The 144,179-nt window shown below is 41.1% G+C and overlaps 2 protein-coding genes and 1 pseudogene across 4 annotated transcripts in view; all 3 read right to left on the bottom strand.

The window, feature by feature from the left end:
• LOC113893403 overlaps positions 1 to 41,908 on the bottom strand; it is a 65,721-nt pseudogene extending 23,813 nt beyond the window's left edge.
• A 13,141-nt stretch (positions 41,909 to 55,049) lies between these two features.
• LOC113892396 (antigen WC1.1-like) lies at positions 55,050 to 116,413 on the bottom strand. Of its 3 annotated transcripts, XM_027541215.1 has the most exons (20): positions 116,313 to 116,413; positions 112,210 to 112,530; positions 102,844 to 103,152; positions 102,433 to 102,750; positions 96,936 to 97,028; positions 96,546 to 96,860; positions 95,123 to 95,437; positions 87,701 to 88,015; positions 75,304 to 75,612; positions 74,902 to 75,210; positions 67,926 to 68,018; positions 67,535 to 67,849; positions 66,099 to 66,413; positions 59,104 to 59,145; positions 58,702 to 59,016; positions 58,419 to 58,451; positions 57,734 to 57,871; positions 57,258 to 57,347; positions 56,247 to 56,384; positions 55,050 to 55,341 (listed from the first exon to the last, which is right to left on the bottom strand). In XM_027541215.1, the coding sequence occupies exons 1-20, from the start codon at positions 116,383 to 116,385 to the stop codon at positions 55,196 to 55,198; spliced, it is 4,302 nt and encodes a 1,433-aa protein (XP_027397016.1). In that variant the 5' UTR covers positions 116,386 to 116,413; the 3' UTR covers positions 55,050 to 55,195. The 3 variants fall into 3 exon arrangements, with proteins under 3 accessions (XP_027397016.1, XP_027397017.1, XP_027397018.1); XM_027541216.1 differs by lacking the exon at positions 57,734 to 57,871; XM_027541217.1 differs by lacking the exons at positions 57,734 to 57,871; positions 67,535 to 67,849.
• A 22,829-nt stretch (positions 116,414 to 139,242) lies between these two features.
• The window catches only part of LOC113892398 (antigen WC1.1-like), a 34,880-nt gene continuing 29,943 nt past the window's right edge, over positions 139,243 to 144,179 (bottom strand). The window contains 4 exon segments of the mRNA XM_027541219.1: positions 139,243 to 139,534; positions 142,502 to 142,639; positions 143,514 to 143,603; positions 143,986 to 144,123. Coding sequence (XP_027397020.1) covers positions 139,389 to 139,534; positions 142,502 to 142,639; positions 143,514 to 143,603; positions 143,986 to 144,123 — 512 coding nt within the window. The 3' untranslated portion in view covers positions 139,243 to 139,388.

Here is a 144,179-nt window from a genome sequence, read left to right as displayed (position 1 = left end):
ACTATACCAATAACTGCACTTACAGTAAATTGATTAGATACTTCAAATTAATGCCCATCTTGATAAAACCACAAAATCCATGTAAATGCTACCATGAAGATATTCAGCTTATATATGAGGGTAAAGAAAGGTTGAAAGTAAAATGATGGGGAAAATGTACATACTGTGTGAATCCTAACTGTAAGAAAACTGGAATAGCTATATAAATGTCACAGAAAGTAGACTTCAAAGCAAGATGTGCTAGTTGAGTTAAAGAGGGTATTTTCATTATTATAACAGGATACACCCTTAATGAAGATATTATAGATATTAAAATCCAAGAAAAAGTCAAAACATTGCTTTGAAATATAGAATAATACTTGACAGAACGAAGAACAGAAATAGACAAAATCATAATCAAAATGTGGGGACTTTAACATGCATTTTGCAATAGCATGCAGACCAAGTGTACAAAAAAGAATGAAGAATATAGCAGATGTAAACAACAGTTAGCTAAATAACATATATAGAGCAATACACCCAACAATGAAAGAACTTGTTATTTACATTATTGTAAATTCACTGGAAATTTTCATTTTTAAATGATCATCAGTTCAGCTCAGTTCAGTTGCTCAGTTGTGTCTGACTGCAACTCCATGGACTGTAGCATGCCAGGCCTCCCTGTCCATCACCAACTCCCAGAGTTTACTCAAACTCATGTCCATCGAGTCAGTGATGCCATTCAACCATTTCATCCTCCGTTGTCTGCTTCTTCCACCTTCAACCTTTCCCAGCATCAGAGTCTTTTCCAATGAGTAACTTCTTCCCATCAGGTGGCCAAAGTATTGGAATTTCAGCTTTAGCATCAGTCCTTCCAATGAATATTCAGGACTGATTTCCTTCAGAATGGACTGGTTGGATCTCTTTGCAGTCTAAGGGACTCTCAAGTGTCTTCTCCAACACCACAGTTCAAAAGCATCAACTCTTCGGTGCTCAGCCTTCCTCACAGTCCAACTCTCACATCCATACATGACTACTGGCAAAACCATAGCCTTGACTAGATGGACCTTTGTTCACAAAGTAATGTCTCTGCTTTTTAATATGCTGTCTAGGTTGTTCATAGCTTTTCTTCCAAGGAGTAAGCATCTTTTAATTTTATGGCTACAGTCACCATCTGCAGTGATTTTGGAGTCCCCCAAAATTAAGTCTGTCACTGTTTCCACTGTTTCCCCATCTATTTGCCATGAAGTGATGGGACCGGATGTCATGATCTTAGGTTTCTGAATGTTGAGCTTTTTCACTCTCCTCCTTCACTTTCATCAAAAGGCTCTTTAGTTCTTTACTTTCTGCCATAAGGGTGGTGTCATCTGCATATCTGAGGTTATTGATATTTCTCCCAGCAATCTTGATTCCAGCTTGCGCTTCATCCAGCCCAGAATTTCTCATGATGTACTCTGCATATTAGTTAAATAAGTAGGGTGACGATATACAGCCTTGACTTACTCCTTTCCCTATTTGGAACTAGTCTGTTGTTCCACGTCCAGTTCTAACTACTGCTTCCTGACCTGCATACAGATTTCTCAAGAAGGAGGTCAGGTGGTCTGGTATTCCCATCTCTTGAAGAATTTTCCACAGTTTGTTGTGATCCACAGAGTCAAAGACTTTGGCATGGTCAACAAAGCAGAAATAGATGTTTTGATGATCATGTGATAGAACAAAAACCTTCAGAGAATTGAATTTATACAGAATATTTACTTTGACCAGAGTGAAATTAACTATTAATAAGAAAATATAGTTAGCCATCCCTACTGAGAAAATTAAGAAATATTCTTCCAAAGAATTCCTGGGTCTGGAAATAACTTTCAAACTTGAAAATATTGTAAAATAATGGTAACAAAGATATGCTGTAACTAAAATTCTTCCAATGCCACTACAGTAGTGTCTAAGGGAAATTTATACCCTAGATTTAGAAAAGAGGAAAGACATAAAATGAAAAAATTTAAGCTTTCATTTAAGAAGCTAGGATATGAAAAATAAAGCCTAAAGGATGTACAAGATTGGAATTAATAAAGAAAAAAATAAAGTTAATCTAAAAAAGAAAGTAAGCATAAGACAAAGACAATAGAGGAAAGCCGTTCAAACATGGCTCACTGAAAATTGATCAACACTGAGCAATACTAATCAAGAGCAGAGAGAAAAAATACCAGAATGAAAAGACAAATCACTATAAATTATACAGATTTTTTGGTCATAGTTTTGAGATGCAATATACACATTTAATGTGGATAAATATCCAGAAGAGTTCCAGTTTCTCCACAACCTTGTCAACATTTGTCTTTTTTTAAATTATAGCCATTTTGACAGGTGTAAGATGACATCTCATTGTGGTTTTCATTTACATTTCTCTGATGATTAGAGATGTCAGTATATTTTCATATACCTGTTAGCTATCCACATGTCTTCTTTGGAGAAATGGCTAGTTCCTGACTAATTTTTTAAATCAGTTTATTAAAGGTTTTGTTGTTGTTGTTTTTGTTTTGCTCTTGAGCTGTGGGGTTCTTATATATTTTGCAAATTAATCCCTTATATGATTCGCTGTAAGGTGCCTTTTCACTCTACTGTTGTTTCTTTTACTGTCATGCTGGTGTTCAGTCATTCAGTCGTGTCCAACTCATTGCGACCTCACAGAGTATAGCCTGCCAGGCTCCTCTGTCCATGAGATTTCCCAGGCAAGAATACTGGAGTGAGTTGCCATTTCCTTCTCCAGGGGATCTTCCTGACCCAGGGGTTGAATCCATGTCTTGTGTGTCTCCTCCACTGGCAGGTGAACTCTTTACCACTGAGCCATCTGGGATAATCTCACTTGTCTATTTTTACCTATTCTTTTGGTGTCATACCCGTGAGATCATGAAATAATATATTTTTATTTTGAAATTATAAGTAAAAATATCACATATCTAAGATATAATTCCTAACTGGTGACAATATTATAACATCATACACAGTAAAATAAATTTATATGCAGTAAGGTTTTAAATATTACTTAGTGGAATTATAAAATCATTTGTAGAAAATAAACTTGATTAAAAGTTATTTTGAGATGAAGAATGGCATTTGAAACATTGCATTAAAGGCATAGTCAAAAAACTAAAACGTATAAATTTGATCACATAACCTCCCATACACATATACAAACCTAAAATCATACACAAAAGATGGGGAAATATTTCCATATGATGTTAGAAAAATGGTAAATGATGTTAGTTTATAGAGTTCCTAAAAATAAATAAGAAAATTTGTAAAATATTCTAGAGAAAAAATTAAAGATAGAGAAAGATATCTGAAACACCTATAAATATTTACTTATTAATCACTCTCCACATTCAATAACAAATATAAACACAGGCGTCTATAAAGGCACTTACACACACTAACACATCCCTGAATGAAGGAAAGACCTTGCATACTTTAATTACCCTGTGTTTCTTCTATTAGGACAGTGCTTCACATTGTATGCACTCATTCAACAAGTATGGATGGAGAACATTTTCTAAATACCATGATAAATGCTTGTTAAATATTTATTAAATAAATGAGCAGATGAATAAAATTCAGTGAAATATATTTTCTTTAAATCAATGCTAATCAACAAAATAGTGAAGCAAATATAAATTAATGATAATGGTTTATGAAAATAAAGTGTATTAAAGAAAATTAGTCCATAAACACAGAATAAATTTATATTTAAATTTTCCCCTACATACTTTTTAATATAAATGTATTTATTTTAATTGGAGGCTAATTACTTTACAATATTGTTTTGGTTTTGCCATACATCAACATGAATCTGCCATGGGTTTCAGTGGAAAATTGTTGAATAGATTCTAAACTACTCTCATCTATTATTCAATATGACATATGCACAAGAGAATATTTCTGTAGTAAGAAGAAACTCTTTAAGGGAATATACAGATTTACCAAGTAGACGTCAGAAAAAGATAGACAAATGGCTACTGAGTAAAGCAAAACCCTCCTTGCTATTCTTTGGAACTCTGCATTCAAATGGGTATACCTTTCCTTTTCTCCTTTGTTTTTTGCTTCTTTTCTTTTCACAACTACTTGTAGGGCCTCCTTGACAGTCATTTTGTTTTTTTGCATTTGTTTTTCTTGGGGATGGTCTTGCTCCCTGTCTCCTGTACAATGTCATGAACCTCCATCCATAGTTCATCAGGCACTCTGTCTATCAGATCTAGTGCCTTAAATCGATTTGTCACTTCCACTGTATAATCGTAAGAGATTTTATTTAGGTCATATTTGAATGGTCTAGTGGTTTTTCTTACTTTCTTCAATTTAAGTCTGAATTTGGCAATAAAGAGTTCATGATCTGAGCCACAGTCAGCTCCTGGTCTTGTTTTTGCTGACCGTATAGAGCTTCTCCATCTTTGGCTGCAAAGAATATATAATCAATCTGATTTTGGTGTTGACTATCTGGTGATGTCCATGTGTAGAGTCCTCTCTTGTGTTGCTGGAAGAGGGTGTTTGCTATGACCAGTGCATTCTCTTGGCAAAACTCTGTTAGCCTTTGCCCTGCCTTCATTCCTTACTCCAAGGCCAAATTTGCCTGTTACTCCAGGTGTTTCTTGACTTCCTACTTTTGCACTCCAGTCCCATATAATGAAAGGGACTTCTTTTGGTGGTGTTAGTTCTAGAAGGTCTTGTAGGTCTTCCAAGAAGCTTTCATAGAAGCTTCATAGCTTCAGCTTCAACTTCTTCAGCATTACTGGTTCGGGCATGCTGCTACTTCTGCTAAGTTGCTTCAGTCGTGTCCGACTCTGTGTGACCCCATAGATGGCAGCCCACCAGGCTCCCCTGTCCCTGGGATTCTCTAGGCAAGAATACTGGAGTGGGTTGCCATTTCCTTCTCCAATGCATGAAAGTGAAAACTGAAAGTGAAGTCACTCAGTCATCTCCAACTCCCACAAACCCCATGGACTGCAGCCTACCAGGCTTCTCCGTCCATGGGATTTTCCAGACAAGTGTACTGAAGTGGGTTGCCATTGCACAGACTTGGAATACTGTGATACTGAATGGTTTGCCTTGGAAATGAACAGAGATCATTCTGTCATTTTTGAGATTGCATTCAAGTACTGCATTTTGGACTCATTTGTTTGCTTTGATGGCTACTTCATTTTTTCTTTTTTTTTTAATTTAATTTTATTTTTAAACTTTACATAATTGTATTAGTTTTGCCAAATATCAAAATGAATCCGCCACAGGTATACATGTGTTACTTCATTTTTTCTAAGGGATTCTTGCCCACAGTAGTAGATATAATGGTCATTTGAGTTAAATTCACCAATTCCAGTCCATTTTAGTTCGCTGATCCCTAAAATGTCTACTTTCACTTTTGTCATCTCCTGTTTGACCACTTGCAATTTGCCTTGCTTCATGGACCTAACATTCAAGATTCCTATGTAATATTGTTCTTCACAGCGTTGGACTTTGCTTCTATCCCCAGTCACATCCACAGCTGAGTGTTGTCTTTGCTTTGACTCCATCTCTTCATTCTTTCTGGAGTTATTGCTCCACTGATCTCTGGTAGCAATTTGGGCACCTACCAAATTGGGGAGTTCATCTTTCAGTGTCCTATCTTTTTGCCTTTTCATACTGTTCATGGGGTTCTCAAGGCAGGAATACTGAAGTGGTTTGCCATTCCCTTCTCCAGTGGACCACATTTTGTCAGCACTCTCCACCATGACCCGTCCATCTTGGGTGGCCATATTGGCATGGCTCATAGTTTCACTGTTAGGCAAGGCGTGATCCATATGATCAGATTGGTCAGTTTTCTGTAATTTTGGTTTTCAGTTTGTCTGCCCTCTGATGGAGGAGGATAAGAGGCTTATGGAAGTTCCCTGAAGGGAGAGAAAAACAAGGAAAGATAAGAAGCCTTCCTCAGTGACCAGTGCAAAGAAATAGAGGAAACCAATAGAATGCAAAAGACTATAGATCTCTTCAAGAAAATTAGAGATACCAAGGGAATATTTAATGCAAAGATGGGCTCAATAAAGGACAGAAATGGTATGGACCTAACATAAGCAGAAGATATTAAGAAGAGGTGGCAAGAATACACAGAAGAACCATACAAAAAAGATCTTCATGACCCAGATAATCATGATAGTATGATCACTCACCTAGAGTGAGGCATCCTGCCTGGAATGCAAAGTCAAGTGGGCCTTAGGAAGCATCACTACGAACAAAGCTAGTGGAGGTGATGGAATTCCAGTTGAGCTATTTCAAATCCTAAAAGATGATGCTGTGAAAGTGCTACACTCAATATGCCAGCAAATTTGAAAACTCAGCAGTGGCCACAAGACTGGAAAGGGTCAGTTTTCATTCCAATCCTAAAGAAAGGCAATGTCTACAAATGTTTAAACTACCACACAATTGCACTCATCTCACACACTAGCAAAGTAATGCTGAAAATTCTTCAAGCTAAGCTTCGACAGTACGTAAACCATGAACTTCCAGATGTTCAAGCCGGTTTTAAAAAAGGCAGAGGAACCAGAGATCAAATTGCTAACATCTGTTGGATCATTGAAAAAGCAAGAGAGTTCCAGAAAAACATCTGTCTCTGTTTTATTGACTATGCCAAAGCCTTTGACTGCGTGGATCACAACAAACTGTGGAAAATTCTTCAAGAGATGGGAATACAAGCCACCTGACCTGCCTCTTGAGAAACCTATATGCAGGTCAGGAAGCAACAGTTAGAACTGGACATGGAACAACAGACTGGTTCCTAATAGGGAAAGAAATACATCAAGGCTGTATATTGTCACCCTGCTTATTTAACTTATATGCAGAGTACATCATGAGAAATGCTGGGCTGGATGAAACACAAGCTGGAATCAAGATTGCCAGGAGAAATATCAATAACCTCAGATATGCAGATGACACCACCCTTATGGCAGAAAGTGAAGAGGAACTAAAAAGCCTCTTGATGAAAGTGAAAGAGGAGAGTGAAAAAGTTGGCTTAAAGCTCAACATTCAGAAAACTAAGATCAGGGCATCTGATCCCATTACTTCATGGCAAATAAATGAGGAAACAGTGGAAACAGTGTCAGACTTTATTTTGGGGGGCTCCAAAATCACTGCAGATGGTGACTGCAGCCATGAAATTATAAGATGCTTACTCCTTGGAAGAAAAGTTATGACCAACCTAGACAGCATATTACAAAGCAGAGACATTACTTTGCCAACAAAGGTCTGTCTAATCAAGGGTATAGTTTTTCCAGTAGTCATGTATGGATGTGAGAGTTGGAGTATAAAGAAAGCTGAGCACCAAAGAACTGATGCTTTTGAACTGTAGTGTTGGAGAAGGCTCTTGAGAGTCCCTTGGACTTCAAGGAGTTCAAACCAGTCCATCCTAAAGGAAATCAGTCCTGAATATTCATTGGAAGGACTGATGCTGAAACTCCAATACTTTGGTCACCTGATGCGAAGAACTGACTCATTGGTAAAGACCCTGATGTTGGGAAAGATTGAAAGGGGGAGGATAAGGGGACAACAGAGGATGAGATGATTGAATGGCATCACTGACTCAATGGACATGAGTTTGAGCAAACCCCAGGAGCTGGTGACGGACAGGGAGGCCTGGTGTGCTGCAGTCCATGGGGTTACAAGGAGTTGGACATGACTGAGTGACTAAACTGAAATGAAAGTAAAACTGTCTGCAATAGACTCAAATAGATATACTGAGAAAGCTAAGTAATCAGAGGAAACAGAAATTACAAACAAAACACCAAGAAAAAGGCACAAAGCCTGAAACTGAAAGAAATATACAAAAGTGTAAAATGTACCTGTTTAAAAAATGTCAGAATTAATGTATTCTTTCCACATAATCCTATGAAACCTCCTACCCAATCTATACAGAGATCCTGTGCGAAAGTGATGGCAGGATCTCTGCGAGGTGGTTACTCACTTTCAGGGTCAGAGACTTAACCACCTCCCACTTTCTGGTGTTTTACTGTAGGAAAAATATCATCAATAAAAGATTTAATAGTTTAATGCTTCTTTAGCCTTCAAGTGGAAAAGACAAAGAGATGAGGCAAGAGAGGCAAGGAGTGGCAAATATATGTTTTTGAAATATCTATCACCACATTCTCTCAGGCAACACCCAGCATATCATTCAAGATATATCTGAATGGAGTGTGTGTGTTTGTGTATGTAGGAAAGAGAGAGAGAAATGTTGCAGGGAATAATCACTTTGGTTTGAATATCTGTCACTTCGTTCAGCACTTGCTGTTGAAATCCCAACTCCCAGTGTAATGGTATTAAGTGGTAGAACCTTCTCAGACTCTTCCAAAAGCAGAAGAAAAGAACACTGCCAAACTCATTTTATGAGGCCAACAAGGTTCTGATATCAAAACCAGACAAGAAATATCTCTGATAAACAGAGGGACAAAAATCCTCAACAAAGTATTAAAAAACATAATTCAATCATGCATCCAAAGGATCATGCATGATGATCAAGTGAGATTTGTTCCAAAGGATGCAAGGATGGTTCAATATTCACAGATCAATCAATGTGATACACCAAGTAAACAAAATGAAAATGAAAATCATATCCTCTCAGTAGATGTAGAAAAAACATTTGAAAACATTAACATCCATTTCTGATTTAAAAAACCTCTATAAAGTAGATATAGAGGGATTATACCTCAATATAATAAAGACCATATGACAAACTCACAGCTAACCTCCTACTCAACAGTAAAAAGCTGAATATTTTTTCTCTGAGATCAGATGCAAGACAAAGATGCCTAATCACCACTTTTATTCAACATAGTTTTGGTATTCCTAGCCAAAACAATCTGGCAAGGAAAAAAAAATAAGGACACACAAATCTGAAAGGAAAAGGCAAAACTGATGCTATTTGGAGATTTCATAATATTATATACAGAAAACCCTAAAGTCCCCACCAAAATCTGTTAGAACTAATACACTCAGTGAAGTCGCAAAATACAAACTTCATATACAAAAATCAGTTGCATTTCTATACGCTAATAACAAATTACCATAAGGAAAAATTAAGAAAATGATTCTATTTACAGTTGAACAAAAAACTGATAAATTATTAGGAACAAATTTAACCAAAGAGGTGATAGTCCTGTACACTGAAACTCTAAGACACTGATGAAAAATAGTGGATTTTGTTATCAAAATTCCAAAGGAAATTTGCACAGACATGGAACAAACAATCCTAAAATTTGTATGGAACCACAAAGGACCCTGAATAGCCAAAGCAATCTTGAGAAAGAAGAACAATATTGGAGGTGCCATGTTTCCTGATTTAAAACTATATTTCAAAGCTGTATTAAGCAAAACAGTATAGTGTTGGTATAAAAATGGGTGCAGAGATCAACAGAATAGAATAGAGAGCCGAGAAATAAACCCAAATACATACAGTTAATTAATTTTTGACAGAGGAACTAGGAATATGCAATGCCAAAAGGACATTCTCTTCAATAAATGGTGTTGGGAAAGCTGGACAGCTACATGCAAAAAATAAAACTGGACCACTCTCTCATAGCATTCACAGAAATTAATTCAAAATGGATCAAAGACTTAATCATAAGTCCTGCAGTCATAAAAATCCTGGAAGAAAAAGTCATAGACATCAGTTTTGGTGGTGGCTTTTTGGATTAGGCAACAAGAGCAAAACTAAGTGGGACGACATAAAACTAAAAACTTCTGCACAACAAAAGACACCATCAGCAAAATGAGGAACTTAGCGGGCAGTCCAGTGGTCAGGACTCAGTGCTTTCACTGCCACGGCCCAGATGAAATCTCTGTTTGGGGAACTAAGATCCAGTAGGGCATGCAGGTTGGTAAATATATGAATAAAGGGCAAAGATATTGTGATGAAAAATATTTTTTTAATGGAAAGACAATCTATAGTATTGGAGAAAATATTTGAAAAATATATTTCTGATATGGGTTAATATGTGGAATACATAAAGGACTCATTCAACTCTTGAGCAAAAGAATACAGTCTCATTTAAAAATGGGCAGAGGACCTGAATAGACATTTTTTCAAAGAAAACATACAGTTGTTCATGAAAAGGTACATGAAAAGACATACAACATTACTAATCATCAGGAAAATGCAAATCAAAACCATAATGAGATATCACCTCATAGAGTTGTTTTTATCAAAAAAAAAAAAAAACAAGAAATAATGAGAATTTTTGAGAATGTGGTGAGAAGAAAAAGCTTGTGCACAGTTGGGGGAAAGATAAGTTGGTGCAGCCACCATGGAAAACAGTATTAAGGTTCCTCAATAGAAACTCAAACCTAAAAATAAAACTGCCATGTGAGTTAGTAATTTCACTTTGGGGTATTTACCAGAAGAAAATAAAAATACTACTTAAAAAGATATGTGCAACCCAATGTTCATTGCAGAATTATTTAAAATAGCCAAACAACATTAAGCCTTTTTTGATGGATGAATGGATAAATAAAATTTGCTATGTACATATATCCAGCCATAAAAAAGAAGAAAATCTTGCCATTTGCAACATGGATGGAACTTGAGGGCCTTATGCTAAATGAACTACATCATATAAAGAAAAGTACCATTTAATCTTATTTACATGTGCATTTTTAAAACACACACACACACACACACACACACACACAGAAGAATGAGTTCAGAGATGCAAAGAACAGTTTGGTGGTTTCCAGAGGGTCAATGTGGTCAAAATGGAATGGGTGAAGGTAGCCAAAAGATACAAACTTCCAGGTCTAAAATTAATGTCATGAGGATGTAATGTACAGCATGGTGGCTACAGTTAACCCTGTATTTTATACTTGAGAGTAGGTAAGAAAATACATGTTAAAGTTCTCATCATAAGAAAAAAAAATTGTAACTACATGTTGTGATGGATATTACTATAAATGTGGTGATTATTTACCAATATGTACAAATACATAAATGCTATGTTGTACACTTAGGACTCGTACAATGTTACAAGAATTACATCTCAAAAATTTTAACAATCAAGGTTGGAATATGTGAATTAAATTAGTTCCATCCTTACCTCATTTAGGTTTCTCTGGTGGCTCAAACGGTAAAGAATCTGACTGCAATGTGGAAAACCGATTTTGATACCTGGGGTCAGGATGATCCCCTGGAGAAGGGAATGGCAACCCATTCCAGTATTCTTGCCTGGAGAATTCCATGGACAGAGGAACTTGGCCGGCTATACAGTCCACGGAGTCGCAAAGGGTCAGACATGACTGAGTGACTAACATTTTTACTTAATGTCATTTTTGTGGACCCAAATTAAACTTAGATTACTAAAATATCACTTAGATTTTAAAATATCAAATCTCACTGCATCCTACAGGGATTAGGACAGACACACAGAAACATATAGTGAGTCACCTGCACACGAAATATAGGCTTCCTCCTTTGGAGAGCATGAAGTGTAATTCCAAGGGCCAGAAGGACACTGCCAGAGAGAGGTGTCAGTTTTCTGACAGCGGATTCCATCCAACCACCGGGGTCTAGAACCTTCTCTGAGACCAACAGAAGAGTTGAGGGTTCCACTGTCCCCACAGCCAAGCTGTCTGCAGATCATGGACACAGTGATGTCTTCCATGGGGCTGCGGCAGACACTGCCCCAGATCCATTGTAGAAAACTTCCAGCCACCCAGCACACAGCTGGTCCTCGCTTACCATCCTGAGGGCCAGGAACTCTAAGGTTGAAAGGGGAGGAGACAGGACACAGTAAAATCTTTCCTGGATGTTCTAGGTTTTCCTTTCTTCTAGAAATAGTGAACATTCATCTCTGACCTTGTTCAAGAGATACCCACTAGATGACAAGACTGACATCGCCTCCCTTTTAACTGACTTTGTCCATTTGTGTCTGTCTTTCTATTTCTACCACAACGGTGTAGTGGAAATGAACCTAGAGGAAGACCAAACTTCGCAGGTGCTAGTGAGGGAGGGAAGCTGAATCCTGCTTCCTGACAAAATCTTTAGAGTATGTCAAAGGGATGTGATGTGGATACTGGGAAGATAGGCAGAATAATTAACCCCAGAATGCCCACACCCCAATCTCTGCAACTTGTGAATCTGTTACCATATCTGACAAGAAGGATTTACAAGCTAAGGTCCTTAAGCTAAGGACCGTGGGATGATGAGTTTAAGCTAGAATATTGTATTAACAATGTGAGCCGAGTCTAACCACATCCTTAGACCCACTGTCTTTAAAACTAGAATACTTTTCTTTGCTCTGGTTAGAGAGAGAGATGTGACTCTGGATAATGGTTGAAGACAGGCAGCACTGCTGATCTGAAAATGGATGAAGGGGGCTATGAACCACAGAATGTAGGCAGTTTCTAGAAGCTTGAAAAGACAAGAAACAGATTCACCCCTAAAGCCACAAGTGATGCAGCACTGCTAAAGCCTTGATCCCAGCCTGTGAGATCCCTGCTGGACATCTAAGCTACAGAAGTAAGGTAATAAACACATATTGTTTTAAACTACTAGTTGGTATGTTGTTACCTAAGCAAATGAAAACTAGTATTGTGGGTTTAAATTTTTTGTATGTAACTGGAGAGAGAGCCCTGCTTTTAAGAAAGCCTGTGAGAAAAGGCTTTGCCAGGAAACACTGCTGAGAAGAAAGGACCAGAACCTCAGCTGCTGCAGGAGGAAGTGAAAGCACCTCATCTTCATATCTTCTGGAAAGACAGGCTCCATGGAAGGAAGCCTCCTTCTCTGGTCCTTTCAGCATCTCTCCCTCAGGGCTCAGACCCCCGTCCTCCAGGGCCCCACCCCTCTCCCAGCCTGTGGACAGTGTGCAGCGCGGACCTGAGCAGATGACCGCCGCATCCTGCTTGTGTCTGCAGTCATGCTGCCCCCAGCCCCGGGAAGGGCACCTCCATACATGGGACTCATTTCCAGCGCAGTTCAAGTCGTCCAGCCAGATGGGCCCTGATCCTGCCCCAAAGTGAGCAGACCCCGTGGCATTGAGGGCTTCTCCACAGCCCAGTTGCCTGCACACCACGCGGGCATCGTCCAGGTTCCAGCCGTCATCACGGACAGTGCCCCAGGAGCCCTGGTCAAGGATCTCCACTCTCCCGGCGCAGAGACCTCCTCCGTCCACCAGGCGGAGCTGTCTGCTGTCTGAGGAAAGAGAAATGGGACAAGGGGGCAGTGACCCCAGGGGTTGAGAAGCGTCTTCTCTCCTGTGGGACCCTTACCTGAGCAGTAGGAGACGCTCTCCTCTGAGGCCGTAGAACCTGCTGGTTCAGATACGGAGTCGTTGCACTGCGGCAGCACCTGGGTGTGATTTCCTGCAGAAACAGCAATGATCAGAAGTCTGGAAGGGTTGAATAATAAGAAACTGTTAAAGGAAATGACCTAGTGATGGAGCCTAAGATGAAAGTTGTGACCCAGTAGTAAAGTTATCATAATCTTAGTGTTCACCTTCTCCAAGGAGAGTTCTGCTTCTGACAGTACCACAATTTCTGTTTTAACCCAAGTGTTGCTGTAAGAATGAGTTAAGTAAGATGTTTTATCGCTAAATCTATCCCTGAGCTGTGCTTAGTCACTCAGTCTTGTCTGACTCTTTGCAATCCTATGGACTGTAGCCCTCCAGGCCCCTCTGTCCATGCTGATTCTCCAGGCAAGAATACTGGAGTGGGTTGCCACACCCTCCTCTACGGGATCTTCCCAACCCAGGGATGTAACCCACATCTCCAGCTCTGATGCTTTACCATCTAATCCACCAGGAAGCCCAAATCTACACCTAAGTAGAAGCAAAACAAAATCCTTTCTGAAGAAGTTCTACAATTTCTTCAATATCTATCTTTAAAACAAACACATAAAATAGATCTCAGGAAAACAGAAAGGAAAAAGGAGATACTAGAAAGAATTTCCCAGGGTTTTCAGCTGCTAGTGTTATCTGACAGAGAATTTAAATAGCCGTAATTAAAGTGCTTGTGGAATTAAGCACTGACAAAATGTGTATCTTTGTAGACAAATGATAACAAAAACCGAATACTTCTAGAGCACAAAAACTTGTTACCAGAAACTAAAAACTAAAGAATAAGTGTAGCCACACATTAGCTCAGCATAAGGCACAAACATCAAAATGCAAGATCAGAGGATATTCTTCAGATTAGAAATTCAGGTTCTGGTTATATTGTTGTATAGCAGATTTTTCTGCAAAACTTAGTCCAGTCACTCAGTCATGTCCGACTCTTTGTGACCCCATGGACTGCAGCATACCAGGCTTCTCTGTCCATCACCAACTCCCGGAGCTTGCTCAAACTCATATTCATCGAGTCACTGATGCCATCCAACCATCTCTTCCTCTGTTGTCCCCTTCTCCTCCTGCCTTCAATCATTCCCAGCATTAGAGTCTTTTCCAATGAGTCAACTCTTCGTGTGAGGTAAGTATTGGAACTTCAGCTTCAGCAACAGTCCTTCCAGTGAATATTCAGGACTGATTTCCTTTAGGGCTGACTGGTTTGATTTCCTTGCAGTCCAAGGGACTCTCAAGAGTCTTCTTCAACACCACAGTTCAAACGCATCAGTTCTTCAGCACTAAGCCTTCTTTATGGTCCACCTCTCACATTCATACATGACTACTGGAAAAACTATAGCTTTGACTAGACGGGTCTTTGTTGGCAAACCAATGTCTCTGCTTTTTAATATACTGTCTAGGTTGGTCATAGCTTTTCTTCCAAGGAGTAAAGCATCTTTTAATTTCATGGCTACAATCACCATCTGCGGTAATTTTGGAGCCCCCTAAAATAAAGTCTGTCACTGTTTCCACTGTTTCCCCATCTATTTGCCATGACGTGATGGGACCAGATGTCATGATCTTTGTTTTCTGAATGTTGAGTTTTAAGCCAACTATTTCACTCTCCTCTTTCACTTTCATCAAGAGGCTCTTCAGTTCCTGTTCACTTTCTGCCTTAAGGGTAGTGTCATTAGCATATCTGAGGTTTGTGATATTTCTCTTTGCAATCTTGATTCCAACTTGTGATCCATCCAGCCCATCATTTCGTATGATGTACTCTGCATATAAGTTAAATAAGCAGGGTGACAATATACAGCCTTGACATTCACCTTTCCCAATTTGGAAACAGTCTGTTGTTCCATGTCCAGTTCTAACTGTAGCTTCTTGACCTGCATACAGATTTCCCAGAAGGTAGGTAAGATGGTCTGGTATTCCCATCTCTTGAAGAATTTTCCACAGTTTGTTGTGATCCACATAGTCAAAGGTTTGGTGTAGTTAATAATGCAGAAGTAGATGTTTTTCTGGAACTCTCTTGCTTTTTCTGTGATCCAACAGATGTTAGCAATTTGATCATTATGAAAAGGCAAAATTTAGTAGCTGAAGGAAAATATATATATACTTCATTTTGCTTATGACTTTGGGTCATTAATCAGAAAAAGACTCAGTTTGGCAGTCTTTCAGTTGGGCCTTTCAGTGCTGCAATTAGATGTTACCTGGAGCTGCAGTCATTTAAAGATTTGACTGAACCCTGGTTCTGTAAGGAAATTCCCAGAAGTGTCCTAAAGGTAAAGGAACATCATGTCTTCAACTTAATTCAGAAAGATTTTGCATACTCAGGAAAAAACGGGGCAGAAGGGGAACAGAGAAAGAAGGACAGAGAGAGAGATTAAAGAAAATGTTTATACTAACATTGAGAAATCCAGGTAAAGGTCATCAGGGAATTTTTATATTATTTTCCCAATACTTTTATAAGTCTCAATTACATCAAAATTTTAAAAATTAAAAGATGAAAACAAGTCAAAGATAATTCATTGCCAGGACACTTGCACAAAAATACTCGTAACATTAAAAATAAAATACCTAGGGAAAACGCAGTAGAAGATGGGCAAAATCTCTGAGAGAAATTCAAGATCTAACTGAATGGAGGGATGTATTATGTCAATGATTTGGGGAGCTCAAAAAGATATAAGCATCTGAATGCAGAGTTCCAAAGAATAGCAAGAAGAGATAAGAAAGCCTTCCTCAGTGATCAATGCAAAGAAATAGAGGAAAATAACAGAATGGGAAAGACTAGAGATCTCTTCAAGAAACCTAGAGATACCAAGGGAATGTTTCATGCAAAGATGGGCTCGAAAAAGGACAGAAATGGTATAGACCTAACAGAAGCAGAAGATATTAAGAAGAGGTGGCAGGAATACACAGAAAAACTGTACAAAAAAGAACTTCACGACCAAGATAATCAAATGGTGTGATCACTAACCTAGAGCCAGACATCCTGGAATGTGAAGTCAAGTGGGCCTTAGAAAGCATTACTATGAAGCTAGTGAAGGTGATGGAATTCCAGTTGAGCTATTTCAAATCCTGAAAGATGATGCAGTGAAAGTGCTGCACTCAATATGCCAGCGAATTTGGAAAACGCAGCAGTGGCCACAGGACTGAAAAGGTCAGTTTTCATTCCAATCCCAAAGAAGGGCAATGCCAAAGAATGCTCAAACTACCGCACAATTACACTCATCTCACACGCTAGTAAGGTAATGCTCAAAATTCTCCAAGCCAGTCTTCAGCAATACGTGAACTGTGAACTTCCAGATGTTCAAGCTGGTTTTAGAAAAGGCAGAGGAACCAGAGATCAAATTGCCAACATCTGTTGGATCATGGAAAAAGCAAGAGAGTTCCAGAAAAACATCTATTTCTGCTTTATTGACTATGCCAAAGCCTTTGACTATGTGGATCACAATAAACTGTGGAAAATTATTCAAGAGATGGGAATACCAGAGCACCTGACCTGCCTCTTGAGAAACCTATATGCAGGTCAGGAAGCAACAGTTAAAACTGGACATGGAACAACACACTGGTTCCAAATAGGAAAAGGAGTATGTCAAGGCTGTATATTATCACCCTGCTTATTTAACTTCTATGCAGAGTACATCATGAGAAACACTGGGCTGGAAGAAGCACAAGCTGGAATTAAGATTGCCGGGAGAAATATCAATAGCCTCAGATATGCAGATGACACCACCCTTATGGCAGAAAGTGAAGAGGAACTCAAAAGCCTCTTGATGAAAGTGAAAGTGGAGAGTGAAAAAGTTGGCTTAAAGCTCAACATTCAGAAGACAAAGATCATGGCATCTGGTCCCATCACTTCATGGGAAATAGATGGGGAAACAGTGGAAACAGTGTCAGACTTTATTTTGGGGGGCTCCAAAATCACTGCAGATGGTGATTGCAGCCATGAAATTAAAAGATGCTTACTCCTTGGAAGAAAAGTTATGACCAATCTAGATAACATATTGAAAAGCAGAAACATTACTTTGCCAACAAAGGTCCATCTAGTCAAAGCTATGGTTTTCTAGTGGTCATAGTATGGATGTGAGAGTGGACTGTGAAGAAAGCTGAGCACCAAAGAATTCATGCTTTTGAACTGTGGTGTTGAAGAAGACTCTTGAGAGTCCCTTGGACTGCAAAGAGATCCAACCAGTCCATTCTGAAGGAGATCAGCCCTGGGATTTCTTGGGAAGGAATGATGCTAAAGCTGAAACTCCAGTACTTTGGCCACCTCATGTGAAGAGCTGACTCATTGGAAAAGTCTTTGATGCTGGGAGGGATTGGGGGCAGGAGGAGAAGGGGACGACAGAGGATCAGATGGCTGGATGGCATCACTGACTCGATGGACGTGAGTCTGAGTGAACTCTGGGAGTTGGTGATGGACAGGGAGGCCTGGCATGCTGCGATTCATGGAGTCACAAATAGTCGGATATGACTGAGCAACTGAATTGACTGACTGACTGAGGGAAAACCTAGTAGAAGACGGGCAAGATCTTTAAGAGAAATTCAAGATCTAACTGAATGGAGGGATGTATTATGTCAATGATTTGGTGAGCTCAACATTGTCAGTGTCAATCATCCTCAAATTTCTATGTCTCCACTCCAACTTCTAAGCCTATTCTCAATGTAAATACCCTTAAGCTTTTCTTTTGGTGAAAAATGACAAACTGATTTCTAAATTCATACAAAATACAAGCAACCAAGAGCGACCAGCACAGTTGGTAAGAAAAGCAATGATGTTAGAGGAATTAATATAAAGTAACTCTTATAAATTAAAATTATTCAGACTTACTACAAAGTCTGAAACTCGGGGAGATAGTAAAGGACATGGAAGCCTGGTGTGCTGTAGTCACATGGGGTCACAAAGAGTCAGACAGACTTAGCAATTGAACAACAACTGTGACGTTATCATAATTAAGAAAATACAGTATTAGAGCAAGGATAGGCAAATGATAACATGGAACAGAATAAAGAGTCTTAAATAAGACAGACATACTTGCCCTTCTGCTTATGACAAAGGCAGCACTGCAGTGGGGAAGAGTCTTTTCAGAAAAAGATTCTGAGTCAGTTGGATGTCCATATGAAACCTGACCCTTATCTTACACAGATATCAATCCCAGAAGGAAAGCACAATAATATGCAAGAGAAAAATGATAAAATTTCCATAAGATACTCTTAGAGAATGATTTTAAGATCTTCGAGTAGGCAAAATTCTTTTTTAAAGTATATAAGAAGCATTAAATGTACAGAAAATAGTTGGTAAGTTATGTTTACATAAGATTAAGAAATAAGTTCATCAAAGGACACCATCTGATTAAGAATATGAAGATAAAAGACCAAGGGTTAAACATGGAAAATAAGTAACACATATTTGCGTCCAAAGACAGTGTCATGGTAAGTCGTCACATCATATTTGCAACAGTCAAGAACTGGAAACAGCTCAGATATCTACTGTCAGTCTAATGGATCAGTACATGGTCCTGTACTGATACGCTAAAGTAATAAAAAATAGGTGCTACAATAAACAACATCATGTGTGAATCCCAAACATAATGTTGAGGCTTAGAAATTAGATACAAAAGATGCCACATACAGCATCCTTTTATAGAAAGTTCAAACACTGATAAAACACTATGTTAGCAGAAGTTAGCTAAGTGATTTTCCCTTTAGAGGAGGGAGGACACAGTTACTGGGGACGACAGTGACTGTGGTGCTGGGGACATTCTCTTTGTTGCTCTGGGTTGGGGTTCATACTGAGGTCTATACTTTCTGCCCCCACATTGTTTTCTATGATTATATGTAAGCAACAACATTGCTTAAAAATATATTATTCCCCTTCACATTTCTTGCCCTAATCTGAAAAATGAATGAACAATGAGAAGATCGACATTTCACCACGAAATATCTAACTTTCAAAGTCCATTTTCCCTCCCTCTCTGCTACTGGGGACATTTCACTCCAGGAACATCCTGAGTACCAGTAGCCCTTTCCTCTCTCTTACCTGAGCAGATCACAGAGGCCATGTTGCCATGGGAACAGTCAGGACCACCCAGCGCAGTCACAGGACAACTGCACAGGAAGGATTCATCCCCTGAGCAGTGAAATTGGGCTGTTAGGATCTGATCACCTCCTTCCACTAAGTGTGGTCCTCTGGGGGTGGACATGGTGACTCCACAGCCAAGCTGACGACAGACAACATTGGCATTGGCCAGACTCCAGTGGGAGGCACAGAGCACTCTCCATCGTCCAGAAATCTTCATCTCCACCTGCCCCTCACACTGAGAGGAGCCGTTTGTCATGAGCCGGACTTCTGAGTATGCTGGTGGAAGAAGACAGAGTTTCAGCAAATCACATGACTTTCTCACCTGAGCAGGGTGTTCACAGAGGTGAAAGGCCTGACCTGCATCTCACCTGAACAGACAACCTGAGCAGCTCCACTGTGGTGACAAGTGCTCCCTGGACAGGGCACTCTAGGGCAGACCGAGAGCTCAGGCTTCTCCCCCTCACACCTGAACTCTTCAGCCCAGACCCGGGCACTGGACTCTCTGAAGAGCTCATGCCCCAGGACAGACACAGCCTTGCCACAACCCAGCTCTGCACAGATGACCTGGGCAGTGGGAAGTGTGAAGTTCCCATCAGACACGGGTCCAGGCTTCTCCTAGAATACACTTCTACTCGCCCTGAGCAGGGTCCATCCCCTCCAGCCAGATGCACAAATCCTAAGAGGAAACAACAAAATCAGTGAGTGTTCATGGTACTGACTTGAAACCGCACATTACAGGCCGTGGTGTGAAAGTTTTTCTTTTTAGCAGTGGAGCATGTAGAGAGTCTTTGACAGTTAGTGTCCTAATTGAATTTTCATCAGCAGGTTTCTGAAGAGAAATCCGGAAGGATTACAAGGTCAGTTTGCAATGGCTGAATCCTAAGAACAGACACTTTGAGACTGGTTAGAAATATGAATTCCTAGGTCTAGGAGCCTAGAAACTACAGAGCCCAATTCAGATCATTGGAATGGCTGAATACTGGAAACACATCTTTTAGCATTGGTTGGAGAAGTGAATTTCTCATTTAGCAGCCTAGGACCTACAGATCCAAGGATAATATATAATATGAAGGCATTGAACATAGAGATACGTAGAACAGAAGCCACCCAGAGGGATGTGGGCTATGAGATGAGAGACCTAGCACCCAGACAAGTTTAGAAAGCTTTCATGGGACTTGTGGGGCTAATATTCTGACCAGTTTTATCTCTCAGGAGCTAGTCCTCAAGTGACTTAAGTTAGGGAAAGTCCTGAGGCTGGACCCATGAGGGCATGCCAACCTGTAGGCGAGTGACGGTTCCAGAGAAGAAATATGGACATTATCACTAATTCACATTTATGTCATCACATCTTGTCTTTCTGATACTTTTTGATGCCAAAATATTCCATGAATTTCTTCAGTGACCTCAGTGGGAAAGAAAATGAATTAAGAAAACTCAGAGAGTCATGGAGAGTCCCAGCCATCTCTCTTGAAATCCTAGAATTTGTCAAAGAACCTGGGAGAGAGTGTGTTCTCAGTTGGAGTTTACAAGACAGCTAAGTTTCCAGATCATCTCCTATTAAAGGTTTTTCTTCTCAAACAGGACTCATAGAAAATGCTAAGGGCTGATAATAATTGATTTTAATGCTATCATTGTACTAATTCTAACCACAGAAAAATATGCATTCTTCTCAAGCGCACATGGAATAATCTCCAAGCTAGGTTACAAATAAGTCTTAACAAACTCAAAAATATTAAAATAATTCCAAGTATCTTACATGAACATAATGGAATGGAACTAAAATTCAATAATGATAAGAAAATAGGAAATTCATGAATATATAAAAATTCAACCACATGCTCATATTTTAAGATTGTTTTCTCTATTTTTATAAAGAATGTCTTTAGGATTTAGATAGGGCTTGCATTAAATCTGTAGATCACTTTACAAGTATAAGCATATTAACAATATTAATTCTTCCAGGCCAGAAGCACAGAATGACTTTCTATTGATCATATTGTCTTTAATTTATTTCATGAATGTTTTATAATTCTAAAAGAAGATGGGATGTTGAATGTTTTACAATTCTAGAAGAAGGAGGAAGAAGAAGGAGGAGGAAGAGGAAGTGAGCAAACAAGCCATAATTTGGAGAGTTTCAAGTTGAAAAAGCCTCAATATGGATACAATATGCAAATATTTGTAGGAAAGACTCGTTGAATAGGTTGTTAGCATACTACATCACCCTCTGCTCCCATCTACTACCTAAGCTGCTATTCTTTCTCATTTCTCCCACTTCAGACAAGCAAACACCATTTTAAAAGACACAGATGGATGGAAAAGAAGATCAGAAAGGGTAGCTACTGCTGAAGAAGTAGGATGTAGCTGGGACATATGGCAGGCAAGGTGAGATCAAGGAAGTTTTGAAACTAAAGGAGGAAAACCAAAATAAAAGTTCATCATTTGGTCATCAACGGAACACATTTTGAACTGAATGAAGATAATCCAATGAAAAAAAACTTTATTTAATTCACCAAGTACAATTCCCTGATTTCTGGGTGTGTTTTGATTATTTACTTCTGAAGTTCTTCCTGGGAAAGGACTGCTTAGTTATGCCCAACATCCAACCAAAATATTATTCGAATTTCCAAAAGAGAGAAATGTAACACATAACATATTTTTTTAAAACAATCATTTAAAGCAGCTTCAGAAGTTACAGAAATGATTGAATTGACTGAAGAGGTCCTTAAACCCCTAATATCAATATGCTTAATGAAGCATAAAAATAAACAGGGAGAAAAACTAGGAAAAATAAACAAATGAGACTTCTGAAACTGAAAAATATAGTATTGGAATGAACATTTGGATTAATTACACAAGAGACTAGACATTGCAGAATAAAGGAATTGGGAAGTAAAACACAGCAGTAGAGACTATCTAAACTGAACCAAAGAGAATAAAAAGGCAGAAAAATATGAATGGAAACTCAATGGCATGTGGGATAATATAAAAATATATAAAATATGTGTATTTAGAGATTCAGAATAAGAGATGTGTGGAAAAATATTAAGAAAAGATAAATGAAATTTTCCCAAATTTACTGAAAACTGTAAACCCACTGATCCAAAAAGCTAAACAAACTCCAGACAAGATAGTGAAACCATTCTCAGAAAACTTGACAATGTAATTACTTAAATTCAATAAACAAAACAAAAATATGTTAAGAGCAGCCAGGGAAGTTTGACACATTATATACAGGGAACAAAAGGATACATATTACTTGCTGACTTTTTGTTGGAGGCAATGAAAGTCAGATGACAATGTAAAAACCTATGTCAAGTATTGGGGTTGGGCATTTGTTAACCTAGAATTGAATCACCCAAGAAAATACTTTTCAAAACTGAATGAAAATTAAAATGATTTCAGGTAAATGAGAGATGATAGAATTGGAGGCCACCAGACACACACTACACAAAACTGCCTCAGAAAGTTCTTCAAGCTAAAGGGAGATGACAGCAGATGAAAACATGGATCCTCTCAAAGCTATAGAGAGTGTGCTAAACATTGATTCTCTATTAGAAAAGTTAAGGCAAAAATATGAGCAGCAAACTATAAGATTCATAATAAATTTATGAGGAGAATGTATAACAATGATAGCACCAAACACAAGAACAGGGAAGTGGAAGAAAACTATAGTGACTGACATTGCATGTTGTGACATTATATCATCTCAAAGTAACATGTAATTAAAGATTAATAATTCAACATTGGGCTTCCCAGGTGGTTCAGTGCTGAAGACCCCACCTGACAATGCAGAAGACACATTGGTCTAGGAAAATCGACCCCTGGTCTAGGAAAATCCCACATACCATGGAGCAACTAAGCCCGTGTGCACCACAACTAGTGAGCCTGTACTCTAGAGCCCAGGGATCATGACTACTGAAGCTTGTGCACCATAGAGCCTGTGCACCACAGCAAGAGGCCACTGCAATGAGAACCTCATGCACTGCAACAGAGAGTAGCCTCTGATCTCCACAACTAGAGAAAAGCCCATGCAGCAGTGAAGACCCAGCACAGCCAAAAATAAATAAAAATTATTTTAAAAATGAAAAAAAAATTCAGCATTATAATCTCCTAAAAATCTGATATGATTAATAAACCAATAGTGTATTTAAAATAAAATAATAAAATAAACTCAAAGATTAAAATAGGAACAAAAAAAAAAAGGTATAACAAATAGCTGGCAAGTACACTTAATTTCAACTATATGAACAACTACATTAAATGTAAATAAGTACTCCAAATAAAAAACAAGATGATCAGACCAGATAAAATAAGACAAAACAATATACTGTCTATAAATATATATATGCATAAATATAAACACAGAAACATATTAAAGAGGTAAAAAATTATATACCATGCAAACACAAATCAGAGTAGGCTGTATATAGTATCTATATTAATATCATACATAATCAGAGTGTAAGACAAAGAATACATGCAGAGAAATAGAAATGTTTTATGGTAATAAAATACAAAAGAAATTATATACTATCAAAACTGGTGGGTTAAGAAGAAAGTTGCTTAGAAGAAAATTTAGAACCTTGAGGTTTCCATGATGCCTACATTAGAATAAAAATAGAAACAGAAGGAAATGATCCAAGCCTCAAGAATCTACAAAAGCAACAACAATCATAACTGAAAAGTGAAAGTGAAAGTCACTCAGTCACGTCTGACTCTTTGTGACCCCATGGTCTATACAGTCCTTGGATTCTCCAGGCAAGAATACTGTAGTGGGTAGCTTTTCCCTTCTCCAGGAGATCTTACCAACCCAGGGATCGAACACAGGTCTCCCGCATTGCAGGTGGATTCTTTACCAGCTGAACCCCAAAGGAAGCCAAATAATACTGGAGTGGGTAAACTATCCCTTCTTCCCACCCAGGGGATCTTCCCAACCCAGGAATCAAACCAGGGTCTCCTGAATTGCAGGCAGACTCTTTACCAACTGAGGTATCAGGGAAAACCATAACTGAAAAAGAGGAATGAAAACTGAGTATAGAAATCAATTAAGTAGAAAGCAAATACACGATCAAGAAAATCAACAGAGTCCATTAGTGATTCTCTTAAAAAGAACATTAACACTGATAATCTTTTAGCAAAACCAATTAAGAAAAAGAGGGAACACATATTAACAAAACCAGAAACAAAAGGAGGAATATCATTATGGATCTTCTCAACATCTAAAGATATGAGATATGAACCAGTGCTACTTAGATCTTGCCAACATCTAAAGATATAAGATATGAAACAGTGTTATTCTAATTTGAAAAACTTTTTGTAAAATGGACCAAGTCCTTGAAGACAAATTACTTGTGAAATACAACTCACCAAAATCTGATTAAAAAAAAGAGAGAAATATGAGTAATCTTATATTTGTTAAATAAACAGAATCCACTAAGAAAACGTCAACCTCCAAATGCTAGCACTACTACAGAGCTCAGAAATGACTCCCACAAGATAAAGGAAGAGAGGGAGGGAAGGAAGGAGGGTAGGAAGGAAGGGTAACACAGAGGCTATACTGTGAATGTGTGAGTTGACCTGGATCTTGATCTCCTTGAACTCCCCTCCTGCAATCCTTGTATTTTCATCCCCTCACCATTTTGCACTTCAGTACTGTAGTCCCTGGTGGTTAGGACAATAATCAAGACTCTGTCTGCAATGTATGGGTCCCAGGTTTGATCCCTGGGTGAGGAAGATCCCTGCAGAAAGAAATGGCAACCCACTCCACTATTCTTGCCTGGAAAATTCAATGGACAGAGGACCCTGGTGGGTTACAGTCCATGGGGTTGCAAAAAGTAGGACAGGACTGAAGCAGCTTAGCACACTTGCACCACAGTCCTTCTCAATTTGTATAGCCCCCCCCAAATCCTTTTCCTGAACCCCATGAAATCTCCTCCTTATTTCAAACAAGCTTCTCTAGATTCTTCTTGGGTCATTATTTCTACTCTAGATTTCTCCTAAACATGGTACTTCACTTCCAACAATCCACTACTGAGGCTGAAATTTCTTTTCCATACCTGACTCCTAAGTGTTCAATTTTGATTAAGATAATGAAAAGACATTCTATTCTAATATTATCTTGCTACATCACCACCACTTTGACTTATCTTCACATCATTAAAACATGTCTGAAAATACAGAAAAGACAGAACAGGGGGAGGAAACTAGTAACAGAAAGAGAAATAAAAGAAACTTGGAGCCATTCATAAAAATGTGAGAGCCTAAGTTAGAGCAATGGTAGTCAGGGAATGCAAACCACAATTAGTGCTTAAATATCAGAGCACTCTCCAATTCTCTACTCTGAAGTGTATCTTAACTTAAATTAATATCAAGTTATCAGTACTCTTAGGATGGTAACATTGGGACTTCTAATTTCACACAAAGTTCCAACATCACACACTCCATTTTCATTCAGATGCTGATTTATCAAAATATGGTAGAGACACCTGTAGTGTTTCCACAAATTTATCTGCAGTTGGAACCATCATTAGGACTTTGTGACAATGAGGAAGTTTACTTGAGATGCCAGAAAACAGGTTTGTTTAAAACAAAAGCTTCTAACTAAAATTCAAATGCACCTTGAAAATAATTATTTTTAATAAGAATGATAAAGAGAATGGAAGGAAATGTTTTGAAGAGATGAATAGATTTATGACATAAGTGTTGTAAGAGTTTCACAAATATATACTTATCAAGCAGTCTTGTATGTCAGTCATACCTCAATAAAGTACTTTTTAAAAAGGAAAAGAATTGTTTCCTTAAGGGCCTCAACTAGAATCATCAAATATGCTGAAGGTGAGATTAGAAAGATCACTTTTCCAAAGATCTTCCTGGACATAACACCCAATAGCTGATTGGCTGTGGTGTTAAGGGCCTACTGTGGATGACCTCAGGGCTCCCCTGTCTCATCAGATGGGATGATACTCCCCTAAGCCCAGCCTCTTACCTTAGGCAATTCACTGTGATAACTGACAATATCTTCCTCCAGCCCAGCTGCTCTGATGGGATTAATGTCTTGGACATCCAATCTGCAATTGGGATAACAACTTGAAGCCCCTGCCAAATACTGTGCTTACCCACTCACACCATAGTTTCACTGCTGTCTTTATTGCATCCACCTTTGCACATGTCAAATACTCTTCAGTTCAGTTCAGTCGCTCAGTCGTGTCTGACTCTTTGTGACCCCATGAATTGCAGCACGCCAGGCCTCCCTGTCCATCACCATCTCCCGGGGTTCACACAAACTCACGTCCATCGAGTCGGTGATGCCATCCAGCCATCTGATCCTCTGTCATCCCCTTTTCCTCCTGCCCCCAATCCCTCCCAGCATCAGAGTCTTTTCCAATGAGTCAACTCTTCTCATGAGGTGGCCAAAGTACTGGAGTTTCAGCTTTAGCATCATTCCTTCCAAAGAAATCCCAGGGCTGATCTCCTTTAGAATGGACTGGTTAGATCTCCTTGCAGTCCAAGGGACTCTCAAGAGTCTTCTCCAACACCACAGTTCAAAAGCATCAATTTTTCGGCACTCAGCTTCCTTCACGGGCCAAATCTCACATCCATACATGACCACTGGAAAAACCATAGCCTTGACTAGACAGACCTTTGTTGGCAAAGTAATGTCTCTGCTTTTCAATATGCTTTCTAGGTTGGTCATAACTTGTAATTTCATGGCTGCAGTCACCATCTGCAGTGATTTTGGAGCCCCAAAAAATAAAGTCTGACATTGTTTCCACTGTTTCCCTATCTATTTCCCATGAAGTGATGGGACCAGGTGCCATGATCTTTGTCTTCTGAATGTTGATCTTTAAGCCAACTTTTTCATTCTCCTCTTTCACTTTCATCAAGAGGCTTTTGAGTTCCTCTTCACTTTCTGCCATAAGGGTGGTGTCATCTGCATATCTGAGGCTATTGATATTTCTCCCAGCAATCTTGATTCCAGCATGTGCTTCTTCCAGCCCAGCGTTTCTCATGATGTACTCTGCATAGAAGTTAAATAAGCAAGGTGACAATATACAGCCTTGACATACCCCTTTTCCTATTTGGAACCAGTCTGTTGTTCCATGTCCAGCTCTAACTATTGCTTCCTGACCTGCATATAGGTTTCTCAAGAGGCAGGTCAGGTGGTCTGGTATTCCCATCTCCTTCAGAATTTTCCACAGTTTATTGTGATCCACACAGTCAAAGGCTTTGGCGTAGTCAATAAAGCAGAAATAGATGTTTTTCTGGAACTCTCTTGCTTTTTCCATGATCCAACAGATGTTGGCAATTTGATCTCTGGTTCCTCTGCCTTTTCTAAAACCAGCTTGAACATCTGGAATTTCATGGTTCACATACTGCTGAAGCCTGGCTTGGAGAATTTTGAGCATTACTTTACTAGCATGTGAGATGAGTGTAATTGTGTAGTAGTTTGAGAATTCTTTGGCATTGCCTTTCTTTGGAACTGGAAAGAAAACTGACCATTTTCAGTCCTGTGGCCACTGCTGAGTTTTCCAAATTTGCTGGTATATTGAGTGCAGCACTTTCACAGCATCATCTTTCAGGATTTGAAATAGCTCAACTGGAATTCCATCACCTCCACTAGCTTTGTTCATAGTAATGCTTTCTAAAGCCCACTTGACTTCACATTCCAGGATGTCTGGCTCTAGGGGAGTGATCACACCATCGTGATTATCTTGGTCATGAAGATCTTTTTTGTACAGTTCTTCTCTGTATTCTTGCCACCTCTTCTTAATATCTTCTGCTTCTGTTAGGTCCATACCATTTCTGTCCTTTATCAAGCCCATCTTGAATGAAACATTCCCTTGGTATCTCAATTTTCTTGAAGAGATCTCTAGTCTTTCCCATTCTGTTGTTTTCCTCTATTTCTTTGCATCGACTGCTGAGGAGGCTTTCTTATCTCTTCTTGCTATTCTTTGGAACTCTACATTCAGATGCTTATATCTCTCCTTTTCTTCTTTGCTTTTCACTTCTCTTCTTTTCACAGCTATTTGTAAGGCCTCTCAAGACAGCCATTTTGCTTTTTTGCATTTCTTTTCCATGGGAATGGTCTTGATCCCTGTCTCCTGTACAATGTCATGAACCTCCATCCATAATTCATCAGGCACTCTATCTATCATATCTAGTCCCTTAAATCTATTTCTCATTTCCACTGTATAATCATAAGGGGTTTGATTTAGGTCATACCTGACACACTTAGACAGCACTGAATACTTCTTAGGAGTCACTTCAGGTCCTCTTAGTTTCACTACCTCATATACATTATGTGCTTCAGCTACTGTGTTGTAAATGTCAAGACTTCATTTTCCTGCTCCCTCAATATCCCTACAAATGTGATGTGAGCTCCCCACTCAGTTGATCAGGTGCACCAGTGTGATGAGACTGTTTCCCTGCCACGAGTCCCACTTCTGGCTTCCTCTGACTGTGACTAGGGACATTTAAATGCACCAGTGAAATCCCTTCACACCTTTTCCTTGTGTAACTGCATCTTGACCCCCTGTATGGTCATTTGTCCATGGGTCTTCACATGCCATTTGGGGTCACCATTGCTTGGTTGAGCCTTTTCTATTGTCACATCCTCCACATACCAACATGATGGAGTGTGTGACTCTTTTAGACCCTATGAGTATGATAAACCTTGTTGCCCACAACTCATCTATGACCCTTCCCCCGGCCATGTAGCCACACCCTAGTGACCACTACATCAAAGAAAACAGAACAATTACCATGATGAGACTATGTCACAGAAGTTGAACCCAGAAGCTGGGTCTGTATTAAACTTTTGACCTCACCTCTCTGCCTCCTGTGATACATCACAAAGATCCTTCACCCAAGTATGCTCTAAAGGCTGTATCCATAATCTTGAGTCATTCTGGTAATAAGACAGAGGCTTTTCCTGCTAGAGATCCCCACACAGACCAGACAGGACTTACCTGAGCAGACTACTCCAGCATCCCAATCATGGGTGTAGCTATCATTACGATGATCTTTAATATTAGAATGCCTACAGTCACTGAGAGTTGACTCCACCCCTTCACACGAAGTATACGAAAGCCAAATGGGGCCAAGTCCTGGTCCAAAATAAGCCCCTCCAGGAAAACCAATGGCAGCTCCACACCCAGCTGTCTGCACACTACAGATGCATCCTTCAAGCTCCAGTTGTGATCATCCACTGTGCCCCATTCTCCTTGGTGCTTCACTTCCACTCTCCCCTCACAGCGGTGGGCTCCATCCTTCAACCTCAGCTCCAGAGCTGCAAAAGAGACACAGACACAGGACACGGGAAAGATTTTAGGAGATTTGCAGTGATATAACTATTTAAAATATTAGTTCTCTGAGGAGCAAAAAAGTGCATGGTATATAGTATTTGTTGACTTCTGTGGTATAAATATTCCCACTGTGGCACAACTCCCACTGTGCCATCACTGAACGTGGAGCAGGAAGGGAGGCACCAGATGTTTCTCATGAGCCTGTAGAATCAGCTCTACAGACACCACCAAGGACAGGCCTTCAGAGACTCTGGGTGCTGCCCTCCCTGTAGATGTGCCCAAGGCTACTAGGGCCAAGCTTCTCTATCTCAGTTACAGCTCATGGCCTGGGACCCAGGGAGGAATCCTCCCTCTACTTCCCTGTCCATAGGGAGCATCTCATCCAGATTAGAAACAGAGGGCTGTGGAAACAGGCTCTAAAATGTCCTGGCTATTCCTGCCATCTGGTATTCATGTCCTTGTGTAATCCACACTCAAATGTACCTAGTAACATGCATCTAACAAATGGAATTTGACAAAAGTGATCAGATGTCACTTTAGCAATTAAGTTAGACAACTCTGGTTTCTGCATATAAAAAGGAGTTCATTTGTAAGGACATCATAGATGGAGACATTACTAGTGTTCAACAACACTTTATGAACATATGGAAACAGTAATACTTCCTTCCACTGTTTGAAGTTAAGCATAACCCTGTGATCTGGATCATTCAATGAAGTCAAGAACAAATGACGTCAGTTCCACACAGAAATAGCCAGTATATTTTTCTACCACAGCAAATACTGAAGCCTTGTGCTGCCGTGGTAGCATAATGAAATTGTGGAGCATTCAACAGCCTAAGTGCTTGAAGAATTATGATAGCAGAAGTCCTGCCAAAGTGAACAGAACTTGTCATACAAGGATAAATTTGGTTTTTTTTTTTTTTTTTTTTTTTACTACAACATACCTAGCTTAACTTATATGCAGAGTACATCATGAGAAATGATGGGCTGGAAAACGCACAAGCTGGAATCAAGATTGCTGGGAGAAATATCAATCACTTCAGATATGCAGATGATGCCACCCTTATGGCAGAAAGTGAAGAGGAGCTAAAAAGCCTCTTGATGAAAGTGAAAGAGGAGAGTGAAAAAGTTGGCTTAAAGATCAACTTTCAGAAACTAAGATCATGGCATCTGGTCCCATCACTTCATGGGAAATAGATAGGGAAACAGTGGAAACAATGTCAGACTTTATTTTTTTGGGCTCCAAAATCACTGCAGATGGTGACTGCAGCCATGAAATTACAAGTTATGACCAACCTAGATAGCATATTGAAAAGCAGAGACATTACTTTGCCAACAAAGGTCTGTCTAGTCAAGGCTATAGTTTTTCCAGTGGTCATGTATGGATGCGAGAGTTGGCCCGTGAAGGAAGCTGAGTGCCGAAAAATTGATGCTTTTGAACTGTGGTGTTGGAGAAGACTCTTGAGAGTCCCTTGGACTGCAAGGAGATCTAACCAGTCCATTCTAAAGAAGATGAGCCCTGGGATTTGTTTGGAAGGAATGATGCTAAAGCTGAAACTCCAGTACTTTGGCCACCTCATGAGAAGAGTTGACTCATTGGAAAAGACTCTGATCCTGGGAGGGATTGGGGGCATGAAGAAAAGAGGATGAGAGAGGATGAGATGGCTGGATGGCATCAGCCACTCGATGGACGTGAGTTTGAGTGAACTCCGGGAGATGGTGATGGACAGGGAGGCCTAGCATACTGTGATTCATGGGGTCACAAAGAGTCAGACACGATGAGCGACTGAACTGAACTGACCTTAACCTAACTTACTTTTACTAAAATGGACAATAACAACAGAACACTGACAAAAAGAAAAACACTGAGATAAAGATTAGGTATATAAAATTGAGAAACACCTATACTAACATCTAAATCCCCAAGAACAAAAAGAGATGCCAGGGTAGAGTAGATTGAAACTTTTAATTTATTGAAAGGAAAATAAAAATGCCAACCTAAAATTCTACACTCAAAACCAGTCTCTCAAGGAATAAAGACCTCAAACGCACCATTACCAAAATGCTGATGCTAGGAGACAGCAGCCTCCATCCTCTTAAAAAAAAAGACCAAAAGGTAGACAGTGATCAGTAATAAAAACAGCTCCAGAAAGATCTGGAGTACTCTAAGAAGCTTGACCATGCCAAGACACTCTCATTTTGGTGGCATCATTCCATCCTTCAAACCAGCATCACTCAGAGTTTCTCTCACCAAGAGAGTAAGAGCAGGCTGAGTAACCAGTGTCCCTAGCCTTTGGGGGCACCATATGAAAGTCCTGCTTCAGGTTCGCTTCACGCAGACCTGCAAAGCTGAGCCAGTCTTATAGAGATGGCTAGGCATAAGAAAGAAGATCAAAGGACCAATAGCAACCGCATGACAGGAGAAATCACAGTTCACAGTGACCTTCTCTGCAGACAGATGCAGCAGATTTTACCCCTGAAGGAATTAATAACAGCACAGATGATTGTTTCCAGTAGTCAGTCATGTATGGATGTGTGAGTTGGACCATAAATAAAGCTGAATGCCAAAGAATGGATGCTTTCAAACTGTGGTGCTAGAGAAGACTCTTGAGAGTTCTTTGGACAGCAAGGAGATCAACCCAGTCAATCATAAAGGGAATCAACCCTGAATATTGATTGAAAGGATGGATGCTGAGGCTGAAGGTCCAATACTTTGGCCACCTGGTGCAAAGAGCTGACTCGTTGGAAAAGACCCTGATGTTGGGAAAGACTGAAGGACAAGGAGAAGAGCAGCACAGGATCAGATGGTCATATAGAATCACCAACTCAATGGACATGAGTTTGAGCAATGAACCATTGTTGGTCTCAGTCTTTGCTGCCTTCCTAGGCCTTCCCACAACCTGAGCACCTGCAACCATCATCTCCCCCCACAGAGGCACCTGCAACAGGGCCCTAAAGCCTAATGTGTGCACACCATTGCCTCTGGCCAAGACCACTGCTGGTCATGATTTCTAGGCTTTGGAGCCAGAGGAACTGTTGAGGATACCAACAACCATTCTAGTGACGGCAAGCCCCCTGCAACACTTGCAAGACACCACACAGTTGTCAATGCTGTGGACATCACCAGCCTGAGCCAAACAGATCTCATGTCCTCCCAGACCCAATGCCACCTTATGCCTCTGCTTTTGGCACCCTGCTGAACATTCCAGTGTTCCCCTACCCAGAGGTGAAAGGCTTTCCCTACTGAAATCATAATATAGATTCTGGTACAGATGACTGTTTTTATTAAATGTGCAGACATCTACAAGAGCATAAGACATCAAGAAGAATCGGAGAAGCAAAATCCCACCAAAGGAATACAGTAAACTTCCTGGGAAACTTGTTCTGGGATGGCGGAGGAATAGGATGGGGAGACCACTTTCTCCCCCACAAATTCATCAAAAGAACATTTAAACACTGTGTAAATTCCACAAAACAACTTCTGAATGCCGGCAGAGGACATCAGGCATCCAGAAAAGCAGCCCATTGTCTTCAAAAGGAGATTTTTAATTTTTGCTTTCTGGTATTTGTTATCAATTTTGTACCTTTAAGAACCCAATCTTCAGTACCCATTTTTACTTGGGAGCGAGATCACTGGCTTGACTGCTCTCTCCCCCTTTGGACTCTCCTTTTTCTCCACCAGGTCGCCTGTGTCTCTTTCTTAACCCCTCTCTGCTCTACCCAACTCTGTGAATTTCTGTGTGTTCCAGACGGTGGAGAACACTTAGGGAACTGATTACTGGCTGGATCTGTCTCTCTCCTTTTCATTCCCCCCCTTTATCCTCCTGGACACCTCTGTCTTCTTCCTCCCTCTTCTCTTCTCTGTATAATTCTGTGAACATCTCTGAGCGGTCCAATTGTGGAGTGCACATAAGGAAGTGATTACTGGCTAGCCTGCTCTCTCCTCTATTGATTCCACCTCATCTCATTTGGGTCACCTCTAACTTCCTCCTCCCTCTTCTCTTCTCCATGTGACTCTGTGAACCTCTCTGGGTGTCCCTCACTGTGGAGAAACTTTTTATTTTTAACCTAGATGTTTTATCAATGGTGTTGTATAGAAGGAGAAGTTTTGAGACTAACTGGAAAAAAAGACTGAAAACCAGAAGCAGGAGGCTTAAGTCCAAACCCTGACTCCAGGGAACTCCTGACTCCAGGGAACATTAATTGACGGGAGCTCATCAAATGCCTCCATACCTACACTGAAACCAAGCACCACACAAGGGCCAACAAGTTCCAGAGCAAGACATACCACACAAATTCTCCAGCAACACAGGAACACAGCCCTGAGCTCCAATATACAGGCTGCCCAAAGTTACTACAAAACAATAGATATCTCATAACTCATTACTGGACACTTCATTGCACTCCAGAGAGAAGAAATCCAGCTCCACCCACCAGAACACTGACACAAGCTTCCCTAACCAAGAAACCTTGACAAGCCACCTGTACAAACCCACACACAGTGAGAAAATGTCACAATAAAGAGAACTCCACAAACTGCCAGAATACAGAAAGGACACCCCAAACTCAGCAATACAAACAAGATGAAGAGACAGAGGAATACCCAGCAGGTAAAGGAACAGGATAAATGCCCACCAAACCAAACAAAAGAGGAAGAGATAGGGAATCTACCTGACAAAGAATTCCAAATAATGATAGTGAAAGTGATCCAAAATGTTGAAAGCAAAATGGAATCACAGATAAATAGCCTGGAGACAAGGACTGAGAAGATGCAAGAAAGGTTTAACAAGGACCTAGAAGAAATAAAAAAGAGTCAACATATAATGAATAATGCAATAAATGAGATTGAAAACACTCTGGAGGCAACAAATAGTAGAATAACAGAGGCAGAAGATAGGATTAGTGAATTAGAAGATAGAATGGTAGAAATAAATGAATCAGAGAGGAAAAAAGAAAAACGAATTAAAAGAAATGAGGACAATCTCAGAGACCTCCAGGACAATATTAAACACTACAATGTTCGAATCATAGGAGTCCCAGAAGAAGAAGACAAAAAGAAAGACCATAAGAAAATACTTGAGGAGATAATAGCTGAAAATTTCCCTAAAGTGGGGAAGGAAATAATCACCCAAGCCCAAGAAACCCAGAGAGTCCCAAACAGGATAAACCCAAGGCCAAACAGCCCAAGACACATATTAATCAAATTAACAAAGATCAAACACAAAAACAAATATTAAAAGCAGCAAGGAAAAAACAACTAATAACACACAAGGGAATTCCCATAAGGAGAACAGCTGATCTTTCAATAGAAACTCTTCAAGCCAGGAGGGAATGGCAAGACATACTTAAAGTGATGAAAGAAAATAACCTACAGCCCAGATTACTGTACCCAGCAAAGATCTCATTCAAATATGAAGGAGAAATCAAAAGCTTTACAGACAAGGAAAAGCTGAGAGAATTCAGCACCACCAAACCAGCTCTACAACAAATACTAAAGGATATTCTCTAGACAGGAAACACAAAAGGGTGGATAAACTCGAACCCAAAACAATAAAGTAAATGGCAACGGGATCATACTTATCAATAATTACCTTAAACATAAATGGGTTGAATGCCCCAACCAAAAGACAAAGACTGGCTGAATGGATACAAAAACAAGACCCCTATATTTGTTGTCTACAAGAGACCCATCCCAAAACAGGGGACACATACAGACTGAATGAAGGGCTGGAAAAAGATTTTCCATGCAAATAGAGACCAAAAGAAATCAGAAGTAGCAATACTCATATCAGATAAAATAGACTTTAAAACAAAGGCTGTGAAAAGAGACAAAGAAGGTCACTACATAATGATCAAAGGATCAATCCAAGAAGAAGATATAGCAATTATAAATATATATGCACCCAACACGGGAGCACCACAGTATGTAAGACAAATGCTAACAAGTATGAAAGGGGAAATTAACAATAACACAATCATAGTGGGAGACTTTAATACCCCACTCACACCTATGGATAGATCAACTAAACAGAAAATAAACAAGGAAACACAAACTTTAAATGATACAATAGACCAGTTAGACCTAATTGATATCTATAGGACATTTCACTACAAAACAATGAATTTCTCTTTTTTCTCAAGCGCACATGGACCTTCTCCAGGATAGATCACATCCTGGGCCATAAATCTAGCCTTGGTAAATTCACAAAACTTGAAAGCATTCCAAGCATCTTTTCTGACCACAATGCAGTAAGATTAGATCTCAGTCACAGGAGAAAAACTATTAAAAATTCCAACATATGGAGGCTGAACAACATGCTGCTGAATAACCAACAAATCATAGAAGAAATAAAAAAAGAAATCAAAATTTGCATATAAACAAATGAAAATGAAAACACAACAACCCAAAACCTGTGGGACACTGTAAAAGCAGTGCTAAGGGGAAAGATCATAGCAATACAGGCATACCTCAAGAAACAAGAAAAAACTCAAATAAATAACCTAACTCTACACCTAAAGCAACTAGAAAAGGAAGAAATTAAGGACCCCAGGGTTGGTAGAAGGAAACAAATCTTAAAAATTAGGGCAGAAATAAATGCAAAAGAAACCATAGCAAAAATCAACAAAGCCAAAAGCTGGTTCTTTGAAAGGATAAATAAAATTGAAAAACCATTAGCCAGACTCATCAAGAAACAAAGGGAGAAAAATCAAATCAATAAAATTAGAAATGAAAATGGAGAGATCACAACAGACAACACAGAAATACAAAGGATCATAAGAGACTACTATCAGCAATTGTATGCCAATAAAATGGACAACGTGGAATAAATGGACAAATTCTTAGAAAAGTTCAACTTTCCAAAACTGAACCAGGAAGAAATAGAAAATCTTAACAGACCCATCACAAGCACAGAAATTGAAACTGTAATCAGAAATCTTCCAGCAAACAAAAGCCCAGGTCCAGATGGCTTCACAGCTGAATTCTACCAAAAATTTAGAGAAGAGCTAACACCTATCCTACTCAAACTCTTCCAGAAAATTGCAGAGGAAGGTAAACTTCCAAACTCATTCCATGAGGCCACCATCACCCTAATCCCAAAACCTGACAAAGATCCCACAAAAAAAGAAAACTACAGGCCAATATCACTGATGAACATAGATGCAAAAATCCTTAACAAAATTCTAGGAATCTGAATCCAACAACACATTAAAAAGATCATACACCATGACCATGGTAAAGTGGGCTTTATCCCAGGGATGCAAGGATTCTTAAATATCTGCAAATCAAACAATATAATACACCACAGTAACAAATTGAAAAATAAAAACCATATGATTATCTCAATAGATGCAGAGAAAGCCTTTGACAATATTCAACATTCATTTATGATACAAATTCTCCAGAAAGCAGGAATAGAAGGAACATACCTCAACATAATAAAAGCTATATATGACAAACCCACAGCAAACATTATTCTAAATGGTAAAAAATTGAAAGCATTTCCCCTAAAGTCAGGAACAAGACAAGGGTGTCCACTCTCACCACTACTATTCAACATAGTTTTGGAAGTTTTGGCCACAGCAATCAGAGCAGAAAAAGAAATAAAAGGATTCCAAATTGGAAAAGAAGAAGTAAAACTCTCACTGTTTGCATATGACATGATCCTCTACATAGAAAATCCTAAAGACTCCATCAGAAAATTACTAGAACTAATCAATGAGTATAGTAAAGCTGCAGAATATAAAATCAACACACAGAAATCCCTTGCATTCCTATACACTAATAATGAGAAAATAGAGAAATTAAGGAAACGATTCCATTCACCATTGCAATGAAAATAATAAAATACTTAGGAATATATCTACCTAAAGAAACTAAAGACCTATATATAGAAAACTATAAAACACTGGTGAAAGAAATCAAAGAGGACACTAATAGATGGAGAAATATACCATGTTCATGGATTGGAAGAATCAATATAGTGAAAATGAGTATACTACCAAAAGCAATTTATAGATTCAATGCAATCCCTATCAAGCTACCAATGGTATTCTTCACAGAATTAGAACAAATAATTTCACAATTTGTATGGAAATACAAAAAACCTCGAATAGCCAAAGCAATCTTGAGAAAGAAGAATGGAACTGGAGAAGTCAACCTGCCTGACTTCAGGCTCTAGTACAAAGCCACAGTCATCAAGACAGTACAGTACTGGCACAAAGACAGAAATATAGATCCATGGAACAAAATAGAAAGCCCAGAGATAAATCTATGCACCTATGGACACCTTATCTTTGACAAAGGAGGCAAGAATATACAATGGATTAAAGACAATCTTTTTAACAAGTGGTGCTGGGAAAACTGGTCAACCACTTGTAAAAGAATGAAACTAGAACACTTTCTAACACCATACACAAAAATAAACTCCAAATGGATTAAAGATCTAAACGTCAGACCAGAAACTATAAAACTCCTAGAGAAGAATATAGGCAAAACACTCTCTGACATACATCACAGCAGGATCCTCTATGACCCATCTCCCAGAATATTGGAAATAAAAGCAAAAATAAACAAATGGGACCTAATTAAACTTAAAATCTTCTGCACAACAAAGGAAACTATAAGTAAGGTGAAAAGACAGCCTTCAGAATGGGAGAAAATAATAGCAAATGAAGCAACTGACAAACAACTAATCTCAAAAATGTACAAGCAACTCCTACAGCTCAATTCCAAAAAAATAAATGACCCAATCAAAAAATGGGCCAAAGAACTAAATAGACATTTCTCCAAAGAAGACATACTGATGGCTAAGAAACACATGAAAAGATGCTCAACATCACTCATTATCAGAGAAATGCAAATCAAAACCACTATGAGGTACCATTTCACGCCAGTCAGAATGGCTGCAATCCAAAAGACTACAAGCAATAAATGCTGGAGAGGGTGTGGAGAAAAGGGAACTCTCTTACACTGTTGGTGGGAATGCAAACTAGTACAGCCACTATGGAGAACAGTGTGGAGATTCCTTAAAAAAACTGGAAATAGAACTTCCTTATGACCCAGGAATACCACTGCTGGGCATACACACTGAGGAAACCAGAAGGGAAAGAGACACATGTATCCCAATGTTCATTGCAGCACTGTTTATAATAGCCAGGACATGGAAGCAACCTAGATGTCCATCAGCAGATGAATGGATAAGAAAGCTGTGGTACATATACACAATGGAGTATTACTCAGCCATTAAAAAGAATACATTTGAATCAGTTCTAATGAGGTGGATGAAACTGGAGCCTATTTTACAGAGTGAAGTAAGCCAGAAAGAAAAACACCAATACAGTATACTAACACATATATATGGAATTTAGAAAGATGGTAGCAATAACCCTGTATACGAGACAGCAAAAGAGACACTGATATATAGAATAGTCTTGTGGACTCTGTGGGAGATGGACAGGGAGAGGGTGGGATGATTTGGGAGAATGGCATTGAAACATGAATAATATCCTATATGAAACAAGTTGCCAGTCCAGGTTCGATGAACGATACTGGATGCTTGAGGCTGGTGCACTGGGACAACTCAGAGGGATGATACGGGGAGGGAGGAGGGTTCAGGATGGGGAACACGTGTATACCTGTGGCGGATTCATGTTGATATATGGCAAAACCAATACAATATTGTAAAGTTAAAAAATAAAAAGAAAAAAATAACAGAACTATAAAAAAAAAAAAGAAGAACCTCCTGTAACCAGCTCAAAGTAATGGAAATCCAGGAATTGCCCAATGAAGAATTCAAAATAATAGTTCAAAAGATGATCAGAGTGTTTCAAGATAACTCAAATACTTAATGATACCAATAAAACAATGCAAATAAAATAAGAAGAACAATAAAGATATATAAAATATTTTTTAAAAAAGAACTAACCAGATATTTTGAAACTGAATAATAAATGAATGGGCTTCCCAGTTGGCACTAGTGGTAAAGAAGCCACCTGCAAATGCAGGAGATGTAAGAGACTCGGGTTCAATCCCTGGGTCCAGAAGATCCCCTGGAGAAGGGCATGGCAACCCACTTCAGTATTCTTGCCTGAAGAATCCCATGGACAGAAGAGTTTACAGTCTATAGGGTCACAAAGATTCAGACATGACTGAGGCGACTTAGCATCCACACAATATAATGAGTAATCTTAAAAGTTCAATACAGAGATTCAACAACAGACTTGACCGAGGGAAAGAAAAAGAAAAAAGAATCAATGAGTTAGAAGAAAGATCAGTTGAAAGTATCCACGCAGAGAAGCAAAAAGAGAAAGAAAGGAATATAGAAAGCCAGTGGGAACTATGGACACCATAAAGAGGAACAATGTATGCAATGGAGTCAGGGCAGGAGAAGTGAGGGAGAAAAGAATTAAGGGCTGAGGACCTCCTGGTGGTGCAGTGGATAAGAGTCCACCTGCCAGTGCAGGGGACATCAGTTCAATCCCTGGTACAGGAAGATTCCACATGCCGCAGGGCAACTAAGCCAGTGTGCCACAACTACTGAAACCTGTGCACCTAGAGCCTGTGGTCTACAGCAAGAGAAGCCACTGCAGTGAGAAGTCTGTGCACTGCAGCGAAGAGTAGCCCCTGCTTACCACAACTAGAGAAATCCTGTATGCAAGGAAGGAGACCTAGCACAGCCAAAAATAAATAATTAAAACAGAAAGGAGAAAACACAGGCTGAGAATTTCCCAAACCTAGGGAAAGATCTGGACATCTAAGTTCAAGAAGCTAATAAGTCACCCCAAAATTTCAATCCAAAGTAACCTTTTCTAAGACTCACAGAGTTAACTGTCCAAATGCAAAGACAAAGAATTCTAAAGGTCTAAAGAGAAGAAAAAATTCTGTCACCCAAGAGGACTCCCATAAGGAGATCAGTGGATTTGTCCAAGGAAACCTTGCAGACCATGAAGAAAGATTAACACACTCCACCCTCACTCAGTGGAAAGCAGTTCCAGGGAGGGACAGGAGACGGCATGAGAGAAAGTGCTCCCTACAGAGTCACAGCAGATCCTGGGAGGGGAAAGGACCGTCCCAGGCCCCCAGCACATCAGGAAACATCCTAGGGACCAGGGCAGGGACTTGGGAACTTATACACCTGAGGCTGTGCTTCAACTGATCTCTACAGACAAAAGGTCCCCTCTCCTGGCTGCAGGCTCCTCTGCTCCACAATGAACACCTGGTGGGAGCAGGTGAGGCCAGCAAGCAGAGCCTCTCATAGAGCCTAGTGCTGGGCAGACAGGGCAACAAGCAGAGGGGAGCCCGGGGGATGGGGGAGAGGAGCCAGAGAGAGTCAGGCAGGTGCGCCATTATCTCTGATCTGGTCACATGCAGCAGCATGACACCCAGCCCTGTGGACACCCTGTGTGCTTCACAGACCAACGGACTCAGTCCTTGCTCAGCAGCCCTGTTCCTGTCACACAGACAGACTATACCACCCCTTACACACACATGCACACACACACTCACACACACACACACCCTCACACACACACACAACATCACATACCCTCAAACACTCCTCACACAGTCCACAAACACACACATTCTTCACACCCTCACTCGCACATTCTATTCACACATACACACACCTTCACATACACACACCCTCACACATTCCTCACATACTCACAGACATACTACTCATACCCTTACAAACACACACCCTCACATACTCCTTACCTTCACACACACACACACATACAGAGCCTACAGGAGCACAGACACAGGAAACACGGGGAACCCAGCAGGAGTGCTCACACACCAGGCACATGGAGTATGTGGTAACAGCCCAGAGTCCCAGCTGAGGTCAGTTGCTGGACCTTCCACACACTGGGAGCCACTGGGACTCCTAGAAGCTCCCTGAGAACAAGGGAGACAGTGGAGGGACTCAGGCTGACCCAGCTCAGTCTAGACCAAACCTCACAGCTCTGTAAAATCTGCCACTATGACCAGTGGAGCCCCCACAGGAGACGGACCAGTGTTCACAGTCATCGTGGCTCCTTTTTGGTCAAAAATACTGAGACCGTGGCTCCACAGATCCAGACACCTTTCCTTTCACCACAATGTCCACTCTCTGCTGTGGACCCAGGACAAAGGGGCATTGCTTACCTTGATCACCCACCACGGTGCCGAGGAGGAGGACACAGAGTCCCCGCAGGGAGAGATGTGTGCCCAGAGCCATCCTGACCCCACGTCCTCAAGGTCACAGTCCCAGCTGCAGGATCAGCCTGTGAGGAGCGTCAGGGTGCCGACTGGGTCTATATAGACCACCCCTTACACCCTCCCTCCTCAGAGCCAATAGCAACACCTTTCACCATTTCAGGTACTATCGGAGGCTGCATCTGCCCCTTTCTGGACACCAATGAGCTTCTGAATCTTCCACATCTCCTTATATGAACAACACAGTCCTTTGACCTCCTGCTTCCGTGGTCCTGAGAGCCGGGTCCCCTGACCAGGACTGGGATAGAAAAGGTGCATCAAAAACCATGAGTGCCTTTCTCTCTCCTAATCACCCTGGTCAACATCTGCAGACTGTGAGATCTCACAGGGTCTGGGTGTGGGATCTGTTGACCCATGGAGAATATCTTTTGTACAATCATGTAATGATTTTCCCCAGCACTGAGCTCAGGGTGGAAGCAGAGACCTACAAGAAGTCTTGAAATACAATCATATTTATCAGGTCAGCAGAAAATGAGGGCCAGGAGTACATGAATTCACAGGTGACTGTGGAGGCATGAAGTGAGACCCATCAAGTTGGGCGGATAAGATTGCAGGTCTTTTCCCCCTTCTCAGAATGATCTGGAGATTGGGTCCTGGAGCACAGGCCTGCATGCTCAGTCGTGTCTGACTCTTTGCAACCCCTGCACTGTAGCTCGGCAGCCTCCTCTGTCCAGTGGATTTCCCAGGCAAGAGTACTGGAGTCAGTGACTATTTCCTTCTAAAGGGATCTTTCTGACTCAAGGATCAAAACCATGTCACCTGTGTCTCCTGCACTGGCAGGCGGGTTCCCTATAGGGACGTTCAGACATGTTACATCTCTGTCCCTTTATTGCATTTCATTTTATGTGAAGTATCTCTTTCAGCTAGTCACCAAAAAATGTTTATGGAGAGAAAGAGATTGCTATTAAAGGAAACAAACAGAGGAGGAATCATCATTCAACTCTAGTCTTCCAAAATTGTAGCAGGGATCTCTAGAAGAAAGCGCGGAGCTTCCCTGATGGCTCAGCAGTAAAGAATCTGCCCGCAAAGCAGGAGATGTAGGTTTGATCCCTGGATCAGGAAGATCCCCTGGATAAGGAAATGGCAACCCACTCCAGTGTTCTTGCCTGGAGAATTCTGTGGACAGAAGGACCTGGTGGTCCTTTCATGTCCAATGCAGTCCATCGCTTTGAAGAAAGTCAGACACAACAAAGGAACTAAACAACAACAAGAAAATTATAGTTTAGAAAGACTAAAGTTTTCTAAACTTCACATTTATCCCGCTTGTAAGCTGAGAGTATAGTTTGATAAGATTCAGAATACATTTGTATTATAAACCATAACTAAAGAATATGCAAAATGTAATTTAAGGCAACAGCTCCAGACAGAAGGGGAAATAGAAAGTCTTCTTCTACATGATAGCTGCATGTGATGGGGAAAGAAGGGGTGAGTGAAGCAGAAAACAGAAGGGGTTCATGCTTCCTGGAACCATCAGTTGACCCCACCTCCTCAGTTTTGCATTTAAGAAGAAAGGTGGCAGCAAGAGTGGAATCCCAGGTGGGTTGATGGGACAGATACAAGCAGAAGGGACTGATGTCCAGTATAGCCACTGATGCCTTGTTTTGTTTCCACTGATCAGAGAAGCTCTCAGATGCTTCCCAGAAAGTAATCCTGGGATGAGTATAGAACTGAGAAGGACCATAAGGGATGCAAGAGAGAGCTCCCCCATCAAAATTCAAGGTCACTAATGTGCTGCCCCCTTTCCTCATGCCCCCTCAGGCTCAAGATTCCCATGATGCAGCCCTGTGGTCCAAACAACCCCAGACTGAGGCCCCCTCATCCTGACTCTTTCTTTTCAGCACAGACATGGAAGGAAGCATCTGTGACACACAGGCCCCAGGGTCCCCACCAGAGCTCAGAGACAGCTTCATGAGCCACACACACATGCCCACCTTAATGTCTCAGCCTGGCCAACACCCAGGGCAGCTGCTGGCCATTTAACAGCCCTGCCACATCCCACACCAGAAGGACCCTCATCCTGGTCCGCAGGCACAGCTTCTCTGTCCTGTAATACCCATCCTTTCTTCTTGAGACTCAGGAGAAAAGACAATTAAACACAAGCTTTCCTCCCTCTAAATATGCTAATATTTACCCATTATTTATACAAGATTCACTTCCTTGTCATCTGGTCCTCTCACTCTCAAGCCCAGTGACTGTACCTGAGCCCCATCTCCTATATCTGGACCTTTAACACATTAATGATAAAAACTGATTATAAATATCAAAACCAAAATTTAAAGTCAGGGGCTGGAGAAGGACCAAGATCTGCTCAGTTACTTAGAATTGATGCTCTACTCCCTCTGGGCCCAAAGTCATCATTCCTTACCCAGTTATGGACTCCACAGCATCACCAGAAACCATGGGACAGACACCTAGAACACAGGACGTGCTTTCTGGGGTTGAGTATCCCTCCCACAAAATGACACACAGATGCATTTAGTGAACCAGGTACACACGGTCTCACTCACCTTGGGGACTGAGATCTCACAGGTAAGACACTGTTGAGGGTTCCAGACTCTCTTGTAGGGAAGGAGGGGCTGGAAAGGAGATGCTTACTCAGGGCTTGCAGGCTGTCCCCAGGCAGCACCCTCTAACCCAGAGCTGGGGGTGCAGGGTCAACATGGACCAACTCACCCTCGGAAGAAGTTACTTCTTCTCTGACACATAAGAAAATCTCAGTGTCCAATCTCATTCAAGATTTGAGAAGGAAAGTTTTAGAGAGGACACTAACCCAGCTGTGTCCACAGTGAACTTGAGAGAGTGGAAGGCAGGGGTCAGGAGAACAGACTGGGGAGCCAGACTGCCTGGTCTTGACTCACAGTTTAGCTGCATGCCATGTGTGGGCCTTGAACAGGGTTCTTACACTCTCTGATTAGTAAAAGGAGGGTTGTGATCGTGCCTAGATTACTGAGTTTTGGTGAGGATTAAGTAAGTTGGCATTAGCATGTGATATTACAACACTAGTTTACAGTAGTACATGCGCTGATGCTGATGTGCTCAGTCATGGCCGACTCTGCGACCCCATGGACTGTAGCCCACCAGCTTCCTCTGTCCATGGAATTTTCCAGACAATAGCAGTAGTACATAGTAGCAGTATTATGTACTACTGTTATCTTGCCTTCCTGATGACTCAGATGGTAAAGAATCTGCCTGCAATGCAGATCTTAGTTCAATCCCTGGGTCAGGAAGATCCTCTAGAGAAGGAAATGGCAACCCACTTCAATATTCTTGCCTGGGAAATCCCATGGGCAGAGGAGCCTGGAAGGGCTACCATCCATGGAGTCGCAAAGAGTTAGTCATTACTGAGTGACTAACACACACACACACACACACACACAGTAGTCGTAAAGAAGCAGAGTTAGGGCATCTCCCCCCATCTCGTCACAGGAATCCCAGGACTCTAGAACAGGAATTCAATTCTGTTACCTGGAGCCTTGGCTGTGGCTCTTGGAATTCTCTTAGGAACTATAGGCTGTGATGGTGATTGGTGACAATCAGAGTTGTGAGTCTTCTACACATCACCCCTTCTCTCTGTGCCCCATGCAACTGGTCAAGAACCTCAATATTACCATCGGAGAGCTTTTGTGAATTAAGTTGTTTACTTAATCATTTTACTTTATGTAAATGTAAACTCGAATGTACTTGGCAAAACATTTTGCATCTAATTCCCCTTCATATCCCCAATGCCTGGCTAATTAAAAATCCTAAATGATGTCTTTTGTGTGCCTGAATGAATGATGTCAGCCTGATATTTTACACAAATCATTTCAATCAAAAAGAAATCTTTTGAGAAATAATTTAACTTGTGAGGATGTAACAGCACAATGCAAGCTGCATCATTTGTTTTAATGATATTTCAATACTGTTAAATGGTATGAGCTATATATGGTTCACTTCAACACCTTTCTGCAATGAATGCAGTAAATTACAATAACTAGAAACAACCTCGGAGAAGGCAATGGCACCCCACTCCAGTACTCTTGCCTGGAAAATTTCATGGACGCAGGAGCCTGGTAAGCTGCAGTCCATGGGGATGCAAAGAGTCAGACACGACTGAGCGACTTCCCTTTCACTTTTTTTTTTTTGACTGAACTGATACTGCTTTTTAATTGAAGTATAGTTGATTTACAGTGTTAGTTTCTAGTATAGAGCAAAGTGATTCAGTTATACATATATATACATATATCCTTTTTAATATTATTTTTCATTATAATTTACTATAAGATTGAATATAGTTCCATGTGTTGTACAGTAGGACTTTGTTGTATAGATGTTAGTGTGTATCTGCTAATTCCCAACTCCTAATTTATCCCTCCCTGCTCCCCTTTCCCCCATTGGTAACCGTAAGAGTGTTTTCTATGTCTGTGAGTCTGCATCTGTTTTGTTTTGTTTTGTTTTGTTTTTAACTTTACAATATTGTATTGGTTTTGCCATATATCAAAATGAATCTGCCACAGGTATACATGTGTTCCCCATCCTGAACACTCCTTCCTCCTCCCTCCCCACACCATCCCTCTGGGTTGTCCTTTTCACTTTCATGCATTGGAGAAGGAAATGGCAACCCAGTCCAGTGTTCTTGCCTGGAGAATCCCAGGGACGGGGGAATCTGGTGGGCTTCCATCTATGGGGTCGCACAGAGTCAGATACAACTGAAGCGACTTAGCAGCAGCAGCAACAGCAGAAACAGCCTAGCCCCAGTACAAGAGCAGTGCTGAGACAGCCAGTTCTAAACACATATAAATGCTGCAAATCTCTTTGCATATCTGAAGATTAAAGAAGACAAACCACACTGCACTGACAGGTGAAGACCATGAAGCCTCCTGTTCTGGTCTTAATCAGATATGGCCAAGTGGTCAGGATGTTTACGTATTTATCATTTGGCACTTTTTCAATTCAAACCACACACAACTGTAACAGGAAGCAATTTTGTTATAAAAAAATGTGAACAGCTTCTGTGTTGAATTAGAAGTGCAGAAGCAAAGAGCAGAAAAAATCTTGTTCTTTTACTTAGGCTAACTATTTGTCCTTATGGATTGTAAAGAAATACAATGTGTAGCATTATTATTTCCAAATCACCATGAGAATATGGTGGTTTCAGAGGTTCAATAATCTCTTTGCTAGGAAAGTTAATAATTAAACCTTCTTGCTTGAGGAAAATTTCCTCAGGACCAATCAGAGTGACTAAAATACAAACTATAAAGAGGCATACAACTCTAAGGGAAAATTATTAACTGAGTTGTTATACCAAAGCGTTGGAGACCTGCCTCACCATCTGTGTTCTTTGCATGGATGGGACCAAGGTTCGTAAAGACTTATTTACCAAAGACCACTTCATCACCAGGTCATGAAGGAAAGCGAGGTTATGAGCTGGTGATGTCCAGCCCATTACCTCTGTTCAGCCCTTTACAGTCTGTACCCATCAAACAAAGAGTGTGGCACTGAATTGGCCTCATTCACTCCTCCATAGTGCAACACCAGATACCCAGAGACAACAGCAGATCAAAGCTAAGAAATCAAAGACAAGCAGATTCTAAGTGGAGAGCATGCAGACCAAGGACCTTCCCCACTGCTGTTGGAAACAAAGAAGCTCTCCCACCCTAGACACCACCTGTGGGAGGAGCGACAAGAAGGTGCCTCCTTAAACAGAGAAAAATCAGTCTGAGCAGGGAGCTTGAACTAGAAATGACAAAACAATTATACAATGAACCCGAGCTACGTTGAGGGACAAATTTTAAATAGGAGAGTCTGTGTTAATGTTATGGAACTCTCAATCCACACAAACATCCCTTGCTAGTGCACAAGATGAAATCAGTGATAAAAATAGAGTATATTACATTTATGTATATTTGAATTCTAGGGGACACATTTTTAAGCCCACTACAGAAAGAAAACTCATAAATCTTCTCATTTTTAAATGTGCAGAGTTGTCACCTCTGTGAACTCTTTCTAATTTCTCCAGCTCAAAATTACCACTGTGTCTATTTAATCTGTAAAATCTTGCCCACTGTCTTTAAAGTGGGGGCTTCTTGAGAGCCAGTATTGTGTCTTACTCTTCAATATCTCTTTAAAGTCAAGTAAAGACACATAGAAAAAGCTTAACAAATAGTGGATAAAGAAATGAATGCATGAACAAATGCTGAAAATCACCCTGAGTTAATGATACTGAGCGGGAAAGGGATAGGGGAGACACAAATCTGACTAATCCCACTCGGCACACAGTGAAGTGGAGTAAGGAGTCAGAGACACACCAGACAAAGGAACCAGACAGAAAATGCCTTCTTCAAATCTCACTCTGGGGAGGGTCCAATCACATTTAATTTCTGCACAAAGTTGTAGCTCAGAAACTTTACCAAGGGAAGAAAAAAACTGACAGCGTTGCTATCAAGGATGTGGAATCGACAATAATACTCATCAAATAGCTGTTTTTCTAGCTCCCAGTGACTCATTCTGGCCACTGAAGCCTGGGTGGTGTCACATGTGTCTCTTCCAAGTGGAGACATGAAAACCCCATATGACTCTCTAGTTTCTCTCTTTTCTGCCCCAGAAGTTGTGTGTTCCAAATGGTGCACATGCGAGCTGATGGTGCCTCACTGACCACGGTACCTGTGTAGGCTGGTAATGAATGTGTGTATGCATGTATGTGTTGCCTCTGAGATTTGGGGGTCAGTTGTTCCAGTAGCAGAACAGAGTCTATTCTGACAGATCCAAAGGGGAAGGAAGACTTGAAAAAAAAGAATCTGTCACATGAATCAGGTACTTTCCTGGATCTCCTCTTCCTTCTGTGTCTTCATCCCAAGCTACTCCCTCAGGTGGTCAGCTTGCATCCTCTGTTGGGCCTGGTTGGTTCTCAGTCACCATTTCTGATTGACCAACAACTAGATCTAAGTCCTGTTTAAGAGTACCCACCCCTGGTGCATCTCCTGTTCCCTTTACATCACTCTGTGCTGACAGTCAGACTCAGTTTCCCAAATTTGTCTCTTAGCATCTTGACCTTCATCCTTAAACAGCTCTCCTTTGCTCTGAGTTAGTCAGTTCATCATATTTTTACTTTCCACCAATCCTGTACTAATGAAAAGGCAGCATGTACTTTCTAAACCTCTTCAGTTTCGTCTTGATTTCCCGAACAAATCTGATTCCTAGATGTAGTGCTCTATGTAGTTAATTAATTTCTTCACTTTTGGGTAAGAAATAATTTTGCTGAATTTTTTCCCCCTCAACTGAAGAAAATGGCACATTCAAAGCCTATCTCCTTGTGACCATGTTACAGAAAGGTATGTGTGTGAGGTCTGGCTGCTCACTGCTTAAAAGCCAGTATACAGGGCAGGTTGGTGGAAAAGAAAGTTTGCTTTATTTCATATGCCAGCAACTGGCAGGAGCAGTGGCAGACATCTGTACAAAGGCCAATGTTCACCCCCATGACAAGCAGGCAGTGAGAGTTTTATAGACAAAGTGGGAGGGGGGTTACATGCAGAAATAGTACAGTCATCTTGAAATTGGTCATGAGTGCTCTGACTAGTGTCATCTTGGTTACTTTCAATTCAGTTCAGTCACTCAGTCATGTCCAACTCTTTGTACCCAGTGGACTACAGGACACCAGGCTTCCCTGTCCATCACCAACTCCTGGAACTTGCTCAAACTCATGTCCGTTGAGTCAGTGATGCCATCCAAAACATCCATTGGTTGTTTTAGGTACAGTTGATCTTTAGTGCCTGGGTGTACTTGTTCCCATGTCTTTGTGGTCAGTTCTCAGAATTGTGGATGCTCAAGTCCTGGGTACAGTGTGGTCATCATGTAGTTCACTGCTCCACCTGGTGTTTTGTATCTATAAGACAGCTCACAGGACATGGCTCAGAATATCATCTATAACCCTTAAGAAAGAACTAAAGGTCCCTGACTGTGCTTAATGACTGCATTATTATTATTTAGTCTCCTCAGACTGTTTTCCTTTGTTTCCACGTTTCTCACTTCTCCAATTAAACATATTCTTTGACTAAAGTTTTCCACAGGCAAAAGGCAGGCAGAAGACACAGTGAGTGGGCAAGGATCATAGTCCTCTCTGCTTCAACTGCAGCCCTAGGGCCTCCCTCAGGACTTGGAAGGGGCTGGTGCAAGGAGAAGCTCTGAAGAACAGGCTTCATTAACTTCATGATTAACCCACCTCTGCTCAGAGCTGATGTAATTACCAACTGCAGAGCTATTGAGTTCTTGTGGGTGGTGATTCTTAAACCACTGCAACCTAAGGTTAGTGCCTCTGGGGTGGCACTCAGAGTTCAAAGCCTGAGTGATTGCTCAGACTCAAAGTCTATGAACTGAGGCTCTATTGCACATGGAGCTTTGGTGCAGCTGCGTCCTGCCCGCAGACCAGCCTCAGAACACTGGAAAATACAGCAATGTGTTCCTCCTTTAACATCAAAGACTCTGTGAACAGACCTCTTTTCCTTGTCATCGAATGCTTCCCAACCTGGGCATGCTAACCAAGGCTCCTGCAGTCTGCAGGCATTATCTGAGGCCTTACCAGGGCCCAGGATTGGAGTAAGGCCTGTGCCTGTGTATAAGCTCTATATTTCCCCTCTCTATAACTTCACAGATGCTCAGCTAATATTTATTGAATGGCTGAATGGCACTGTACTAATTATTGAAGATAAATTGTCTTAAATATAAAGAAATGTTTCTGAGAACATCATTTAGCTAATATTTTTGTTTTAAAGGCAAATGTTTCTAGCAATTAGCAAGGCAAAATTTCATTTTCAAAAACAAGCAGCTATCACCAACAAATATGTCACAACGAACACTCTCTCTCTAAGGATACACAAGACAAACCACAAAGTACCTACATGTGGCTTCTTAATAAGTCTTAATCAAACCCAACTGAGGAGACAGGATATTCATATGATTTATCATTGGCAGTTATTTCATTAAAACCACACAGCAATATCACAGGAAGAAAATTTGCGATTAAAAAAGTGCAGCTGCACCATCGAAATGACATAAGGAAGCAGATGAGGTGCCCAAAGACTTCTTTGGCTTAAAATAACAGACAGCTTAATTAGTCTTTCACTTTTCAAAGGACAGTCCTCTTCGGCTGATCTTGAAAGATGATGTGGAGACCAGGACAACTCAACTGTTGTGCACAACAGTTAGAACTGTGATCTGATACTTTTGGATAATGTTGCTCTTTGAGTCCCTTCTTGTTACTTTTTGTGAATCTACTGTAGGTTTTTACATTTTTGTTGCCACATGGCTCACATAAAGCCTCTTAGAGGGACAACAGTAAATACTACACTGATAACAAATTAATTCCAATAACATGCAAAAGCTCTACCTTTTTATCCCCTTCTACGCATTTTGTTTTGGATGTCACAATTTACCTCTCTCTGTATTGTATATCCACTAACAAAATATTTTTCTCCATAGCTATTTTAATACTTTCTTTAGACTAAAGCTAACTGATTAGCACACTACCATATTACAGTGTCAGAGGATGCTGAATTGGATTCAGTATTTACATTTACAAGTCTGTTGCATATTTTCACTTCTTTCATATAACAATTAGCATCCTTCATTTAGTTTGAGGAACTCCCCTCAGCAATCTTGTAAGACAAGCCTAATGTTGGTGAATCCCCTCAACTGTTGTTCATTTGGGAAAGTCTTTATATCGTCTTCATTTATGAAAAACAACCTTCCTAAGAAAAGTATTCTTGGGTGGTAGGCTTTTTTTTTTTCCCATAAGTTAGAATATATTATCTTCTCTCTCCTGGACAGTCAGGATTCTACTAAAAAAGTCCACTGATATTTTTAAGGGAATTTCTTTTTTGTGAGCATTTACTTTTCTCTTGCTGCCTATAAAATTCTCTCTTCTTGATTACAAGCAATGTGTCTTGGGGATGATCATTTTGAATGAACTCTGAGGAGTGACCTATTAGCTACATGAACTTGGATATCTAAATCTCATCAGATTTGGGACTTAGCTGGTATTATTTCTTTAAGTACAATCTGTGTCCCTCTCTCCCTCTCTTCTCCTTCTGGGACTCCAATAATGTGCAGGTTGTTTCTATGAATGTTACCCTATAGTTCACACAGGTTCTTTCACACTTTTTCATTGCTCTTTTTCTTTGTTCCCTGGCTGGGTAATCTCAATGGTCCTTCCTTCTAAGTTACAGAGTCTTTTGCTGTTGTTGATGCTCTAGGTAGCATTTTTCATTTTGTTGCATTCCATTCATTGTAGTCTTAAGCAACTGATCCAACCAGTCCATCCTAAAGGAAATCAGTCCTGAATATTCATTGGAAGGACTGATGCTGAAGCTGAAACTCCAATATTTTGACAACCTGATGCAAAGAACTGACTCATTAGGGAAGACCCTAATGCTGGGAAAGATTGAGGGCAGGAGGAGAAGGGAACGACAGGGGATGAAACAATTGGATGATGGCATCACCGACTCAATGGACATGAGTTTGGGCAAGCTCTAGGAGTTGGTGATGGACAGGGAAGCCTGGCGTGCTGCGGTCCATGGGGTCACAAAGAGTCGGACACGACTGAACCACTGAACTGAACTGAAACTTAAGCAACTGAATCTCTGTTTGGTTCATTTTTCTGTTTTGTTCCTTCTGTTATTCTCTTTGCCTCACTGCAAAGCTTGAGGGATCTCAGTTCCCCTACTGGGACTGAATCCAAACAACAGCAGTGAATGCATCGAATCCTAACCACTAAATCATCAGCAAACTCCCTGTTTACTTCCTTTTTTATGATTTCTATCTCTGTTAAAAAAAAAAATCTGAATTTATTCTGTGAAGTAACACCCTAGCTCAACAATTACTGAGCCCTAGCTCAATAATTACTGAGCCTGAGCTCTAGGACCCACAAATCACAAAAGGAGGCGATGCTGCAACCCCTGTAGCCTGGGTGCCTAGAACCTGTTCACAATAAGAGAAGCCCGCACATAGAGAACCTGCTGCCCACAAAGAAGAGTAGTGCCTGCTTGCTGCATTTGGAGAAAGCCCATGTGCAGCAACAAAGACTCATGCAACCGAAAATTGAAAACAGTAATAATGATGATGAGAAATTTTTTTTAATCTTATTTTCTTCATATATAGTCTTTCTGAATTTCATTGTTTATCTGTGTTTTCTTGGAGTTCACTGAGCTTATTCGTGTGTGTGCCTTATTTCATCATATGTCATCTATTTCATCACTTCCCAAGTGAATAGCCATGTGAGCTGCCCTGGAAGAAGCCCTGGGCTTCTTCCCATCCCCAAGCACAGCCTAGAACTATGAAGACTGCAAGCGTGAGTGTAGGTTGGAGCCCTAGAAACCATCCAGAGTCATCAGCCAAGTAACTGGGTGGATCCAGCTCACAACCAGGGCAGCACTCTCAGGTTTTATATTAGTTCAGCAGCTTCTCCACATGTCCACAATGAAATTGGCCGGGGGTGTGGGTGGGGAGGAGGGGGTGTTGCGGGAGTAGTGTTGTGTAAACATAATCTTTACTTTGTCACTTCTTCATGCCAGCTCTCTCTACACTGAGGAGTCACAGCAGGATCACAATTACATTTTCAGTTCAGTTCAGTTCAGTCACTCAGTCGTGTCCCACTCTTTGTGACCCCATGAATCACAGCATGCCAGGCCTCCCTGTCCATCACCAACTCCCAGTGTTCACCCAAACTCATGTCCATTGAGTCGGTGATGTCATCAAGCCATCTCAACCTCTTTTGTCCCCTTCTCCTCCTGCCCCCAATCATTCCCAGCATCAGGGACTTTTCCAATGAGTCAACTCTTCACATCAAGTGGCCAAAATATTGGAGTTTCAGCTTCAGCATCAGTCCCTCCAATGAACACCCAGGACTGATCTCCTTTAGGATGGACTAGTTGAATCTCCTTGCAGCCCAAGGGACTCTCAAGAGTCTTCTCCAACACCATAGTTCAAAAGCATCAATTCTTCACCACTCAGCTTTCTTCACAGTCCAACTCTCACATCCATACATGAACACTGGAAAAACCATAGCCTTGACTAGACGGACCTTTGCTGGCAAAGTAATATCTCTGCTTTTGAATATGCTATCTAGGTTGGTCATAACCTTCCTTCCAAGGAGTAAGCGTCTTTTAATTTCATGGCTGCAATCACCATCTGCAGTGATTTTGGAGCCCAAAAAAATAAAGTCTGACACTGTTTAGGCAATCTTGAAACATCTGAAAAACAGATGTTTTCAAAGAATCCCCTTGGTCTGAAATTCTTCCTCTAAGAGATCAGTCATGTCAGATGCCTCCATCCATATCTCTGAAATATAAATAGCCAAATGTTCCTGATCTTTCTATATACATCCATTCTTCTGGATCCCCTCTGCCTAGGTCTCCACTTTCTTGCCCTCTTGTCCCATCTGAATATAGGGTGTGGGTGAGCACCAATTTGCCTTCCATCAACTTGAAGATATATATGAAGATATATATATATATATATATATCTTCATATATATATATATGAAGATATATAATTCACTTAGAAGGAGAGATCCTTGAAGAGAGAAGAAATAGCAACATCCTAAACAAATAGTAAGAAGAGATGGAGAAGAAAGAATGGATTTATAAGGATTGGATAATCAAACAGACATGGGATACGAGCAAAGAGGTGTCTGTATATACTAAAGGAATAAATGAGAGATGGAAAAGGAAGAGGTAGTTATGTTCAGTTAGATTTTTAATTGGCCTGTGAATATTGAGGCAGGATAAGGAAAGCTGTATCCATTCTCTTCCACCAGCCAACCTTCCACTTTGAAACTCACACCCAGTCTGGTGTCCCAGAACAAGTTACAAACTGGTGATGTGACATCTCAGAGGTGTTTAGAACTGTTTTGTTTTGTTTTTCCATGAGTTCATCTTGTTAGGAAGGAGTGTGAGAATGTAGACCAAGTTTACATCCTTTTCTAAATAAGAGTGACCTGGAGCACTTGTGAGCATGCCCTCATTAGCCTCTAAGACAGGTGAGAAAGCAGGTCAGCTCACTCACTTGCATTTCCTTTGAGAAAGATGGCATTTGAGGACCAATCTTCTAAAAGTATTTGACATGGAGCTTGCTAAGTTAACAGCACAGCAAAAAGTTAATTTATTCAGAATATTTCATTTTGAGCAATTTTCATATGGCACTATTACAGGTCAGCACTACTCTACTGAAATACAGGCAATTAGAATATCTGAGGCTTCATCTCCTAGTTAATACAGCATCACGAGAAAGTCACTGGGGATGTTCCCAGGGCACTGAGTTCAACATCATCGTACCCAGCATCCTCTTTCTTCCCCTGGAGCAGCCAGAAGCTCTCTTCTCCTTCCCCAGGATCAGCTGCCTCTCTGGAGAAGTTCAGACAAGAGCCTGAAATAGAAAAGAGAAGTTTGATTAGAACTGAGACAGGAGGATGGGACAGAACCCTCTGGTGGAAGGGAGTCAAGCAAGTGCTTGTGACAAAGCATCCCTGGGACCCAGGTATGGGGAGGGAGGCTCAGGCTATTTCACATGAGTTCCAGTGAGGATGGATCCCAGCTGTCCTCTCAGATCCAGTGCATGTGGTCTCCTGGGCCTCAGTGTTGGGGAAATCCTGCATCACAGGAGATCTGTGCTCAGGAGCTCTGGGAGACCTGCTTCCAGGCAACACAATACCAAGGAGATGCCCCATTGACGACAGCCCACCAGGCTCCCCAGTCCCTGGGATTCTCCAGGCAAGAACACTGGAGTGGGTTGCCATTTCCTTCTCCAATGCATCAAAGTGAAAAGTGAAAGTAAAGTCGCTAAGTCATGTCTGACTCTTAGCGATCCCATGGACTGCAGCCTACCAGTCTCCTACATCCATGGGATTTTCCAGGCAAGAGTACTGGAGTGGGGTATGCTCAATTAATCGATAAGTTTCTCTTTCGGCCATGACACATGCTTGTGGGATCTTAGTTCCTTGACCACGGTTGAACCTAGGCCCTAGCAGTGAAAGTGCAGAATCCTAACCTCTGGACCACCAGGAGATTCCGTAATCTATAAATCTTCATGCAAGTATATCACAAAGTGATAAGTTTATGTCACATTATGGAGACATAAATCCCAAAAGCAGAGTGATTCCTCACTCCTTGCAAGGAGTCTGACAGCATTAAATATGGCACATGGTCAAGATGATGCTACCAAATATATGAGATTACTTATATTTTGGATCTCTAGGGAGGCTGAGCATTGAGGAGCACAAATTCACTCTTTTCAGATAGAAAGATTGCAGGAGATCAACTGACCCCACTCACCTGTCTGAGAGGACCTCACCCTATTCTCCTTCTCTGGGGATACTTCCTCCTCGTTCCCCTGAGAGGCAGAAGGAGTTCCAGGCACTGGTACTTCTTCAGCATCATCGTAATTTTCATCAGGGACATCAGCCCTCTGATCTGGGGGTTCCAAGAGCAGACAAGGGAGTGGATGAAACCACAGTAAGTGGGTTGGTCTGGGGAATACCTAAGATACCTTCTGACCCAGAGTTTCTGAGTTTCTGAATAGAGGCACCAGTCACTCCTTGTTTCAAAAGACTTTTTTCTCTAAGACCATGTTTCATTTTGATGTGTCCATAAGCCAAAACATGATTTTACATATCTTAATATTTTCTGGTGGAAACTACATATCTCAAAGCAACTCTTCCACCACTGAGCATTGCTAAAGTACTTTGAAAAATTGTGTTTTACAGATGTTATTTTTTTAAAACATTGTATGCCTGTGGTGATTCTGGACACAGAGAGACCAGTCCCAATGTGACACATCACAGAACAGCCAGAGAAGGAGAAGGACGAACCCCATCTGGACACAAGGGATGCCTCTGGTCCATCAAAGGAAAACCATTCCCCTTAAATCTCCTCTCTATGAGGGAAACTCTCCTCCCCAGACCCAGCCGAGTCAGGTCCACCTCTATTTCCTGAGGCGGATCTGTAGTCACTGTTGTCCTCACCATCCCTGGTGTAATATGGCAGTTTACTCAGTGAGAAATCTGACAGGAAGCCTCATGTGGAGACAAACATCACACAACACACAGCATGACCCTCCCCACACCCACGGGACCTGTGTTAAGGCTGAGAATGGACAAGCCTGGCTTCTGCAGTGTAGACAGAGGCTGGGAGGTCACGGGGCTCTGAGAGGCCATCCTGCCTCTTTGGAGGAGCCGTCTTCTGTGAGCCTGGGGCACACATGGGGTCTGCAGATGCTGAGAAGATGTGCACAGCCAGTGGGTGGTGACAACCAGAGATCCCAGGAGGACAGACAGAGACACTCACCTGGGCTGCCCAGACCTTCCTTCTGGGTCAGAAGGTAATCGAGCTCCTCATACACAGCTTCAGCAAGAGCATCTTCATAGCTGGATAAGGCTGAGAGATCCCCCAGCAGGTCAGAGAAGCTTCCCCAGATACCCCGATCCAGCCAGCCCACCTTCATCTCCCTGGTGCTCACATGGGGGCTGCCAGGACCTCAGCATCATCTCCTACCCCATGCATCATGTCAGCACCTCTCCCCTCGTCTGACCCTGATTACAGCTCAGGGCCAACTCTGTCTGGTCTCACAGGAGAGGCCATGACTTATGAGAGTTCACACCCCAGTCCTAAGAACCTCTGTCTACTCAGCCCTTAGAGCTCAGCACGAAGCACATGGAGTCTGCAACTCAGAACAGTACCTGGCCCAGGTTCCCCTCTTCATACCTGCCCCATCTCCTGCCTCCACACACTCTCCCTGATCCCCAGTTCCCCCTGCAGCCCACCTCTGCGCTCTGCTCTCCATCTGAGCAGCTGAGTCATCAGGATGACGAGGACCAGGAAGAGAAGGGCCCCCAGGATAAGGCAGAGGATCCCAGGCAGGGAGAAGATGCCAGGGAGAGAATTTGAGGTTGTTCTGGTCCCTAAGGAGAACAGGAAAAAGGGCTGGAGATAGTCTTGGACACAGAGAAATCTCTGTGTCAGCATGTTCAGGAGCTCCGGACAATGGCGTCTCAGCCTCAGACAGTGTCAGGGTTCCCTTGAGTCTCGTCCTGAGACAAGTCAACTCCACCCTGGCCAGTGTGGCCCCGAGGCAGACATGGGTATTGCCAGGGAGCTGCCCTGCCGAGACAGCCTCTGAGGATGCAGCTCATCCCCTCTCCTTGTGCTTCAGGAGACAGAGCATCAAACAGTCCAGGGACCTGCACCTCTCTGATGAGGAGCAACACTCAAGGCCAGGTGGGAGATCCTTAGATTCTACAACATGGAAACCAGACTTTCATCTACCCCGGGCATGAGAACATTTGACCCTGGACATCAAGGCAGGGGATTTCCCCAGTGTAATGCCCTGGCTCCTCCCCAACAGCCACAGCTTCTCAGACTCTTTCCTCTTCTGAGTTGTCAGAGAGCCCACAGAACAGGTCCCCAGTATCTGAGTATTCTCTCCTGCCTGTGGATGGATCACAGTACCTGCTGTAGTCGTGGGCAATGTTGTCCTTACACCTAAAGAGAAAAACAGTAGTGTGGGGAAGAAAAATTGACCAGAATGCAGGGCAAACCTTTTCCATCCTGAGCCTGAAATCACCCCTCAGTCTGCACAACATCAGTGTCCAGTCCTCCCAGCTCCCTCATCCTAGATCAGAGCCCCAGCACCCGGGATGTCTGAACAAAAAATCCCCACCACGCCCGACCCAGCCCAGTGCCCCTGCGCTGCCCCAGCTCACCCAGGCCAGACCCCGAGCCCCTCACTCACCAGAGCACCTCACACCAGCATCCTCCTCGTGCTTGCAGTCGCTCTGCCCCCAGGGTTCTGCAGCACAGTCCCACAGGGAAGACTCCCGGCCCCCACACCGCACCTCATCCAGCCAGATGCTCCCATTTCCAGGGCCAAATGCTGCAGATCTCAGGGCTTCCAGGGCCTGGCCACAGCCCAGCTGCTGACACACCACCTCGGCCTCTGCCAGGCTCCAGGAGTCATCGCACACGGTGCCCCAGGTTCCGCTGTGCCAGACCTCCACCCGCCCTGAGCACTTGCTGTCTCCTCCCCTGAGCCGGAGCTTCTCTCTGTCTGAAAAGGCAGCAGCCCCTCCTGTGACTCCTCTGGTGGGAGGAAGGAGCCCTTGGGAGCCACAGGGGAGGGGGTAGGATGACGTACCTGTGCAAGGGGCAGCAGTTGGACAGCTCTTGGGTCTTCTTCCTGCACACAACAGGGAAACAGTGGATCAGGAATAGCTGAGGGTGTTCCTGTGCCCACATAAGATTATCTAAGATCCATGGCTCAGTGCAAATGACATGTGAAAACACAGGCTCATTATCTCCTGGGCTGAAACATTCACTGCATCTGATCACCAGCTGAAATTACTTTAAATATTTACTTGTTTATCAGTCTTCACACCCCACAGCAAATATAAACACAGACATCTACGAATGTACACACTCCCCTCTGAATGAAAGTTCCATTAGAAGAAGGACCTTGTATATCTTATATGTGCCATGTTTCTTCTATTAGGAGAGTGCCTGCACATTGTATGCACTCATTCAACAAATATCTATGGAAAACCATTTCAAAATACCTAGATAGGGGCTTGATAAATATTTATGAAATGAATGAATAGACAAATAAAATTTAGTGAAATAAAATTTCTTTGTTTAAATTCATACTAATCAGTGAAATAGTAAACCAAATATAAATTAATGGTAACAGTCTATGATAATAGTTCATATTAAAAATAATCAGTCCAGAAGCACAGAGTCAATTTATATTCAAAATCTCATGTACACAATTTTAATGGAAAATTATTAGATAGATTATAAACTACTCTTACCTATTATTCAGTGTGACAAGTGTGCAAGTGAAGACTACTGTTGTAAAAGGAAACTCTCTTTTCTAAATTTATTTTTAATTGGAAGAAATTGCTCCACAATGTAGTGTTGGTTATGTGTGTGTGTGTGTGTTAGTCACTCAGTCTTATCCAACTCTTTGCGACCCTATGGAATGCAGCCCACCAGGCTCCTCTGTCCATAGGATTTTCCAAACAAACATGCTGGAGTGGATTGCTATTCACTTCTCCACTGGATCCTCCCTACCCAGGGATCAAACCCAGGTCTCCCACACTGCAGGCAGTTTCTTTGCTGTCTGAGCCACCAGAAAAGCCCATAGTGTTGGTTAGGGATCACTTAAAAAGAAAGTATACAGGAAAGACTTAGTAGAATTCTGAGAAGACATATGGACACATAAATGTACACACTGAGTAAGCCAGAAATTTTTGCAATAGTTAAAAAAAGCCTACTGAGAACAATTTGTATTGAGAAGATGCAGAAATAATAAACAAAAGACTGAAAATATATATAAAAGAATTGAAGCTGAGAGAAGTAGAAATTCAAAAAAACAGAAGGGTAAATAGTACCTGTCATAAAGTATCAATGTTTATATATTCTTTCCAGATCATCCTATCAAAACTCCTACCCATTCTATGCAGAGAACCTCTGAGAAAACGATGGCAGGACCTCTGTGAGCGGCTTGCTCATTTTCATGGTCAAAGATTTTACCACCTCTCAATTCACAGGGTTTAATTGTAGGAAAAATGTCATCAATAAAAGGTCTCACAGTTTAATGCCTCTTTGGCCTTCAAATGAAAAAGACAAAGAGATGAGCAAAAAGAGGCAAGGAAGGGAGTGAGCCTTTGCTTTTGAAGTATCTGATTCCACATTCTCTTAGCTATGGGTTTCTGGCAACATCCAGCATACCATTCAAGGTGTACCTGAATGGGGTATGTGTGTTTGTGGAGGGGGAGGGGGAGGGAAGGAGAAAGAGAAACAGAGAGACAAATGTTGAAAGAATAAGGTGCTATGGTTTAACTATTTGTCGCCTTCTCCAACATTTATTTATTTCATTCAAAATTTACTGCTGAAATCTCAGTTCCCAATGTAACAGTATTTAGTGGTGGAGCCTTCTCAAACTCTTTCAAAAACAGAAGAAAAGATCACTTCCAAATTCATTTTATGAAGTTAACATCAGTCTGATACCAAAGCCAGATAAGGACACCATGAGAAAAGAAAATTACGGGCTAATACTCTGATAAGTACAGGTACAAAAATCATCAACAAAATATTAGAAAACTGAATTTGACAATACACTACAAGAATCATATACCATGATCAAGTGATATTTGTTCCAAGGATACAAGGATAGTTCAACATTCACAAATTAATCAATGTGATACACCAAATAAACAAAATGAAGGTAAAAATCATATCCTCAAAGGATACAGAAAAAGTGTTTGACAAATTCAACATCCACTTACAGTAAAAACTCTTTTACAAAGTAGGTATAGAAGGATTGCATCTCAACATAATTAAGGCCATATGAAAAGTACACAGCTAACATCATACTTGACTGTAAAAAACTAAAAGCTTTTCCTCTGAAATTAGACACAAGACAAAAATATCTAGTCTCACCACTTTTATTCAACTTAGTTTTGGTAGTCCTATACAGATCCATCAGGCAATATAAAGAAACTCAAGATATCCAAATCTGAAAGGAAGAGGCAAAACTGACACTATTTGCAGATTGAAAAGTGAAAGTGTTAGTCGCTCAGTCGTGTCTGACTCTTTACAGCCCCAAGGACTGCAGCCTGCCAGGCTCCTCTGTCCACTGGGATTCTCCAGGCAAGAATACTGGAGTGAGTTGCCATTCCCTCCTCCAGGGGATCTTCCTGACCCAGGGACTGAACCCGGGTCTCTTGCATTGTAGACAGATTCTTTACCATCAGAGTCATGAGGAAAGAAACCCCCTTACATGATATTATATGTAGAAAACACTAAAGACTTCAGCAAAAATATGAGAACTAATACACTCAGTAAAGTTGTAGAAGAAAAATCTGTATACAAAAATCATATGCATTTCTCTTTTTTTCCATTTATCTTTTTTTTTAATTTTATTTTATTTAACTTTACAATATTGTATTGGTTTTGCCATATATCAAAATGAATCATATGCATTTCTTTACACTAACAACAAACTGCTATAAAAGAATCTGAGAAAACAATTCTACTTACATTTGAATTAAAATGAATAAAATATCTAGGAATAAACTTAACCAAGGAGGTGAAAGACCTGTACACTGAAAAATATAAACACACTGATGAAAGATACTGAAGATGACTCAAATAAAGAGAAAGATATTCTGTGCTCATGGACTGGAAGATCTAATATTATTAATATGCCCATACTACCCAAAGCATCTACAGATTCACTGCAGTCCTTATCAAAATTCCAATGAAAATTTTCACAGATACTGAAGAAACAATCCTAAAATTTGCATGGAACCACAAGACACTCAATACCAAAGCAATCTTGACAAAGAATAACAAAGCTAGAGGTGTCGTGCTTCCTGATTTCAAACTATATTACAAAGCTATATTAATCAAAACAGTATGTCATTGGTATAAAAATGTGCACAGAGATCAATGGAACAAAATAGAGAGTCCATAAATAAACCCTCATTTCTATGGTCAATTAATTTTTGACAAAGAAGCCAAGAATATACAGTGGGAAAAGGAGAGTTTTTTCAGTAAATGATATTGGGAAAACTGGACAGCCACACACAAAAAATGAAACTGGACCACTATCTTACACCATTCACAAAATTTAACTCAAAATAGATTAAAGACTTGATCACAAGTCCTGAAGCCATAAAATTTCTACAGGAAAAAAATAGAAAATAAAATCCTTAACACCAGTCTTTGTGATGATTTTTGGATTTGACACCAAAAGCAAAGGGAACAAGAGTAAAAGCAAGCAGTTGTGACGGCATAAGGCTAAAAAGCTTCTGTCCAATTAAGGAAACCATCAACAAAGTGAAAAAGCAACGAATGGAATTGGAGAAAATATTTGCATATTATATCTCCGGTAAGGATTATTATCCAAAATACACAAGGAACTCATACAACTCAGTAGCAAAAAACAAACAGTCTGATTTTTTTTAAATGGGCAGAGAACCTGAATAGACATTTTTTTGAACTATACATACAACTTGCCAATAGGTACATGAAAACATGCTCAACACTATTAATCATCAGAAAATACAAATCAAAACCACAATGAGAAGACCTCATATCCTCTAGAAAGGCTTTTATCAAAAAGAAGAAATAACAGGAGTTGAGGAGAATGTGAAGAGACAGGAAAGCTTTTGCACAGTTAGAGGGAATGTAAGTTGATGCAGCCCCTATGGAAATAGTATTGAGGTGCATCAAAAATTAAAAATAGAACTGCCATATGATTTAGGAATTTCACTTTGGGGTATTTATCTGAAGGAAACAAAAACACTAACTTGAAAACCCAATGTTCACTGCAGCAACATATGTTCAGTTGCTAGGTTGTGTCTGACTCTTTGCAACCCCATGGACTGCAGCGTGCCAGGCTCCTCTGTCCTTCACTAACTCCCAAAGTTTGCTCAAATTCATGTCCACTGAACTGGTGATGCTATCTAACTATCTCATCCTCTGTGGCCCCCTTCTTCTTTTGCCTTCAATCTTTCCCAGCATCAGGGTCTTTTCCAATGAGTCAGCTCTTCTCATCATGTGGCCAAAGTATTGGAGCTTCAGCTTCAGCATCAGTCCTTCCAATGACTATTCAGGGTTGATTTCCTTTAGGATTGATTGGTTTGATCTCCTTGCTGCCCAAAGGACTCTCAATTCAATTGCAGCATTGAAGCACCACAATTCAAAAGAATCAACTCTTTTTAGCTTCTTCTATAGCCCGGTTCTCATGTCCAGACTTGACTACTGGAAAAAATATAGCTTTGACCATATGGACCTTTGTCAGCAAAGCGATGTCTCTGCTTTTTAATACTCTGTCTAGGTTTGTCACAGAGGAACAAGCCTCTTTTAATCTCATGGCTGCAGTCACCATCAGCAGTGATTTGGGAGTCCAGGAAAAGAAAATCTGTCACTGTTTACACTTTTTCCCCTTTTATTTGCCATGAAGTGCTAATGATCTTAGGTTTTAGAATGTTGAGCTGTAAGCCAGCTTTTTCACTCTCCTCTTTCACACTCAATGAGAGGCTCTTTAGTTCCTCTTCGCTTTCTGCCATTAGAGTGGTATCATCTGTGTATCTGAGGTTGCTGATATTTCTCACAGCAATCTTGATTCCAGCTTGTGATTCATCCAGCCTGGCATTTCCTATGATGTTCTCTGCATACAAGTTAAATAAACAGGCTGACAATATACAGCCTTGATGAACTCTTTTCTCAATTTGGAACCAGTCGGTTGTTTCATGTCCAGTTCCAACTGCTGCTTTTTGATCTGCATACAGGTTTCTCAGGAGGCAGGTAAGGTGCCCTGGTATTCTCATCTCTTTAAGAATTTCCCACAGTTCATTGTGATCCACATGGTCAAAGGCTTTATGTAGCCAATGAAGCAGATGTTTTTCTGGAATTCTCTGGCTTACTCTATGATCCAACAAATGTTGGCAGTTTGATCTCTGGTTTCTCTGCCTTTTCTAAATCCAGCTTGTACATCTCGGAAGTTCTCAGTTCACTTACTGCTGAAGCCTAGCTTGAAAGACTTTGAGCATAACCTTGCTAGCATGTGAAATGAGCACAATTGTGAGGTAGTTTGACCATTCATTGACATTGCCCTTCTTTGAGATTGAAACGAAAACTGACCTTCTCCAGTCCTGTGGCCACTGATGAATCTTCCAAATTTGCTGATGTATTGACTGCAGCACTTTAACAGTATTACCTTTTAGTATTTTATAGCAATATCTGTGAGTCAAACAATGTAAGTTTTCACTGATGAATGGATAAATAAAATGTAGTATAGACTTATATCCACCCATAAAAAAAGAAGAAAATCTTGCCAGTTTCAACAACATGGATGGATCTCAAGGGCATTATGCTAAGTGAAACAAATCAGACAGAGAAAGAAAAATACCATATAATCTCATTTATATGTGTCATATTAAAACAAAAAGCAAGTTCAGAGATGCTGAGTAGTTGGTGGCTGCCAGAGGTGGGGGATTTGGTGTGGGCAAAGGTAATCAAAAGGTATAAATTTGAATTATAAAATTAATGGGTGAAGAGATATAACATACAGCATGGTGAATACTGTATTGTTTATTTGAAGGAGGGCAAGAAAATACATCTTAAACATTCTCATCATGTAAGAAAAATTTTTAACTATATATATGGATCTATATATATGGATCCATATATAGAGATATAACTAGACTTACTGTAGTGATCATTTATCAATACACACAAATATATAAGCATTATGTTGTACACAGCAAAAAATATAATGTTGTATCAATTATATCAGTTAAAAATTTTTTTTAACTTTTATTTTATTTTTAAACTTTACAATTTTGTATTAGTTTTGCCAAATATCGAAATGAATCTGCCACAGGTATACCCGTGTTCCTGTGTTCCCCATCCTGAACCCTCCTCCCTCCTCCCTCCCCTGCCCTCCCTCTGGGTCTTCCCAGTGCACCAGCCCCAAGCATCCAGTACCGTGCATCGAACCTGGACTGGCGACTCGTTTCACGCATGATATTATACATGTTTCAATGCTATTCTCCCAAATCTCCCCACCCTCTCCCTCTCCCACAGAGTCCATAAGACTGATCTATACATTGGTGTCTCTTTTGCTGTCTCGTACACAGGGTTATTGTTACCATCTTTCTAAATTCCATATATATGTGTTAGTATACTGTATTGGTGTTTTTCTTTCTGGCTTACTTCACTCTGTATAATAGGTTCCAGTTTTATCCATCTCATTAGAACTGATTCAAATGTATTCTTTTTAATGGCTGAGTAATACTCCATTGTGTATATGTACCACAGCTTTCTTATCCATTCATCTGCTGATGGGCATCTAGGTTGCTTCCATGTCCTGGCTATTATAAACAGTGCTGCGATGAACATTGGGGTACACGTGTCTCTTTCCCTTCTGGTTTCCTCAGTATGTATGCCCAGCAGTGGGATTGCTGGATCATAAGGCAGTTTGGAACATGTAGATTAAATAAGCTCCATCCAAACTTCATTTTATAAACTCAACTTAAACCCATCACTTAGATTTTAAAATATCAAATCTCACTAACAACATCCTACAGGGTTGGGACAGACACAGAAACAGACATAAGTCACCTGCACATGAGATGTAGGCTTCCTCCTTTGGAGAGCAGGAACTGTATTTCCATGGGCCAGAAGGACACTGCCAGAGAGAGGTATCCGTTTTCCGACACTGAATTAAATCTACCCAACGTGGTCTAGAACCTTCCCTGAGACCAACAGAGGAGTTGAGACTTCCACTGTCCCCACAGCCAAGCTGTCTGCAGATGATGGACACGGTGACATCATCCATGGGGCTGCGGCAGACACTGCCCCAGGTCCCGTTGTAGAAAACTTCCAGCCACCCAGCACACTGCTGGTCCTCGCTCACCATCCTGAGGGCCAGGAACTCTAAGATCGAAAGAGAGGAGACAGGACACAGTGAGCACCGCACTCAGTGCTCTGGGTTTTCCTCTCTCCCCAAAATTGTGAACATTCATCTGTGACCCAGCTGAGGAAGCAAATCCATTAGATGACCAGAGTGAAACTTGTCTCCTTTTCACCTGACTTTGTCCATTTGTGTCTGTCTTTCTAAATATTTCTACCACCATGATGTAGTGGATATGAACTGAGAGGAAGACCAACCTGGACACCTGCAGGGAGAGGGAGCTGACTCCTGCTTCCTGACAAAACATCTAAAAGAGTGTATGAAAGGGATGTGATGTGGACAGTGTGGAGGCAGATAGAGTAATGGACCCACAGATGTCTACATGGAACCCGTATCTATGTTTCCTTATCTGGCAAAAGGGACTTTACATATGTGATTACGGTATGGTCCTTTGGATGCTAAGAGTAACCTGAAATACGGCAGATTAACCACCTGAGCACGGTCTAATCACATTCTTAGACTCACTGTCCTTTAAAGTGGAATCCTTTTCCTCGTTCTGGTTAGAGGGAGATGTGAATATGGATAATGGTTAGAGAGGTGGAGCATTGCTGGTCTGATGATGAACAGAATGGGGTTATGAGTGAAGGAAGGCAGGTGGTTTCTAGAAGCTTGAAAAGACAGGAAACAGATTCTTTCCCAGAGGCTCAGAAGTGATGTGGCCCTGCTGAAACTTTTATCACATTCCAGTGAGATCCCTGCTGGACATCTATGCTACAGAAGTGTAAGGAAATAAATATGTTGTTTTAAACCATTAACAATGTAGCAATTTGTTATAGAACAAGCAAAAACTAGCACAGTGGCTTTAAGACGTCTCTACTATATGTACCAGAAGGGTGAGCCCTGATTTCAAGAAAAATTGTGACAAAAGACTCTGCCAGGAAACACTACTGAGAAGAAAGGACCAGAATCTCAGCTGCTGCAGGAGGCAGTGAAAGCACCTCGTCTTCACCTCTGTTGGAAACACAGGCTTCATGGGAGGAAGCCTCCTTCTCTGGTCCTTTCAGCATCTCTCCCTCAAGGCTCAGACCCCCGTCCTCCTGGGCCCCACCTCTCCCCCAAACTGTGGACAGTGTGCAGCACAGACCTGAGCAGATGACCCCAGCATCCTCCTTGTGTCTGCAGTCGTGCCGCCCCCAGCCCTGGGAAGGGCACGTCCACACCTGGGACTCATTTCCAGCACAGTTCAGGTCATCCAGCCAGATGGGCCCTGATCCTGCCCCAAAGTGAGCAGACCCCGTGGCATTGAGGGCTTCTCCACAGCCCAGCTGCCTGCACACCACGTGGGCATCGTCCAGGTCCCAGCCGTCATCACAGATGGTGCCCCAGGAGCCCTGGTCAAGGATCTCCACTCTCCCGGCGCAGTGACCGCCCCCGTCCACCAAGCGGAGCTGCCTGCTGTCTGAGGAGACAGAAATGGGACAATGGGGCATTGACCTAGGGAATGAGAAGGGTCTTCTGTCCTGTGCGACACTCACCTGAGCAGTAGGGGGCGCTCTCCTCTGAGGCCGCAAATCCTGCTGGTTCAGACACAAAGTCATCGCACTGGGGCAGCACCAGGGTCTGGTTTCCTGAAGAAACAGCCATGATTAGAGGGTTGAGAGGGTTAAAGAACAGGAAAGTCAGTTAAACTAAATAATTTTTAGGAGGGGAGGGAAGTTTGGGGGAAAATGGATACATGTATGTGTGTGGCCGAGTCCCTGGCTGTTCACCTGAAACCATAACAACGTTGTTAATCGGCTATACCCCAAGACAAAGTAAAAAGTTCAAAAGAAAAAAAAATAAATAATGACCTAGTGATGGAGCTGAGATGAAAGCTGGAACATACTGGTAAAGTTACCATAATCTTCGTGTTCCCTTTCTCCATGAAGAGCCCTGGTCCTGACAATGGCACGATTCCTGTTTTAAGCCAAGCTTTGCCCTAAGAATGAGTTAAACAAGTTGTTCTATCCTTCAATTCAGTTCAGTTCAGTCGCTCAGTCATGTCCAACTCTTTGCGACCCCATGAATTGCAGCACGCCAGGCCTCCCTGTCCTCACCAACTCCCAGAGTTCACTCAAACTCACATCCATCGAGTCTGTGATGCCATCCAGCCATCTAATCCTCTGTCATCCCCTTCTCCTCTTGCCCCCAATCCCTCCCAGCATCAGAGTCTTCTCCAATAAGTCAACTCTTCGCAAGAGGTGGCCAAAGTACTGGAGTTTCAGCTTTAGCATCATTCCTTCCAAAGAACACCCAGGACTGATCTCCTTTAGAATGGACTTGTTGGATCTCCTTGCAGTCCAAGGGACTCTCAAGAGTCTTCTCCAACACCACAGTTCAAAAGCATCAATTCTTTAGCGCTCAGCTTTCTTCACACCGATACATGACTACTGGAAAAACCATAGCCTTGACTAGATGAACCTTTGTTGGCAAAGTAATGTCTCTGCTTTTGAATATGCTATCTAGGTTGGTCATAACCCTCTTTCCAAGGAGTAAGCATCTTTTAATTTCATGGCTGCAATCACCATCTGCCGTGTTTTGGAGCCCCCCAAACTAAAGTCTGACACTGTTTCCCCTGTTTCCCCATCTATTTCCCATGAAGTGATGGGACCAGATGCCATGATCTTAGTTTTCTGAATGTTGAGCTTAATCTACCCCTAAATAGAAGCAAAACAAAAGCCTTTCTGAAGAAGTTGTACAATTATTTATCTACAATGTTTGTGATTTAAAAAATACTTATATAAAAGACATCTCATGGAAAACCAGAGCAAAAAGAAACATTAAAAAATTTCCCAGGGTATTTGGCTCTTAAAGTTACCTGACAAAGAATTTATTTTATTTCATTTATTAATTTTTGAGTATAATTGCTTTACAATGCTATGGTAGCTTCTGCTGTACAGCAAATTTAGTAAGTTATACATATACATATGGGCTTCCCAGGTGACTCAGTGGTGAAGAACCTGCCTGTCAAAAAGGAGACTGGAGTTCCATCCCCGGGTTGGGAAGAGCCTTTGGAGAAAAAAATGGCAATCCACTCCAGTATTCTTGCCTGAGAAATCCTATGGACAAAGGAGCATGGCAGTCCATGAGGTCACAGAAGAGTCAGACACAACGCAGTGACTAAACAACAACAACTCTATCTATCTATCTATTTATATATTTAAAGACATATCCCCTCTTTCTTGGATTTACTTCCTATTTAGGTCACCACAGAACACTGAGTAGAGTTCCCTGTGCTATAAAAAAAGTTATTATATATCTATTTATGTGTGCATGCATGCTAAGACACTTCAGTAGTGTCTGACTCTGGATTGTAGCCCATCGGGCTCCATGTCTATGGGATTCTCCAAGCAATATCTATTTTGTACTTAGTATCAATAGTGTAGGGCTTCTGAGTCTGGTGGCTCAGACAGTAAAGAATCCGCCTGCAATGCGGGAGACCTGGCTTTGATCCTTGGGTTGGAATGTCCCCTGCAGGAGGGCATGGCAACCCACAGTAGTTCTACCAATTTACATATTCATATGTAGGAGGATTCCCTTTTCTGCACATCCTCTCCAGCATTTATTTGTGGATTTTTTTTAATGATAGACATTCTAACTGGTGTGAAGTATTACCTGCCTGTAGTTTTGACTTGCATCTCTCTAATAGTTAGTAATGTTGTATTTGTTAGCCATCTGTATGTCTGGAAAAAATGTCTATTTAGGCCTTTTTCCCATCTTTTCATTGGATTGTTTGGTTTGTTGATATTGAGTTGTTTGTGTATTTTGAAGATTAATCCCTTGTTAATTACTTCATTTGCAAATATTTTCTCCCATTCTGAGAGTTGTCTTTTTGTTCTGTTTATGGTTTCCTTTGATATGTAAAAGCTTTTAAGTTTAATTAGGTCCTATTTTTTTGTTGTTGTTTTTATTTTCTTTAGGAGGTTGATCAAAAAAGATCTTGTTGCAACTTATGTCAAAGAATGTTCTGCCTATGTTTTCCTCTAAGAGTTCTTTACTCTGACAGAAAATTTAAATAGCCATGATTAAAGTGCACAAAGAATTAATTAACACAATATGTATCTTGGCAGAGAAATGATAACAAAAACAAATGAAAATTCTACAGCTGAAAAAGTTAACAGCTGAAATTAAGAACTAGAGAATGAGTGTATCAGCACATTAGATCAACATAAAGTAGAAATAGTAAAATAGAAAATCAGAGGATAAATATTCCTCTATTCAGAAATGCTGGTCCTATGGTAAGTGCCTGGTTAATAATGCTATATAACAAAATTTCCCCCCAAACTTAGTAGTTGAAGGAATTTGTTTTTTTAATTTTGCTCATAATTTCCCGGGTCAGTAATTTGGGAAAGACTCAACTTGGCAGTTTCATCTTTGGGGTTTCTCATGTGGTTGCATTTAGATGTCATCTGGGACTGACATCTCTAAAGGTCTGACTGAACTGTGGTTATGTAAGGAAATTCCCAGACGTATTTTTGTTGTTGTTAGGAGGGAGGGATAAAGGAGCATCATGTCTGAACCTAATCCAGAAAAATTTTACATACTCAGGGAAAAACAGGGCAGGAGGGGAACAAATAAGGAGAGAAAGGTAAAGCTAGAGCAAGAGAGAGAAAAGAAAGAAAGAAGGATTAAAACAAAATACTAATCTAACATTTGGGGAATCCAGGTAAAGTTCAGAGAGAATTCATTCCTAGAAAACCTTCACTAAAAGAAATACTAATAACATCAAACCCATAAAATGCCTAGGAGAAAACCTAGTTAAAGATGTGCAAAACATTGGAGAGAAATTCAAGACCTAACTGAATGAAGGGATATATTTTGTCAGTGAATTGGGAAACTCAATGTTGTCAAAGTCAGTCATCCTCAAATTTATATACAGATTAAATCTGACCTCAATCAAATTCTCTTGTGCTTTTGTTTGTTTGAAACATGACAAGCTGATTCAAAATGTATGTTGCTGTTGTTCAGTCACTTAGTCGTGTCTGACTCTTTGTGACCCCAAGGACTGCAGCACACCAGGCTTCCCTGTCCATCACCAACTCCTGGAGCTTGCTCAAACTAATGTCCTCTGAGTCAGTGATGCCATCCAACCATCTCATCCTCTGTCATCCCCTTTTCCTTCTGCCTTCAGTCTTTCCTAGCATCAGGGTCTTTTCTAGTGAGTCAGCTCTTCGCATCAGGTGGCCAAAGTATTGGAGCTTCAGCTCAAAAATGTATACAAAATACAAAAACCAAGACTGACCAAAGCAGTTGGCAAGAAAAGCAACAACATAACTTCTTTAAATTTAAGTTACCCAGACTTACTTTGTGTGCTTAGTCAATCAGTCATGTCCAACTATTTGTGACCCAATAGACTATAGCCCACCAGGCTCCTCTGTCCATGGGGATTCTCCAGGCAAGAATACTGGAGTGGATTCTCATGCCCTTCTCCAGGAGATCTTCCCAACCCAGGGATCAAACCCAGGTCTCCTGCCTTGCAGGCAGATTCTTTACTCTGAGACACCAGGGAAGGTTCAAGACTTACTATAAAATTACAATAATTAAGAAAATGTGGTACAGGTACAAGGAGAGACAAAGGATACAGTGGAACAGAATAGAGAGTATAAACAATGTATTCAGACATATGTGCCCTTTCGCTTATCACAAAGGTGGCACTGCAGTGGGGAATAGTCTTTTCAGAAAAAGATTTTGAGTCAAATAGATACCCATATGAAAACAGGATACTTGACCCTTATCCAACACAGATGTCAATCCTAGAAGCAATGTACAATTATATGCAAAAAAAAAAAAGTAATTACACTTCTGTGAGATACTCTCAGAGAACATTTTTGTAATTTTGGAGTAGACAAAGTTCATTTAAGAAGAATATAAGGAGTTCTAGGGACTGGATCAATGGACTAGCTCAAAACTGAGACAGAAGTACGTCAAGGCTGTATATTGTCACTCTGCTTGTTTAATTTATATGCAGAGTACATCATGCAAAATGCTGGGCTGGATGAAGCACAAACTGGAGTCAAGATTTCTGGGAGAAATATCAATAATCTCAGATATGCAGATGACACCACCTTTATGGCAGAAACTGAGGAGAAATTAAAGAGCCTCTTTTTTAAATTTATTTTTAAATTTTTTTATTTTTTTCTTTACTTTACAATATTGTATTGGTTTTGCCATACATCATGAAACTGAAAGAGGAGAGTGAAAATGTTGGCTTAAAACTCAACATTCAAAAAACTAATATCATGCCATCTGGTCCCATCATTTTAGGGCAAAAAGATGGGGAAACAGGGACAGACTTTATTTTCTTGGGCTCCAAAATCACTGCAGATTATGTCTACAGCCATGAAATTAAAAGATGCTTGCTGCTTGGAAGAAAAGCTATGACCAACCTAGTCAACATATTAAAAAGCAGAGACATTACTGACAAAGGCCCATCCAGTCAAAGCTATGATTTTTCCAGTTATCATGTATGGCTGTGAGAGTTGGACCATAAAGAAAGCTGAATACTGAATAATTGATGCTTTTGAACTGTGGTGTTGCAGAAGACTCTTGACAGCCCCTTGCATGGCAAGGAGGTCCAATCAGTCAATCCTAAAGGAAATCAGTCCTGAATATTCATTGGAAAAACTGATGCTGAAGCTGAAGCTCCAATGCTTTGGCCACATGATGGGAAGAACTGACTCATTGGAAAAGACCCTGAAGCTGAGAAAGATTGAAGGCAGGAGGAGAAGGGGACAACAGAGAATCAGATGACTGGATGGTTTCACCGACTCAATGGATATGAGCTTGAGCAAGCTCCAGGAGATGGTGAAGGACAGGAAAGCTTGGCATGCTGCAGTCCATGGGGTTGCAGAGAGTCAGACATGACTGAGCGATTGAACTGAACTGACTGACTGAAAGAGCACTACATGTATAGAAAAAAAGTTGATAAGTCAAACATAAGATGAGTAACTTGGTTCACTGAAGTACAGCATACTGTTAAGAAAATAAAAATATAAGACCAAGAATTAAACACACAAAAATCATAAATACTTTTGCCAAAAGTCATCATCATGGTAATTTGCACCATTGTATTTGTAATAGTCAAGATCTGGAAATAAACTCAAACCTCTGCCATTAGTTGAATGGTTCAATGCATGGTCATGTGATCTTTCAAAGGAATACTCTATAATAATAAAAATGAATGAAATGCTGCCATAAACAACATCATGAGTGAATCTCAAACACAGTTTGGAGTCAAAGAAATTAGACACAAAAGAAAACATATTGTATGAATTTACATAAAGTTCAAAAACTGAGAAAATATTCTATGGCAGTACAAGTCTTAGGTAAGCAGTCTTCCCTGGAGAGGAGGAGGACACAGCTATTGGGAGGCAATAGTGATTCTGTGGTGCTGTGAATGTTCTCTTTGTGGATCTGTGTTGGAGAACATGATCTAGGTATACACTTACTGTTTGTACTTTGTTCTCTATTATTATCCTTAAATAATAAGGTTTCATAAAAAATATTATTCATCGAGGTGTTTCTTTCCCTGACATAGCACTTATTAGCATTTCTTAGCACTTCTTTCCCCTGAAAAAATGAGTGAACAATGCGAATGCTATGGAGCAGGACCTTAAAGAGCCTTCTCAGGGCAGACCACCCTCATGTCCTCCACCTGCCTCTGTTTGTAGAAAAACCTAGCCAAAGAATAAATTTAATCACAGAAATGAAAAAAAATCAGAAACAAAGGAAAACAGTCAAATAGGACAAAATAATAATAGTTTAGCCCTAAACAAAGTCAAGGACCTTTAGTTTACTTCTTATGGGCTATAGATAACATTCTAAGCCATATCTTTTGAGCTATTTTGCAGATACTGAAATCCCAAACAGGTGGTAGAAATAAATTACATGATGACCAGACTAGTGGGGAGCCAGTTCCTTCTCCAGGGGATCTTCCCAACCCAGGGATCAAACCCGAGACTCTTGCATTGCAGGCAGGTTCTTTACCATCTGAGCCAACAGGGAAGTTCATAATCTTCATCTTACACAATTCCAAGATTGGCCTCAAGGAAATGGGAACAAACCAACACTAGAACTGATGATTAACTGTAATTCAAACAATAAAGGTGACACTGACCAGACCTATTTCAAGATGATTGTCAGAGCTAGCTGTGCTACTCTGCAGGTAACCTGTCCCCTACTTCCACCTGTGCACTCCTGATTAGCAAGGAGGAGCTGGTTCTTTGGTACACTAGTCCTCTGTCTCCCCAGAACAGCTGGTTTCCTCAATAAAGCTGTCTTTAATTTTGCCCCACACTTGTCTCTCACTGTTGGATTCTTGAGTAATGAGCAGCTGAAACTCGAGTTCAGTAACAAGATTAAACATTTCACTACAGAATATCTTTCTTTTTAAGCCTGTTTTCCCTTACTCTCTGCTCTGGGGAAATTTCACTCCAGGAGCATCCTAAGTATAGTAGACCTTCCCTCTCTTACCTGAGCACATCACAGAGGCCGTGTTGCCATGGGAACAGTCAGGAACACCCAGGGTAGTCACAGGGCATTTCCACAGGAAGGACTCAGTCCCTGAGCAATGAAATCGGGCTTTCCAGAGTTGATCACTTCCTTCTGCTCTGTTTGGGGTGGAGATGGCGACTCCACAGCCGAGCTGACGACAGACAACATTGGCATTGGCCAGACTCCAGTGGGAGGTACAGAGCGCTCTCCATTGTCCAAAAATATTCATCTCCACCTGCCCCTCACACTGAGAGGAGCCGTTTGTCACGAGCCGGACATCTGCATACACTGATAGAAACAGACAGGATTTCAGAAAAATCATATTTCTTTTTTAGCTTGAAGTGAATGTACACAGAGGCTAAATACTGATGTGCATCTCACCTGAACACACAACCTGAACAGCTCCACTGTGGTAGCAAGTGCCCCCTGGACAGGGCACTCTGGGGCAGACCCGGAGCTCAGGCTCCTCCCCCTCACACCTGAACTCTTCAGCCCAGACCCGGGCATTGGACTCTCTGAAGGGCACATGTCCCAGGACAGACACAGCCTTGCCACACCCCAGCTCTGCACAGATGACCTGGGCAGTGGGGAGTGTGAAGTTCCCATCAGACACTGGGATCCAGGCTTCTCCAGAATACACTTCTACTCGCCCTGAGCAGGGTCCATCCCCTCCAGCCAGACGCAAAAATCCTAAGAGAAACAAAGAACAAACCCAGTGACTGTTCATGAAACTGGCTTGACAATTGGAAACAACACCTCACAGGCAATGGTGGGAAAAGCTTTTTCCAGCAGTGGTATAAAAGGGGATAAGAAGAGAGAATTTGACTGTCATTGTCAAATTGCATTTCCATGAGCAAGTTTCTGAAGAGATATCCAGAAGGATTGCAGGGTCAGTTTGGAATGGCTGAATCCTGAGAATATATATTGGTTAGGAATGTTAATTCTTATCTGGGGGCCTAGAAACTACAAAGGCCCAAAGAAACTGCACAGTGGTAGACATTCAAACTTGAGTGCATAGCTGAACTAACTGAGAGTGAAAGAAGATCATGGGATTCGAGAGGTCAGAGGCCTAAGAGCCAGAGAAGTTTAGAAAGTCATCCTGAAATTTCTGGGGCTAGAATTTTGGGCAGTTTTCTCTGAGCCAGTATTCAAGTCACTGGGGATGGGAACATCATGCAGGCTGGATCTGAGTGCAGGCATTAGGTCACAATTAGGTAACTTAATTGTGAAAGAAGTTGTTCACAGTGGGGAGGAGCCAAGATGGCGGAGGAGTAGGATGGAGAGAACACTTTCTCCCCCACAAATTCATCAAAAGAGCATTTAAACGTCGAGTAAATTCCACAAAACAACTTCTGAATGCCGGCAGAGGACATCAGGCACCCAGAAAAGCAACCCAACTCTTCGAAAGGAGGTAGGAAAAAATATAAAAGACAAAAAAAAAGAGACAAAAGAGGGAGGGACGGAGTTCCGTCCCGGGAAGGGAGTCTTAAAAAGAGAGAAGTTTCCAAACACCAGGAAACCTTCTCACTGCCAAATATGTGCCGAGCTTTGGAAGCACAGAGGGCAACATAACAGGGAGAAAAAATAAACAATTAAAACTCGCAGATTGCGAGCCCTACGGTAACTCCCACAGCAAGAAGCAGCGCAGACGCCTGCACACGCCATTAGCAAGCAGGGGCTGGGCAGGGAGGCGCGGCACGGGCTGCATCGCTCAGAGAAAGAATCTGGCCTGAATACCCTGAGCACTATCTGAGCGAAATAACTTGGGCTAGCAAACCAGACTGTGGGATATCTACCACGCGAAAAACCAGCCCCAACCTAAGACACCGCCAGGCCCCCGCACGGAACAAAGGACTGAACAGAGATAGCCGGCTGCAGACCTTCCCCCTCCTGTAACAGGCAGCCAGAGCTGGAAGGGGACAATCGCAACCCCAGAGAGACATTATCTATAAAACTGTAAGCAGGCTTCTTTGCTAACTAAAACTTCTTGGGGGTCTGGACGGTCAACATCTGCCTGAGAAGGTGCGCCGGTTTTACACACAGATAACTGAGTGGCGGGGAGGCAATAAGTCACAGCATTGGCGTTCGCCAAACACCTCATCACCTGAGCTGCTCGGACCTGGGAAGAGCACAAAATGCAGGCCCAACAGAGTCTGCGCCTCTGAGGACTACCCGAGTGCCTGAACCTGAGCGGCTTGGACCTGGGAGGTGCATGCAGCCCAGGGCCGGCCTCAGATTGTTCTCGGCGGAACAACCTAGAGCCCGAGCAGTGTGGGCAGGGAGGCTACATGCGCCGTGAGTGGGGGCAGACCCAGTGTGGCTGAGGCACTGCGAGCGCACGCCAGTGTTATTTGTTTGCAGCATCCCTCCCTCCCTCCCCACAGCGCGACTGAACAAGTGAGCCTAAAAAAAAAAAAAAAAGAGTTTCCCCCACCGTCCCCTTTGTGTCAGGGCGGAAGCCAGACACTGAACAGACCAGCAAACAGAAGTTATAACAGAGGGAAACGCCTTGGAAGCTACAGGCAATAGATTAAAACCCCGTGGTTACTACGGACTACATAGGAAGGGGCCTATAGATCTTGAGAAATAGAAGTCGGACCAAGGAACTAGCCAAAAATGAACTGAACCCACCATACAACAAAACCAGAGAAAGTCCTAGATATATTTTTACTATTTTTACGATCATTCTTTCTTTCTTTCTTTTTTTTTAATTAAAAAAAATTTTTTTAAGTCCTCTATTGTTCCTTTAATTTTCACTTTTATAACCTATTACTTTGCAAAAAAAAAAAAAAAAGACCTTATTTTTTTCTTCTTCAGCAAACTTCATATATATATATTTTATAATTTTTTGACCTTGTTTTTTTTTTTTTTTTTACTTCTTCTTTTCTTTAACATTGTATTTTTGAAATTCCAAACTCTACTCTAGTTTTTTAATTTTAGCTTTTTGGTATACTTTTATCAATTTTGTACCTACAGTTTTTTTTTTTTTATAATTTCTGTGACTTTTTTTTTTTCTGTTTCATTCTCTTCTTCTTTTATATAACATTGTATATATGAAATTCCAAACTCTACTCTAGATTTTTAATTTATGCTTTTTGGTATTTGATATCAAATTTGTACCTGTATTTTCTTTATAATTTTTGCGACATTGTTTTTGTTTGTTTGTTTTCTCTCTTTATGTTTCTTCTTCCTTTTTTTTAACATTGTATTTTTGAAATTCCAAACTCTACTCTAGATTTTTAATTTTTGCTTTTTGGTATTAGTTATCAATTTTGTACCTGTATTTTCTTTATAATTTTCGCGACCTTGTTTGTTTTTCTTTGTTCGATTTTTCTCTCTTTCTTTTCCTTCTTCTTTTCTTTAACATCGTATTTTTGAAATTCCAAACTCTACTCTAGATTTTTAATTTTTGCTTTTATGTATTTGTTACCAATTTTGTACCTTTAAGAACCCAATGTTCAGGACCCATTTTTCACTATGGAGCGAGATTACTGGCTTGACTGCTCTCTCTCCCTTTGGACTCTCCTTTTTCTCCACCAGGTCGCCTGTGTCTCCTCCCTAACCCCTCTCTACTCTACCCAACTCTGTGAGTTTATGTGTGTTCCAGATGGTGGAGAACACTTAGGGAACTGATTACTGGCTGGATCTGTCTCCCTCCTTTTCATTCCCCGCTTTTATCCCTCTGGCCACCTCTGTCTCCTTCCTCCTTCTTCTCTTCTCTGTATAACTCCGTGAACATCTCTGAATGGTCCAGTTGTGGAGTGCACATAAGGAAGTGACTACTGGCTACCCCACTCTCTCCACTATTGATTCCACCTCACCTCAACTGGGTCACCTCTAACTCCCTCCTCCCTCTTCTCTTCTCCATGTAACGCTGTGAACCTCTCTGAGTGACCCTCACAGTAGAGAAACTTTTTAACGTAGATGTTTTATCAATGGTGCTGTATAGAAGGAGAAGTTTTGAAACTACTGTAAAAATAAGACCGATAACTGGAAGCAGGAGGCTTAAGTCCAAACCCTGACTCCAGGGAACTTCTGACTCCAAGGAACATTAATTGACAGGAGCTCATCAAATGCCTCCAAACCAACACTGAAACCAAGCACCACACAAGGGCTAACAAGTTCCAGGGCAAGGCATGCCAAGCAAATTCTCCAGCAACAAAGGAGCACAGCCCTGAGCTTCAAGATACAAGCTGCCCAAAGTCACCCCAAAACCATACACATCTCATAACTCATTACTGGACACCCACCAGAACACCGACACAAGCTTCCCTAACCAGGAAACCTTGACAAGCCACCTATACAAACCCACACACAGCGAGGAAAAGCCACAATACAGAGAACTCCACAAACTGCCAGAATATAGAAAGGACACCCCAAACTCAGCAATTTAAACAAGATGAAGAGACAGAGGAATACCCAGCAGATAAATGAACAGGATAAAAGCCCACCAAACCAAACAAAAGAGGAAGAGATAGGGAATCTACCTGATAAAGAATTCCAAATAATGATAGTGAAATTGATCCAAAATCTTGAAATCAAAATGGAATCACAGATAAATAGCTTGGAGACTAAGATTGAGAAGATGAAAGAAAGGTTTAACAAGGACTTAGAAGAAATAAAAGATAGTCAATATAAAATGAATAATGCAATAAATGAAATTAAAAACACTCTGGAGGCAACAAATAGTAGAATAACAGAGGCAGAAGATAGGATTAGTGAATTAGAAGATAGAATGGTAGAAATAAATGAATCAGAGAGGATAAAAGAAAAACGAATTAAAAGAAATGAGGACAATCTCAGAGACCTCCAGGACAATATTAAACGCTACAACATTCGAATCATAGGGGTCCCAGAAGAAGAAGACAAAAAGAAAGACCATGAGAAAATACTTGAGGAGATAATAGTTGAAAACTTCCCCAAAATGGGGAAGGAAATAATCACCCAAGTCCAAGAAACCCAGAGAGTCCCGAACAGGATAAACCCAAGGCGAAACACCCCAAGACACATATTAATCAAATTAACAAAGATCAAACACAAAGAACAAATATTAAAAGCAGCAAGGGAAAAACAACAAATAACACACAAGGGAATTCCCATAAGGATAACAGCTGATCTTTCAATAGAAACTCTTCAAGCCAGGAGGGAATGGCAAGACATACTTAAAATGATGAAAGAAAATAACCTACAGCCCAGATTATTGTACCCAGCAAGGATTTCATTCAAGTATGAAGGAGAAATCAAAAGCTTTTCAGACAAGCAAAAGCTGAGAGAATTCTGCACCACCAAACCAGCTCTCCAAAAAATACTAAAGGATATTCTCTAGACAGGAAACACAAAAACAGTGTATAAGTTCGAACCCAAAACAATAAAATAAATGGCAACGGGATCATACTTATCAGTAATTACCTTAAACATAAATGGGTTGAATGCCCCAACCAAAAGACAAAGACTGGCTGAATGGATACAAAAACAAGACCCCTATATATGTTGTCTACAAGAGACCCACCTCAAAACAGGGGACACATACAGACTGAAAGTGAAGGGCTGGAAAAAGATTTTCCATGCACATAGGGACCAAAAGAAAGCAGGAGTAGCAATACTCATATCAGATAAAATAGACTTTAAAACAAAGGCTGTGAAGAGAGACAAAGAAGGGCACTACATAATGATCAAAGGATCAATCCAAGAAGAAGATATAACAATTATAAATATATATGCACCCAACACGGGAGCACCACAGTACATAAGACAAATGCTAACAAGTATGAAAGGAGAAATTAACAATAACACAATAATAGTGGGAGACTTTAATACCCGACTCACACCTATGGATAGATCAACTAAACAGAAAATTAACAAGGAAACACAAACTTTAAATGATACAATAGACCAGTTAGACCTAATTGATATATATAGGACATTTCATCCCAAAACAATGAATTTCACCTTTTTCTCAAACGCACATGGAACCTTCTCCAGGATAGATCACATCCTGGGCCATAAAGCTAGCCTTGGTAAATTCAAAAAAATTGAAATCATTCCAAGCATCTTTTCTGACCACAATGCAGTAAGATTAGATCTCAATTACAGGAGAAAAACTATTAAAAATTCCAACATATGGAGGCTGAATAACACGCTGCTGAATAACCAACAAATCACAGAAGAAATCAAAAAAGAAATCAAAATTTGCATAGAAACGAATGAAAATGAAAACACGACAACCCAAAACCTGTGGGACACGGTAAAAGCAGTCCTAAGGGGAAAGTTCATAGCAATACAGGCACACCTCAAGAAACAAGAAAAAAGTCAAATAAATAACCTAACTCTACACCTAAAGCAACTAGAAAAGGAAGAAATGGAGAACCACAGGGTTAGTAGAAGGAAAGAAATCTTAAAAATTAGAGCAGAAATAAATGCAAAAGAAACAAAAGAGACCATAGCAAAAATCAACAAAACCAAAAGCTGGTTCTTTGAAAGGATAAATGAAATTGACAAACCATTAGCCAGACTCATCAAGAAACAAAGGGAGAAAAGTCAAATCAATAAAATTAGAAATGAAAATGGAGAGATCACAACAGACAACACAGAAATACAAAGGATCATAAGAGACTACTATCAACAATTATATGCCAATAAAATGGACAACGTGGAAGAAATGGACAAATTCTTAGAAAAGTACAACTTTCCAAAACTCGACCAGGAAGAAATAGAAAATCTTAACAGACCCATCACAAGCACGGAAATTGAAACTGTAATCAAAAATCTTCCAGCAAACAAAAGCCCAGGTCCAGATGGCTTCACAGCTGAATTCTACCAAAAATTTAGAGAAGAGCTAACACCTATCCTGCTCAAACTCTTCCAGAAAATTGCAGAGGAAGGTAAACTTCCAAACTCATTCCATGAGGCCACCATCACCCTAATACCAAAACCTGACGAAGATCCCACAAAAAAAGAAAACTACAGACCAATATCACTGATGAACATAGATGCAAAAATCCTTAACAAAATTCTAGCAACCAGAATCCAACAACACATTAAAAAGATCATACACCATGACCAAGTGGGCTTTATCCCAGGGATGCAAGGATTCTTCAATATCCACAAATCAATCAATGTAATACACCACATTAACAAATTGACAAATAAAAACCATATGATTATCTCAATAGATGCAGAGAAAGCCTTTGACAAAATTCAACACCCATTTATGATAAAAACTCTCCAGAAAGCAGGAAGAGAAGGAACATACCTCAACATAGTAAAAGCTATATATGAGAAACCCACAGCAAACATTATCCTCAATGGTGAAAAATTGAAAACATTTCCTCTAAAGTCAGGAACAAGACAAGGGTGCCCACTTTCACCATTACTATTCAACATAGTTTTGGAAGTTTTGGCCACAGCAATCAGAGCAGAAAAAAAAAATAAAAGGAATCCAAATTGGAAAAGAAGAAGTAAAACTCTCACTATTTGCAGATGACATGATCCTCTACATAGAAAATCCTAAAGACTCCACCAGAAAATTACTAGAACTAATCAATGACTATAGAAAAGTTGCAGGATATAAAATCAACACACAGAAATCCCTTGCATTCCTATACACTAATAATGAGAAAACAGAAAGACAAATTAAGGAAACAATTCCATTCACCATTGCAACAGAAAGAATAAAATACTTAGGAATATATCTACCTAAAGAAACTAAAGACCTATATATAGAAAACTATAAAACAGGTGAAAGAAATCAAAGAGGACACTAATAGATGGAGAAATATACCATGTTCATGGATTGGAAGAATCAATATAGTGAAAATGAGTATACTACCCAAAGCAATCTATAGATTCAATGCAATCCCTATCAAGCTACCAATGGTATTCTTCACAGAGCTAGAAGAAATAATTTCACAATTTGTATGGAAATACAAAAAACCTCGAATAGCCAAAGCGATCTTGAGAAAGAAGAATGGAACTGGAGGAATCAACCTACCTGACTTCAGGCTCTGCTACAAAGCCACAGTTATCGAGACAGTATGGTACTGGCACAAAGACAGAAATATAGATCCATGGAACAAAATAGAAAGCCCAGAGATAAGTCCACGCACATATGGACACCTTATCTTTGACAAAGGAGGCAAGAATGTACAATGGATTAAAGACAATCTCTTTAACAAGTGGTGCTGGGAAAACTGGTCAACCACTTGTAAAAGAATGAAACTAGAACACTTTCTAACACCATACACAAAAATAAACTCAAAATGGATTAAAGATCTAAACATAAGACCAGAAACTATAAAACTCATAGAGGAGAACATAGGCAAAACACTCTCTGACATACATCACAGCAGGATCCTCTATGACCCACCTCCCAGAATATTGGAAATAAAAGCAAAAATAAACAAATGGGACCTAATTAACCTTAAAAGCTTCTGCACATCAAAGGAAACTATGAGCAAGGTGAAAAGACAGGCTTCAGAATGGGAGAAAATAATAGCAAATGAAGCAACTGACAAACAACTAATCTCAAAAACATACAAGCAACTCCTACAGCTCAATTCCAGAAAAATAAATGACCCAATCAAAAAATGGGCCAAAGAACTAAATAGACATTTCTCCAAAGAAGACATACAGATGGCTAAGAAACACATGAAAAGATGCTCAACATCACTCATTATCAGAGAAATGCAAATCAAGACCACTATGAGGTACCATTTCACACCAGTCAGAATGGCTGCAATCCAAAAGTCTACAAATAATAAATGGAGAGGGTGTGGAGGAAAGGGAACCCTCTTACACTGTTGGTGGGAATGCAAACTAGTACAGCCACTATGGAGAACAGTGTGGAGATTCCTTAAAAAACTGGAACTAGAACTGCCTTATGATCCAGCAATCCCACTGCTGGGCATACACACTGAGGAAACCAGAAGGGAAAGAGACACGTGTACCCCAATGTTCATTGCAGCACTGTTTATAATAGCCAGGACATGGAAGCAACCTAGATGTCCATCAGCAGATGAATCGATAAGAAAGCAGTGGTACATATACACAATGGAGTATTACTCAGCCATTAAAAAGAATACATTTGAATCAGTTCTAATGAGGTGGATGAAACTGGAGCCTATTATACAGAGTGATGTAAGCCAGAAGGAAAAACGCCAATACAGTATACTAACGCATATATATGGAATTTAGAAAGATGATAACAATAACCCTGTGTACGAGACAGCAAAAGTGATGCTGATGTATGGAACAGTCTTATGGAATCTGTGGGAGAGGGAGAGGGTGGGAAGATTTGGGAGAATGGCATTGAAACATGTAAAATATCATGTATGAAACGAGATGCCAGTCCAGGTTCAATGCATGATACTGGATGCTTGGGGCTAGTGCACTGGGACGACCCAGAGGGATGGTATGGGGAGGGAGGAGGGTTCAGGATGGGGAGCACATGTATACCTGTGATGGATTCATTTTGATATTTGGCAAAACTAATACAATTATGTAAAGTTTAAAAATAAAATAAAATTAAAAAAAAGAAGTTGTTCACAGATAAGTTTGGAAGTGATGAAAGCTCAGAGATCATAGGAGAGGGAGGGAATGATCCTAGCCATCTTTCTTAAAAATCTAGGATGTATGAACACACCTGAGAGAAAGTGAAGTCTCAGTGGGATTATGCAAGACAACTGAGTTAGTTGATTACTTCATCCTAGACATGAGATTCTTAGCAAATGTGAAGGAGTGATGACAATTTAATGTATTCTAACCCTATCTATATGCCTACTGCATATTCCTTTCCTATTTGGATTTCTGAGATAAGAAGCCAGCAAGCTACAAAAAAGGAGAGTGAGAGGAAGATAGCAGAGAGCAAGCAAGCCATATATATTTTAGAGATTTCTAAATTGCAAAAGCCTCAACAGTGATGAAACATAGATTTGGAAACGAAATACTTGTTCAACAAGATTTTAACACCTTTTATCCCCTGGGCTGCTCCCATTTGCCACCTAACACTGCTACCCTTTCCCAATTCCCCCAGTGCAGAAAAGAAGAAATGAACTTAAGAGCTACAAATAGATGCAAAGGACACTCCAAAAGGGAAGAACTTCTGTAGAGAGTGAGGTGGGGTGAGTGGTAGGTTAAATGGGGAGTCGATGGAGTATGAGAAAGAGACCAAAGAAAAGACTCATGATCATGATTTCATTCTTCAGGGACCATATTTGGACAGAGAAAAGGTAATCCAATGGGGAAAAAAACCCTGCAAATCATAAAGAACAAGTTTTAAAATAATTTGCCTGGTTTCTGAGTGTGCTCATGGTTATGTACGTAATGGTGGAATTTGTCCTGGTAAAGGACTCTGATTGCATAAGTATGTGAACTTTGAAGTCTCAAAAACAATGATGTAACAGAATAAAAATCTACTATAGAGAGCAGGAGAGAACAGAAAAGACACCACAGAAATTAAAGTATTGAAGGATTAGCTTGACCACTGATATAAGAATGAATGATGAGGGAGAAAATGATCTGCTTGCCTTTTATTATTTATCCACTTCCATCTCTCCAGAGAGGCCCAGGTTAGGACCCCTAGCCTCCTCTGGCTGGGAGTTTGGTCACAGGCTACACATTCTAATTAAAGCATTTTTATTTAACTGGTTGTTTTTGTTGCTCAGTCACTCAGTCATGTCCGACGCTTTGTGACTCCATGGACTGCAGCACTCCAGGCTTCCCTGTCTTCACTATCTCCCTGAGTTTACTCAAACTCATGTCCATTGAGTCAGTGATGTCATCCAACCTTCTCATCCTCTGTCGTCCCCTTCTTCTCTGGTCTTCAATCTTTCCCAGCCTCAGGGTCTTTTCCAATGAGTCATTTCTTCTTATCATGTGGCCAAAGTATTGGAGCTTCAGCTTCAGCATACATCCTTCCAATGAGTTATTCAGGGTTGATTTCCTTTAGGATTGATTGATTTGATCTCCTTGTCCAAGGGACTCTCCAGAGTCTTCTCCAGCACCACAGTTCAAAAGCATCAATTCTTCAGTGCTCAGCCTTCTTTATGATCCAACTCTCACGTCCATACATAACTACCAGAAAGAAAAAAAAATAGCTTTGACTATATGGACATTTGTCACAAAGTAATGTCTCTGCTTTTTAATATGCTCTCCAGGTTTGTCATAGCTTTTCTTCCAAGGAGCAAGCGTCTTTTAATTTCATGGCTGCAGTCACAATCTGCAGTGATTTTGGAGCCCAAGAAAATAAGTCTGTTGCTGTTTCCATTTTTTCCTCATCTCTTTGCCATGAAGTGATGGGACTGGATGCCATGATATTAGTTTTTGAATGCGGAGTTTCAAGCCAGCTTTTTCATCTTCTCTTCCACTTTCATCAAGAGGCTCTCCTCTATTCGTCTTTACTTTCTGCTATTAGAGTGGTGTCATCTGCATATATGAGGTTATTGATATTGTTATATTAATTCTATGAGAGTAAAAATTTAGAAAGAACAAGAAAAAAGTATTTCTTGCATTCTGTTTTATATACCCTGATACATGTGAAATATTCAAATATATGCTGAATACTCAATAAAGTCTTATACATATCAGAATAGAGACTTCTGAGATATAGTATATCTCTTTCATTTTCAACTTGATTTTAAAATTTACATGGAAGAATAAGTGTGTGATAAGTCCAAGAAATTTATTAAATAGAAGGCTGATGTGAGTAAAGATATTAAATATAGTAAAGACATATCCTTGTCTGGTCTCTTGCTGTGTACATATCCTGTGTTCTTAGGCACACGTAACATCCTTCACATCACACCTGGCCCCTCAGTGCTGCTCAGAGAACCTCACGGTTACCTTCATCAGCTCCCATTGCCATTCGCCTTCCTCCCAGCTACTATAAAACCTTTTCCACCTTCTTCAAAAATTATATTTGTCCACTTACTCCAAATAAGCCCCCAAATGCAATTCTCTTATATCATTGAAGCCATAAAATATAAACTATATAATCTCTTAACATAAAACACAGAAATTCAAGTTTTATTACCTCCACCTTTGACTTGTCAGTGCATGGCTAAGCATTCCTCCAAAGTTTGCATTTATACAGATATTTTAAAGGAAAAATTTGAGAGAGAGACTTTTCTAGTAACAATGGAAGAATATATGACTCAGAGCATTTCATCAACAATTCTCTACCATCAAAGAGCTATAAACATTTATGTCTAAATTTGCAAAGAAAACTTGAAATCTGGCACAAATCCATAAGAATCTCTGATCTGTTAAATGATAACCCCCATAGGGATACCCTCTATACATGTAAATGATATCTTCCTACAGTAGGAGTAGCCTCCACTCATACTAAACTAGTGCAAAATAATGTCTCACGCTGTTTGTATAGAAACAGCTCCACCCAGGAAAGTACATCCTCATTTTTTGTCCCTCCCTCTCATAGCCTTCCTGTGCAAAGGGAGTGTGTATGTGGCTGTTAGCAAATGTTTCACTTTTACAAAAAGTGAATTATGAAAAAAAAAATTATGAGGATTTATTTTAACTGGGAGAATAAATAAAGCTATTTTAGTGTCAGGTAAGACCACTGGAGAAGAAAAGAATAGCAGAGACTTGTAAGAGGAAAGTATATGAAGCTCATTGCTCACAGCTACAGGGCACTCACGGAGGATGGGTAGTTGTCTCAGCCCTCTCTAGCCCACCCGTCCCCTACTGTCCCTCTGATCAGACACCAGCTTTCTTGGAACTTTCCATTCTCTCAGCTGGTGGGCAATGAATGAACTGACCATACCTGAGCAGATGACTCCTGCATCCCGGCTATGATCACAGTAGTGCTTCCCCCAGCCCCGGGAAGGGCACCTCCACACGTGGGACTCGTTTCCTGTGCACTTCACGTTGTCCAGCCAAATGGGCCCTGATCCCGCCCCAAAGGAAGAAGAGAGAGTGGCATCGAGGGCTTTTCCACAGCCCAGCTGTCTGCACACCACGCGGGCATCGTCCAGGTCCCAGCTGTAATCACAGATGGTGCCCCAGGAGCCCTGGTTAAGGATCTCCACTCTCCCGGTGCAGGGACTGTCCCCGTCCACCAGGCGGAGCTGTCTGCTACCTGAGGAGAGAGAAATGGGACAGGAGAATGAGAAGGGTCTTCTGTCCTGTGGGACCCTCACCTGAGCTGTAGGAGGCGCTCTCCTCTAAGGCTGCTGACCTTGCTGGTTCTGATACAGTCTTTGCACTCGTGCAGAAGGCAATGGTAACCCACTCCAGTACTTTTGCCTGGACAATCCCATGGACAGAGGAGCCTGGTAGGCTGCAGTCCATGGGGTCGCTAAGAGTCGGACACGACTGAAGCAACTTGGCAGCAGCAACAGCAGCATTGCACTGGGGCAGCAGCTGGGTCTGGTTTCTTATAGCGGTGGCAAGAGAATTAATAAGGTTGAAAAGTAGGAGGAAAGGTTAAAAAAAAAAAAGTAGGTAAAGAAAGGTTAAATAATGCTGCACTTTAAGTAAATAATGAAGTAGAGAATTAAACCTAAAACTTTCCACTTCCAGGGAGAATGGAGTTCACAGCAGGCCAATGTGTCTTGCTGGGTCTTTCTGGATACAACTTTAAAAGCTGGAAACTATTTTTTAAGAAACAGTAAATGTATTCGACATTTGTTAACATGGACTAAATATGCTAAAATTCTAAAGAGTGGAGATTATTTCAATGTTAGTCCAGGATCTATAGCTTCTTTTTCTCTGTGGCAATTTGCCGATTCATTGCATAATTTAATGATTCAGAATCTGGGCTTGGACAAGCAGAGGACTACTGTTGTGACAGGAAGCCAGCATAATTTGGGGGTTACCTGGTGCTGGAGAGACAAAATTAGAGTCTTGAGAGCCTCTCTCACACAGCAGGTTTTCTCCTCAAATATTTGCCCAGTATATAAGCTGTGAAGGGCAGGAAGCTAGAGAACTATATAAAAAGACTTGGAAAGCAGAGTCTTTTTCATTATTTTAGGTACTTAGCTACCAAAGAATATAGGCTCTGAACTGAAACCTCTAAAAGCCTATGTCATAGGGACAGAGAAATCAGAGGTGGACTGAGTGCTACCAAAACTGCAACCCATACTGTTACAGCTCAGTTTTAGGTTATATTTAGATGTTTGAGTGAGACATACCCCTTCCCCCACCTGCCTAGGAAAACAAAGGGTAAATCCTTTCAGGTGTTAGAAAATGTATCAGGAGTATCTTATTTTTTCATATATAATTTATAGCATTCAATAAAAAATGACATGACATTTGACAAGCTAGGATAACATGACAAATGACCAAAGTGAAAAAAGATAAGAGAATGCAGAGACACCTATGATAGAAATGGTGGACTTAGCAGATAAGGATTTTAAATACAATCAATGTATTTACGGGAAAAGAGAGAAGACAATAAACAGGTCAAAAGATGAGAAAAAATAGTCATAAATAAATTAAAATATCTAAGGAACTATTGCCAACCTAAAATAAAATATCTAGGTTTAAAAAGTGAATGAATAAGTTAAAAGAATTTTATATAGAACTGAGAATATAGTGATTTAGAGGAGTCCTAAAGATGAGAGATTTCTCAAGAGGTAGGTCAGGTGGTCTGGTTTCCCATCTCTTTCAGAATTTCCCACAGTTTATTGTGATCCACACAGTCAAAGGCTTTGGCATAGTCAATAAAGCAGAAATAGATGTTTTTCTCGAAGTCTCTTGCTTTTTCCATGATCCAGCAGACGTTGGCAATTTGATCTCCGGTTCCTCTGCCTTTTCTAAAACCAGCTTGAACATCAGGAAGTTCACGGTTCACATATTGCTGAAGCCTGGCTGTGAGAATTTTGAGCATTACTTTGCTAGCATGTGAGATGAGTGCAATTGTGCGGTAGTTTGAGCATTCTTTGGCATTGCCTTTCTTTGAAATTGGAATGAAAACTGACCTTTTCCAGTCCTGTGGCCACTGCTGAGTTTTCCACATTTGCTGGCATACTGAGTGCAGCACTTTCACAGCATCATCTTTCAGGATTTGAAATAGCTCAACTGGAATTCCATCACCTCCACTAGCTTTGTTCATAGTGATGCTTTCTAAGGCCCACTTGACTTCACATTCCAGGATGTCTGGCTCTAGGTCAGTGATCACACCATCGTGATTATCTGGGACATGAATATCTTTTTTGTACAGTTCTTCTGTATATTCTTACCACCTCTTCTTGATATCTTCTGCTTCTGTTAGGTCCATACCATTTCTTTCCTTTATTGTGTCCATCTTTGCATGAAATGTTCCCTTGGTATCTCTAATTTTCTTTAAGAGATCTCTAGTCTTTCCCATTCTGTTGTTTTCCTCTATTTCTTTGCACTGGTCACTGAGGAAGGTTTTCTTATCTCTTCTTGCTATTCTTTGGAACTCTGAATTCAGATGCTTGTATCTTTCCTTTTCTCCTTTGCTTTTCACATCTCTTCTTTTCACAGCTATTTGTAAGGCCTCCCCAGACAGCCATTTTGCTTTTTTGCATTTCTTTTCCATGGGGATGGTCTTGATCCCTGTCTCCTGTACAATGTCACAAACCTCCATCCATAATTCATCAGGCACTCTATCTATCAGATCTAGTCCCTTAAATCTATTTCTCACTTCCACTGTATAATCATAAGGGATTTGTTTTAGGTCATACCTGAATGGTCTAGTGGTTTTCCCTACTTTCTTCAATTTAAGTCTGAATTTGGCAATAAGGAGTTCATGATCTGAGCCACAGTCAGCTTCTACCTGCCTCTTGAGAAATCTGTATGCAGGTCAGAAAGCAACAGTTAGAACTGGACATGGAACAACAGACTGGTTCCAAATAGGAAAAGGAGAACGTCAAGGCTGTATATTGTCACCCTGCTTATTTAACTTACATGCAGAGTACATCATGAGAAACGCTGGACTGGAAGAAACACAAGCTGGAATCAAGACTGCCGGGAGAAGTATCAATAACCTCAGATATGCAGATGACACCACCCTTATGGCAGAAAGTGAAGAGGAACTCAAAAGCCTCTTGATGAAAGTGAAAGTGGAGAGTGAAAAAGGTGGCTTAAAGCTCAACATTCAGAAAATGAAGATCATGGCATCCGGTCCCATCACTTCATGGGAAATAGATGGGGAAACAGTGTCAGACTTTATTTTGGGGGGCTCCAAAATCACTGCAGATGGTGACTGCAGCCATGAAATTAAAAGACGCTTACTCCTTGGAAGGAAAGTTATGACCAACCTAGACAGCATATTCAAAAGCAGAGCTATTACTTTGCAAACAAAGGTCCGTCTAATCAAGGCCATGGTTTTTCCTGTAGTCATGTACGGATGTGAGAGTCAGACTGCGAAGAAGGCTGAGCGCCAAAGAATTGATGCTGTTGAACTGTGGTGTTGGAGAAGACTCTTGAGAGTCCCTTGGACTGCACGGAGATCCAACCAGTCCATTCTGAAGGAGCTCAGCCCTGGGATTTCTTTGGAAGGAATGATACTAAAGCTGAAACTCCAGTACTTTGGCCACCTCATGCAAAGAGTTGACTCATTGGAAAAGACTCTGATGCTGGGAGGGATTGGGGGCAGGAGAGAAGGGGACAACAGAGGATGAGATGGCTGGATGGCATCACTGACTCGATGGACGTGAGTCTGGGTGAACTCCAGGAGTTGGTGATGGACAGGGAGACCTGGTGTCCTGCGATTCATGGGGTCAAAAAGAGTCGTACATGACTGAGTGACTGAACTGAACTGAAAGATGAGAGATGAGAAAGAGAAGAAAGAGGAGGAGGAGAGGGAGAAGAGATACAGAGAGACAGAACTGCAGAAGTAATATCTGAAGATATAACAATAGAGAACTCTTTAAAAAAATAAATGAAGGAGTATAAAACCCCCACTCTTAGTAAAGCTGCTGAAAATCAAAAGGAAAAAGGAAAATCTGGAATAATAACAGATTTATTTAATACAAAAGGAGGAAAAATAAGGAGACAAAAAGGAACATAAAGCAGGTGGATCAATTAAAAACAAATGGCAGATACCAACACATCAATATCAGTAATTGCATTTACAGTAAATGGATTAATATAAAACAAAATTGACACAAATGTTACTTGCAAAATGCCCACTTTATATTATGAAAGCAAAGAATGGTTGAAAGTAAATGATGGAAAAAATGTACTAACTGTAACAAAACTGAAGTAGCTATATCAATGTCCCAGAAAGTAGACTTTAAGCCAAGAGACACGAATTGAATTAAAGAGGGAATTTTCATGATTATAATGAGATGCACCTTTAATAAAGATATTTTAGACAACAAAATTCAAGAAAGGTAACAGAACATAACTTTGAAACATACTTGACAGAGTGAAAAGAAGAAATAGACAAAATCACAATAAAAATGGGGCTTATTACCATATCTTTTTCAATAGCATGCACACCAAACATACAAAAAACAAAGAAGAATACAGTAGATGTACAACAACATAATCAGCACATTTAACTAAGTAACACAGAGAGCAACGCACCCAACAATGCAAGAGTTCACATCACTGTAAATGCACTGGGAACTTTTATCAAAATGACCATGTAATAGGACAAAATCTTTCACTCTTTGAATTCATACAGAGTATTTACTCTGGCCACAGTGGAATAAAATTAAGACTAATAAGAAAATATTTATAGCCACTTCTATTTGGGGAAATTCAGCGAGATCCTTCCAAACACCACCTGAGTCTGGGAATAAATTTAAAACTTACAAAATATTGTGAAATAATAATAAACACAAAATAATGGTATGATAAATTCTTCTAATAAAACTCAAGTAGTGCCTAAGGGAAATTTATACCCTCGATTTATAGAAGAGGAAGGACTGAAAGTGAAAAAAAGTAAGCTTCCAATTAAGAAACTAGATGAGAAAGTCAACAATGTAGAATGTTGGGGTTAATTTTAAAAGGAACAAAAACTAATACAATATTGTAAAGTTTAAAAATAAAATTTTAAAAAATTAATGGAAAAGAAGGTAAGCATAAGGTAGAAAATATAGAAGAAAAGCCTTTAAACATGGCTCATTGAAAATTGATGAACACTGAGCAATACTAATGCAGAGCAGAGAGAAAATGAAGTTGACAATACCAAGAATGAAAAGGGACATCAGTATAAACCATACAGATTTTTTGGTCATAGTTTTTGTGCTGTTGTTTGTGTTTTAGCTGTGCTGTTGCTCATGGGATCATAGTTTCCAGTTCAGGGATTGAACCTGGACCCATGACAGTGAAAGCCCAGAGATTTAACCCCTGGATTACATATTTTATTAGTACAATTTATACATTTAATGTGGATAAGTACACATAAAGTGTTAATTTCTCTACAGCCTTGCCAACACTAAGTGTCTTAAAAAAAAAAAAAAAACAGTCATTCTGACATGTGTGAGATGATATCTCTTTGTGGTTTTAATTTACATTTCCCTGATGATTGACAATGTCAAGCATTTTTTAATATACCTATTGCCATTTGTATGTCTTATTTAGAGAAATGTCTATTCAAGCCCTTGGCCAATTTTTTAATTGAGTTATTAGGTTTTAAGTTTGTTGGGTTTTTTTTTTTCTCTTAAGTTATAGGAGTTCCTTATTTTTGGAAATTAATACCTTATATAATTTGTGCTAGCTTGCTTTTTCACTCTGTTGATCTTTCATTTGATCTGTGGAAGCTTTTTAGTTTGCTATACCCCCACTTGTCTAATTTTGCTTTGTTGCCTGTACTTTTGATGTCATATCCATGAACTCATGAAACAATGTGCTTTTATTTTGTGATGGAGCTAAGATATTACATATCTAAAATGTAATTCCTATCTGGTGATGATGTTTCACCATCACATATAGTAAAATAAATTCAGATAAATAAATAAATTTTAAATTAGGTTTTGAATATTCTTTAGTGGAACTATTAAATTGTTTGCAGAAAATAAAACTTGATTCAATGTTATTTTGAGATGAAGAATGGCGTTTGAAACATTGCACTAAAGGCAGAAGTCAAAAAAGTAAAACATTACAGATTTGATCACATAATCCACCCATACACATATACAACCTTAAAAATATATGTAAAATATGGGGAAAACCTTACAAAAATATTTTTTAAAAAACAGTAAGTGATGTTTGTTTTTAAAGAGTTATGAATAAATAAGAAATTTTAAAACATTCTGGAGAAAAAATATTGTCATAAAAGATATCTTAAGACAGTAATATAGGAAAGAAGATAATATTTTTGTATATAGTGTTTGTGAAAGTCACTTAGTCATGTCCAACTCTTTGTGACCCCATGGAGTATACAGTCCATGGAATTCTCCAGGCGAGAATACTGGAGTGGGTAGCCATTCCCTTCTCCAGGGGGTCTTCCCAACCCAGGGATCAAACCCAGGTCTCCCACATTGCAGGCAGATTCTTTACCAGCTGAGTCACAAGAGAAGCCCAAGAATACTGTCGTGAGTAGCATATCCTTCTCGAGTGGATTTTCCAGACTCAAGAATCAAACCAGGGTCTCCTGCATGGCAGGCAGATTCTTTACCAGTTGACCTACCAGGGAAGCCCTTATGTGGATAAAAAACCATGATGCTATGAAGAAAACAATACTCTCTTTTAAAATTAAGTATTTATTTGGTTGTGCTGGGTCTTAGTTGCAGTATGCAAATTCTTACTTATGGGATCATAAGAGAAAAAAATTGTAACTGCATGTGGTGATGGATATTCCTGTATGTGTGGTGATTTACCAATATGTACAAATACATAAACACTATGTTTTACACTCAGAACTAATATAATGTTACAAGAATTACGTCTCAATTAAAAATTTTAACAAACAAGGTTGGAATATGTGGATTAAATTAGTTTCATTCTTACCTCATTTAAGCTTCTCTGGTGGCTCAGACAGTAAAGAATCTGCAGTGTAGGAGACCCGATTTCATACCTGGGTCAGGATGATCCCCTGAAGAAGGGAATGGTAACCCATTCCAGCATTCTTGCCTGGAGAATCCCAGGGACAGAGGAGCCTGGCGGGCTATAGTCCACATGGTCGCAAAGAGCACAACTGAGCAACTAACATTTTCACTTTATATCATTTTGTGGACCCAAATTAAACTCATCACTTAGATTTTAAAATATCAAATCTCACTGCATCCTACAGGGTTGGGACAGACACACAGAAATAGTAAGTCACCTGCACACGAGATATAGGCTTCCTCCTTTGGAGAGCATGAAGTGTAATTCCAAGGGTCAGAAGGACACTGCCAGAGAGAGGTGTCAGTTTTCCAACAGCGGATTCCATCCACCCACCGGGGTCTAGAACCTTCCCTGAGACCAACAGAAGAGTTGAGGGTTCCACTGTCCCCACAGCCAAGCTGTCTGCAGATCATGGACACAGTGATGTCTTCCATGGGGTTGTGGCAGACACTGCCCCAGGTCCCGTTGTAGAAAACTTCCAGCCACCCAACACACTGCTGGTCCTCGCTCACCATCCTGAGGGCCAGGAACTCTAAGGTTGAAAGGGGAGTAGACAGGACACAGTGAAAACTTTGCTGGATGTTCTAGGTTTTCCTTTCTTCTAGAAATGGTGAACATTCATCTCTGACCTTGTTCAAGAGATACCCACTAGATGACAAGACTGACATCGCCTCCCTTTTAACTGATTTTGTCCATTTGTGTCTGTCTTTCTATTTCTACCACAATGGTGTAGTGGATATGAACTGAGAGGAAGACCAAACTGTGTGGGCGCTAGTCAGGGAGGGGCAGCTGAAATCTACTTCCTGACAAAATCTTTAAAGAGTGTGTCAAAGGGATGTGATGTGGATATTAGGGAGACAGGGATAATAATTAATCCAAAAATGCCACATCCCAACCTCTACAACCTGTGAATATGTTACCATACCTGACAAGAGGGATTTGCAGATGTGATTAAGGTAAGGACCTCGGGATGGTGAGATGATGTATTAACAGTATGAGCCCAGTCTAATCACATCCTTAGATCCACTATCCTTAAACACGGAATACTTTTCTTAGCTCCGGCTAGACAGAGAGATGTGACTCTAGATAATGGTTGGAGGCCTGCAGCATAGCTGGTCTGTAATGGATGAAGGGTGCTGTGAAGGAAGGAATGTAGGTGGTTTCAAGAAGTTTGAAAAGGCAAGAAACAGATTCTCCCCTAGAGCCACAAAAGTGATGCGGCCCTGCTGAAGCCTTGATCCCAGCCCAGTGAGATCCCTGCTGGACATCTAAGCTAGAGAAGAGTAAGGAAATAAATATATGCTGTTTTAAACCACTAATTGGTAAACTGTTAGGGAAGCAAACAGAAACTAGTACCGTGGGTTTAAATTTTTTGTATATAACTGGAGAGAGAGCCCTGCTTTCAAGAAAAACTATAAGAAATGGCTCTCCCAGGAAACACTGCTGAGAAGAAAGGACCAGATCCTCAGCTGCTGCAGAAGGAAGTGAAAGGACCCCATCTTCAAGTCTGCTGGAAAGACAGGCTTCATGGGAGGAAGCTGCCTTCTCTGGTCCTTTCAGCATCTCTCCCTCAGCGCTCAGACCCCCGTCCTCCAGGGCCCCACCCCTCCTCCAGCCTGTGGACAGTGTGCAGCGCGGACCTGAGCAGATGACCCCTGCGTCCTGCTTGTGTCTGCAGTCGTGCCGCCCCCAGCCTCGGGAAGGACACCTCCACAGGTGGGACTCCTTTCCTGTGCAGTTCAGGTCGTCCAGCCAGATGGGCCCTGATCCTGCTCCGAAGTGAGCAGACCCCGTGGCACTGCGGGCTTCTCCACAGCCCAGCTGCCTGCACACCACCTGGGCATCGTCCAGGTCCCAGCCGTCATCACAGATGGTGCCCCAGGAGCCCTGGTCAAGGATCTCCACTCTCCCAGCGCAGGGACCGGCTCCACCCACCAGGCGGAGCTGTCTGTTGTCTGAGGAGAGAGAAATGGGACAATGGGGCAGTGACCCTAGGGTTGAGAAGGGTCTCTGTCCTGTGGGACCCTTACCTGAGCAGTAGGGGGCGCTCTCCACTGAGGCCGCAGAGCCTGCTGGTTCTGCCATAGAGTCATTGCACTGGGGCAGCACCTGGGTCTGGTTTCCTGAAGAAACAACAATGATCAGAAGTCTGGACGGGTTGAAGAACCGGAAACTGAATTAAGGAAAATAATGACCACTGATGGAGCCTAAGATGAAAGCTGTGACCCAGCATTAAAGTTATCATACTCTTAGTGTTCACCTTCTCCCTGGAGAGTTCTGCTTCTGACAGTACCACAATTTCTGTTTTAACCCAAGTGTTGCTGTAAGAATGAGTTAAGTTTTATCCCTAAATTTATCCCTGTGCTGTGCTAGTCGCTCAGTCGTGTCCGACTCTTTGTAACCCCTTGGACTATAACCCACCAGTATCATCTGCCCATAGGATTTTTCAGGCAAAAATATTGGAGTGGGTTGCCAAGCCCTCCTCCAGGGGATCTTCCCAACCCAGGGATCAAACCCAGGTCTCCCGCACTGCAGGCAGATTCTTTACCATCTGAGCCACCAGGGAAGCCCAAATATATCCCTAAGTAAAAGCAAAACAAAATTCTTTCTGAAGGATTTCTACAATTTCTTCAATGTATATCTTTAAAACAAACACTTATATAAAATAGATCTCATGAAAAATGGAAAGGAAAAAGGAGACATTAGAAAGAATTTCCCAGGGTTTTCAGCTGCTAGAGTTATCTGACGAGAATACATATAGCCACGGTTAAAGTGCTTATGGAATTAATTGACAAAATGTGCATCTTTGCAGAGAAATGATAACAAAAAGAAATACTTCTAGAGCTGAAAAACTTAGCTGAAATTAAGAACTAAAGAATAAGTGTAGCCTCACATGAGCTCAACATAAAGTAGAAAAATCAAAATGCAAAATGAGAGGATATTCTTCAATTAATTCAGGTCATATAGCAAGAGTTCTGGTTATATTGTTATATGGCAGTTTTTCCAAAAAAACTTGGTTCACTTCAGTTCAGTCCCTCAGTCATGTCCAACTCTTTGTGACCCAATTAACTGCAGCTTGCTAGGCTTCTGTGTTCATCACCAACTTCTGGAGCTTGCTCAAACTCATGTCCATCAAGTCGGTGATGCCATCCAACCGTCTCATCCTCTGTCATCCCCTTTTCCTCCTGCCCTCAATCTTTCCCAGCATCAGGGTCTTTTCCAATGAGTCAGCTCTTCTCATCAGGTGGCCAAAGTATTGAAGATTCAGCTTCAGTATCAGTCTTTCCAATGAATATTCAGGACTAACTTCCATTAGGATCCACTGGTTTGATCTCCTTGCAGTCCAGGGGACTCTCAAGAGTCTTCAACACCACAGTTCAAAAGCATCAATTCTTCGGTGCTCAACTTTCTTTACGGTCCAACTTTTACATCCATATATAACTACTGGAAAAATCACAGATTTGACTAGATGGACCTTTGTCAGCAAAGTAATGTCTCTGCTTTTTAATATGCTGTCTAGGTTGGTCATAGCTTTTCTTCCAAGGAGAAAGCATCATTTAATTTCATGGCTGCAGTCACCATCTGCAGTAATTTTGGAGCCCAAGAAAATAGTCTGTCACTGTTTCCATTGTTTCCCCATCTATTTACCATGAAATGATGGGACCGGATACCATGATCTTTGTTTTTCGAATGTTGAGTTTTAAGCCAGCATTTTCACTCTCCTCTTTCACTTTCATCAAGAGGCTCTTTAGTTCCTGTTCACTTTCTGCCATAAGGGTGGTGTCATCAGCATATCTGAGATTATTGATATTTCTCCTGACAATCTTGATTCCAGCTTGTGCTTCACCCAGCCCAGCATTTCACATGATGTACTCAGCATATAAGTTCAATAATCAGGGTGTCTATATACAGTCTTGACGTACTCCTTTCCCAATTTGGAAACAGTCTGCTATACCAAGTCCAATTCTAACTGTTGCTTCTTGACCTGCACACAGATTTATCAGGAGGCAGGTAGGTGGTCTAGTATTTCCATTTCTTTAAGAATTTTCCACACATTGTTGTGATCCACAAAGTCAAAGCCTTTGGCATAGTCAATAAAGCAAAAGTAGAGGTTTTTCTGGAACTCTCTTGCTTTTTCTGTGATCCAACAGATGTTGGCAATTTGGTCAACATGAAAAGGTAAAACTTAGTATCTGAAGAAAAAATATGTACTTAATTTTGCTTATGACTTTGGGTCATTAATCAGGAAAAAACTCAGTTCGACAGTCTTTCAGTGGGGTCTTTCAGTGCTGCAATTAGATGTCACCTGGAGCTGAAGTCATTTAAAGACTTGACTGAACTCTGGTCTGTAAAGAAATTCCCAGAACTGTTCTAAGGATAAAGGAACATCATGTCTTCAACTGAATTCAGAAAGAATTTACATATTCAGGAAGAAATGGGACAGAAGGGGAAGAGAGAAGGAAGGACACACACATGCAGATTAAAGCAAAATATTGATACTAACATTTAGAAACCCAGGTAAAGGTCATAAAGGAATTTTTATATTGTTTTCCCAACATTTTTATGTCTCAACATACATCAAAATTGAAAGAATTAAAAGATGAAAACAAGTCAAAGAGAATTCATTGCCAGGACACTTTCACAAAAATACTCATAACATCAAAAATGAAATCCTAGTAGAAGATGGGCAAAACCTCTGAAATTCAGGATCTAACTGAATGGAGGGGTGTATTATGTTAATGATTTGGAAAACTCAACATTGTCAGTGTCAATCATCCTCAAATTTCTATGTCTACTCTCAAATTTTTAAATCTAATCTCAATGATACCCTTAAGCTTTTCTTCTGGTGAAAACAACAAGCTGATTTCTAAATTCATACAAAATACAACAATCAAGAATGAACAGCACAGTTGGTAAGAAAAGCAATGATATTACAGGAGTTGATATAAAGTAACTTGTATATTAAAATTATTCAGACTAACTACAAAGTTTGAAACTCTGGGAGATAGTGAAGGACAGGGAAGCCTGGTGTGCTGTAGTCCATGGGGTCACAAAGGGTAAGACATGACTTAGCGATTGAACAACAACTATGAAGTTATGATAATTAAGAAAATGCATGATTAGAATTATGCTTTTGAGAGCTTCAAAATTCTCATGAGATTTATCTCCTTCAAAAGCTTCAGTTATAGATTCTGGAAATATGTTTATTCCTCCCACTTGAGGTCTACTTTGCTAAAATCAGCATGGATATCTGACTCTACCAAACGTACTCCTCGTTGTCTAGCATAATGTTGTAGTTTAGTGTCTGTCATGTCCAACTCTTTTGTGACCCCGTGGACTGTCCATGGGATTTTCCAAGCAAGAATACTTGAGTGGGGTGCCATTTCCTTCTCCAGGGCATCTTCCCAACCCAGGGATCAAACCTGCATTTCTTGCATTGGCAGTTGGATTCTTTTTTTTTTTTTTATTTTTAAACTTTACAATATCGTATTAGTTTTGCCAAATATCGAAATGAATCCGCCACAGGTATACCTGCGTTCCCCATCCTGAACCCTCCACCCTCCTCCCTCCCCTCCCCTCCCTCTGGGTCGTCCCAGTGCACCAGCCCCAAGCATCCAGTACCGTGCATCGAACCTGGACTGGCGACTCGTTTCATACATGATATTATACATGTTTCAATGCTATTCTCCCAAATCTCCCCACCCTCTCCCTCTCCCACAGAGTCCATAAGACTGATCTATACATCTGTGTCTCTTTTGCTGTCTCGTACCCTTTGTGCTACATTTCATTGCAGGCTAATGGTATGACAAAGAGAGAATCAAGATCCTACAGAATAAATGGTTCTTATCCACCTCAGACTAAAAAGTAGCTCTTTTCAGAGGTTTGAAAATCCTGCCTGTAGTCGCCGCCTACAAAGAACACCTCTGCCAGAGGGAATGTGAACAGAAAGGGCTATGAGTAAAGAAAAGGAGCTAGAGTGTCACACCGCCATTTTTTGCAGGTGTGTGAAGCAAGTCACCAGAATTAAGCAGGACACATTTGAAGGAAGCAGAGCCTTAGGTGTGAATCAAGTGATAATGACCCAGTACTTAAAGAATGGACTTGGCAGTCTAAAGCAATGAATAGTAAGCAGCATTCTTTATGATAGCAAAATTATGGAAACTTAAATGTCTATCAATAAAAGATGGGTCATATGAGCTGTGGCTTCATTCAGTGGGATTCTACTCTGCCTTTCAAAAGAATGAAGCTGAACTACACTTAACTGTTATAGAAAGATGCTTCTACCATACTAGGTGAGAAAAGGAAATTGCACAACAAGACAAATAGTATGAACTCATGCTTGTTTAACAATTTTGTACATATTTCTTTATTAAAGTTATTAAACTATTAAAAGTTTGTTGATTGGCTTAAACTAAAAAAAAAAAGAAAGAAAATGTAGTATTTGTGCAAGGATAGACAAATGATAACATGGAACAGAATAGAGAGTCTCAAAAAAGACAGACATAATTGCTCTTCTGCTTATGACAAAGGCAGCACTGCCATGGGGAAGAGTCTTTTCAGAAAAAGATTCTGAGTCAACTGGATGTTCATATGAAACCTGACCCTTATCTTACATAGATATCAATCCCAGAAGAAATGCACAATAATAGGCAAGAGAAATATAATAAAATTTCCATAAAATACTCTTAAAGAATGTTTTTAAGATCTTCGAGTAGGCAAAATTATTTTTTAAAGGATATAAGAAGCATTAAATATACAGAAAAATGTTGGTAAGTTATATTTACATAAAATTAAGAAATGAGTTCATCAAAGGACACCATTTGATTAAGAAAATGAAAATAAAAGACCAAGGGTTAAACATGGAAAATAAGTAACACATATTTGCATCCAAAGACATTGTCATGGTAAGTTATAATATCATATTTTTAATAGTCAAGAACTGGAAATAACTCAGATTTATACTGTCAGTAGAATGGATCAGTACATGGCCATGTGATCATTCAAAGCATACTCTACAGTAATAAAAAAAAAATAAAGTGCTACAATATACAACATCATGTGTGAATCCCAAACATAATTTTGAGTCTATGAAATTAGATACAAAAGATGAAATATACAGGACCATTTTATATAAAGTTCAAACATTGATAAAACTCTCTATGTTAGTAGGCGTTCGGTAAGCGCTTTTCCCCGTCAAGGAGACAGGACACAGTTACTGGGGACGACAGTGACTGTGGTGCTGGGGACATTCTCTTTGTTGCTCTGGGTTGGGGTTCATAGTGAGATCTATACTTACTGCTCCTACATTGTTTTCTATGATTTTATGTAAGCAACGATGCTGCTTAAAAATATATTATTCCCCTTCACACTTCTTACCCTGACCTGAAAAATGAATGAACAATGAGAAGATCCATATTTCACCACAAAATCTCTGACTTTGAAGCCCGTTTAACCTCACTCTCTACTCTTGGAGACATTTCACTCCAGGAGCATCCTGAGTACCAGTAGCCCTTTCCTCTCTCTTACCTGAGCAGATCACAGAGGCTGTGTTGCCATGGGAACAGTCAGGACCACCCAGAGCAGTCACCGGACAACTCCACAGGAAGGACTCAGCCCCAGAGCAGTGAAATCGGGCTCTTAGGATCTGATCACCTCCTTCCACCAAGTGTGGTCCTCCAGGGCTGGAGATGGCAACTCCACAGCCAAGCTGACGACAGACAACATTGGCATTGGCCAGACTCCAGTGGGAGGCACAGAGCACTCTCCATCGTCCAGAAATCTTCATCTCCACCTGCCCCTCACACTGAGAGGAGCCGTTTGTCATGAGCCGGACTTCTGAGTATGCTGGTAGAAGAAGACAGAGTTTCAGCAAAATCACATGACTTTCTCACCTGAACAGGGTGTTCACAGAGGTGAAAGGCGTGACCTGCATCTCACCTGAACAGACAACCTGAACAGCTCCACTGTGGTGACAAGTGCCCCCTGGACAGGGCACTCTGGGGCAGACCGAGAGCTCAGGCTCCTCCCCCTCACACCTGAACTCTTCAGCCCAGACCCGGGCACTGGACTCTCTGAAGAGCTCATGTCCCAGGACAGACACAGCCTTGCCACACCCCAGCTCTGCACAGATGACCTGGGCAGTGGGAAGTGTGAAGTTCCCATCAGACACTGGGATCCAGGCTTCTCCAGAATGCACTTCTACTCGCCCTGAGCAGGGTCCATCCCCTCCAGCCAGACGCACAAATCCTAAGAGGAAACAACAGCAAAACCAGTGAGTGTTCATGGTACTGACTTGGCAACTGGAAACCGCACATCACAGGCAGTGGAGTGAAAGTTTTTCGTTTTAGGAGTGGAGCATGTAGAGAGTCTTTGACAGTTAGTGTCATAATTGAATTTTCATGAGCAGGTTTCTGAAGAAAAATCCAGAAGGATTACAAGGTCAGTTTGGAATGGTTGAATCCCAAGAACATACACTTTGAGACTGGTTAGAAGTGTGAATTCCTTGGTCTAGGAGCCTGGAAACTAGAGAGCCCAATTAAGATCATTGGAATGGCTGAATACTGGAAACACGTGTTTTAGCATTGGTTGGAGAAGTGAATTTCTCACTTACCAGCCTAGGACCTATATACAGATCCAAGGACACTGTATAATATTCAGGCACTTAAACTTGAACATGGAGATATGCAGACCAGAAGCCACCCAGAGGGACGTGGGCTAAGATTAGAGACCTAGCATCCAGACAAGCTTAGAAGCTTTCATGGGACTTGTGGGGCTAATATTCTGACCAGTTTTCTCTCCCAGAAGCTAGTCTTCAAGTGACTTAGGTTAAGGAAAGTCCTGAGGCTGGATCGATGAGGGCATGCCAACCTGTAGATGCATGACAGCTCCAGAGAAGAAATATGGACATTATCACTAATTCACGTTTAAGTCATCACATCTTGTCTTTCTGATACTTTTTGATGCCAAAAATTCCATGAATTCCTTCAGTGACCTCAGTGAGAAGGAAAATGAGTTAAGAAAACTCAGAGAGTCATAGAGAGAGAGAGTCCCAGCCATCTCTCTTGAAATCCTAGGATTTGTCAAAGAATCTGGGGGAGAGTGTGCCATCAGTGGGAGTTTACCAGATAGCTTAGTTTCCACATCATCTCCTATTAAAGGTTTTTCTTCTCAAACAGGACTCATAGAAAATGCTAAGGGCTGATAATAATTGATTTTAGTACTATCATTGTACTAACTCTAACCACAGAAAAACATGCATTCTTCTCAAGCACACATGGAATAGTCTCCAGACTAGGTTACAAATAATCCTTAACACATTCAAAAATATTAAAATAATTCCAAGTATCTTACATGACCATAATGGAATGGAACTAAAATTCAATAATGATCAGAAAACAGGAATTCATGAATATATAAAAATTAAACCACACACTCATATTTTAACATTGTTTTCCTATTTCTATAAAGAATGCTATTTAGATAGGAATTGCATTAAATCTATAGATCACTTTGAGAAGTACAGGCATTTTAACAATACTAATTCTTTCAGGCCAGAAACACAGAATGACTTTCCGTTGATTATATTGTCTTTAATTTCTTTCATGAATGTTTTACAATTCTAAAAGAAGATGGCATGTTGCCAAAGAGGAGGAAGAAGAAGGAGAAGGAGGAGGAAATGAGCAAACAAGCCATAATTTGGAGAGTTCCAAGTTGAAAAAGACTTAATATGGATAAATATGCAAATATTTGTGGCAAACACTTGTTGAATAGGTTGTTAGCATACTACATCACCCTCTGCTCCTCCCATCTACCACCTAAACTGCTATCCTTTCTCATTTTTCCCACTTCAGACAAGCAAACACCATTTTAAAAGACACAGATGGATGGAAAAGAAGATCAGAAAGGGTAGCTACTGCTGAAGAAGTAGGATGTAGGTGGGATATATGGCATGCAAGGGGGGATCAAGGAAGTTTTGAAACTAAAGGAGGAAAACCAAAATAAAAGTTCATCATTTGGTCATCAAAGGAACACATTTTGAACTGAATGATGATAACCCAATGAAAAAACTTTATTTAATTCATCAAGTACAATTCCCTGATTTCTGGGTGTGTTCTGATTATTTACTTCTGAAGTTCTTCCTGGTAAAGGACTGCTTAGTGATGCTCATAATCCAACCAAAATATTATTAGAATTTCCAAAAGAGAGAAATGTAACCCATAACACATTTTTTTAAAACAATCATTTAAAGCAGCTTCAGAAATTACAGAAATGATTGAATTGGCTGAAGAGCTCCTTAAATCCCTAATATCAATATGCTTAATGAAGCATAAAAATAAACAGGGAGAAAAACTAGGAAAAATAAACAAATGAGACTTCTGAAATTGAAAAATATAGTATTGGAATGAACATTTGGATTAATTACACAAGAGACTAGACATTGCAGAATAAAAGAACTGGGAAGTAAAACACAGCAGTAGAGACTATCTAAATTGAACCAAAGAGAGTAAAAAGGCAAAAAATATGAATGGAAACTCAATGGCATGTAGGATAATATAAAAATATATAAAATATGTGTATTTGGAGATTCAGAATAAGGGATGTGCAGAAAAATATTAAGAAAAGATTAATGGCATTTTCCCAAAGTTATTGAAAACTGTAAACCCATTGATCCAAAAAACTAAACAAACCCCAAACAAGATAATGAAACCATTCTCAGAAAACTTGACAATGTAATTACTGAAATTCATTGGTAAATAAACAAACAAAAATATGTTAAGAGCAGCCAGGGAAGTTTGACACATTATATACAGGGAAAAAAAGGATAAGTATTATTTACTGACGTTTTGTTGGAGGCAATGGAAGTCAGATGACAATGTAAGAACATATTTAAAGTACTGGGATTGGGCATTTGTTACCCTAAAATTGAATCAGCTATGAAAATACTTTTCAAAACTGAATGAAAATGAGAATTATTTCAGGTAAATGAGAGATGATAGAATTGGAGGCCACCAGACACACACTACACAAAACTGCCTCAGAAAGTTCTTCAAGCTAAAGGGAGATGACAGCAGATGAAAACATGGATCCTCTCAAAGCTATAGAGACTGTGCTAAATGTTGATCCTCTATTAGAAGATTTAAGGCAAAAATATTAGCAACAAACTACAAGATTCATAATAAATTTATGAGTAGAATGTATGACAATGACAGCACCAATGACAGGAACAGGAAAGTGGAAGAAAAGTATAGTGACTGACATTGCATGTTGTGACATAATATCATTTCAAGGTAAAATGTAATTGAAGATTAATAATTCAACATTGGGCTTTCCCGGTGGTTCAGTGGTGAAGACTCCACCTGACAATGCAGGAGACGTGGGTTCAATCCATTGTCTAGGAAAAGCCCACATACCATGGAGCCACTAAGCATGTGCACCACAATTAGTGAGGCTGTACTCTAGAGCTCAGGGGCCATGACTACTGAAGCTTGTGCACCATAGAGCCTGTGCACTACAGCAAGAGAGGCCACCGCAATGAGAAACTCATGCCTGCAACTAGAGAGTAGCCTCTGATCTCCACAACTAGAGAAAAGCCCATGCAGCAGTGAAGACCCAGCCAGCAACAAATAAAAATTACTTTAAAATTTTTTTTTGGTTAAACATTATAATCACCTAAAAATCTGATACAATTAATAAACCAATACAGTATTTAAATTAAAATGATAAAATATACTCGATTAAAATAAGAACAAAGATAAAACATATAGCAGCTGCTGCTACTACTGCCGTTAAGTCACTTCAGTTGTGTCTGACTCTGTGCGACTCCAGAGATGACAGCCCAACAGGCTCCCTGGTCCCTGGAATTCTCAAGGCAAGAACACTGGAATGGGTTGCCATTTCCTTCTCCAATGTATAAAAGTGAAAAGTGAAAGTGAATTTTCTCAGTCGTGTCCGACTCTTAGCGACCCCGTGGACTGCAGCCTACCAGGCTCCTCCGTCCATGGGACTTTCCAGGAAAGAGTACTGGAGTGGGTTGCCATTGCCTTCTCTGACAAATAGCAGGCAAGTACACTTAAACACAATTATATCAATAATAACATTAACTGTAAATAATTAAAGTACTCCAAATAAAAAAAACAAGATAATCAGACCAGATAAAATAAGACAAAACAATATACTGTCTACAAACTTATATGTGTTTAAATATAAACACAGAAACATATTAAAGAGGTAAAAATTACATACCATGCAAACACAAATCAGAGAAAACTCTATATCTAAATTAATATCTAATTTATATCTAATTTTTATCTAATCTAATATCTAAATTAATATCATACAAAGTCAGACTATAAGACAAAGAATTCATTCAGAGAAAAAGAAACATTTTATGATAATAAAATCCAAAAGAAATTATATAGTATTGAAACTGGTGGGTTAAAAATAAAGTGATGCTTAGAAGAAAATTTAGAACCTTGATGCTTCCTTGATGATTACATTAGAATAAAAATAGAAACAGAAGGAAATGATCCAAGACTCCACTTCAAGAATCTACAAAAGCAACCACAATCATGACAGAAAAGGAGGAATGAAAACTGAGCATAGAAATCAATTCAGAAGAAAGCAAATACACGATCAAGAAAATCAATACAGTCCATTAGTGATTCTTTTAAAAAGAACATTAACACTGATAATCTTCTAGCAAACCAATTAAAAAAAAGAGGGAACACATTAACAGCACCAGTAATAAAAGGAGGAATATCATTGTAGATCTTCCCAACATGTAAAGATATGAGATATGAACCAGTGTTACTAATTTGAAGATTTTTTGTAAAATGGACCAAGTCCTTAAAAACACGTTACTTGTGAAACACAACTCACCAAAATCTGATACAAAAAAAGAGAAAAATATGAGTAAACTTATTTGTTAAATAAACAGAATCCATATTATAAAAATTTTTCACTAAGAAAACTGCCAGCTACAAATGCTAGCACTTCCACAGAGCTGAGAAATGACTCCCACAGCAAGATAAAGGAAGAGAGGGAGGGAAGGAATGAGGGCACGGAAGGAAATGTAACACAGAGGCTGTGGTGAATGTACGAATTGACCCGCATCTTTCCAACCCTCCCCTCCTGCAATCCTTGCATCTTCATCCCCTCACCATTTTGCACTTCAGTACTGTAGTCCCTGGTGGCTCAGAAGATAATCAAGACTCTGCCTGCAATGGGGGAGACCCAGGTTTGATCCCTGGGTGAGGAAGATCCCCTAGAGAAAGAAATGGCAACCCACTCCAGTATTCGTGCCTGGAGAATCCTATGGTTCATGGGGTCACAAAGAGTAGGACAGGACTGAAGGAACTTGGAACGCTTGCATCACAGTCCTTCACAATTTGTGTGTTCCCTCCCAGATCTTCCACCTGAACCCCATGAAATCTCTTCATTATTTCAAACAAGCTTCTCTACATTCTCCTCTGGTCTTTGTTTCCACTCTAGATTTATCCTAAACACGGTACTTCACTTCCAGCAATCCACTACTGAGGCTGAAATTTCTTTCCCTTACCTGACTCCTAAGGTTGAGCAGAAGAAACTCCAAGAGTTTTGATTAAAATAATGAAAATACATGCTATTCTAATCTTATTTCTGCTACACCACCACCACTTTGACTTATCTTCACATCATTAAAATATGTCTGAAAATACAGAAAAAAAAAAAAAAAAAAACAGACCAGGAGGAGGAAACTAGTGACAAAAAGAGAAAAAGAAGGAACCTGGAACCGTTCATAAAAATGTGAGAGTCTAAGTTAGAGCAATGGTAGTTGGGGTGTACAAACCACAATCAGGGTTTGAATATTAGTTCAGATCAATGCAGTTCAGTCGCTCAGTCGTGTCCGAACTTTGCAACACCATGAATCGCAGCACACCAGGCCTCCCTGTCCATCACCAACTCCAAAAGTTCACTCAAACTCACGTCCATCGAGTCGGTGATGCCATCCAGCCATCTCATCCTCTGTCGTCCCCTTCTCCTCCTGCCCCCAATCCCTCCCAGCATCAGTCTTTTCCAATGAGTCAACTCTTCGCATGAGGTGGCCAAAGTATTGGAGTTTCAGCTTTAGCATCAGTCCTTCCAATGAACACCCAGGACTGATCTCCTTTAGAATGGGCTGGTTGGATCTCTTTGTAGTCCAAGGGACTCTCAAGAGTCTTCTCCAACACCACAGTTCAAAAGCATCAATTCTTCGGCACTCAGCCTTCTTCACTGTCCAACTCTCACATCCATACGTGACCACTGGAAAATCATACCCTTGACTAGATAGACCTTTGTTAAATATCAGAGCACTTCCAATTCTTTACTTCTAAGTATATCTTAACTGGAATTAATAACAAGACATCAGTATTCTTAGGATAACATTGGGAGTTCTAATTTCACATAAAGTTTCAACATCACACACTCCATTTTCATTCAGATGCTGATTTATCAAAATATGTTTGAGACACCTGTAGTATTTCCACAAATTTATCTTCAGTTGGAACCATGATTATGACATTGTGACAATGAGAAAGGTTACTCGAGATGCCAGAAAACAGATCTGTTTAAAACAAAAGTTTCTAACTAAAATTCAAATTCATCTTGAAAATAATTTTTTTTAATAAGAATGATAAAGAGAATGGAAGAAAACATTTTGAAGAGATGAATAGATTTATGACATAAGTGATGTAGTGGTTTCACAAATGCATACTTATCAAGCAGTTTTGTATGTCAGACATACCTCATAAAGTACTTTTTAAAAAGGAAAAGAATTGTTTCCTTAAGGACATCAACTAGAATCATCAAAGATCTGCTGAAGGTGAGATTAGAAAAGATCACTTTTACAATGATCTTCCTGTACATAAACACCCAACAGCTGATTGGCTGTGGCTTAAGGACCTACTGCAGATGTCTTCAGGGCTCCCCTGTCCCACCATCCTATTAGACGGGGTGCTCCTATCCTAAGACCAGCCCTCTACCTTAGGGAATTCACTGTGATAACTGACAATATCTTCCTCCAGTCCAGTTGTTCTGATGTGATTAATAACCTGGACATCCAATCTGCAATTGTGATAACAACTAGAAGCATCTCTACCAAACACTGTGAGCACCCATTCACACCCTAGTCTCACTGCTGTCTTTCCTGCATCCACCTTGGTATAGGTCAAACACACTTAGGTAGCACTGAGTACTTCTTAGGAGTCACATCAGGTCCTCTTAGCTTCAATTCAGTTCAGTTCAGTTCTTCAGTCATGTCTGACTCTTTGCAACACCATGGACTGCAGCATGCCATGCCTCCCTGTCCACCACCAACTCCCGGGGTTTACTCTATCTCATGTCCGTCCAGTCGGTGATGCCATCCAACAACCTCACCCTCTGTAAACCCTTTCTCCTCCCACCTTCAATCTTTCCCAGCATCAGGGTCTTTTCCAATGAATCGGTTCTTCACATGAAGTGGCCAAAGTACTGGAGTTTCAGCTTCAGCATCAGTCCTTCCAATGAACACCCAGGACTGATTTCCTTTAGGAGGGACTGGTTGGATCTCCTTGCAGTCCAAGGGACTCTCAAGAGTCTTCTCCAACACCACAGTTCAAAAGCATCAATTCTTCGGCGCTCAGCTTTCTTTATAGTCCAACTCTCACATCCATATAGGAGTACTGGAAAAACCATATTTTAACTAGATCGGTCTTTGCTGGCAAAGAAATGTCTCTGCTTTTTAATATGCTGTCTAGGTTGGTCATAGCTTTTCTTCCAAGGAGCAAGCATCTTTTAATTTCATGGCTGCAGTCACCATCTGCAGTGATTTTGGAGCCAAAAAGAAAAAGAAAAAAAGTCTGTCACTATTTCCACTGTTTCCCCATCTATTTGCCAGAAAGTGATGGGACCAGATGCTATGATCTTAGTTTCTGAATGTTGAGTTTTAAGCCAACTTTTTCACTCTCCTCTTTCACTATCATCAAAGGCTCTTTAGGTCTTTGCTTTCGGCCATAAGTGTGATGTAATCTGCATCTAAGGTTATTGATATTTCTCCTGACAATCTTGATTCCAACTTGTGCTTCATCCAGTCCAACATTTCTCATGATGTACTCTGCATATAAGTTAAATAAGCAGGGTGACAAACCATACAGCCTTGACGTACTCCTTCCCCAATTTGGAACCAGTTTTTGTTCATGTCCAGTTCTAACTGTTGCTTCTTGACCTACATACAGATTTCTCAGGATGCAGGTCAGATGGTCTGGTATTCCCATCTCTTGAAGAATTTTCCAGTTTGTTGTGATCCACACAGTTAAAAGCTATGGCATAGTCAATAAAGTAGAAGTAGATGTTTTTCTGGAACTCTTTCGCATTTTCAGTGATCGAACGGATGTTGGCAATGTAACCTCTGGTTCCTGTTTTTTCTAAACCCAGCTTGAACATCTGGAAGTTCACAGTTCATGGACCACAGCTTTGTCTAACTCAATGAAACTATGATCCATGCCATGTCTTAGTGGAAAGTTCTGACAAGACATGGTCCACTGGAAAAGGAAAGGCAAACCACTTCAGTATTCTTGCCTTGAGAACCCCATGAACTCTTAGCTTCACTGCCTCTTATACATGATGCACTTCAGCTGCTGTGTTGTAAACTTCAAGACTTCATTTTCCTGCTCCCTCAACATCCTTGCAAATTGGTGTGAGCTCCCCACTTGATTCATCAGGTACCCAAGTGTGATGAGATTTCCCTGCCACACATCCCACTTCATCCCACTTCTGGCCTCCTCTGACTGTGACCTAGGGGCATTTAAATGCACCACTGAATTTCTCTCACACCTTTTCCTTGTGTAACTGCACCATGACTTCGGGTATGGTCACTTGTCCATGGGTCTTCACATGCCCTTTTGGGGTCACCATTGCTTGGTTGAGCCTGTTCTATTGGCACATCACCCTCATACCAACCTGATGGAGTGTGGTGACTCTGACTTTTAGGACCAATGAGGATAATAAACCTTGTTGCCTACAACTCTCCTATGACACCACCCCCCCCCCCATCAATGTAACCACACCCTACTGACCATTATGTCAAAGAATACAGAACAATTACCATGCTGAGACTGGTCACAGAGGTCGAATCCAGAAGCTAATCTGTATGAAACTTTTGACCTCACCTCTGCCTCCTGTGACACATCACAAAGACCCTTCACCCAAGTATGTTCTAAAGGCTGTATCCATAATCTCAAGTCATTCTGGTAATAAGACAGAGGCTTTTCCTGCTAGAGATCCCTACACAAATGAGACAGGACTTACCTGAGCAGACCACTCCAGCATCCCAGTCATGCAAATAGCTATCATTACGATAGTCTTTAATATTAGAATGCCTACAGTCACTGACAGTTGATTCTACCCCTTCACATGAAGTATACGAAAGCCAAATGGGGCCAAGTCCTGGCCCAAAATAAGCCCCTCCAGGAAAACCAATGGCAGCTCCACACCCCAGCTGTCTGCACACTACAGATGCATCCTTCAAGCTCCATTTCAGATCATTCACTGTGCCCCATTCTCCTTGGTGCTTCACTTCCACTCTCCCCTCACAGCGGTGGGCTCCATCCTTCAGCCTCAGCTCCAGTACTGCAAAAGAGACACAAGACAGGAAAGATTTTAGGAGACTTAGAGTGGTATAATATATAAAACATTAGCTCTCTGAGGAGCAAAACAGTGCATGGGATATAGTATTTCCTGACCTTGTGGTATAAACATTTCCAGCATGGCCAACTCTAAACCCCCAATGTGCCATCACTGACCACGGAGCAGGAAGGGAGGCACCAAGTATTTCTCAGGAGCCTGTAGAACCAGCTCCAGGGACACCACCGAGGACAGGCCTTCAGAGACTCTGGATGCTGCCCTCCCTGTAGATGTGCCCAAGGGTACTTAGGGCCCAGCTTCTCCATCTCAGTTGCTCATGGCCCAGGATCCAGGGAGGAATCCTCCCTCTCCTTCCCTGTCCATAGGAATCATCTCATCCAGCTCAGAAACAGAGGGCTGGGGTAACAGGCTCTAAAATGTCCTGGTTTTTCCTGCCATCTGGTGTTCATGTCTTTGTGTAATTCCACACTCCAATGTACCTAGTAACACGCATCTAACAAATGGAATTTGACGAACATGATCAGATGTCACTTTAGTGATTAAGTCATAAGATGACTCTGGTTTGTGCATATAAAAAGGATTTCATTAGTAGGAACATCATAGATGGAGACATCACCAGTGTTCATTTCAGTTCAGTTGCTCAGTCATGTCTGATTCTCTGAGATCCCATGGACTACAGTACACCAGGCCTCCCTGTCCATCACCAACTCACGGAGTTTACTCAGACTCATATCCATTCAGTCAGTGATGCCATGCAAGCATCTCATCCTCTGTCATCCCCTTCTCCTCCCACCTTCAATCTTTCCCAGCATCAGAAGACTCTATTTTTTATAAAAAAAGAACTAACCAGATATTTTTGCAATTATCTGATAGCTCAGTTGGTAAAGAATCCACCTGCAATGCAGGAGATCCCGGTTCAAATCCTGGGTCAGGAATATCTGCTGGAGAAGGAATAGGCTACCCACTCCAGTCTTCTCTTGGTCTTCTCTTGTGGTTCAGCTGGTAAAGAATCAGTCTGCATGCTGGAGACCTGGGTTTGATCCTTGGGTTGGAAACACCCCCTGGAGAAGGGAAAGACTATCCACTCCACTAAGGCCTGAAGAATTCCATGGACTGTGTACAAAGAGTCAAACATGACTGAGTGACTTTCACTTCTTCAATTCTTCAACCATATATTTTGAAGCTGAATAATAAGTGAGTGGGCTTCCCAGGTGGCGCTACTGGTAAAGAACCTGTCTGCAAGTGCAGGATATACAAGAGACTCGGGTTCAATCCCGGGGTCTGGAAGATCCCCTGGAGGAGTGCATGGCAACCTACTTCAGTACTTTTGCCTGGAGAATCCTATGGACAGAGGAGCCTGGTGGGCTACAGTCCATAGGGTCACAAAGAGTCAGACATGACTGAGGTGACTTAACATACACAATATGATGAGTAAACTGAAGAATTCAACACAGAGATTCAACAACAGGGAATTGACCAAGGGAAAGAAAAAGAAACAAGAATCAATGTGTTAGAAGAAAGATTAGTTGAAAGCATCCAAATAGAGGAGCCAAAAGAGAATGAAAGGAATATAGAAAGCCTATATATAAAGACCCTATAAAGAGAAACAGTGTATGGACCGGAGTCATAGCAGAAGAAGTGAAGGAGAAAAGAATTAAGGGCTGAGGACTTCCCTGGTGGTGTAGTGGTTAAGAATCCACCTGCCAATGTAGGGGACATGGGTTCAATCCCTGGTCCAGGAAGATTCCACATGCCACAGAGCAACTAAGCCAGTGCGCCACAGCTGCTGAAATGTGTGCACCTAGAGCCTGTGGTCTCCAGCAAGAGAAGCCACTGCAGTGAGAAGCCTGTGCACTGCAGCAAGGAGTAGCCCCTGCTTCCCACAGCTAGAGAAAGCCCACATGCAGCAAGGAGACCTAGCACAGCTGAAAATAAATAATTATAAAAAAGAAAGAAAGACAGGCTGCGAATTTCCAAACCTGGGGAAAGGTCTGGACATCTAAGTCCAAGAAGCTAATAAGTCACCCCAAAATTTCAATCCAAAACAACCTTATCCAAGACTCACAGAGTAAACTGTTCAAATGCAAAGAGAAAGAGAGAATTCTAAAAGTCTAAAGAGAAGAAAAAAATGCTGTCACCCAAGAGAACTCCCATAAGGACATCAGCGGATTTGTCCAAAGAAACCTTGCAGACCACGACAGAAGGATTGGTAACATACTCCACCCTCACTCAGGGGAAAGCAGCTCCCAGGGAGTGAGGGACAGGAGAGGACATGAGAGGAAGTGCTCCCTACAGAGTCACAGCAGATCCTGCTAGGGGAAAGGACCATCCAGGTCCCCAGCACATCAGGAAATGAGTCACGGGAACTGGGGCAGGGACTTGGGAACTTATACACGTGGGGCTGCACATCAACTGATCTTTACAAACAGAGGGACAAGTCGTTCATTGGAAGGACTGATGTAGAAGCTGAAACCAATACTTTGGCCACCTGATGTGAAGAGCTAACACATCTGTAAAGACCCTGAAGCTGGGAAAGAGAGAAGGTGGGAGGAGAAGGGGACGACAGAGGATGAAATGGTTGGATGGCATCACCGACTCAATGGACATGAGTTTGGGTAGACTCCGGGAGTTGGTGATGGACAGGAAGGCCTGGAGTGCTGCGGTCCATGGGATCACAGAGTCAAACACCAGTGAGAAATGGAACTGAACTGAACTGAACAGACAAGAGGTCCCCTCTCCTGGATGCAGGCTTCTCTGCTCCCTAATGGACACCTGGTGGGAACAGGTGAGGCCAGCAGGCAGAGCCTCTCACAGAGCCCAGTGCTGGGCAGACATGGCAACAAGCAGAGGGGAGCCCGAGAGATGGGGGAGAGGAGCCAGAGAGAGGCAGGCAGGTGTATGATTATCTCTGATCCAGTTACATGCAGCAGCCATGACACCCAGCCCTGTGGACACCCCGTGTGCTTCACAGACCAACGGACTCACTCCCTGCTCAGCAACTCTGTTCCTCTCACACAGACAGGCTCCACCTTCCCTCACACACACACACACACACACACACACACACAAACACACACAGGCTCACACACTCCCCCCACACACACAGCCTCACACACTACTCAAACACTCCTCACTCACCCTCACTCACCCACACTTACTCCTCACACACCTTAATACATCACTTGCACACTCTTCACACACTCCACAAACACATAAACTCTTCACACCCATGTACACCCTCACACATACACACCCTCACACACTCACACACACACTTCTTCATACCCTCACACACACACACACCCTCACGCACTCCTCACCTGCACACATACACACACAAACACACACACAATCACAGAGCCTACAGGAGCGAAGACACAGGAAACACAGGGACCCAGGGGCAGTGCTCACACACCAGGCACATGGAGCGTGTGGAAACAGCCCAGAGTCCCAGCTGAGCTCAGTCACTGGACCTTCCACACGCTGAGAGCCACTGGGACTCCTAGAAGCTCCCTGAAAACAAGGGACACCATGGAGGGGACTTAGGCTGACCCAGCCCGATCCAGACAAAACTTCATAGCTCTGTAAAATCTGCCACTATGACCAATGGACACCACCCCCCCACAGGAGAGGAACCAGGATTCACATCAGCATGGTTCTTTTTTGGTCAGAAACACTGAGGCCAGGTTCCACAACTCCAGACACCTTTCCCTTCATCAAGGCATCCTCTCCCCTGCTGTGAACCAGGACAGAGGGGCAGCTCTTACCTTGACCACCCACCATGGTGCCAAGGAGGAGGACACAGAGTCCCTGCAGGGAGAGGTGTCTGCCCAGAGCCATCCTGACCCCACGTCCTCAGGGTCACAGTCCCAGCTGCAGGATCAGCCTGTGAGCAGGCGTCAGGGTGCCATCCGGGGTCTATATAGACCACCCCTTACACCCTCCCTCCTGAGAGCCAATAGCGACACCTTTTACCATTTCAGGCACTATCAGAGGCTGCATCTGCCCCTTTCTGAAGCTCAGACACCAATGAGCTTCTGAATCTTCAACATCTCCTTATATGAGCAACACGGTCCTTTGAGCTCCTGCTTCCGTAGTCCTGACAGCTGGGTCCCACCACTGGGACTGGGGTAGAAACGGTTCATCAAAAATCATGAGTGCCTTTCTCTCCCCTGATCAGCCTGGTCAATATCTGCAGACTGTGAGATCTCACAGGGTCTGGGTGTAGAATCTGTTGACCGGTGGAGAATAACTTTTGTAGAATCGAGCATTGATCTTCCCCGGCACTGAGCTCAGGGTGGAAGCAGAGAACTACAAGAAGTCTTGAAACACAAGAGTATTTATCAGGTCAGCAGAAAATGAGGACCAGGAGTACAGGAATTCACAGGTGACTGTGAAGCCATGAAGTGAGATCCATCAAGTTGGGCAGATGAGATTGCAGGGTTTTCCCCCTTCTCAGAATGATCTGGACACTTGGTCCTGGAGCATGTGCCTGCATGCTCAGTCGTGTCTGACTCTTTGAAACCCCTGTACTGTAGCTCGCCAGCCTCCTCTGTCCAGTGGATTTCCCAGGCAAGAATACTGGAGGGGGTTACCATTTCCTTCTAAAGGAATCTTTCTGACTCAAGGATCAAATCTGCTTCTCCTGCATTGGCAGGCGGGTTCCCTATAGGGACATTCAGACATGTTAACTCCCTTTCCCTTTATTGCATTTCATTTTATGTGAAGTATCTCTTGCAGCTAGTCACTAAATGATTCTGACAGAGAGGAAGAGATTGCTATTAAAGGAAACAAAAAGAAAGTAGGAGTCATCATTCAACTCTAGCCCACCAAAATAGGAGCAGGGATCTCTAGAAGAAAACATGGGGCTTCACTGATGGCTCAGCAGTAAAGAATCCGCCTACAAAGCAAGAGACATGGATTCAGTCCCTGGGTCGGGAAGATCCCCTGGAGAAGGAAATGGCAACCCACTCCAGTATTCTTGCCAGGACAATTCCGCGGACAGAATGGCCTGGCCAGCTACAGTCCATTGTGTCGAAATGACTTGGGCACGACTAAGTGACTAAACAATGAAAACAAGAAGAAAATTATACTTTAGAAAGACTAAAGTTTTCTAAACTTCACATGTACCCCCTTTGTATGCTGAGAGTATGGTTTGATAAGATTCAGAATACTTTTGTATTATAAAACCATAACTAAACAAGACACAGAATATAATTTAAGGGAACAGCTCCAGAGAGATGGGGAAATAGAAAGTCTGCTACATGATAGCTGCAGGCAGGGGGCAAAGAAGGGGTGAGTGAAGCAGAGAAGAGAAAGGGGTTCATGCTGCCTGAAACCACCAATGAACCCATCTCCTCTGTTCTGCATTTAAGAGGAAAGGTGGCGGCAAGAATGGAATCCCAGGTGGGTTGAGGGGACAGATGCAAGCAGAAGGGATGATGTCCAGTGTGGCCATTGCTGCCTTGTTCTGTTTCCACTCATCAGAGAAGTCCAAGATGCTCCCCCAGAAGGTACCCCAGGGATGAATAGAGAGACTGAGAAGGGCCGTAAGTAATGCAAGATAGAGCTCCCCCATCGAAATTCAAGGTCACTAATGTGCTGCCCCCTTTCTTCATGCTGCCTCAGGCTCAAGATTCCCATGATGAAGCCCTATGGTCCACACAATCCCACCCTGAGGCCCCCTCACCCTGACTCCATCTTTTCAGCACAGATGTAGAAGGAAGTATCTGTGACACACAGACCCCAGGATCCCCACCGGAGCTCAGAGACAGCTTCAAGAGCCACCCACGGCCCACCTTAAGGTCTCAGTAGGGCCAACACTGAGGGCAGCTGCAGGTTAGTCCACAGCCCTGCCACATCCCCCACCGGAGGGACCCCTCATCCCAGTCAGCAGACACAACTTCTCTGTCCCGCCATGCCTGTTCTTCATACTTGAGATGGGAAAAAAGACAGTTGAACACATGCTTTTCTTCCTCTAAATATGCTAATATTTACCCATTATTTATTTAAGTATCACTTCCTTGTCATCTGGTCCTCTCACACTCAAGCCCCGTGACTGTACCTGACCCCATCTCCTTCTATATCTGGACATTTAACATGTTAATGATAAAAACTTACTATAAATATCAAAACCAAAATTTATACTCAGTTGATGAAGTAAGACCAGGATCTGCTCAGTCACTTAGAATTGATGCTCTACTCTCTCTGGGCCCAGAGTCATCATTCCTTACCCAGTTGTGGAGTCCACACCATCACCAGAAACCACCAGCCAGACACCGAGAACATAGGACGTGCTTCCTGAGGTCCAGTCATCCCTCCCACAGGATGACACAGGGATGCATTTAGTGAACCAGGTACACATGGTCTCAACTTGGGATGGAGATCTCACAGGTAAGATGCTGTTAGCAGCTCCAGACCCTTTATAGAAAGGGATGGGCTATAAAGAGTGGCAAACTCAGGGCTGGCAGCCTGTCCCCACAGCACCCTCTACCCCAGAGCTGGGGGTGCAGGGTCAACATGGACCAAGTCACCCTCGGATGAAGCTACATCTTTCTGACACATAAAGAAATCTCAGTATCCAATCTCATCAAAGATTTGAAGGAGGAAAGTTTTAGGGAGGACACTAACCCAGCTGTGTCCACAATGAACATGAGAGAGTGCAGTACAGGGTCAGGAAAACAGGCTCAGGAGCCAGACTGCCTGGTCTTGACTCACAGTTTAGCCACATGCCAAGTGCAGGCCTTGAACAGGGGGTTCTTACACTCTCTGATTAGTAAAAGGAGGGTGATGATCCCACCAAGACGACTGATTTTGGTGAGGATTAGGTGAGTTGGCATTAGCATGTGATATTACAACACTAGTTAACAGTAGTACATGTGCCGATGCTGATGTGCTCAGTCGTGGCCAATGCCTTGCGAACCCATGCCAGGTTCCTCTGTCCATGGAACTCTCCAGGCAATAGCAGTAGTGCATAGTAGTAGTAGTATGTACTACTGTTAACTTGCTTTCCTGATGGCTCAGATGATAAAGAATCTGCCTGCAATGCAGGAGATCTGAGTTCAATCCCTAGGTCAGGAAGATTCTCTGGAGAAGGAAATGACAACCCACTTTGGTATTCTTTCCTGGGAAATCCCATGGACAGAGGAGCCTGGAGGGGCTACAGTCCATAGAGTCGCAATGAGTTGGTCACAGCTGAGTGGCTAACACACATACTTACACATGTAGTAGTAGTAGAGAAGCAGTGTTAGGGCATCTCCCACCATCTCATCCCAGGAATCCCAGGACTCTAGAACAGGAATTCAATTCTGTGACCTGGAGCCCTGGCTGAGGCTGTCAGAACTCTCCCAGGAACCACATGCTGCGACGGTCATTGGTGCCAATCAGAGTTGTGAGTCTTCCACACATCACTCCTTCTCTCTGTGCCCCATGTAACTGCTCAAGAACCTCGACCTTACCATTGGTGAGCTTTTGTGAATTAAGTTGTTTACTTAATCATTTTACCTTATAAACTCGAATATACTTTTTGTAAAACATTTTGTGTCTAATTCACCTCCATATCCCCAGTGTTTGGCTAACTAAAAATCGTAATGATGTCTCTTGTATACCTGAATGAATGAATGTCAGCTTGGTATTTTACACAAATCATTTCAATCAAAAAGAAATCTTTTGAGAAATAATTTAATTTGTTGTGAGGATGTAACAGCACAATGCAAGCTGCATCATTTGTTTTAATGATATTTCAATACTGTTAAATGGTATGAGCTATATACGGTTCACTTCAACACCTTTATGCAATGCATGCAGTAAATTTCAATAACTAGAAACAACCTAGCCCCAGTACAAGAGCAGTGCTGAGACACCCAGTTCTAAACATGTATAAACGCTGCAAATTTCTTTGTATATCTGAAGATAAAGAAGACAAACCACAGAACACTGACAGGTGAAGACCATGAAGCCTCCTGTTCTGGTCTTAATCAGATATGGCCAAGTGGTCAGGATGTTTAAGTATTTATCATTTGGCATATTTTCAATTCAAACCACACACAACTGTAACAGGAAGAAATTTTGTTATAAAAAAATTTAAACATCTTCTATGTTGAATTAGAAGTACAGAAGTAAAGAGCAGAAAGAATCTTGTTCTTTTACTTAGGCTAACTGTTTGTCCTTATGGATTGTGAAGCAATACAACATGTAGCATTATTATCCCCAAATCACCATGAGAAAATGGTGGTCAGAGGTTCAGTAATCTCTTTGCTAGGAAAGTTAATAATTAAACCTGCTTGCTTGAGGAAAATTTCCTCAGGACCAATCAGACAGACTAAAATACAAAATATTTTTAAATTAAAAAAGAGGTATACAACTCTAAAGGAAAAATTTAACTGAGTTGTTAAACCAAAGCATTGGAGACCCCTTCACCATCTGTGTTCCTTGCATGGATGGGACCAAGGTTAGTAAAGACTCCTTTACCAAAGACCACTTCATCACAAGAGCATGAAGGAAAGAGCAAGGTCATGAGCAGGCTGAGGTCCAGCCCATCATCTCTGTTCAGCCCGTTACAGTCTATAACCAGAAACATCGAACAGAGCGTGGCACTGAATTGCCCTCATTCACTCCTCCATAGTGCAACACCAGATACCCAGAGACAAGAGCAGATCAAAGCTAAGAAATCAAAGACAAGCAGATTCTAAGTGGAGAGCATGCAGACAAAGGGTATTCCTTGCTGCTGTCGGAAAGAAGCCCTCCCACCCCAGGCACCACCTGTGGGAGGAGAGACAAGAAGATGCCTCCTGAAAGAGAGGAAAACCAGTCTCAGCAGGGAGCTTGAACTAGAAATGACAAGACAGTTATTACCATGAACCCGAGCTAAATTGAGGGATAAATTTTAAATGGGAGAGTCTGTGTGAACTTCATGGAAATTTCAGTCCACACAAACATCCCTTGCTAGTGCACAAGATGAAATCGGTGATAAATATAGAGAATATTACATTTATGTATATTTCAGTTCTAGAGGACACACTTTTAATCCCATTACAGAGAGAAAATTCATAAATCTTCTCTTGTTTTTAAAAGCACAGAGTTGTCACCTCTGTGAACTCTTTTTATTTCCTCCAGCTCAAAATTACTGCTGTGTTTATTTAATCTGTAAAACCTTGCTCACTGTCTCTAAAGTGGGGGCTTCTTGAGAGGAAGTATTGTGTCTTACTCTTCAATATCTCTTTAAAGTCAAGTAAAGACACATAGAGAGAGCTTAACAAATAGTGGATAAAGAAAGAAATGAATGAATAAACAAATGCTGAAAATCACCCTGCAGTTAGTGATACTGAGTGGGGAGGGTGGTGGGGACATGGGAGACACGAATCTGACTACTCCCACTCAGCACAGACAGAAGTGCAGTAAGGAGCCAGAGACACATCAGACAAAGGAACCAGATACAGAAGGGCTTCTTCAAATCCCATTCTGAGGATGGTCTAATGACATTTAATTTCTGCACAAAATTGTACCTCAGAAACTTCACCAAGGCAAGAAAACAACTGACAGCATTGCTACCAAGGATGTGGCATCAATAGTAATATTCATCAAATAGCTGTTTTTCTATCTCCCAGTGACTCATTCTGGCCAATGAAACGTGGGTGTTGTCACCTGTGTCACTTCTGAGTAGAGGCATGAAAACCCCATGCGACTCTCTGGTTTCTCTCTTTCCTGCCCCAGAAGCTGCGTGTTCCACATGGTACACGTGTAAGCTAGTGGAGCCTCACTGACCACAGCACGTTGGCAGGTTGGTAATGAATGTGTGTATGCATGTGTGTGTTCCTTCTGAGATTTGGGAGTCAGTTGTTCCAGCATCAGAACAGAGCCTATTCTGAAGACGTGAAAGGAAGACAAAATCTGTCACATAAAGCAGGTACTTTTCTGGATCTCCTCTTCCTTCTGTGTCTTCATCCCAAGCTGCTCCCTCAGGTCTCAACTTGATTCCTCTTTGGGGCTTGGTTGATTCCTAGTCACCATCACTGATTGACCAACAACTAGACCTAAACTTCTGCTTAAGAGCATCCACACCTGGTGCAGCTCCTCCTCCCTTTACATCAGTCTGTGCTGACAGTGGTGCTTCCATTTCCCCATCTTTGTCTCTGAGCATCTTGACCTTCATCCTTAAACAGCTCTCCTTTGCTCTGAGTTAGTCAGTTCATCATCTTTCATCTTATTTTCACATTCCACCAATCCTGTACTAATGAAAAAGCAGCATGTACTTTCCAAACCTCTTCTGTTTCTTCTTGATTTCCAGAACAAATCTGATTCCTGGATTTAGTTCTTCATGTAGTTAATTAAATTCTTCACCTTTGGGTAAGAAATAACTTTGCTGAATTTTTTTTTCCCTCAACTGAAGAAAATGGCACATTCAAAACCTATCTCCTTGTGACCATGTAACCGAAAGGTATGTGTGAGGGGTCCGGCTGCTAACCACTAAAAAGCCAGCATACAGGCCAGGTTGGTGGAAAGGAAAGTTTGTTTTATTCCAGATGCCAGCAACTGGCAGGGAGGGTGGTGGACATCTGTACAAGGGCCGACTCTGCCCACCCCATGACAAGAAGAGGGTGAGAGCTTCTATAGACAGAGCTGAGGTGGGGGGAGGTTATATGCAGAAACAGCACACTCATCTCTAACAATCATCTTCAAATTGGTCATCAGGGGTCTGATTAGCATCATCTTGGTGGTTTTCAGTTCAGTTCAGTCACTCAGTCGAGTCTGACTCTTTGCGACCCCATGGGCTGCAGCACACCAGGCTTCCCTGTCCATCTCTAACTCCTGGAACTTGCTCAAACTCATGTCCATTGAGTCGGTGATGCCATCCAAAACATCCACTGGTTGTTTTAGGTACAGTTGATCTTTAGTGCTTGGGTGTACTTGTTCCCATGTCTTTGTGGTCAGTTCTCAGAATTGTGGATGCTCAAATCCTGGATACAGTGTGGTCATCATGTAGTTCACTGCTCCGCCTGGTGTTTTGTGTCTATAAGACAGCTCACAGGACATGGCTCAGAATATCATCTGTAACCCTTGAGAAAGAACTAAAGGTCCTTGACTGTGCTTAATGACTACATTATTAATACTTAGTCTCCTCTGACTGTTTTCCTTTGTTTCCACATTTCTCGCTTCTCCAATTAAACATATTCTTTGACTAAAGTTTTCCACAGGCAAAAGGCAGGCAGAAGACACGGTGAGGGGGCAAGGATCATAGAGTCCTCTCTGCTTCAACCACAGCCCTAGGGCTCCCCTCAGGATTTGGAAGGGGCTGGTGCAAGGAGAGGCTCTGAAGAACACGTTTCATCAACTTCACGATTAACCCACCTCTGCTCAGATCTGATGTAATTACCAACTGCAGAGCTATTGAGTTCTTGTGGGTGGTGATTCTTAAACCACTGCAACCTAAGGTTAGTGCCTCTGGGGTGGCACTCAGAGTTCAAAGCCTGAGTGATTGCTCAGACTCAAAGTCTATGAACTGAGGCTCTATTCCATGTGGAGCTTTGGTGCAGATGAGTTCTGCCTGCAGACCAGCCTCAGAACACTGGAAAATACAGCAAAATATGTTCCTCCTTTAACATGAAAGACTCTGTGAACAGATCTCTTTTTCTTGTCATCGAATGCTTCCCAATCTGGGCATGCTAACCAAGGCTCCTGCAGTCTTCAGGCATTGTCTGAGGCCTTGCCAGGGCCCAGGATTGGAGTGAGGCCTATGCCTGTGTATAAGCTCTATATTTCCCCTCTCTATAACTTCACAGATGCTCAGCTAATATTTATTGAATGGCTGAATGGCACTGTACTAAATATTGAAGATAAGTTGTCTTAAATATAAAGAAATGTTTCTGAGAACATCATTTAGCTAATATTTTTGTTTTAAAGGCAAATGTTTATGGCAATTAGCAAGGCAGAATTTGATTTTCAAAAACAAGCAGCTATCACCAACAAATATGTCACAACGAACACTGCAAATCTCTATCTCTAAGGATACACAAGGCAAACCACAAAGTACCTACATGTGGCTTCTTAATAAGTCTTAATCAAACACAACTGAGGAGACAGGATATTCATATGGTTTATCATTGACAGTTTTTTCATTAAAACCACATAGCAATATCACAGGAAGAAAATTTGCGATTAAAAAAGTACAGCTGCACCATCGATATGACATAAGGAAGGAGATAAGGTGCCAAAAGACTTCTTTGGCTTAAAATAACAGACAGCTTAATTAGTGTTTCACTTTTCAAAGGAGAGTCCTCTTCAGCTGATCTTGAAAGATGATGTGGAGACCAGGACAACTCAACTGTTGTGCACAACAGTTAGAACTGTGAACTGATAATTTTGGATACTGTTGCTCTTTGAGTCCCTTCTTGTTACTTTTTGTGAATCTACTGTAGATTTTTACATTTCTGTTGCCACATGGCTCACATAAAACATCTTAGAGGGACAACAGTAAATACTACACTGATAACAAACTAATTCCAATGACATGCAAAAGCTCTACCTTTTTATCCCCTTCTACGCATTTTGTTTTGGATGTCACAATTTACCTCTCTCTACCACAGGACTGGAAAAGGTCAGTTTTCATTCCAATCCCAAAGAAAGGCAATGCCAAAGAATGCTCAAACTACCGCACAATTGCACTCATCTCACACACTAGTAAAGTAATGCTCAAAATTCTCCAAGCCAGGCTTCAGCAATACGTGAACCGTGAACTTCCTGATGTTCAAGCTGGTTTTAGAAAAGGCAGAGGAACCAGAGATCAAATTGCCAACATCTGCTGGATCATAGAAAAAGCAAGAGAGTTCCAGAAAAACATCTATTTCTGCTTTATTGACTATGCCAAAGCCTTTGACTGTGTGGATCACAATAAACTCTGGAAAATTCTGAAAGGGATGGGAATACCAGACCACCTGATCTGCCGATCTGCCTCTTGAGAAATTTGTATGCAGGTCAGGAAGCAACAGTTAGAAATGGACATGGAACAACAGACTGGTTCCAAATAGGAAAAGGAGTACCTCAAGGCTGTATATTGTCACCCTGTTTATTTAACTTATATACAGAGTACATCATGAGAAACCCTGGACTGGAAGAAACACAAACTGGAATAAGATTGCCGGGAGAAATATCAATAACCTCAGATATGCAGATGACACCACCCTTATGGCAAAAAGTGAAGAGGAACTCAAAAGCCTCTTGATGAAAGTGAAAGTGGAGAGTGAAAAAGTTGGCTTAAAGCTTAATATTCAGAAAATGAAGACCACGGCATCCGGTCCCACCACTTCATGGGAAATAGATGGGGAAACAGTGGAAACAGTGTCAGAGTTTATTTTTTGGGGCTTCAAAATCACTGCAGATGGTGACTGCAGTCATGAAATTAAAAGACGCTTACTCCTTGGAAGGAAAGTCATGACCAATCTAGATAGCATATTCAAAAGCAGAGACATTACTTTACCAACAAAGGTTCGTCTAGTCAAGGCTATGGTTTTTCCTGTGGTCATGTATGGATGTGAGAGTTGGACTGTGAAGAAGGCTGAGCGCCAAAGAATTGATGCTTTTGAACTGTGGTGTTGGAGAAGACTCTTGAGAGTCCCTTGGACTGCAAGGAGATCCAACCAGTCCATTCCAAAGGAGCTCAGCCCTGGGATGTCTTTGGAAGAAATGATGCTAAAGCTGAAACTCCAGTACTTTGGCCACCTCATGTGAGGAGTTGACTCATTGGAAAAGACTCTGATGCTGGGAGGGAATGGGGGCAGGAGGAGAAGGGGACGACAGAGGATGAGATGGCTGGATGGCATCACTGCCTCGATGGACGTGAATCTCAGTGAACTCCGGGAGTTGGTGATGGACAGGGAGGCCTGGCGTGCTGCGATTCATGGGGTCGCAAAGAGTCGGACACGACTGAGCGACTGATCTGATCTGATCTGATCTGATATTGTATATCCACTAACAAAATATTTTTCTCTATAGCTATTTTAATACTTTCTTTAGACTAAAGCTAATTGATTAGCACACTACCATATTACAGTGTCAGAGGATGCTGAATTGGATTCAGTATTTACATTTACAAGTCTGTTGCATATTTTCACTTCTTTCATATAAAAATTAGCATCCTTCATTTAGTTTGAGTAACTCCTCTCAGCAATCTGGTAAGACAAGCCTAATGTTGGTGAATTCCCTCAACTGTTGTTTGTTTGGGAAAGTCTTTATATCATCTTCATTTATGAAAAACAACCTTCCTGAGAAAAGTATTTGTGGTGGTAGGCTTTTTTTTTTTTTTCTAAAGTTTGAATATATCATCCTTTCTCTCCTGGACAGTCAGTTTTCTACTAAAAAGTCCACTGATATTTTTAAGGAAATTTCTTTTTTGTGAGCATTTACTTTTCTCTTGCTGCCTATAAAATTCTCTCTTCTTCTTGATTACAAAAAATGTGTCTTGGGGATGATCATTTTGAATGAACTCTGAGGAGTGACCTATTAGCTACATGAACTTGGATGTCTAAATCTCATCAGATTTGGGACTTATCTGGTATTATTTCTTTAAGTACAATCTGTGTCCCTTTCTCCCTCTCTTGTCCTTCCTGGACTCCAATAATGTGCAGGTTGTTTCTGTGAATGTTACCCCATAGTTCACACAGGTTCTTTCACTCTTTTTCATTCCTCTTTTTCTTTGTCCCCTGGCTGGGTAATCTCAATGGCCCTGTCTTCTAAGTTACAGAGTCTTCTGCTGTTGTTGATGCTTTAGGTAGCATCAACAATTTTTCATTTTGTTGCATTCCCTTCATTGTAGTCTTTTTTTTCTTTCTTTTTTTTAATTTAATTTTATTTTTTTAATTTAATTTTATTCTTAAACTTTACAAATTGTATTAGTTTTGGCAAATATCAAAATGAATCCACCACAGGTATACCCGTGTTCCCCATCCTGAACCCTCCTCCCTCCTCCCTCCCCATACCCTCCCCCTGGGCCGTCCCAGTGCACCAGCCCCAAGCATCCAGCATCGTGCATCGAACCTGGACTGGCGACTCATCTCATACATGATATTACCCATGTTTCAATGCCATTCTCCCAAATCTCTCCACCCTCTCCCTCTCCCACAGAGTCCATAAGACTGACCTATACATCAGTGTCTCTTTTGCTGTCTCATACACAGAGTTATTGTTACCATCTTTCTAAATTCCATATATATGCGTTAGTATACTGTATTGGTGTTTTTCTTTCTGGCTTACTTCACTCTGTATAATAGGCTCCAGTTTCATCCACCTCATTAGAACTGATTCAAATGTATTCTTTTTAATGGCTGAGTAATACTCCATTATGTATATATACCACAGCTTTCTTACCCATTCATCTGCTGATGGGCATCTAAGTTGCTTCCATGTCCTGGCTATTAAAAACAGTGCTGCGATGAACATTGGGGTACACGTGTCCCTTTCCCTTCTGGTTTCCTCAGTGTGTATGCCCAGCAGTGGGATTGCTGGATCATAAGGCAGTTCTAGTTCCAGTTTTTTAAGGAATCTCCACACTGTTCTCCATAGTGGCTGTACTAGTTTGCATTCCCACCAACAGTGTAAGAGGGTTCCCTTTTCTCCACACCCTCTCCACCATTTATTGCTTGTAGACTTTTGTGTTTTTTTTTTTAATTTAATTTTATTTTTAAATTTTACATAATTGTATTAGTTTTGCCAAATATCAAAATGAATCCACCACAGGTATACATGTGTTCCCCATCCTGAACCCTCCTCCCTCCTCCCTCCCCATACCATCCCTCTGGGTCGTCCCAGTGCACTAGCCCCAAGCATCCAGTATCATGCATCGAACCTGGACTGGCATCTCATTTCATACATGATATTTTACGTGTTTCAATGCCATTCTCCCAAATCTCCCCACCCTCTCTCTCTCCCACAGAGTCCATAAGACTGACCTATACATCAGTGTCTCTTTTGCTGTCTCATATACAGGGTTATTGTTACCATCTTTCTAAATTCCATATATATGCGTTAGTGTACTGTATTGGTGTTTTTCTTTCTGGCTTACTTCACTCTGTATAATAGGCTCCAGTTTCATCCACTTCATTAGAACTGATTCAAATGTATTCTTTTTAATGGCTGAGTAATACTCCATTGTGTATATGTACCACAGCTTTCTTACCCATTCATCTGCTGATGGACATCTAGGTTGCTTCCATGTCCTGGCTATTATAAACAGTGCTGCGATGAACATTGAGGTACACGTGTCTCTTTCCCTTCTGGTTTCCTCAGTGTGTATGCCCAGCAGTGGGATTGCTGGATCATAAGGCAGTTCTAGTTCCAGTTTTTTAAGGAATCTCCACACTGTTCTCCATAGTGGCTGTACTAGTTTGCATTCCCACCAACAGTGTAAGAGGGTTCCCTTTCCTCCACACCCTCTCCATTTATTATTTGTAGACTTTTGGATTGCAGCCATTCTGACTGGTGTGAAATGGTACCTCATAGTGGTCTTGATTTGCATTTCTCTGATAATGAGTGATGTTGAGCATCTTTTCATGTGTTTCTTAGCCATCTGTATGTCTTCTTTGGAGAAATGTCTATTTAGTTCTTTGGCCCATTTTTTGATTGGGTCATTTATTTTTCTGGAGTTGAGCTGGAGGAGTTGCTTGTATATTTTTGAGATTAGTTGTTTGTCAGTTGCTTCATTTGCTATTATTTTCTCCCATTCTGAAGGCTGTCTTTTCACCTTGCTAATAGTTTCCTTTGTTGTGCAGAAGCTTTTAAGGTTAATTAGGTCCCATTTGTTTATTTTTGCTTTTATTTCCAATATTCTGGGAGGTGGGTCATAGAGGATCCTGCTGTGATGTATGTCAGAGAGTGTTTTGCCTATGTTCTCCTCTAGGAGTTTTATAGTTTCTGGTCTTACGTTGAGATCTTTAATCCATTTTGAGTTTATTTTTGTGTATGGTGTTAGAAAGTGTTCTAGTTTCATTCTTTTATAAGTGGTTGACCAGTTTTCCCAGCACCACTTGTTAAAGAGATTTTCTTTAATCCATTGTATATTCTTGCCTCCTTTCTCAAAGATAAGGTGACAATAGGTGCGTGGATTTATCTCTGGGCTTTCTATTTTGTTCCATTGATCAATATTTCTGTCTTTGTGCCAGTACCATACTGTCTTGATAACTGTGGCTTTGTAATAGAGCCTGAAGTCAGGTAGGTTGATTCCTCCAGTTCCATTCTTCTTTCTCAAGATAGCTTTGGCTATTCGAGGTTTTTTGTATTTCCATACAAATTGTGAAATTATTTGTTCTAGCTCTGTGAAGAATACTGTTGGAAGCTTGATAGGGATTGCATTGAATCTATAAATTGCTTTGGGTAGTATATTCATTTTCACTATATTGATTCCTCCAATCCATGAACATGGTATATTTCTCCTTCTATTAGTGTCCTCTTTGATTTCTTTCACCAGTGTTTTTTAGTTTTCTATATATAGGTTTTTAGTTTCTTTAGGTAGATATATTCCTAAGTATTTTATTCTTTCCATTGCAATGGTGAATGGAATTGTTTCCTTAATTTCTCTTTCTGTTTTCTCATTATTAGTGTATGGGGATGCCAGGGATTTCTGTGTGTTGATTTTATATCCTGCAACTTTACTATAATCATTGATTAGTTCTAGTAGTTTTCTGGTGGAGTCTTTAGGGTTTTCTATGTAGAGGATCATGTCATCTGCAAATAGTGAGAGTTTTACTTCTTCTTTTCCAATTTGGATTCCTTTTATTTCTTTTTCTGCTCTGATTGCTGTGGCCAAAACTTCCAAAACTATGTTGAATAGTAATGGTGAAAGTGGGCACCCTTGTCTTGTTCCTGACTTTAGAGGAAATGCTTTCAATTTTTCACCATTGAGGATAATGTTTGCTGTGGGTTTCTCATATATAGCTTTTACTATGTTGAGGTATGTTCCTTCTATTCCTGCTTTCTGGAGAGTTTTTATCATAAATGGATGTTGAATTTTGTCAAAGGCTTTCTCTGCATCTATTGAGATAATCATATGGTTTTTATTTGTCAATTTGTTAATGTGGTGTATTACATTGATTGATTTGTGGATATTGAAGAATCCTTGCATCCCTGGGATAAAGCCCACTTGGTCATGGTGTATGATCTTTTTAATGTGTTGTTGGATTCTGATTGCTAGAATTTTGTTAATGATTTTTGCATCTATGTTCATCAGTTATATTGGTCTGTAGTTTTCTTTTTTTGTGGGATCTTTGTCAGGTTTTGGTATTAGGGTGATGGTGGCATCATAGAATGAGTTTGGAAGGTTACCTTCCTCTGCAATTTTCTGGAAGAGCTTGAGCAGGATAGGTGTTCACTCTTCTCTAAATTTTTGGTAGAATTCAGCTGTGAAGCTGCCTGGACCTGGGCTTTTGTTTGCTGGAAGATTTTTGATTACAGTTTCAATTTCCGTGCCTATGATGGGTCTGTTAAGATTTTCTATTTCTTCCTGGTCCAGTTTTGGAAAGTTGTACTTTTCTAAGAATTTGTCCATTTCTTCCACGTTGTCCATTTTATTGGCATATAATTGTTGATAGTAGTCTCTTATGATCCTTTGTATTCTGTGTTTTCTGTTGTGATCTCTCCATTTTCATTTCTAATTTTATTGATTTGATTTTTCTCCCTTTGTTTCTTGATGAGTTTGGCTAATGGTTTGTCAATTTTATTTATCCTTTCAAAGAACCAGCTTTTGGCTTTGTTGAGTTTTGCAATGGTCTCTTTTGTTTCTTTTGCATTTATTTCTGCCCTAATTTTTAAGATTTCTTTCCTTATACTGACCCTGTGGTTCTCCATTTCTTCCTTTTCTAGTTGCTTTAGGTGTAGGGTTAGGTTATTTGTTTGAGTTTTTTCTTGTTTCTTGAGGTATGCCTGTATTGCTATGAACTTTCCCCTTAGGACTGCTTTTAAAGTGTCCCATAGGTTTTGGGTTGTCGTGTTTTCATTTTCATTCATTTCTATGCAAATTTTGATTTCTTTTTTGATTTCTTCTGTGATTTGTTGGTTATTCAGCAGCGTGTTGTTCAGCCTCCATATGTTGGAATTTTTAATAGTTTTTCTCCTGTAATTGAGATCTAATCTTACTGCACTGTGGTCAGAAAAGATTCTTGGAATGATTTCAATTTTTTTGAATTTACCAAGGCTAGCTTTATGGCCCAGGATGTGATCTATCCTGGAGAAGGTTCCATGTGTGCTTGAGAAAAAGGTGAAATTCATTGTTTTGGGATGAAATGTCCTATAGATATCAATTAGGTCTAACTAGTCTATTGTATCGTTTAAAGTTTGTGTTTCCTTGTTAATTTTCTGTTTAGTTGATCTATCCATAGGTGTGAGTGGGGTATTAAAGTCTGCCACTATTATTGTGTTATTGTTAATTTCTCCTTTCATACTTGTTAGCATTTGTCTTACATATTGTGGCGCTCCCGTGTTGGGTGCATATATATTTTAATTGTTATATCTTCTTCTTGGATTGATCCTTTGATCATTATGTAGTGACCATCTTTGTCTCTTTTCACAGCCTTTGTTTTAAAGTCTATTTTATCTGATGTAAGTATTGCTACTCCTGCTTTCTTTTGGTCCCTATGTGCATGGAAAATCTTTTTCCAGCCCTTCACTTTCAGTCTGTATGTGTCCCCTGTTTTGAGGTGGGTCTCTTGTAGACAACATATGTAGGGGTCTTGTTTTTGTATCCATTCAGCCAGTCTTTGTCTTTTGGTTGGGGCATTCAACCCATTTATGTTTAAGGTAATTACTGATAAGTATGATCCCGTTGCCATTTATTTTATTGTTTTGGGTTCGATTTTATACACCATTTTTGTGTTTCCTGTCTAGAGAATATCCTTTAATATTTGTTGGAGAGCTGGCTTGGTGGTGCTGAATTCTCTCAGCTTTTGCTTGTCTGAAAAGCTTTTGATTTCTCCTTCATATTTGAATGAGATCCTTGCTTGGTACAATAATCTAGGCTGTAGGTTATTTTCTTTCATCACTTTAAGTATGTCTTGCCATTCCCTCCTGGCTTGAAGAGTTTCTCTTGAAAGATCAGCTGTTCTCCTTATGGGAATTCCCTTGTGTGTTATTTGTTGTTTTTCCCTTGCTGCTTTTAATACTTGTTCTTTGTGTTTGATCTTTGTTAATTTGATTAATATGTGTCTTGGGGTGTTTCGCCTTGGGTTTATCCTGTTTGGGACTCTCTGGGTTTCTTGGACTTGGGTGATTATTTCCTTCCCCATTTTAGGGAAGTTTTCAACTATTATCTCTTCAAGTATTTTCTCATGGTCTTTCTTTTTGTCTTCTTCTTCTGGGACCCCTTTAATTCGAATGTTGTAGTGTTTAATATTGTCCTGCAGGTCTCTGAGATTGTCCTCATTTCTTTTAATTCATTTTTCTTTTATCCTCTCTGATTCATTTATTTCTACCATTCTATCTTTTACCTCACTTAACCTATCTTCTGCCTCTGTTATTCTACTATTTGTTGCCTCCAGAGTATTTTTAATTTCATTTATTGCATTATTCATTTTATATTGACTCTCTTTTATTTCTTCTAGGCCCTTGTTAAACCTTTCTTGCATCTTCTCAATCTTTGTCTCCAGGCTATTTACCTGTGATTCCATTTTGATTTCAAGATTTTGGATCAATTTCACTATCATTATTTGGAATTCTTTATCAGGTAGATTCCCTATCTCTTCCTCTTTTGTTTGGTTTGGTGGGCATTTATCCTGTTCCTTTATCTGCTGGGTATTCCTCTGTCTCTTCATCTTGTTTAAATTGCTGAGTTTGGGGTGTCCTTTCTATATTCTGGCAGTTTGTGGAGTTCTCTTTATTGTGACATTTCCTCACTCTGTGTGGGTTTGTACAGGTGGTTTGTCAAGGTTTCTTGTTTAGGGAAGCTTGTGTCGGTGTTCTGGTGGGTGGAGCTGTATTTCTTCTCTCTGGAGTGCAATGAAATGTCCAGTAATGAGTTATGGGATGTCTATGGTTTTGGGGTGACTTTGGGCTGCCTGTATCTTGGAGCTCAGGGCTGTGTTCCTTGTTGCTGGAGAACTTGTTTGGTATGTCTTGCCCTGAAACTTGTTGGCCCTTGTGTGGTGCTTGGTTTCAGTGTAGGTATGGAGGCATTTGATGAGCTCCTGTCAATTAATGTTCCTTGGAGTCAGGAGCTCCCTGGAGTCAGGGTTTGGACTTAAGCCTCCTGCTTCCAGTTATCGGTCTTATTTTTACAGTAGTTTCAGAGCTTCTCCTTCTACACAGCACCATTGAAAAAAACATCTACGTTAAAGATGAAAAGTTTCTCTACCGTGAGCATCACCCAGAGAGATTTGCAGCGTTATATGAAGAAGAGAAGAGGGAGGGGGGAGTTAGAGGTGACCTGAATGAGATGAGGTGGAATCAATAGAGGAGAGAGTGGGCTATCCAGTAATCTCTTCCTTATGTGCACTCCACAACTGGACCACTCAGAGTTGTTCATGGAGTTATACAGAGAAGAGAAGAAGGAGGAAGGTGACAGAGGTGGCCAGGCGGATATAAGGGGGGAATGAAAAGGAGGGAGACAGATCCAGCCAGTAATCAGTTTCCTTCGTGTTCTCCACCGTCTGGAACACACAGAAATTCACAGAGTTGGGTAGAGTAGAGAGGGGTTAGGGAGGAGACACAGGCGACCTGGTGGAGAAAAAGGAGAGTCCAAAGGGAGAGAGAGCAGTTAAGCCAGTAATCTCGCTCCCTAGTGAAAAATGGGTACTGAAGATTGGGTTCTTAAAGGTACCAAATTGGTAACAAATACATAAAAGCAAAAATTAAAAATCTAGAGTAGAGTTTGTAATTTCAAAAATACAATGTTAAAGAAAAGAAGAAGGAAAGAAAGAGAGAAAAAACGAACAAACAAAAACAAACAAGGTCGTGAAAATTATAAAGAAAATATAGGTACAAAATTGACAGCTAATACCTAAAAAGCAAAGTTAAAAATCTAGAGTAGAGTTTGGAATTTCAAAAATACAATGTTAAAAAAAGAAGAAGAAAAAGAAAGAGAGAGAGAAAAAAAAATACAAGAACAAAGTCGCATAAATTATAAAGAAAATACAGGTAAAAAATTGATAACAAATACCAAAAAGCATAAATTAAAAATCTAGAGTAGAGTTTGGAATTTCAGATATACAATGTTATTTAAAAGAAGAAGAGAAAGAAACAGAGAAAAAGAAAAAGAAAAAATAAAAAAGGGTCACAGAAATTATAGAAAAAAAAACTATAGGTACAAAATTTATAACAAATACCAAAAAGCTAAAATTAAAAATCCAGAGTAGAGTTTGGAATTTCAAAAGTACAATGTTAAAGAAAGGAAGGAAAAAAAAAAAAACAAGGTCAAAAAATTATAAAAATATATATATATGAAGTTTGCTTTAAAAAAAAAATAGGGACTTTTTTTTTGCAAAGTAATCGGTTATAAAAGTGAAAATTAAAGGAATAATAGAGGACCTAAAATTTTTTTAATTAAAAAAATAAAATAAAATAAAAAGAAAGAATGATCGTAAAAATAGTAAAAATATATCTAGGACTTTCTCCGGTTTTGTTGTGAGTATTGCAGGTTCAGTTCATTTTTGGCTAGTTCCTTGGTCTGACATATTTCTCAAGATCTATAGGCCCCTTCCTATGTAGCTGGCACTAACCACAGGGTTTTAATCTATTGCCTGTAGCTTCCAAGTCAGTTCCCTCTCTTATAGCTTCTTCTGTTTGCTGTTCTCTTCAGTGTCTGGTTTCCGCCCTGACACAAAGGGGACGGTGGAGGACACTTTTTTTTTTTTTTTATTTTAGGCTCATTTGTTCAGTCGCGCTGAGGGGAGGTAGGGAGGGATGCTGCAAACAAATAACACTGGCATGTGCTCGCAGTGCCTCAGCCACACTGGGTCTGCCCCCCATTCACAGTGCGTGTAGCCTCCCTGCCCACGCTGCTCAGGCTCTAGGTTGCTCCACTGGGAACCATCCATGGCTGGCCCTGGGCTGCCTGTACTTCCCAGGTCCAAGCCACTCAGGTTCAGGCATTCGGGTAGTCCTCAGAGGTGCAGACTCTCGGTTGGGCCTGCGTTTTGTGCCCTTCCCAGATCCGAGCAGCTCAGGTGATGAGGTGTTTGGCGCGCGCAATTGTTGCGACTTATCGCCTCCCCGCCGCTCGGTTATCTAGGTGTGCACTGGCGCACCTTCTCAGGCAGATGTTGACCGTCCAGACCCCCAAGAAGTTTTAGTTAGCAAAGAAGCCTGCTTACAGTTTTATAGATAATGTCTCTCTGGGGCTGTGATTGTCCCCTTCCGGCTCTGGCTGCCTATCACTGGAGGGGGATGGTCTGCCGCCGGCGGCCTGGCGGTGTCTTAGGTTAGGGCTGGCTTTTCTCGTGGTAGATATCCCGCAGTCTGGTTTGCTAGCCCAAATTATTTCGCTCAGATAGCGCTCGGGGTATTCAGGCCAGATCCTTGCAATGCAGCCCGCGCCGCGCCTCCCTGCCCAGCCTTTGCTTGCTAATGGCGGATGCAGGCATCTGCACTGCTTCTTCGCTGGGGGAGTTACTGTAGGGCTCACAATGTGCGGGTTTTAATTGTTTATTTATTTTTCCTCCCTGTTATGTTGCCCTCTGTGCTTCCAAGGCTCGGCACAGATTCGGCAGTGAGAAGGTTTCCTGGTGTTTGGAAACTTCTCTCTTTTTAAGACTCCCTTCCCAGGACGGAACTCTGTCCCTCCCTCTTTTGTCTCTTTTTTTGTCTTTTATATTTTTTCCTACCTCCTTTCGAAGACTTGGGTTGCTTTTCTGGGTGCCTGATGTCCTCTGCCGGCATTCAGAAGTTGTTTTCTGGAATTAACTCGGCGTTTAAATGTTCTTTTGATGAATTTGTGGGGGAGAAAGTGTTCTCCCTGTCCTACTCTTCCGCCATCTTAGCTCCTCCTCTCATTGTAGTCTTAAGCAACTGATCCAACCAGTCCATCCTAAAGGAAATCAGTCCTGAGTATTCATTGGAATGACTGATGCTGAAGCTGAAACTCCAATATTTTGACAACCTGATGTGAAGAACTGATGTGAAGAACTCATTAGTAAAGACCCTAAGGTTGCGAAAGATTTGGGGCAGGAGGAAAGGGGAACGACAGGAGATGAAACTGTTTGATGATAGCATCACTGACTCAATGGACATGAGTTTGGGCAAGCTCTAGGAGTTGGTGATGGACAGGGAAGCCTGGCGTGCTGCGGTCCATGGGGTCGCAAAGAGTCGGACACAACTGAACCACTGAACTGAACTGAATCTTAAGCAACTGAATCTCTGTTTGGTTCATTTTTCTGTTTTGTTCCTTGTGTTATTCTCTTTGCCTCACTGCAAACCTTGAGGGACCTCAGTTCCCCTACTGGGATTGAATCCAGACAACAGCAGCAAATGCATCAAATCCTAACCACTAAACCATCAGCAAAACTCCCTGTTTACTTCCTTTTTTATGATTTCTATCTCTGTTTAAAAAAAAATCTGAATTTATTCTGTGAAGTAACACCCTAGCTCAACAATTACTGAGCCCTAGCTCAATAATTACTGGGCCTGAGCTCTAGGACCCACAAATCACAAATAGGAGGTGATGCTGCAACCCCTGAAGCCTGGGTGCCTAGAACCTGTTCACAATAAGAGAAGCCCATGCATAGAGAAACCTGCTGCCCACAAAGAAGAGTAGTGCCTGCTTGTTGCATTTGGAGAAAGCCCATGTGCAGCAACAAAGACTCATGCAACCGAAAATTAAAAACAATAATAATAATGATGATGAGAAATTTTTTTAAATCTTATTTTTGTCTTATATTGTCTTCCTGAATTTAATTGTTTATCTGTGTTTTTTGGAGTTCACTGAGCTTCTTTGTGTGTCTGCCTTATTTCATCATATGTCTTCTCTTTCATCACTTCCCAAGTGAATAGCCATGTGAGCTGCCCTGGAAGAAGCCCTGGGCATCTTCCCATCCCCAAGCACAGCCTCGAACTATGAAGACTGCAAGCATGAGTGTAGGTTGGAGTCCTAGAAACCATCCCGAGTCATCAACCAAGTAACTGGGTGGGTCCCGCTCACAACCAGGCCAGCACTCTCAGGTTTTTTATTAGTTCAGCAGCTTCTCCACATGTCCACAATGGAATTGGCTGGGGGTGGGGGTGGGGGGGCAGGGAGAGTTGCAGGGGTAGTGCTGTGTAAACGTAATCTTTACTTTGTCACTTCTTCATGCCATCTCTCTCTACACTGAGGAGTCACAGCAGGATCACAATTACATTTTCAGTTCAGTTCAGTTCACTCAGTCGTGTCCCACTCTTTGTGACCCCATGAATCACAGCACGCCAGGACTCCCTGTCCATCACAAACTCCCAGAGTTCACCCAAACTCATGTCCATCAAGTCGGTGATTTCATCCAGCCATCTCATCCTCTGTCATCCCCTTCTCCTCCTGCCCCCAATCATTCCCAGCATCAGGGTCTTTTCCAATGAGTCAACTCTTCCCATGAGGTGGCCAAAATATTGGAGATTCAGCTTCAGCATCAGTCCTTCCAATGAACACCCAGGACTGATCTCCTTTAGGAGGGACTGGTTGGATCTCCTTGCAGTCCAAGGGACTCTCAAGAGTCTTCTCCAACACCACAGTTCAAAACCATAGCCTTGACTAGATTGACCTTTGTTGGCAAAGTAATGTCTCTGCTTTTGAATATGCTGTCTAGGTTGGTCATAACTTTCCTTCCAAGGAGTAAGCGTCTTTTAATTTCATGGCTGGAGTCACCATCTTCAGTGATTTTGGAGCCCCAAAAAATAAAGTCTCACACTGTTTAAGCAATCTTGAAACATCTGAAAAATAGATGTTTTCAAAGAAGCCCCTGGTCTGAAATTCTTCCTCTAAGAGATCAGTCATGTCAGATGCTTCCATCCATATCTCTGAAACATAAATAGCCAAATGTTCTTATCTTTCTATCTACATCTATTCTTCTGGATCCCCTCTGCCTAGGTCTCCACTTTCTTGCCTTCTTGTCCCATCTGAATACAGGGTGTGGGCGCGCGCCAATTTGCCTTCCATCAACTTGAAGATATATATGAACTGATATAATTCACTTAGAAGGAGAGATCCTTGGAGAGACAAGAAATAGCAGCATCCTAAAGAAATGGTAGGAAGAGATGGAAAAGAAAGAATGGATTTATAAGGATTGGATAATCAAATAGACATGGGAGATGAGCAAAGAGGTGTCTGTATCCACTAAAGGAATAAATGAGAGATGAAAAAGGAAGAGGTAGTTATGTAAAGTTAGAGTTTTAATTGGCCTGTGAATATTGAGGCAGGATAAGGAAAGCTGTATCCATTCTCTCCCACCAGCCAACCTTCCACTTTGAAACTCATACCCAGTCTGGTGTCCAAGGACAAGTTACAAACTGGTGATGTGACATCTCAGAGGTGTTTAGAACTGTTTTGTTTTGTTTTGTTTTTCCATGAGTTCATCTTGTTAGGAAGGAGTATGTGAATATAGACCAAGTTTACATCCTTAAGAGTGACCTGGAGCACTTGTGTGCGTGCCCTCATTCGCCTCTAGGACAAGTGAGAAAGCAGGTCAGCTCACTCATCTTTCATTTCCTTTGAGAAAGATGGCATTTGAGGACTGATCCTCTAAAAGCGTTTGACATGGAGCTTGCTAAATTAACAGCACAGCAAAAAGTTAATTTATTAAGAATATTTCATTTTCAGCAATTTTCATATGACACAATTATAGGTCAGCACTACTCTACTGAAATACAGGCAATTAGAATATCTGAGGCTTCATCTCATATTTAATACAGCATCACGATAAAGTCACTGGGGATGTTCCCAGGGCACTGAGTTCAACATCATCATACCCAGCATCCCCTTTCTTCCCCTGGAGCAGCCAGAAGCTCTCTTCTCCTTCCCCAGGATCAGCTGCCTCTCTGGAGAAGTTCAGGCAAGAGCCTGAAGTAGAAAAGAGAAGTTTGATTAGAACTGAGATGAAGATGGGACAGAACCCTCTGGTGGAAGGGAGACAAGCACGTGGTTATAACAAAGCATCCCTGGGACCCAGGTTGGGGGGGGAAGCTCAGGCTATTTCACATGAGTTCCAGTGAGGATGGATCCCAGCTGTCCTCTCAGATCCAGTGCATGTGGTCTCCTGGGCCTCAGTGTTGGGGAAATCCTGCATCACAGGAGACCTCTGCTCAGGAGTTCTGGGAGACCTGCTTCCAGGCAACACAATACCAAGGAGATGCCCAGCAATGGTAAGAATCATAAAAAGGAATTTAAATGTTCTCCTTTCACAGGTGATAGATGCAAATTCACAATAAGAGGGAGACTGGAGACAGGAAAAATCTGAATTCCTCACTCACAACCCAAGTCTGCTCTTAGTTGACTTGACTCCTGTCCCCAAATGTCCACAAATAGTATCACAGGTACACCCACAGATATCTCCTCCCCAGAAACTACACAGGCCCTCAGATGGAGAAATACTCTTTTCTAGAGAATGAGGGTCTTCTTGCAGCTACTGAAATATTAGTTTATTGTGATACACACAGTCAAAGGCTTTGGCATAGTTAATAAAGCAGAAATAGATGCTTCTCTGGAACTCTCTTGCTTTTTCCATGATCCAGCGAATTTTGGCAATTTGATCTCTGGTTCCTTTGCCTTTTCTAAGTCCAGCTTGAACATTGAGAATTTTATGGTTCATGCCTTGTTGAAGCCTGGCTTAGAGAATTTTGAGCATTACTTTGCTAGAGTGTGAGAAGAGTGCAACTGTGCAGTAGTTTGAACATTCTTTGGCATTGCCTTTCTTTGGGATTGGAATGAAAACTGACCTTTTCCAGTCCTATGGCCTGGAAAGATATTATTAAAACTGCTAAGTTTTCCAAATTTGCTGGCATATTGAGTACAGCACTTTCACAGCATCATCTTTTAGGATTTGAAAGAACTCAATTGGTATTCCATCACCTCCACTAGCTTTGTTCAGAGTGATGCTTCCTAAAGCCCACTTGACTTCACATTCCAGGATATCTGGCTCTAGGTGAGTGATCACACCATCTGATTATCTGGGTCATGAAGACTTTTTTTGTATAGTTGTTCTGTGTGTTCTTGCCACCTCTTCTTAATATCTTCTGCTTCTGTTAGGTCCATAACATTTCTGTCCTTTATTGTACCCATCTTTGCATGAAATATTCCCTTGGTATCTATAATATTCTTGACCAGATCTCTAGTCTTTCTCATTCCATTGTTTTCCTCTGCTTCTTTGCATTGATCAGTGAGGAAGGCTTTCTTATATCTCCTTGCTATTCTTTGGAACTCTGTATTCAAATGGAGATATCTTTCCTTTTCTCCTTTGGTTTCACTTCTCGTCTTTTCTCAGCTATTTGTAAGGCCTCCTCAGACAACTATTTTGTCTTTTCGCATTTCTTTTTCTTGGGGGTGGTCTTGATCCCTGCCTCCTGTACAATGTCACGAACCTCCAGCCATAGTTCATCAGGCACTCTGCCTGTCAGACGTAATCCCCTGAATCTATTTCTCACTTCCACTGTATAATCATAAGGAATTTGATTTAGGTCATACCTGAATGGTCTAGTGGGTTTCTCTACCTTCTTCAATTTAAGTCTGAATTTGACATAAGGAGTTCATGATCTGAGCCATAGTCAGCTCCCAGTCTTGTTTTTGCTGACAGTATAGAGCATCTCCATCTTTGGCTGCAAAGAATATAATTAACCTGATTTCGGTACTGACCATCTGATGATGTCCACGTGTAGAGTGCTCTCTTGTGTTGTTGGAAGAGGGTGTTTTTTATGACCAGTGCGTTCTCTTGGCAAGACTCTATTAGCCTTTGCCTTGCCTCATTTTGTACTCCATGGCCAAATTTGGCTGTTACTCCAGGTATCTCTTGACTTCCTACTTTTGCATTCCAGTCCCTTATAATCAAAAGGACCTCTTTTTTAGGTGATAGTTCTAAAAGGTCATGTAGGTCTTCATAGAATGGCAACTTCAGCTTCTTCAGCATTACTGATTCGGCATAGACCTGGATTACTGTGATACTGAATGGTTTGCCTTCATGTATGTGACAGTGAAAAGATATTATTAAAACACTTGTTCCACCTTTGAATTTGGTTTAGTTCAGTTCAGTCACTCAGTCATGCCTGACTCTCTGTGATCCCATGGACTGCAGCACACCAGGCTTCCCTGTCTATCACCAACACCCAGAGCTTGCTCAAACTCATATCCATTGAGTTGGTGATACCATCCAACCACCTCATCCTCTGTCATCTTCTCCTCCTGCCTTCAATCTTTCCCAGCATCAGGGTCTTTCCTAAGGAGTCAGTTCTTCACATCAGGTGGCCAAGGTATTGGAGCTTCTACTTCAGCTCAGTCCTACCAATGAATATTCAAGATTGATTTCCTTTAATATGACTGGGTTGATCTCCTTGCCATCCAAGGCTCTCTAAAGAGTCTTCTCCAACACTACAGTTCAAAAGCATCAATTCTTCAGTGCTTAGCCTTCTTCTAAATATGCTCAATTAATCGATAAGTTTCTCTTTTGGCCATGACATAATGCTTGTCGGATCTTAGTTCCTTGACCAGGGTTGAACCTAGGCCCTAGCAGTGAAAGTGCAGAATCCGAACCTCTGGACCACCAGGAAATTCCGTAATCTATAAACCTTTATGCAAGTATATCACATACAAAGTGATAAGTTTATGTCACATTATGGAGACATAAATCCCAAAAGCAGAGTGATTCCTCACTCCTTGCAAGGAGTCTGACAGCATTAAATATAGCATATGGTCAAGATAATGCTACCAAATGTATGACATTACCTGTATTTTGAATCTCTAGGGAGGCTGGGCATTGAGGAGCACAAATTCACTCTTTTCAGATAGAAAGATTGTGGGAGATCAACTGACCCCACTCACCTGTCTGAGAGGACCTCACCCCATCCTCCTTCTCTGGGGGCACTTCCTCCTCATTCCCCTGAGAGGGAGAAGGAGTTCCAGGCACTGGTACTTCTTCAGCATCATCGTAATTTTCAGCAGGGACATCAGTCCTCTGATCTGGGGATTCCAAGAGCAGACAAGGGAGTGGATGAAACCACAGTAAGTGGGTCGGTCTGGGGAATATCTAAGATACCTTCTGACCCAGAGTTTCCAAGTTTCTGAATAGAGGCACCAGTCACTCCTTGTTTCAAAAGACTTTTTTCTCTAAGACCATGTTTCATTTTGATGTGTCCATAGCCAAAACATGATATTACATATCTCAATATTTTCTGATGGAAACTACATATCTCAAAGCAACTCTTCCACCATTGAGCATTGCTAAAGTACTTTGACAAATTGTGCTTTACAGATGTTATTTTTTTTTAAACATTGTGTGCCTGTTGTGATTCTGGACACAGAGAGACCAGTCCCGACGTGACACATCACAGAACAGCCAGAGAAGGAGAAGGACGAACCCCATCTGGACACAAGGGATGCCTCTGGTCCATCAAAGGAAAACCATTCCCCTTAAATCTCCTCTCTATAAGGGAAACTCTCCTCCCCAGAGCCCAGCCGAGGCAGGTCCACCTCTATTTCCTGGACTGGACCTGTAGTCACTGTTGTCCTCACCATCTCTGGTGTAATACAGCAGTTTAGTCAGTGACAAATCTGACGGGAAGCCTCATGTGGAGACAAACATCACACAACACACAGCATGACCCTCCCCACACCCACGGGACCTGTGTTAAGGCTGAGAAGGGACAGGCCTGGCTTCTGCAGTGTAGACAGAGGCTGGGAGGTCACGGGGCTCTGAGAGGCCATCCTGCCTCTTTGGAGGAGCCGTCTTCTGTGAGCCTGGGGCACACATGGGGTCTGCAGATGCTGAGAAGATGTGCACAGCCAGTGGGTGGTGACAACCAGAGATCCCAGGAGGACAGACAGAGACACTCACCTGGGCTGCCCAGACCTTCCTTCTGGGTCAGAAGGTAATCGAGCTCCTCATACACAGCTTCAGCAAGAGCATCTCCATAGCTAGATAAGCCTGAGAGACCCCCCAGCAGGTCAGAGAAGCTTCTCCAGATACCCCGATCCAGCCAGCCCACCTTCATCTCCCTGGTGCTCACATGGGGGCTGCCAGGACCTCAGCATCGTCTCCTACCCCATGCACCATGTTAGTACCTTCTCCCTCATCTGACCCTGATTACAGCTCAGGGCCAACTCTGGTCTCACAGGAGAGGCCATGACTTATGAGAGTTCACACCCCAGTCCTAAGAACCTCTGTCTACTCAGCCCTTAGAACTCAGCACGGAGCACATGGAGTCTGCAATTCAGAACAGTACCTGTCCCAGGTTCCCCTCCTCACACCTGCCCCATCTCTTGCCTCCACACACTCTCCCTGGTCCCCAGTTCCCCCTGCAGCCCACCTCTGTGCTCTGCTCTCCATCTGAGCAGCTGAGTCATCAGGATGACGAGGACCAGGAAGAGAAGGGCCCCCAGGATAAGGCAGAGGATCCCCGGCAGGGAGAAGATGCCAGGGAGAGAATTTGAGGTTGTTCTGGTCCCTAAGGAGAACAGGAAAAAGGGCTGGAGATAGTCTTGGGCACAGAGAAATCTCCTG

The sequence above is a fragment of the Bos indicus x Bos taurus genome, chromosome 5, assembly GCF_003369695.1.
Source record: "Bos indicus x Bos taurus breed Angus x Brahman F1 hybrid chromosome 5, Bos_hybrid_MaternalHap_v2.0, whole genome shotgun sequence".
In the NCBI taxonomy this organism is placed as follows: domain Eukaryota; kingdom Metazoa; phylum Chordata; class Mammalia; order Artiodactyla; family Bovidae; genus Bos; species Bos indicus x Bos taurus.
This window is presented reverse-complemented; position numbering and strand designations above follow the sequence as displayed.

Bases quoted from the DNA above. Each gene is read 5' to 3' on its own strand.
- LOC113892396 (XM_027541215.1), bottom strand. From the start codon at position 116,385: ATGGCTCTGGGCAGACACCTCTCCCTGCAGGGACTCTGTGTCCTCCTC. The intron at 59,017-59,103 runs GTACGTCATCCT...CTGCCTTTTCAG, and splicing joins AACTGCTGCCCCTTGCACAG to ACAGAGAGAAGCTCCGGCTC. The intron at 55,342-56,246 runs GTGAGTGGGGTC...TTTCTATTTCAG, and splicing joins GGTGAGGTCCTCTCAGACAG to GCTCTTGTCTGAACTTCTCC.